At 42.8% G+C, this 144,179-nt stretch overlaps 3 protein-coding genes across 3 annotated transcripts; 2 read left to right on the top strand and 1 right to left on the bottom strand.

Moving 5' to 3' along the window:
* Positions 1–14,533: 14,533 nt before the first annotated feature.
* LOC135546946 (protein FAM89A-like) lies at positions 14,534–15,159 on the top strand. Its single transcript, XM_064975504.1, has one exon. The coding sequence runs from the start codon at positions 14,595–14,597 to the stop codon at positions 15,105–15,107; it is 513 nt and encodes a 170-aa protein (XP_064831576.1). The 5' UTR covers positions 14,534–14,594; the 3' UTR covers positions 15,108–15,159.
* A 34,477-nt stretch (positions 15,160–49,636) lies between these two features.
* On the top strand, positions 49,637–89,252 carry LOC135547336 (parapinopsin-like). Its single transcript, XM_064976252.1, has 4 exons — positions 49,637–50,003; positions 75,268–75,593; positions 79,420–79,653; positions 88,542–89,252. Exons 1-4 carry the CDS (start codon positions 49,637–49,639, stop codon positions 88,758–88,760), a joined length of 1,146 nt encoding a protein of 381 aa, XP_064832324.1. The 3' UTR covers positions 88,761–89,252.
* Positions 84,011–143,868, bottom strand: LOC135547334 (beta-galactoside alpha-2,6-sialyltransferase 2-like). The gene is made up of 7 exons (XM_064976251.1): positions 143,758–143,868; positions 102,021–102,077; positions 100,731–101,877; positions 92,857–92,954; positions 92,054–92,155; positions 90,585–90,759; positions 84,011–86,129 (listed from the first exon to the last, which is right to left on the bottom strand). The coding sequence occupies exons 3-7, from the start codon at positions 101,794–101,796 to the stop codon at positions 85,882–85,884; spliced, it is 1,689 nt and encodes a 562-aa protein (XP_064832323.1). The 5' UTR covers positions 101,797–101,877; positions 102,021–102,077; positions 143,758–143,868; the 3' UTR covers positions 84,011–85,881.
* Between the last annotated feature and the right edge of the window lie 311 nt (positions 143,869–144,179).

Here is a 144,179-nt window from a genome sequence, read left to right as displayed (position 1 = left end):
CACTCTATTTTAAAAGCAATTTTTGTGTTGACAGCGGACAGCCAACAAACAGGGGTACATGCAGCATTAGGGACTCAGATGGGAGCAGATGAAACAGATGCTATTCTACGTTTTTTGTACTAACGGCCTTACCCGAACTCCAAACACCAGTCAGCAGTCCCAGGACAGATAAAACGATAATCGGTGAATCCTTCCTTCCTCATGGAACTTTGTGAAGGGGAGCTGAATATTCAAGGTGATGTTTGTATATAGATATATATTATTTAAGAATGATAGGTATTAATTTTTGGCATTTACATGTATGTTTTTAAATTAAGGCTATTTATACAATGAACCATTGTTTTTATTCATACTGTTTGTAAACAATAGTTTCGGCCCTATCTCTCTGTCTGTCTCTCTCTCTCTCTCTATATATATATATATATATATATATGTATATCTCTCTCTATCTCTCTATCTCTCTGTCTCTCTCTATATCTCTCACTCTCTCTATCTCTCTATCTCTCTCTCTCTCTCTCTATCTCTCACTCTCTCTCTCTATCTCTCACTCTATCTCTCACTCTCTGTCTCTCTCTATCTCTATCTCTCTCTCTCTATCTCTCACTCTCTCTATCTCTATCTCTCACTCTCTCTATCTCTCTCTCTCTATATATCTCTCACTCTCTCTATCTCTCTCTATATCTCTCTGTCTCTCTCTATCTCTCTCTCTCTCTCTCTCTCTGTCTCTGTCTCTCTATCTCTCACTCTCTCTATCTCTATCTCTCACTCTCTCTATCTCTCTCTATATCTCTCTGTCTCTCTCTATCTCTCTCTCTCTCTCTCTCTATCTCTGTCTCTCTATCTCTCACTCTCTCTATCTCTATCTCTCACTCTCTCTATCTCTCTCTCTCTCTCTCTCAATGTATACCCTTTCACTCAATGTATAACAAAGTAGCAAATATTTAACAACGTTTCAACATCAGGTATTGCAACAATTATGAAAGACAATGACCTCCAATTTTAGGCAATTATCAATATAATGTGTTATATAGTGTGCAGCTGTGATAACGTTAGGTAATATACTCTCTCTCTCTCTCTCTCTCTCTCTCTCTCTATGAAAAAGACAAAAGATAGGACATTGACTCCTGAGTGTTGAACGTATGCCCACTCTACAGCAACCCTGGTTGTTATATAACCCTGAGGGTCATCTACGAACGTTGGAACATCTAGAAAAAAAGGGGCACATGTGCTCTTAAATGTCCACTCAGAGCATGGTACCTCTATATTTTTGTTCCTAGGTTTATGACTTCTATGGTGTGTTTCCAAGAGGCGGTGCTAAGGCATATGCATTGATAGGTCTTATATTTTATAGCCACGGTATCTGTAAAACACATTGTGACAACTATTGAAGATGTAAAAAGGGTTTTTCAGAAATACATTTGGTTTGCAGATATGTATTATTATAAAAAATAATATATGCCAACGATGCTGCATGATTGTAGCTGGTTTACTAATGCGTTAGTTTTATTGGCTATGTTGACTATGCTGTTACTTTAGCTAGCTGTAAGTAAGCATTTCACGGTAAGGTCTACACCTGTTGTATTCGGCACATGTGACAAATAAACATTTGATTTGATTTGATGTAGTAGCCTTAACCTATCGCTGTTACATTTAACTGGGTGAATGGAATATGAATGACAGTCATCCAATATGCTGTAATAGAAACAAGGCCATGCTCATTTGTTTTCCATCCTCTTAAACGGCACCGAACGTCACTGGTATCAGCTGACCACATCATGGCAATCTGGTGCTCCACGCCACAGTCAATGACCTTACACGCAACCATTGGTGGATGCAAGCAAAGTCTGAGCATTTTCTACACCCATTCAGGGTGCTTCTCTGTTCCATGCTTTGTTATAAAAAATACTTTATTTCTCCTGTCTATACCGATAAGGGTCTTAGACAGTTCATTCCATATTTTGCACTTTTTTCAGTTACTTGCCCTAGCTTGTAGACTACTCTAGCGATACAATACAATATACTTTATTGTCCATTTACATGGAAATTCATTTTGTGAAGTCAGCATACAAATACACAAAAGATACAGTAAGATACAAAATACACTGTTTTTTCCCTCATCGATCTACACACAATACCCCATAATGACAAATCAAAAACGCCTTTTTTTAGACGTTTTTGCCTCGTCCATATCATAGAGGTCCTGAAGCCCCACAGAGCTTGGATCCCATGTTTACAGTCCTCCTTGGCTCTTGACAGCCCACCATAGAAAATCAGCATACTCTCTATATGACAGGTGTAGTAATTGGAGAGTATCTGGGTATTGACATTCAGTTGTCTCAGTCTGCGCAGTGGGTAGATTTGTTGTTGGCATTTTCTATTGATGTTTTGAGCCCTTTACATTTTAGTAATTTAGCATACACTCTTATCCAGAGTGACTTAGAGTAGTGAGTGCATACATTTTCATAGGTACTGGGCCCCCGTGGGAATCGAACCCACAACCCTAGCGTTGCAAGCCACAAAGGACCATTAAAAGAGAATGTGCTGCCCTTGATGGTTCCCAGATATTTATAACTCCCCAGTCGCCCTGTCTTTCCTCTGGAAATCAATAGGCAGGTTTCCATTGACCCAGGTGTATTCTACAAAAGCAATGTCGCAAAAAATCATTGCAACATGTGTAATGGAAACGGCAGATGTAGGAGACATTTTATAAAGATCGAAATCATTTTTATCCGTTCACCAGGGGTGGATTTTTCTTTTTCAAATGTTCTTTATCGCAACAAAGGTTGATGTAAACAGTGTTTTTCAAATACATTAATACATCCCTGATAGTGAATGCTTAGCAGGACAGGAAAATGGTCTAATTCTCACACTTATCAAGAGAACATCCCTGGTCATCCCTACTGCCTCTGATCTGGCGGACTCACAAAATATGTGCTTCATTTGTAAATGATGTCTGACTATCTGTAAATTTAAAGAACAAGAAAATTGTGCTTTCTGGTTTGCTTAATATAAAGAATTTGAAATTATTTATACTTTTACTTTTGATACTTAAGTATATTTAAAACCAAATATTTTATTTTTTTTAACCTTCATTTAACTAGTTAAGAACACATTTTTATTTACAATGACAGCCTATCCTGGCCAAACCCTAACCTGGACGATGCTGGGCCAATTGTGTGCCGCCCATGGGACTGCCAATCACAGCCAGTTGTGATACAGCCTGGAATTGAACCTGTATTGACACCTTTAGCCTTAGACCACTGCGCGATTCGGAAGCCCACTTGAGGATAATTAAAACACTTGAATCACATCATTTTTATTCGACATTCTAGGTTTTTTCAAAAAGGTTTGTGGCATCTATGGACAAAGGTCTCTCAACACACAATATACCTAGTACTAGTACCTTTAAACAACATGAACCAATAAATATTCACGTGAGTGTGGTCTGGCATATAAATCAGTCAAGGATATTCGTATTGTAACAAACTTTGTACAGTGGTTGCAACCACTGTCAAGACTCAACATATGCAAGAACATTCATATTGGCCATACGGTGGCGCTATAACGGGCATGTTTATATTTCTTTGTCTGACTCGACTCAATTTGGCACATGCTCAGGGATACTGTATTAGTCTAGCTAACCCACTTGGGTGAATGATGCGTCTTGCCATAGAGATCCGCCATTTACAAAATTGTGGGGGACGACATGCTTACTGTTGCCTTGTTTAGTGTTGTTTCGTGCATGGTGGCCGCTGTTTAAAATGAGCCATTACTGGTGGTGATGTTAATGAGTGGTCCCTGTGGCAAGCAATTCAGCTGTCACATTCTGGGTCAGTTAAACTGGCCATCAAAAGAAAAAGAGCTAGCTATGAAGTCAATAAAATATTGAATAGATCTTCAGCCAAACAGAATGAGATTTCAAGAGTTTTCTGAATATCACTACTACACAGAAGGCAGTCATGTGTTACGCAAGACTCTCATATTTACAGAATAACACTTGATAATTGAGACGTAACTGAATGAGGAACGGTTGGCTAGAATAGTTCAGAAGATGAATCATTCAAACCTATCCATGACTAACATCATCCAATCTTGTACATTAATAGACACTCCAATTTCATTCTATATTTTCATATTTTAAACTTGACTCATGATGAGAAGAGCCACTCAGATGGATGGTTGTACATTGCTGTCATTGTTTTTGTTTTAACTTCCTATTATAATTTTGTTCAGTCATGTTTGTTCACTAAATAGCTTCAGTGTTTCCCTTATATGCATTTAGCCATGGCTGCCACTGAAATTGTTTTAAATAATACTACTAATAATTGTTATTTAATGCAGGAAGAAGCCCCCCACCCCACACACACACTCCATTCACTCCAAGTAAACAAATAGATGAACAACTTATTATTTGTTTTTCAAGGAGGTGAATTTGAGGAGGAAATCTGAAGGAACAGATTGAGATGGATTGGCCACACGCTTTGAAAACCCCCCTCCAACATCACCAAGCAAGCTCTATCCTGGAACCCTTTAAGGTCATCAGAAACACCTGAAGCCCACGAAACACCTGGAGGCAGGAGATTAAAGCAGACACCAAAAGATCCGGCATGGGGTGGAATGAGATTGAAAAGACTGGTCAGACTCTGATGGAGAGGAGACGTGGAGTCCCTGGGGAGCTAGTGGCCTTCATAAGTAAGTAAATACATTTGAACTTTCACTGAGGCTTTTGAATTATGACAGTTATGCTTCGACAAGAGACCAGATTCTTGGGTTCTCCAGGGGTCCTCAGTATGCCCCTAATAAATTACTACTTTGAGACTTCCTCTCATTTTTGGGATTCTGGCTACCATAGAGGATAACCAGATGAAAATGGAGGTGGTGTAATAAGGGTGTTTGCTAGACCAGATACTCCTTGGCCTACATTGGGTCCACTTTTGATATGCTGTATACCCCACAGAGATCCTATATGTATTCTATGATGTGCCAACTTTTTAAGATATTTATATACCAGCTGGGTTACCCACTTTTTGACCCAGGTTCTTGTAATAATGATGTCATTGCAACCAGTTTTGCCTGCTGGGTAGACCTCCTGCTGTGTAGATATTTGGGCTGCTTTCCTTGGCTTTTAAAGGCAGGACAGCTGTTCAGGATCTCACGCGAAGCTGGCACAGGTGTAGCAGCACCACAATCAGAAGATATTGGAGATGAGTCACTTTCACCGTATGACCTTGTGGGGACAAAGAAAATGTCCCCAGTTGGTCAAATTTTGGTTTGTTTGCTATTCTTGTGGGGTCTTCTGGTTAACTGTATAACTGCTGTCCTCCCTACACAGTTAATACCAAAAGAGAATTTTCAAATATGAGCCAATGATAAACCTCTGATCCTTGATGTGTGGCACATGGTAAGTTGATTTCAGCCATATGGCTGGGGACATTTCATATCCCCATCACTAAGAACAGTCCAATGATTTGACAGAACTGGCAGGTGACAGCTGAGTTAAAATTGATGCTGACATGGTGGAATAAGTGAGGGAACTGCAGTGTGGAAATGAGTCTGACTGTTTCAATCAGTAGCGTGGGAGATCAGTGTTATAGCATGATTTAAATGTAACGGCAATTTCAACGGTTCTACAATACAGATCTTCGGCGCTACGGATTGAATACAGGGGCTAAGGTTGTATTGATAAGCAGCCTACCTGGGAAAGCTGTCTTTGAGCCTCTATGGCCGTGTTTGCACAGGCAGCCCAATTCTGATATTTTTTCAGCACTTTTGCCAATAATTGGGCAAAAGATCAGTACAGGGCTGCATATGTAAACGTAGCCAGAGAGAGAGGATGTGATGTGATTGAACGAGAGTCAGTGGTGTAAAAAGCACCCAATTTTCATACTTGAATAAAAGTGAAGAATCCTTAAATACGTCCACCGAGACACACACACACACCACACACACCTGTCTGTCCGATCCTATACTTCTCAATTCGGCACCATTAATTAAAACAGATATTAGCTGTCAACATGTGGGTCTGAAAGGCAGTGAAAGGCTCATCGCTGGGTAAATCAGGCAGCAGACAGGGAGAGAGAGAGAGATATGTAAATAATGGAAAGGGAATGTAATGAGCCTTACAGGCTGCAGTGCTGTAAAGGCTATGCATTATAGCAGCCTCCATAGCCTCTGTCTGTCTGTATTTCTGCAGCTTAACCACCCAGCTACAGTACCTCAGATCTACAAGATGTCATTTATCACCTTGGTCACATTTTATTATGAAGAAAAACTAGCCTGTCAGCCATGCATTCATTGGCAAAAGCAACGCCTGTTGTTTGCTATTGTTTTCAATAATTTGTACAAATTGAGCATGATGCTATTTTGATTGCGGGACAATGGGGTATTCTTTGAGCCAACAATAAAAGACGTTTTCAAAGGTATTCACACATCTCTGCCAGTTCTGGCCACCTTTTGCGGAGAGACTTTTTTGAAGTAAATCAGAAATACATATATAATAGATATACACTGAGTGCACAAAACATTAAGAACACCTGCTCTTTCCATGTCATAGACTGACCAGTTGAATCCTGGTGAAAGCTATGATCCCTTATTGAGGTCACTTGTTAAATCAACTTCAAGCAGTGTAGATGAAGGGGAGGAGACAAGTAAAAAAAAAAATTAATGCTTGAGACAGTTGAGATATGGATTGTCTATGTGTGTCATTCAGAGGGTGAATGGGCAAGACAAAATATTTAAGTGCCATTGAACAGGGTATGGTAGTAGGTGCCAGGCACACCGTTTTGTGTCAAGAACTGCAACGCTGCTGGGTTTTCCATGCTCAATAGTTTCCTGTGTGTATCAAGAATGGTCCACTTCCCAAAGGACATCCAGCCAACTTGACACAACTGTGGGAAGTATTGGAGTCAACATGGGCCAGCATCCCTGTAGAACACTTTCAAAACCTTGCAGAGTCCATTCCCCTACAAATTGAGGCTGTTCTAAGGGTGCAACTCAATATTAGGAAAGTGTTCCCTTATGTTTGGCATACTCAGTGTACACAACCCAGCTAGCACATTTGGTTCCTTGGAAGTTGTGGGAACGTACGTTTTTGGTTACAGGAAGATTTTATTAGCTTTTTGAGAATGGGAATTATAGGTTATTTTGATTTTCTTTTTATAACTTTCACTGAATGTTTCAATAAGACTTTTTAAAACACCACTAGATTAGTTTAGGTTAACTTGTTTGAACTCCAAGCACAGATAGGACACATGGAAAATGTATTTGCTTAGGCATTAATCATGAAAACAATTTTCTGTGATCTGTTTTTATCCATGGAATTAGTCCACTGCGCCACCAAGATTGAGCTAGAATGCCATGTTTTTTTAACATACAAAGCTGTTCATTTTAATGTATTAAAATGTACCCCATTTCAAAGGGGAAAAAGCACTCATTAAGATCAGGTGTGGTCAATTCGTAGAAAAGGCCAACACACCTGAACACACTTAACAAGATAAGAGGATAGAGAGTTTTGTTGACACTGAGAATGGACCGTATGTTTTTCAATAACATTCTTAGAACATTCTTTGGATATTACACATTTTTGTGTGTTTTTTATGGAAGGTTTTCTTAATGTTCTGAGAACATGACTTTACAGTTTTTCCCAATTGTTTACACACTAAAGTTGGAACTTGAAACGCAATCACCGAAACCTGATACTCATGTACCAAATCCCTAAACCAAGTCTGTTGCAAGCACAATTCCTGCTTTACATTCAGTTTCCAATTCTATATCACACTTTTTGCAAAACACTATACCACAGTTGTCTACATTAGGCACAACATTCAAAATTAAAATCTCTTTAGTCCCTTTGGAAAAGAACGCCAATCACAATGCCAGGCGCTATACACCAATTGGCAACACCCACCCCACACAGGTGTAAACACTAGTTGCTGAATTGTTCACTTCGAAATCAGAGCTTTAGCACTATAAAAGGCCATGAGCTCTCCTGTTTTGGAGGAAAATGAAAGTCAATGGTGATGCAAGAGCTAGAGGAGGAGGAGGAGGAGGAGGAGGAGGATGGCGGCGGCGGCGGCGACGACGGATAGTTGTCTCAGATGAGATTAGGGCCACATTGGTTGACCATGTGCTCAACCATGGATTGAATATGAGGAAGGCTGGGCAGAGTTCAGCCCAACCTGTGCCGCTACATGTTGCATCTATCATTCCTACATTCAGAAATGAGAACCGGTAAGTTACCTACCTACTCTTTATGTATGTATACTGCAGTCCAACATATCAGTAGGTCTATGTTACTCAGTGATTGTTGGCCAATGTTACAGTAATGTAATTTTATATTGAAAGAAAATAGATTATCTTAGCTTACTGTAACCAATCATATTTGTGGATCTTCTGCAGAACTGAGAGATGTCCAGGCCATGGTAGAAGACTCGGGCTGTTCACACCAGAACTGAGAGACGGCCAGGCCATGGTAGAAGACACTGGCTGTTCACACCAGAACTGAGAGAAGGCCAGGCCATGGTAGAAGACACTGGCTGTTCACACCAGAACTGAGAGAAGGCCAGGCCATGGTAGAAGACACTGGCTGTTCACACCAGAACTGAGAGAAGGCCAGGCCATGGTAGAAGACACTGGCTGTTCACACCAGAACTGAGAGAAGGCCAGGCCATGGTAGAAGACACTGGCTGTTCACACCAGAACTGAGAGACGGCCAGGCCATGGTAGAAGACTGGCTGTTCACACCAGAACTGAGAGACGGCCAGGCCATGGTAGAAGACACGGGCTGTTCACACCAGAACTGAGAGACGGCCAGGCCATGGTAGAAGACACTGGCTGTTCACACCAGAACTGAGAGAAGGCCAGGCCATGGTAGAAGACACTGGCTGTTCACACCAGAACTGAGAGAAGGCCAGGCCATGGTAGAAGACACTGGCTGTTCACACCAGAACTGAGAGACAGCCAGGCCATGGTAGAAGACTGGCTGTTCACACCAGAACTGAGAGAAGGCCAGGCCATGGTAGAAGACTGGCTGTTCACACCAGAACTGAGAGAAGGCCAGGCCATGGTAGAAGACTGGCTGTTCACACCAGAACTGAGAGACGGCCAGGCCATGGTAGAAGACACTGGCTGTTCACACCAGAACTGAGAGACGGCCAGGCCATGGTAGAAGACTGGCTGTTCACACCAGAACTGAGAGACGGCCAGGCCATGGTAGAAGACACTGGCTGTTCACACCAGAACTGAGAGAAGGCCAGGCCATGGTAGAAGACTGGCTGTTCACACCAGAACAGGAGACCGCTGTTGTGAACATGGTGGTGGCAAACAATACCATTGGACTATGAGTAATCCAGACAATGAGAAATTGCAGACAACACAATATTCAATAACATTCACCAGGCTTGTCTACATTGGCATGTTGAAGTTCGAACATTTCAGATTAAACCTACCTTATTCTGTTCTCCCCATCGACAATCATTGGTGATTAGGCAAGAGGTGAGGCTGGAGGTAAGGTTTTTGCCAGCGCCCCATTGATGTGCATGGCAGTATAGATCAGCTCCTGGCCCCTCATCATAGATACTGGTCGGTCACACACACGCACACGCACACGCACACACACACACACACACACACACACACACACACACACACACACACACAGAGCAATGTTTACATTATCAATAGTGGTTATGGTGGAACCAACCTGATCGCTGCGTTCACATTTCTATTTCACTTCATGATATGTGAAGTGAAATAGAATGATAAATGCGGCAATCAGACTAGTTCAACCAGGTTAAGTTATGAATTGGGAGAAAACTCAAAACTGTTTTGACCTTTGACCAGGTCAAATGTCACCAACCTGAAGAGTCCTCCCTGTTCCATTTATAGGCATGTTCACAGCGAGGGCATGTCTGCATGATGCTGAGGGGCCCCTTGATGGTATTCTCTATGCTCAGCTACAAACTGGACATCTCTCAAACATCTACAGGAGGCAATCCTCATACACAATGTAGTTCACTGTTTGAGTCAGACATAAATTAGCTACCACCATAGGTGCATCCATTATTTAGTTTTGCCCCAGACAATACAGAATACAAACAAACTTGCAAATCTGACTTGTAGGCTAGTCTGCCTCACTAGCATTATCAAATGATAACGTTACATAACTAGCGGTATCTGGACAATACACAATAAAATTGCATGAGCTACTACCTAACTAAGTTGTAATGAGGTAGCTAGCTATCTTCATAGTTATCTAGCTAGGTAGTTGGCTAGCTATGCTAATGTTAGCAACATTTTTATCAAATGTCGCTAGCTAAGTTATACCAGTGAGGTTCTTATATTCCAGTATCTCTGGTTATGCTTACCACCACCGGTTATTGCGCACCAAGCTAGCGTTACTGGTGCAGACTTCGGTACCGACAACCACCTATTCCACATACCAGGGTACTTCTGCAGGGCATACAAACCCTAGTCGGCTGTGCATCCTGCTGGAAGCATACATTGTCGAACCAGAGCCAGAGGCATGGTCAATTCCTATAATTAAATATAAAGTGAGACCTTCAAGCATTAAACAAACGTGATTCTGTGAAGCGCAGAAGCAATTTGTATGAACATCTTCATGTAATTCTGTCTGAAAACAAGGATGAAGAGATGTAAATGTGCATTCATTATGGTTATGAGTTCTACTCTGATTAATTAGCCCTTCAGAAGATTAGGGGAATGTGGAGACTGCAAAATGGTTGGATTGTAATTTCAGATGGGTATTTGGTCAAGTACACGCTTGAACACAGCTAGGTTCTCCAGTGATTGCATAACTGAATTAAATTTAAATTAAACCTAACTTCATGCATTTCACGTGTGACTTTACATATAATTGAAAGAGAAAACCAAGAGTAAGTGGTGTAAAATTAAATACACACAACCTTAGAACCTGTTATTTGGACATTAGCAAACAGAAATGGCACTATGAGTCACACAGGAATGACACTTTACATAGTGGCATTTCAGTTAACACCAAATGCAGATGACTCCTTAAGGACATAGGACTCTTTGATCAAAGGGTTTTCAATCTGCCACTTCCTTGCACTCCAGGAACATCATCTACCTCCAACCTCTTGACCCGTTTCAGCTTTCAGAATGGAGAGAGTGTTCTTTGAAGGACCTTTGTAATAGGTGAGGGCGAGGAAAGGGGAGGGCCATCGTCAAAATGATCTAGACGTCCACACTGTTTCCTGAAAGGCCAGAGACAGAAATAGATGAGAGAGAGAGAGAGTGTGGTGGAAACTGCGCTGCACTACCTATCCTCGTGCCAAATGTATGGCCATATTAGTGACACATATTTCCCTCAGATCACACAGACCCACAAAGAATTCAAAAACAAACCCAATTTTGATAAACTCCCGTATTGATTGGGTGAAATACCACAGTGTGCAATCACAGCATCATGATTTGTGACCTGTTGCCATGAGAAAAGGGCAACCAGTGAAGAATAAACACCATTGTAAATACAACTCATATTTACAGTATGTTAATTTATTTTCCCTTTTTCTAACTTTTTGCACATAGTAGGATATCTCAAATGTCTTTATTCTTTTGGAACTTTGTGAGTGTAATGTTCACTGTTCATTTTTTATTGTTTATTATCTATTTCACTTGCTTTGGCAATGTAAACATATGTTTCCCATGCCGAGAGAGAGAGAGAGTGAGAGAGCGCGCCTGTTCATCAAATGAGCACAGATTTTTACTGGAAAATAGCAAATCCTGTGTGTTAGATGTTTCAGAGGGATTTTCTACAGTTGGATAACCTCTTCCAGGGATTGTATTTAGTGCCGGGTAACATCCCCCCCATCCCATCTCACTAACCAAACATTCTGAAAATCCAACTCTCTTAGTCACTCAAGGGTCAGATTTTTTCTGTTGGATCATATTTACATTTTAATAGTTTAGCAGATGCTCTTATCCAGAGAAATTTACAGTAGAGAGTGCATTCATTTTTTTCACACTGGTTATTTGTGGGAATTGAATCCACAAACCAGGCATTGCAAGCTCCGTTCTCTACCAACTGAGCCATTGCAAGCTCCGTTCTCTACCAACTGAGCCACATGGGATCATTCTACTTACAGCATTAGGTAGGAGTTTCAGAGTTTGGAACACAAGTACTGGCATCATACACACATTTTACATTCCTGTCTCTATTAGTCATTGTTCAGCACTTTAAAACACCCAAAAGGTCACCATGGTTTAAAGGCCACCTGTTCCTACTTATAACAGCTGCCAAATGTGCAGAGGAAGCAGAAATGATTTGGGACTTGTGTAGCATATATCTAGCATCTACCACATCCACACGAACACACACATGTATCTCAAATGACACTCCAACATTTGTTATGCATGTACATTTGAATACAAAATCCATGCTGAAACAACAATGAACTGACATGATGTAATCTATCTCTAATTATGTCTAATCTGAACAATCACATTGCTGCAGGGATTATAGCATAATCCCAATCCACAGCATCCTGATAACCCACAGGCCCAGTGGTGTTAGGAGCTGTTCCATTTGTCTGAGTTATCCTTGTTGGTCCAGTGATAATTATGGTGATTGAACTCAGTGTCCGCATCACTGTCAAGCTGCGACTGGCTAGAGCTCCACTAAATTTGTTGCTTCAGCTGCGTTCAAGCTCCCACAGGCACATCTGCCCAGAGAGGATGCTCACACACTGAGTACACACACCAATTTGTCAAAAGCAGAGTTCTAGGTTCCCGTGACAACCACAGAGACAGGTAATTACAATCAACATGGACTTTGAGCGGTTCTGGACCGGTTCCGACATACATTTTGCTGTACAAAGCTCTCTGTGAACGTCACGGGGGTTCAGTGCCTTATATTGCCAGAAAGCCCCATCTGTCTGCTCTCCGCTACCACTCTGTCAGTAGAGCTGGCTTGAAGTGTCAGGTTTCACACCCTACATTTGCATAGGGAGTGAAGTGTAACATTATCTGGCCTATCCAGACAAATAAACGATGTGCGCTCCCTCGGATCGATGGAGCCCAGCCTGTGAGATGGCATGTGAAAGGGGGCAGTCTAGTGACTTCAGCAATCATGGTCACATGTTGTTGTGATGTTCTCAGACGAATTTAGAGTGCTCAACATGAAAAAACACTCAATACTATACTTACAGGTGAAACGGGTGCATACTTTGAAAGAGTATTGTCTATGAATTGTGAATGGAGGAAGCGACTTAAAAACCTCTTAAAGTCCCCTGTTTATGGTTCCATCCGACATGTTCAATATAAATAGATCTGTGGACACACTAGTATATTTGAGCCTGTGTGACTTAAGATTTGAAATCTGAAACCACTTGAAGCTGGGATGTCCCTCCAACCATTTGATTCACTCTTCTGAGGGTTCAGCCAGGAGTTGATGGACTCTATGTCACTGCCACTGACAAAGTACATCCCTGCAATCGTTACATTGTAGCGCAGCAGGAAAGAGTGGTTTCATCACTGTAGCCCATTCAGAGATCAATTTATAGCCATTCATCTAAAATAATTAATAGATTTTAAACAAAAAACACTTTCTGTTTGTCATAGACGGACAAGAGTAATTTCAAAACAAATTTTACTTGTCAGATGCCCCGAATACAACAAGTGTAGACCTTACTGTGAAATGCTTACTTACAAGCCCTTTTAACCACAATGCAGTTCAAGAAATAGAGTTAAGAAAATATTTACTAACTGACGGTGAGTCAGCTTCAATTTTATTTTATTTAACCTTTATTGAACCTTTTTTTTATTGAAGGGCTCATTGAGATTAAAATCTATTTTCAAGAGCGCCCTGGCCAAGATAGGCAGCACCGAGTCATTAATCAAATAAAATAAAATGTATTTATATAGCCCTTCGTACATCAGCTGATATCTCAAAGTGCTGTACAGAAACCCAGCCTAAAACCCCAAACAGCAAGCAATGCAGGTGTGGTAGCATGGTGGCTAGGAAAAACTCACTAGAAAGGCCAAAACCTATTACATATTACATTTCTGAACAATAAAAATGCACAAAAGAAAAGGTAGTAAACCCAAAATGGCTTTGTAAATAAAAGTATACCAGTGACTGAGCCTACGAGTGACTAGAGAAGGCCAGCCAACCCTGGTATACAAAGTGCAGTGGTGCGTAAAGGTTTTGCAGTTTAAAATAAACTCAAAGTGCCATAGTAAAGAGTGTCAATTGATCTCAAAGACTGAGCAGAAGCATTCATATATAAAATATCCCCATAGTCTAGTAAAGGCATAAATGACACTAGCCTCCTTCTGGCTTCAAAAGAAAAACAGGCCTTATTCCTCAAAGAAAATCCCAATTTCAGCTTCAAAAGTTGTTGAATATGCAATTTAAGAGAGGCCGTCGTCAATTAAAATTTCAAGATATTTATATGAGGTTACAACCTCAATCTCCTTGCCATGACAGGTGAAAGGTTCAGAGGTCTATTTCTTGCATTAGAAAACACCATTAGTTTAGTTTTGTCAGTATTGAGGTTATTTATAACCACTAAATCTTCTTCCCACTAAAGTATTGAATTTAAGGTAAAGGTATAACGATGAACGGTAAATCGGCGAACGGCACAGCGGGCGGAACACTGGCCTTCATTGAGGGGCTACCACCACTGCCGAAGAGCCTAAGCGGCTTGCTGAATTCAAGCGGCGGGTCTTGGAGAGAGATGGAAAGGATGCATGCAAAGAAAACCATGATCCAAGACGACCTTAGTCGTGGGCAAAATAATTCCGACAATCTTTTTGCGAATAAACCGGCCAACGTTGATGCGGCTTTAGCACTCCTCCGAAAAGAAATGGTGGGGTTGCGTCAGCAGGATATGTCTTTGCTGTGTCAGCTCTGGTCCCTTCACGAGTCAATCAAGGAGTACAAGGGCAGCTGCCATGACCTCAGCGCCGGGCACGGGATAGAGAATGGCTACTTTGATGAAGATGATGAATACTACCAGGAGACGAGCACAACACCAACTGACCAACCGGAGGGAAGTGAGGCAACATCTCCCAAAAACGGGACAAGCAAGGACTCCTGGTTAGGAGACTCTTTCCACATCACCGTCTGAGAGACTCAAGAGCTGAGCTTGCTTGACTCCACACATTTGAGGCAATATGCTTTTTTAAATAAAGAGCTGTGCCATGCATTGTCTTGCTGGCTTATAGTACTTTTCAGCAGACCTTTTCATATAAATATATTAACAAAGGTTCATTATTTATTATAAATTATGTTTGGTTTTTTTCTCCTATAACTATGGATGTTTTTTTTCTCCTATAACTATGGAAATTTTTAGTTGAGTTGAATGATTTGTTAGTACTTCCAAGCTCTGTCAACACAATGTTTACAGGGTTGAAATCCGGAGACTGGGAAGGTCTTAATAAACAAAAGGGATGGGATTCCTGTCCCTGCAATCAGTGAGGGAGGAAATTAACTTTTAGATGGCATGTAGTGACAATGTTGACTGATACGGATTTGTGGTCTGGGTGGAGTAGGCTGGAGAAAAGTATAGAAATGTGAAAAAGTATTCAAATGCTGGAAACGCTTACTTCTGGAATGGTTTTATACCAGGGTAAGTATGCATGTGCTTCTTTGAAGCCCAATGGTATGCTTAATTTCATATTGTGCTGTGGCGCTCCATACCTTTCAGTTAACAGTTCTTCAATGAAACTAGATTGTTGACTTAAGTACAGTTATCACCATCATAACCATTGTTTTCATTTAACAAATCAATACAGGGTACTCATGAACTCATATATTGACCCCACTTGGACATGCATGTATGGCAGTTGTGTCCATTACGGTGTTCCACAGCCAACTGACACCAAGTCTGCACTCTCAACATTTAGCTGCATAGACTACTCATCATTTTATTTTTCTCCGACGTTACACAATATAATGAATGTGTTGTAGTACAGGGGGTTGATCTGTTTAGACATGTGTTTTCTTGACTATGATTAATGCCATTTGACAATATACACACCAGCGGCTGACTGGAGGTCAGCTACAGAAAGCTTTCAAAATGGGGAGTTAAAAAAAAATGTCCTCGGTAACTCCTATGCCTCAATGTGCTATGTACTGAATTTTCTACCTCCAGCTTCACCGTAAAATGTATATATTGCTGCCACCAGCCCCACATTGAAAGTCAGTATTACGGGATAGCAGTCTCTTATTTTTCTGCATCACACTAAACAGAAATCGCCACAATTAGTGCCTTTTGTGCCCTTTAGGTCTCCAACCTTGGCTATTGCTGTTATCTGTCCCTTCATCTCACAGCACTTTTCTCAATCTGGTCATGTCTTTCGGATGGTCTGATGGCACACGTGGTGCATAGTATGCTGTAACAACAGCAGAGTTACTTGTTCAATTCCTACCTTAAAAGGAAAAAAGAGGTTTCTTCACTAGCGTCAATAATACAGATGTGAAATGTATACAACTGCATCCCGATGAGATGTCTTTGTGCATCTACAATGCTTGCTGTTTGGGCTTTTAGGCTGGGCTTCTGTATAGCCCTTTGTGACATCTACTGATGTAAAAAAGGGCTTTATAAATACATTTGATTGATTGATTGATAAGCTTCAATTGACACAAGGTACATTGAACAGTATAAAAAGCAGTTTGCATGTCCTGGAAAGCTTTTGTAAGAGACGAGGCACAAAAGTAAATAACAGTATCATCAGCATAAAAATGAAGTTGTGCATTTTGGACATTTTTGTCTAAATCATTTATATAAATAGTCAATAAGAGAGGGCCAAGTACAGAGCCTTGGGGCACACCATTCAAGACAGACAATTTAACAGACATAAGCCCATCAAGTTGAGTGCACTGAGTTCTATCACACAGATAGTTAGCAAATCATGCAACTGCATGCTCCGAAAGACCTACACTCGACAATCTCTGCCTTAGTATAGCATGATCAACTGTATCAAAAGCCTTAGAGAGATCAATAAAAAGCGAGACACAGTGCTGTTTTTTGTCAATGGCTTCAGTGATATAATTTAAAACCTTCATGTCCTGAAGCCCGATTGGTACATTGATAAAATAGAGTTAGTAAATAAAAACTCTTTTAGCTGTTCACTTACAAGGGTTTCAAGTATTTTCACCAGGGGTGACAGTTTGAGATTGGCCTATAATTATTTACAAGAGTTGGATCTCCCCCTTTAAAAGTGGTAGAACAAATGCTGATTTCCAGATCTTTGGAATTTCATTACATTCCAGGGTTAGATTGAACAGAGATGTAAGTGGTTCAGCTATGAAATCAGCTGCCAGATTTAAAAAGCAGGGATCCAAAAGATCAGGACCTGCAGGCTTTCTCTGATCTAAGGGTTTCAGGGCTTCATGTACCACCTGCACTGAGAATGGCAAAAAGCTACAAGTTTGACCAGCTCTCACTGGTTCATCCACACAGGGTTGTACAGAGATAGAGGACACTGAATCAAACAGCCTAGCAGATGATACAAAGTGCTCATTGAAACAATTCAGCACTTCAGTTTGGTCATATTTAGCAACAGAGTCCTTCAAAACCCATGACGGTAATTCATTAACATTACTGTTACCAGACATAGACTTAATAGCCTTCCAAAACTTTCTAGGGTCATTCACGGTTATCAGTGGTAACAGACATAAAATATTCAGACTTGGCCTTCATGAGAAGAAAAGAACACTTGTTTCGTAACTGCCTAAAAATAAGCCAATCAGCATCAGAACATGATTTCCTTGCTTTAGCCCAGGCTAGATTACGGTCGTGAATAATACAAGACAGCTCAGAAGAAAACCATGGATTATCCCGCCCTTTAACCCTTGTCCATAAGTGTCCACAGCATGTTCTCCATGTACCATACACTCACAGAAACAGTCTAATGGTGAATTAAATGAAGTTTGCAGTCCGTAGGCACCTAACACACCTTGGTTAAGTTACACATTGCATGATTACTTGTAATAAGCATATTATACCTTGTAATAACATCGGAAAAAGTAAATAAAATCACAAACTTTACACTAACCCCAACATTTGATGAGTCCTTCATGTTTGATGTGCTTTAAGAAAAGGCCTATTTTCTTCGAAGAAGGCTTGCCACTTTCTGTGGTCAAGAGGAAGAATGTGGATCTAGAATTTATTATCCTGTCGTATACTGGAGCAAAAAGCATTCCAGCTTGGGCTCTTCCAGTTTGATTAGTACACATGATATAGCCCTGGATCAAGATAGTAGGCTGATTGGGGCCATATCCTGGCGCTGCTGGTCAAGTCTGGCACCTCAAAAGGAACTTCTTCTGGCAAGTGGGGTCAACCAGGGTTCCTGGTCTGAAGGGGGTTGTCACAAGTGTAGAGAGGAGTAGGGAGGAGGCACAGGTTTAGAACTACTGAGTTTATTAAAGCTCTATATATAGCCAGGATAGTCTGGGAAGGTAACAGGAAGGAGGACGGGCTGGGTAGACAGAGCAAGGCACGTCCACGCCTACCTGGGAAGGTGTAGGAGCACTCCTCGGCCTGTCGCTTCCTCACCTGGTTCTCCTTCTGGGACAGGTGTTCCAGGGGTGGTCCGACTCCCCACAGTAGGAGCAGAGACCCTGTTGACAGCGGTGTTGACGTTCCTCAGGGGAAAGGTGCTTCGGGGCCCACCTCCTTGGGTTCAGTCATGCTGGAGGTTCCTGGGAGTGACCCGAACCACCGGGATGGGCGACGACAGGCATGCAGGAGATTATCCAGGCAGATGGCCATGGCGATGAGCTGGTCCAGCGTGAGGTCCTCATCATGATAGGTCAGCTATGTCAGCCAGTCAGCCAGACTCTTCCAGATCCGCCAGTCAGCCAGTAGTACCCTCCAAGCTCGTCATCAAGCTCGAGACCCTGGGTCTCGACCCCGCCCTGTGCAACTGGGTACTGGAATTCCTGACGGGCCGCCCCCAGGTGGTGAGGGTAGTCAACAACATCTCCACCCCGCTGATCCTCAACACTGGGGCCCCACAAGGGTGCGTTCTGAGCCCTCTCCTGTATTCCCTGTACTCCCTGTTCACCCACGACTGCGTGGCCATGCACGCCTCCAACTCAATCATCAAGTTTGCGGACGACACAACAGTGGTAGGCTTGATTACCAACAACGACGAGACGGCCTACAGGGAGGAGGTGAGGGCCCTCGGAGTGTGGTGTCAACGTCAACAAAACTAAGGAGATGATTGTGGACTTCAGGAAACAGCAGAGGGAACACCCCCCTATCCACATCGATGGAACAGTAGTGGAGAGGGTAGTAAGTTTTAAGTTCCTCGGCATACACATCACAGACAAAGTGAATTGGTCCACCCACACAGACAGCATCGTGAAGAAGGCGCAGCAGCGCCTCTTCAACCTCAGGAGGCTGAAGAAATTCGGCTTGTCACCAAAAGCACTCACAAACTTCTACAGATGCAAAATCGAGAGCATCCTGGCGGGCTGTATCACCGCCTGGTACGGCAACTGCTCCGCCCTCAACCGTAAGGCTCTCCAGAGGGTAGTGAGATCTGCACAACGCATCACCGGGGGCAAACTACCTGCCCTCCAGGACTCCTACACCACCCGATGTTACAGGAAGGCCATAAAGATCATCAAGGACAACAACCACCCGAGCCACTGCCTGTTCACCCCGTTATCATCCAGAAGGCGAGGTCAGTACAGGTGCATCAAAGCTGGGACCGAGAGACTGAAAAACAGCTTCTATCTCAAGGCCATCAGACTGTTTAAACAGCAACCACTATCATTGAGTGGCTGCTGCCAACACACTGACCCAACTCCAGCCACTTTAATAATGGGAATTGATGGGAAATTATGTAAAATATATCACTAGCCACTTTAAACAATGCTACCTAATATAATGTTTACATACCCTACATTATTCATCTCATATGTATACGTATATACTGTACTCTATATCATCTACTGCATCTTTATGTAACACATGAATCACTAGCCACTTTAACTATGCCACTGTTTACATACTCATCTCATATGTATATACTGTACTCGATACCATCTACTGTATCTTGCCTATGCTGCTCTGTACCATCACTCATTCATATATCTTTATGTACATATTCTTACATTTACATTTACATTTAAGTCATTTGGCAGACGCTCTTTATCCCCTTACACTTGTGTGTTGGTTATTACTGCATTGTCGGAACTAGAAGCACAAGCATTTCGCTACACTCGCATTAACATCTGCTAACCATGTGTACAGTGCCTTGCGAAAGTATTCGGCCCCCTTGAACTTTGTGATCTTTTGCCACATTTCAGGCTTCAAACATAAAGATATAAAACTGTATTTTTTTGTGAAGAATCAACAACAAGTGGGACACAATCATGAAGTGGAACAACATTTATTGGATATTTCAATCTTTTTTAACAAATCAAAAACTGAAAAATTGGGCGTGCAAAATTATTCAGCCCCCTTAAGTTAATACTTTGTAGCGCCACCTTTTTCTGCGATTACAGCTGTATGTCGCTTGGGGTATGTCTCTGTCAGATTTGCACATCGAGAGACTGAAATATTTTCCCATTCCTCCTTGCAAAACAGCTCAAGCTCAGTGAGGTTGGATGGAGAGCATTTGTGAACAGCAGTTTTCAGTTCTTTCCACAGATTCTCGATTGGATTCAGGTCTGGACTTTGACTTGGCCATTCTAACACCTGGATATGTTTATTTTTGAACCATTCCATTGTAGATTTTGCTTTATGTTTTGGATCATTGTCTTGTTGGAAGACAAATCTCCGTCCCAGTCTCAGGTCTTTTGCAGACTCCATCAGGTTTTCTTCCAGAATGGTCCTGTATTTGGCTCAATCCATCTTCCCATCAATTTTAACCATCTTCCCTGTCCCTGCTGAAGAAAAGCAGGCCCAAACCATGATGCTGCCACCACCATGTTTGACAGTGGGGATGGTGTGACCAGGGTGGTGAGCTGTGTTGCTTTTACGCCAAACATAACGTTTTGCATTGTTGCCAAAAAGTTCAATTTTGGTTTCATCTGACCAGAGCACCTTCTTCCACATGTTTGGTGTGTCTCCCAGCTGGCTTGTGGCAAACTTTAAACGACACTTTTTATGGATATCTTTAAGAAATGGCTTTCTTCTTGCCACTCTTCCATAAAGGCCAGATTTGTGCAATATACGACTGATTGTTGTCCTATGGACAGAGTCTCCCACCTCAGCTGTAGATCTCTGCAGTTCATCCAGAGTGATCATGGGTCTCTTGGCTGCATCTCTGATCAGTCTTCTCCTTGTATGAGCTGAAAGTTTAGAGGGACGGCCAGGTCTTGGTAGATTTGCAGTGGTCTGATACTCCTTCCATTTCAATATTATCACTTGCACAGTGCTCCTTGGGATGTTTAAAGCTTGGGAAATCTTTTTGTATCCAAATCCGCCTTTAAACTTCTTCACAACAGTATCTCGGACCTGCCTGGTGTGTTCCTTGTTCTTCATGATGCTCTCTGCGCTTTTAACGGACCTCTGAGACTATCACAGTGCAGGTGCATTTATACGGAGACTTGATTACACACAGGTGGATTGTATTTATCATCATTAGTCATTTAGGTCAACATTGGATCATTCAGAGATCCTCACTGAACTTCTGGAGAGAGTTTGCTGCACTGAAAGTAAAGGGGCTGAATAATTTTGCACGCCCAATTTTTCAGTTTTTGATTTGTTAAAAAAGTTTGAAATATCCAATAAATGTCATTCCACTTCATGATTGTGTCCCACTTGTTGTTGATTCTTCACAAAAAAATACAGTTTTATATCTTTATGTTTGAAGCCTGAAATGTGGCAAAAGGTCGCAAAGTTCAAGGGGGCCGAATACTTTCGCAAGGCACTGTATGTGACAAATAAAATTTGATTTGATTTTTATTTTTTATTTTGATTTGATCCGCCAGTCAGCCAGACTCTTCCAGATCCGCCAGTCGGCCAGGATCTGCCAGAACTGCCAGCCAGCCATGATCTGCCAGATCCAACTACCTGCCTGAGCTTCCTCTCAGTGCTGAGCTTCTTCTCAGTGCTGAGCTTCCTCTCAGTGCTGAGCTTCCTCTCAGTGCTGAGCTTCCTCTCAGTGCTGAGATTCCTCTCAGTGCCGAGCTTCCTCTCAGTCCCGAGCTACCCCTCAGTCCCGAGCTACCCCTCAGTCCCGAGCTACCCCTCAGTCCCGAGCTGTCCCCTCCCCTCAGTCCAGTGGGGTCCCCTCAGGGGGGTGAGGACTACTAGGCCAAGGTCGGCGGCGAGGGTCGCCTATCTAAGGACGAGAGGAAAATGGACTAAGACTTTGTTAGAGTGGGGTCCATGTCCCGCGCCGGAGCCGCCACCATGGACAGACGCCCACCCGGACCCTCCCCCAGGACCCTCCCCTTGGGGGGTTCTGTCATGCCCTGGTCTTAGTATTTTGTGTTTTCTTTGTCTATTTGGTCAGGCCAGGGTGTGGCATGGGTTTTTGTACGTGGTGTGTTTTGTCTTGGGTTTTTTTTCACATGTATTAGGGTGGTAGCTTAGTGGGGTGTTCTAGGTGAATCTATGGCTGTCTGAAGTGGTTCTCAATCAGAGGCAGGTGTTTATCGTTGTCTCTGATTGGGAACCATATTTAGGCAGCCATATTCTTTGAGTGTTTCGTGGGTGATTGTCCTTTTGTTCCTTTTCCTGTCCTTATGTCTGTCATGTACTAGTTTGCACCAGTATTAGGCTGTTTCGGTTTTCGTTACGTTTATTGTTTTGTAGTGTTTGTGTTTAGTGTATTTTTTCATTAAACATGAATCTCAATAGCCACGCCACATTTTGGTCCGACTCTCCTTCACCTATAGAAAGCCGTTACAAAACCCAAAGTGCAAAATAATAAAGTACTCAGGAAATAGTAGGAGAGATTCCTCTCAGGAAAGCAAGCAACATTTACAATGACCAACAAAGACAAATGACAGAGGGAGCATGTACAGTTGAAGTCGGAAGTTTACATACACTTAGGTTGGAGTCATTAAAACTATTTTTTCAACCACTCCGCCAATTTATTGTTAACAAACAATAGTTTTGGCAAGTCGGTTAGGACATCTACCTTGTGCATGACACATGTAATTATTCCAACAATTGTATCAACTGTATCACAATTCCAGTGGGTCAGAAGTTGACTGTGCCCTTAAACAGCTTGGAAAATTCCAGACAATTGTCATGCCTTTAGAAGCTTCTGATAGGCTAATTGACATAATTTGAATCAATTGGAGATGTATCTGTGGATGAATTTCAAGGCCTACCTTCACAGTAAAAATATTTCTATATCGACATAACCTGAAAGGCCGATCAGCAAGGAAGAAGCCACTGCTCCAAAACCGCCATAAAAAAAGCCAGATTACAGTTTGCAACTGCACATGGGGACAAAGATCATACCTTTTTGAGAAATGTCCTCTGGTCTGATGAAACAAAAATAGAACTGTTTGGCCATAATGACCATCGTTATGTTTGGAGGAAAAAGGGGGAGCCTTGCAAGCCGAAGAAGACCATCCCGACCGTGATGCACGGGGGTGGCAGCATCATGTTGTGGGGGTGCTTTGCTGCAGGAGGGACTGGTGTACTTCTCAAAATAGATGGCATCATGAGGACAGAAAATTACGTGGATATATTGAAGCAACATCTCAAGACATCAGTCAGGAAGTTAAAGCTTGGTCGCAAATGGGTCTTCCAAATGGACAATGACCCCAAACATACTTCTAAAATTGTGGCAAAATGGCTTAAGGACAACAAAGTCAAAGTATTGGAGTGGCCATCACAAAGCCCTGACCTCAATCCTATAGAAAATTTGTGGGCAGAACTGAAAAAGCGTGTGCGAGCAAGGAGGCCTACAAACCTGACTAAGTTACCCCAGCTCTGTCAGGAGGAATGGACCAAAATTCACCCAACTTATTGTGGGAAGCCTGTGAAAGGCTACCCAAAACGTTTGACCCAAGTTAAACAAATAAAGTCAATGCTACTAATTACTAATTGAGTGTATGTAAAAACATTCCCAGAGGGTCAGAAGTTTACATACACTCAATTAGTATTTGGTAGCATTGCCTTTAAATTATTTAACTTGGGTCAAACTTTTCGGGTAGCCTTCCACAAGCTTCCAACCATAAGTTGGGTGAATTTTGGTCCATTCCTCCTGACAGAGCTGGTGTAACTGTGTAAATTTCTGACCCATGGGAATGTGATGAAAGAAATGACAGCTGAAAAAAATCATTCTCTCTACTATTATTCTGACATTTCACATTCTTAAAATAAAGTAGTGATCCTAACTGACCTAAAACAGGGAATTTTTACTTGAAGTAATTGTCAGGAATTGTGAAAAACTGTGTTTAAATGTATTTGGCTAAAGTGTATACAAACTTCTGACTTCAACTGTATACAGTGATAGAGTGGGGATTGGAACCAGGTGTGTGGAATGATGACGAGACAAGTCCGGGGTTGATGAGTGTTTGCCAGCAGCAGGTTAGGCAGCAGCTGGGAGTCCGGCGATGCCGAACATCTGAGCTGGTCAGGTGGGGGAGCCAAAGCAATGGTTGGTGTGACATGGGTTGATAGGCCCCTGTCCAGAAAAAAGGGGGTTCAGCCGATGTCATCGTTGCTCAGAGGAGGTTTGGCAGGAAGCTTCAGTTTTATGAAATGGGGTCAAATTCGTAGTCACTAAATATGATCATATTTATTTCACAGTTATATGAAAGGTTTAATCTTATATTAAGTCAATTATAATATGATTGTTAGTATATTTAGAAATAATTTCAGTCATTTCAAGCCCTGTTCCCCCACTTTTGTTGAATATAAAGAAGAAAATATTTCCAAATTTTCAAAAAACAACAAACTTTTTTACCAGAAAAGTAAGTTCCAGAGCTTTCTAGAATTATATATCATTACTAGTTATTGTTCATAGTCATCTCCTGAAAAATAATTACTTTTGGGTATGTCCATTTAGGTGGAAATCTAACATTCATTCCACCCAATCAAAAGATGAGAGAATGGGATATCCTTGTCTCATCGTGCACCAGCGACTCCTGTGGCAGGCAGGGCGCAGTGAGCGCTAACCAAGGTTGCCAGGTGCACGGTGTTTCCTCCGACACATTGGTGCGGCTGGCTTCTGGGTTGGAGGCGAGCTGTGTTAAGAAGCAGTGTGGCTTGGTTTGGTTGACGCATGACTTTCAACCTTTGTCTCTCCCAAGCCCGTACGGGAGTTGTAGCGATGAGACAAGATAGTAGCTACTAACAATTGGATACCACGAAATTGGGGAGAAAAAGGGGGTAAACAAAAAAAATCAGCCATTTTCAGCTAGAATAGTCATTTGCAACATTAACAATGTTGACACTGTATTTCTGATCAATTTGATGTTATTTTAATGGACAAAAATGTTTGCTTTTCTTTCGAAAACAAGCACCTTTCTAAGTGACCCCAAACTTTTGAACAGTAGTGTATGTCTTTACATCAGCTGCTGAATGGACAGTACATGCCCCATCTCCAGCATTCATCACAGGACATTGATTCTGCTCTTTCCTTATTTTCAGTGAAGACTTTGTGCCCCCTGCACACCCACACTCACGCGTGTGCACCTACTTAGAGACACACACACCTTTTCACCCCTACCCCTATGATTTCCTTCCGCACATACATATGGAATGTTTGATGGGCTGTCTTCAGCATCACTTAATGTTGTGAAATGTTCAAATAAAAGTATATAATTAACAGCACTATTCATGTCATTTCTATCTGCAAAGTTGCATCCTCTTCAACACAACCAAGAATAAAACAAAAATAGCTACAAATTGAAATTACTGTGTGTGTGTGTGTGTGTGTGTGTGTGTGTGTGTGTGTGTGTGTGTGTGTGTGTGTGTGTGTGTGTGTGTGTGTGTGTGTGTGTGTGTGTGTGTGTGTGTGTGTGTGTGTGTGTGTGTGTGTGTGTGTGTGTGTGTGTGTTTAACTACAAGAAAGAAAAAAAAACATTTGACCAACTGGGGATATTTTGTTAGTCCCCACGAGATCAAATGCTATTTCTAGGGGATTTATGGTTAAGGTTAGAATTTGTGTTTTAGGTTTAGAATTACGTTAATGGTTAGGGTTAGGAGCTAGGTTTAGGGTTAGGGCTAATGCTAGGTTTTTGGGTTAGGCTTAGGGTTAGGGTTAGGGAAAATAATATTTTGAATGGGGCTGAATTGTGTGTGCCCACAAGTTTAGCTGTTCAAGACTGTGCGTGTGCGTGTGCGCGTGCTTGTTTGTTTATGTGATTTTTTTGCGTGCAAGAAGGATAGAGAGAGTAGTCTGTGCTTGTGTGTGTGTTTATGTAAGCGTCACCTGTTCCACCACCGGTGTTGATGAATTTGTATGCATGGTCAGGCCAGCAGACTTCTGACAGCAAAGCAATCAGCAGAGATAATCACTGTGAACAACTGAATGTCAAATGAAGCCTGTATCCCAATCTCACAGAGCAGCTATAGGAAGGGTACTGAGGGAGGCCGAGAGGGAAACAGGAGTGTTTGCCCTCCCTGCCCTGGCCTGAGGACAGAGATGTAGGGCAAGAGACGATTTTGAAATGACTTGGAAATTAAACAGGAAATAGCTCCCTGATCTGCCCACTCATCATTTCCACCTGCCAGACCTCCCTTCAGGTCACTTCAAAGCCTGGCAGCACAAACGCCTGTGGAAGCCAACTCTGTGATGAAACACACACTCAACTCGGACACTAAACTCCACTTCAACAAACTCTCCTCGAGCTAGGATTAGGGCTGTGACGGTCATGAAGTTTTGTCAGCCGGTTATTATCATGCAAAATTCTGCCTGTCTCACTGTAATTGACCATTCATTAACATAAACAAGTTTAGCATTTCCAGGCCTCCGCGCATACAAGACGCATTCAAGCCCTAGGAACATCTACATTTTTAAAAAGTCTCATAAATCAATTGAATATACACCATCACAACATATTCATTATTCATTTTAGTCTAAATAAACATCACGACATTAAGAAAATGTATTTCAGAAGAAAAGAATATGAGTACAGTATGTTATCTGGCTATGCTCCATGCCATAGGCTGTAGGCTTGTACATTTAACAGACAAAATATGCTTAAAAGTCCCGTGCCATTATTTATAGTAAGAAGAATATAATTGAACAACTTGAATAAAATAGAATGGATATTTTTCTCATTCCACAGCAAGAGTGCGCATATGAAGTGGCTATGTTGACAGTAAAAGTGATCATTTGAAATGGGTCCTGTATGCTAGATTTAGAGTTATTTTGGAAATTTTAATTGTGAATGATACAACCCTTAGAATGCCTTAGGAATCAAAAGATATATGGGCTGCATGCTGTGACTATAGGCTATTGATGATTTGAGAAAGTTTCTAAAAAAGCTTGCGCTCTGTTCCTTGCCTCAGGCTGCACATGCTGTTCTCATGAAGTGATCATATTTTCACCCATCAAACTATTCTCAATGTATTCTTGTCTTTACTAATATATACAATTAGTTTTGATTTAGAATGGCCCAGTATCAAACGGGCAGGAACAAGGGCACTAAAATAGGGAGGCCACACTCACCGGTACTTTATTTTGCTATTTTGATATTCCGCCCAAACTCTGTATGCAATGGGCTCTCCAACCCTGTTCTTGCAGCTATCCAGTGCTTAATTTGGGAAACCAGGTGAAATCTGTTTGGGAACAGTGACATGATAGTAACATGTTTTCACAACGAAACATATTGAATTAAACGGGTGACTGCCCCTCTCTCTGCGTATGCATAAGCTCTAATATACATATGGTTGTTTTGAATGAATCATCACCTTAGAAAGCGCTGTCCGTTTCGTTGTGTTTGGCTTTGAAACAACATCCACAACAACCATATTTGTCACTCAGTTTCAACCTGTTGTTGAACTTCTCTTTAAATTGATCAATCACAGTGAGGTGATTTTTGTTGTTGTTGTGTATTTTACCCCTCTTTTTCTCCCCAATGTCGTGATATCCAATTGCTATCCAGTTACAATCTTGTCTCATCGCAGCAACACCCCAACGGGCTCAGGAGAGGCAAAGGTCGAGTCATGCGTCCTACGAAACATGACCCGCCAACCCCACTTCTTAACACCCGCTTAACCCGGAAGCCAGCTGCACCAATGTGTCAGAGGAAACACCGTTCAACTGACGACTGAAGTCAACCTGCAGGCGCCCGGCTCGCCACAAGGAGTCGCTAGAGCGTGATGAGCCAAGTAAAGCCCCCCTGGCCAAACCCTCCCCTAATCCGAACAGCGCTGGGCCAAATGTGTGCCACCCTATGGGACTCCCGGTCACAGCCGGTTGTGACTCAGCCTGGGATCGAACCAGGTTCTGTAGTGATGTCTCAAGCACTGCGATGCAGTGCCTTAGACCGCTGCCCCTCTCTGGAGGCCCTAGCTAGGATTCACGATTGGGGTGTCCCGCTCTTCAAATAGGCTCTTTAGATTGACTGAGTGGACTGGTTTTGATGGTGATTGGGGCCATGATATAAATTAAGGGCCTGGGGCAGAATCTGACAGAGGAGAAACAAGACTCCTATATTTACCTTCATCATGTAGCCTAGCCTCAAGCACAGTCCGTTAGGTTAAAGATGTTTGTCATTAAAAGGTTATGTCTGCATCACCACACCCATCTCAACACAGAGTACCACAGTAGATCACAGGACAGAAGTGAACTAAATGTCAGACTGAGGGAGCGGGGAAAGCATACATACGCACAATCCAATGTACTGTACTGTACATCCAAAGACGAGGACGTTTGAAGGAAAGAATAATACAACAGTCTCTCCATCGCTCTCCCCTGCTGGGATGTCTTTCTAGGGTGATACCATTAGCTCTGGAGGGGTCATTAATCATATTGGTTAATTCTGTAATGGCCCATCTGTTGGTTGGTGCGTTTGGTAATGAACCAGGTAATAGCTGCTAATGGCGGAAGAACACCAAAATGAAAAGATGGCACTGCAGTGGAAAGCATTTTACGGGCTCCCTACCAATTCTGTTACTTTGTGTTTTGTTATACTGATCTTTACTTTTTTTGTTCATAATATCTCTTCCATCATTTCCTATGACCGAAAACAGTTTCTGAACATCAGTTCTGATGAAACTACGTGCAAATAAACCACACCTACCTTCCATTATTTTGGTGAATGTATAGTCACTGGACAACATACTGAACAAGCTTTGTTCGAGACTCTACTATCAACGGGACCTGAAGAACTATAATATCCATGTCACGCCCTGACCTTAGAGATCCTTTTTATGTCTCTATTTTGGTTTGGTCAGGGCGTGAGTTGGGGTGGGCATTCTATGTTTTTGTGTTCCATGTTTTCTATTTCTAGGTGTTTGGCCAGGTGTGGTTCTCAATCAGAGGCAGCTGTCTATTGTTGTCTCTGATTGAGAACCATACTTAAGTAGCCTTTTCCCAATTGTGTCTAGTGGGTAGTTGTTTTCTGTTTTTGTGTCTGCACCAGACAGAGCTGTTTCGTTCATGCGCTTTGTTATTTCAGTGTTCAGTTAAATAAAATCATGAACACGTACCACGCTGCACCTTGGTCCACACCTTCTTCATGCAACGATGACCATTACAATCCCATGTTTTCTCGGAGTCGTGGCTGAACAAGGACATGGATAACAAACATCTTACTGGTTTTTCTATGCATCGTCAAGACCGTACGGCAGCGGTAGGTAAGGTTGGGGGAGGGGTGTGTCTCTTTGTTAAAAACATTTTTATCAGCATGTCACCTGTGCAAGGGGAGGAGACAACTCTAGACCACCTTTAATCCACATACAGAAATGCATACAAAGTTCTCCCCTGCCCTCTATTTGGCAAATATGACGATAACTCTATCCTGATTCATGCTTATAAAAAAAACTCAAACAGGAAGTACCAGTGACGCACTTAATACGGAAGCGGATGCTGAGCTACAGGACTGTTATGCCAGCACAGACTGGAATATGTTCTGGGATACATCTGAATAAAATGGAGGAGTTTACCATATCAATTACCAGTTTCATTAATAAGTGCCTCGACGACGTCATCCCCACAGTGACCCTACGTACATATCCCAACCAGAAGCCTTGGATTACAAGCAACATTTGCACTGAGCTAAAGACTAGAGCTGCCGCTTTCAAAGAGCAAGGCATTAATCTGGATGTTTATAAGAAATCCCACTACGACCTCCGACGAGCCATCAAACATGTGAAGCGTCAATATGGGATTAAGATCAAACCCTACTACGCCGACTCGGATGCTATATCATGGGTTACAAAGGGAAACATAGCCGCGAGCTGCCCAGTGACGCAAGCCTACCAGACAAGCTTTGGAGCAAGCAACACTGAACCATGCATGAGAGTACCAGCTTTTCTGGACGACTGTGTGATCTCGCTATCCTTAACCTGTTTAAAGACTTGTTCAAATTGGCTAACATTCACAAGACAGATTACCAGAATGCATTCTCAGAGCATGCGCTGACCAGCAGGCACTTACATTTTCAACCTCTCCCTTACCCAGTCTGTAATACCTACATGTTTCAAGCAGACCACCATAGTCCCTTTGCCTAAGAATGCCAAGGTAACCTGTCTAAATGACTCACACCATACCACTCACATCTATAGTCATGAAATAAATTGAAAGTCTGGTCATGGCTCACATCAACACCATCATCCCAGACACCCTGGGCCCACTAGTTTGCATACCATTCAAGCTCTTCGGTCCTCATCACTAAGGAATTATCATGGTCCACACACACCAACACAGTCGTGAAGAAGGCATGACAACGCTTCTTCAAATCAAATCAGATGTTATTTGTCACATGCGCCAAATACAACAGGCCTTACCGTGAAGTGCTTCCTTACAAGCCCTTAACTTCTTGGGGGGGGGGGGGGGGGTGAATAAGGTTCCCAGAGTAAACTAAATAACTACCCCTGCACATTGACTTGGTACCGGTACTCTTTGTATATTGTCTCATTATTGGTATTGTGTTACTATTTTCTTTTTTTCTGCTTTCCTTACTTTTAACTCTACATTATTGGGAAAGGGCTCGTAAGTGTTTCATGGTAGTCTACACCTGTTGTATTGCATGTGAGAAATAACATTTGATTTGCAGCTGATGCTCCCTGCCTCAACCCAGTGCAGGGTGATCCAGACTGGGCTTCGACGGGCACGGATGTCCCTTCTCTCTCCATCTCCCCATAGCTGGCCTATAACAGGATGGAGCATCAGTTCTGCTCTCTGAACAACGGCCCAGCCATACCCACGCTATCCACGATGTCGGGCACTGGGACAACTAGAATGGTCACTCGAGACCGCCTGCCCACCACATCTGTAGGAAAATTAGCTGATTGGGGCACAATGGGGATGGGCCTTGTTAATGTGATCAAGGACGTCGGAGACTGCCCAGTTTAAATCTGTTTAGGTGCCGGATGGGCTAGACACTCATTAAAACCCACTGCTAAAATTAATTGGAGAAGGCAGAGGGAAATGTCCATTCAAAATTCTATTTTTTTTTATTATGTTGCAGTGTTTACACACAAACATGAGGGTTTGGATTAAATGCGGAAGACACATTTCAGTTGAATGCATTCAGTTTTAAAACTGACTAGGTTCCCTTTTCCCTTACAGGCACAATCTTTATAGTTAGAGATTATTTCACTTTCCCTCATTGTTTTTTCCCTTCATATTGACAAGGAGTCGTGACCAGTGAACTGAGATAAGGCGGAGCTTTACCTAGCATGGACTTGTAGATGATCTGGAGTCAGTGACGAGTATGTAGCGAGGGCCAGCCGACTAGAGCATACAGGTTGCAGTGGTATAAGGTGCTTTAGTAACAAAACGGATGGCACTGTGATAAACTGCATCCAGTTTGCTGAGTAGAGTATTGGAAGCTATTTTGTAGATGACATTGCTGAAGTCAAGGATCGGTAGGATAGTCAGTTTTACTAGGGTAAGTTTGGCGGCGTGAGTGAAGGAGGCTTTGTTGCGGAATAGAAAGCCGATTCTAGAATATGGTGATTGAGTCGAAAGCCTTGGCAAGGTCGATGAAGACGGCTGCACAGTACTGTCTTTTATCGATGGCGGTTATGATATCGTTTAGTACCTTGAGCGTGGCTGAGGTGCACCCATGACCGGCTCGGAAACCAGAGATGGTCAGTGACCTGTTTGTTGACTTGGCTTTCGAAGACCTTAGATAGGCAGGGCAGGATGGATATAGGTCTGTAACAGTTTGGGTCCAGGGTGTCTCTCCTTTGAATAGGGGGATGACTGCGGCAGCTTTCCAATCCTTGGGGATCTCAGACAATATGAAAGAGCGGTTGAACAGGCTGGTAATAGGGGTTGCGACAATGGCGGCGGATAGTTTCAGAAATAGAGGGTCCAGATTGTCAAGTCCAGCTGACTTGTACGGGTCCAGGTTTTGCAGCTCTTTCAGAACATCTGCTATCTGGATTTGGGTAAAGGAGAGGCTTGGGTGAGTAGCTGCGGGGGGGGCGGAGCTGTTGGCCGAGGTTGGAGTAGCCAGGAGGAAGGCATGGCCAGCCGTTGAGAAATGCTTGTTGACGTTTTCAATAATCATGGATTTACCGGTGGTGACCGTGTTACCTAGCCTCAGTGCAGTGGGGAGCTGGGAGGAGGTGCTCTTGTTCTCCAGGGAATTCAGTGTCCCAGAACCTTTTGGAGTTAGAGCTACAGGATGCAAATTTCTGCCTGAAGAAGCTGGCCTTTGCATTCCTGACTGCGTGTATTGGTGCCTGACTTCCCTGAACAGTTGCATATCGCGGGGACTATTCAATGCTATTGCAGTCCGCCACATTATGTTTTTGTGCTGGTCAAGGGCAGTCCGGTCTGGAGTGAACCAAGGGCTATATCTGTTCTTAGTTCTGCATTTTTTTGAACGGAGCATGCTTATCTAAAATGGTGAGGAAGTAACTTTTAAAGAATGACCAGGGATCCTCAACTGACGGGATGAGGTCAATATCCGGGCCAGGTCGATTAGAAAGGCCTGCTCACAGAAGTGTTTTAGGGACCGTATACAAGGCATATTTACAACCGTATACAAGGCATATTGACATTTGAGAGAGACATACAGCGAGGCATACTGTAATTACAGGTGTTGAATGGGAGAGCTAGCTAAAACAGTAGGTGAGATTACAACAGTTAATCAGCTAGCACAACAACAGCAGGTAAAATGGCGTTGACTAGGCAGAGCGGGTCGGATTAACTACACACAGAGCCTGAGTGCGGCTGATAGAAAACATAAACAAACAGAATGGAGTACCGTGAATAATGGACAGCCCAGCAGGCATCAGCTATGTAGCCAAGTGATCAGTGTCCAGGGGGCAGCGGTGGATGGGACAGGGAAGCTAGACTGGCAAGTATTATCCAGGCTAAAAAAACGGCTGGCTGTGCAGAAGGTAAAAGCCAGTAGCAGTGGCTAACAATGAATAAATAGCTTGTAGGTAGTTAGCTGGTAAGCTTCTGGAGGTTCTTGAATGTGTTCTAAAAATTAAAAATAATAGCAACTCCGTATCACATTGGGTGAGGCAGGTTACCGGAAGGTATAATCGAATAAAAATCGAAAAGTAAATATGGGTCCAGTGAGTGGTTGGGCTGGCTGGGGATATGGCGATTCAGACAGTTAGCAGGCCTGTGCTAACAAGCTAACAGTTAGTAGGCCGGGGCTAAACAAGCTAGCAGTTAGCAGATCGGGGCTAAACAAGTTAGCAGTTAGCAGGCCGAATTAGCAAGCAAGCAGATAGCAAGGGCTAGAAAGTTAGCCTTTGGGGGACGTCGTGATGGGGTTAAGTCTGTTTATGCCTCTTCATGCGGTGACATCGATAGATCGGTCGTGGGTCCGGATATTGTAGCCCAGGAGTATGCTTCGGTGGTAGCACAGGAGCTCTGGCCGGGCTAGCTTCAAGCTAAGTGGATGAAAACGCTAGCCAGGAGTAGTCATCCGGGGTTGTGGTTAGCTAGTTGTGAAGATCCAGGTGAAAATGTTCCGTTTGCGGTGGGAATCTGGGGATAAAAATAATAGGTCCGTTATGTTCTGGTTAGAGTCGCATTGTTCGAACTGTATCCCTTGAAGGTATCACCACAATCCAGAAGTGTAGCTTCTTTCCTTCTCTAAGGAAAGAGGGGGCAAAGAGAAACAGAGACAATCCCTCTCCAGGGCCAAAATCTATATTGGGTATAGCATGTAGCCTACTATAAGCGCCATTTCCCAGAAAATGTCCAAAGTTATGCCTTAAGTGAGAAAGTCAAAGTGGTATTTTTCCTCTATGAAAGTTGTCAATTTCTCTCTTTCTGTCACCTCTCTCTACAGTTTTTTATTTAAAAGTTTTGGTCGATAACTTTTGGACCTGAGGACCAAAGAGCATGAGATAAAAACTACTGGGAGATGGAGGAGAAATGTAAAAGATTGATCAGATCACACAACTGTAAATAGCTGTCTCTATTACTCATTTTCCATCACTCTCGATCTCTCTTTCTCTTGCTCTATTTCTCCACTAGTGTCTTTTCTGTTTCTCTCTCCTGTTTCTTTTACTCTTTCATCTCTCTCTGTGTGTTTCTCTTTCTGTAATCCTAAAAAACAGATCTGCCATTCAGTTTTGTGTCTGTTTATGGGATCACCCTTCAATTGTCAATTAATCATCTGTGCGCGTCAGTGGATGAGAACTAATCTATTCTATTCTTCACTCCGTGATCTGTTCCCATGCTATGTTCCGGAATAGCCCCGTTGTGTGGCGTGACCGCCACCATTAGGCCAAAAAGCAAGTGATTGATTGTAAATTTGGTCAGACGTTTCATGGGGCTGTTGTGTAAGTCTTTGCTGGATCATATTATTGTAAGTCTTGCATTGATGTCAATGGGAGATTTGTATAAAAATTCAAGTTAGGATTCTGCTCTGGGTGTGCAATGTTTCCATAACACACCATTATTTTAGAAGATGGTGGCATACTGAAACAGCTTCATAATCATCATTGTCATTGCTGTCATTGCGCTAATACCATCTCTTCATAAGATCTGAAAGCTGATCACGTGAACTAGTACAATTACTGTAGCATTCATCACAGAATAACTATTATAGTCTCAATAACCCAGGCTATTGTCATGATGTTGGCCTCTTTGGGTATAGCAAGCCCTGCCTCCCCCTTTCAACTAGGCTGCTGTGGTCAGAGATGTCGTAAATTCCTGAGGATCTCCTCATGGACACACAGTATAGAGAGTACATTTTCATAGAGAACAAAGCAATTCCTTCCACCTCAAAGCACTTGAGGTACGAACAAATTTAATGATCCAGAGAAAGTATAAAAGATGGGTGAAGAATCCAGCTACGAACTGGTCCGTTTGTCACAACTTGGGGAAGCTCATGGGAGACGGTGTGGCCACATTACCATAACACTTTGGGGTGGCAGCGTAGCCTAGTGGTTAGAGCGTTGGACTAGTAACCGGAAGGTTGCAAGTTCAAAGTTCAAACCCCCTCATTCTGCCCCTGAACAGGCAGTTAACCCACTGTTTCTAGGCCGTTATTGAAAATAAGAATTTGTTCTTAACTGACTTGCCTGGTTAAATAAAGGTAAATTTAAATATAGCCTCAGATATGAGGTTTACATCTACTTGTTGTATAAGATGAATGAGTGAGTATGATATTGTGTAATATGATTTTTGGACTGTTTAATGAAGAAAAACTCAAAGGGGATTGGAGTTGAACTCAATCAGAGGACCGCCCCTGAGCCCAGTTAGGGTCTGACATCCTGGGACAGCCCTTTTCTGCCATTCCGAATAAAACCCAACTTTCAGAAATGATCACCAGACCATGTTTTTCTCCATTAGGAGAGTACAAAGGTTATAGACCATTGCTGAATCTTTTAACCATACCACGTGGTTAAACTCTTAGACTATTGATACCGACAGAATAAGAACAAGTCTTTGATATTAATTACTAGTCTGCAGCTAGGAATTCGGTATCATTGAACGCGAAGAACGACAACCGCAGAAACATCCATTCTATAACGGAACGGATAAATGTTACAGAACTATCCCCTCTAACCACAACCAAGAGAGGGAGAGAGACAGACAATTCTACAAAAGAAACAAACTTTTCACCAGCGATCAAGACGACACACTGAGCGTAAATATATATATATATTGATTGCAATTGTTCCCGAATGAGAGCACGTTCGTGTGCAAAGGATTAGCATTTTGTAGTCACTCTGTAGTGACTACTTAGGCGAACCCCCCCCCCCTCATTTCTTGTAACCACATTTACCTTGTTTGTGTTTGTTTATGCATTTCTGTGAATTACTTAGTAATAAATAAATGATATAAGACAATTGATGTATGGATGACTCATAGTGAAGACTGGGTTTGTGCAGATAACCAACGATTTACGACGTTTGGAATGAGACTAACGTGAGGTAAAGTAAATAATTCATTAATTCAAAGACTAATTGATCAGATAAAATATCTGAAAAGTTCTTTTAGGAAATGATAGCTTTGTAATGAATATTTTGAATATTTTTCCTTGGTGCCCCGACTTCCTAGTAATTATGGTTATGTGATTATTCAGTCTAATCACGTAATACTTATTACAGAGAATCTTTTATTAAAAACAGTTAATGATAGTAAAGACACGACACTATGCAGACTGTGGCTGGCTGCCTCCTTATCGGCAATTATAATACCACTGTCCGCATTATCATCATCGTATTCTTGACCTTGCTTATAATTGGTCTACTATTGTGATGACTGTAAAATTCTACTGCATTTACTGCATTTACTGTTCTTTATCTTATCAGGTGAATGGTTTATCATTTTAGTGTAGTTGTGGGCACTCTACATTTTCTCCTTGTTGATTTCCCCTTCTTTATCATACTCTTGTCTCGCTCTTTGTAATCTTTGTGTGTGTGTGTGTGTGTAACTATACTTGAATAGAATAGTAAACAAACAAATGTTTGACCAACTGGGGACATTTTGTTGGTCCCCACAAGTTCAAATGCTATTTCAAGGGGGTTTAGGGTCAAGGTTAGAATTAGTGTTAGGGTTAGTTTTAGGGTTAGGAGCTAGGTTTAGGTTTAGGTTTTTGGGTTAAGGTAAGGGTACGGGTTAGGGAAAATAGGATTTTGAATGGGACTGAATTGTATGTCCCCACAAGGTTAGCTGCACAAGACATTGTGTGTGCGCGGTCGTCTGTGTGTGTGAGGCTTCGACCGCTATTCTCTAGTTTCCTCCAACAAAATCTCTCTTCCTTAAGACCTGTGTGTGTGGTAATGAAAAATGACAGAAGAAATGTTAGCCTGAAAGTGACCAATGCATTTTTGTATTTCCCTAAACACTGTGATACAGAGATCGACTGCTATTTTGTAGTTTACCCAAACCAAATCCCTCTTTCAGTAAGACTGCATTGTGTATGAACTGTTCTCATGAAAAGGGTGAAAATAAATGCCAGTCTGGATGTGGCCAATTTCACTAAACACAAGGTGATACACCAGAGAGGGATTGAAGTAATAACATTTGTCATGACTCTATCCCCTGCCTCATTGTAATAAAACCTCCTCCTGCTGCGCTTCCTCATCTTCCTCCTCCTTTTTCTATAGAAAGACTGTCCAGGTGTTGGTCCTTTGGCTGAGTGACCAGAATTCCTTTATTTGGGCCTGGGGGGTCAGCACTGTCTTTTACTATAACCCGTACAAGACAAAGCAGCTCCCTGCTGTCTGGCTTTATTGGTATTCACAAGGCGTCTGTGTGTGTACAGACATGTTCCTACATACAGTGGGGCAAAAAAGTATTTAGTCAGCCACTAATTGTGCAAGTTCTCCCACTTAAAGATGAGAGGCCTGTAATTGTCATCATAGATACACTTCAACTATGACAGACAGAATGAGAAAAAAAATCCAGAAAATCACATTGTAGGATTTTTAATGAATTTATTTGCAAATTATGGTGGAAAATAAGTATTTGGTCAATAAATGTTTCTCAATACTTTGTTATATACCTTTTGTTGGCAATGACAGAGGTCAAACGTTTTCTGTAAGTCTTCACAAGGTTTTCACACTGTTGCTGGTATTTTGGCCCATTCCTCCATGCAGATTTCCTCTAGAGCAGTGATGTTTTGGGGCTGTTGCTGGGCAACAGACTTTCAACTCCCCCCAAAGATTTTCTATGGGGTTGAGATCTGGAGACTGGCTAGACCACTCCAGGACCTTGAAATGCTTCTTACGAAGCCACTCCTTTGTTGCCCGGGCGGTGTGTTGCATTGTCATGCTGAAAGACCCAGCCACGTTTCATCTTCAATGCCCTTGCTGATGGAAGGAGGTTTTCACTCAATCTCACGATACATGGCCCCATTCATTCTTTCCTTTACACGGGGATCAGTCGTCCTGGTCCCTTTGCAGACAAACAGCCCCAAAGCATGATGTTTCCACCCCATGCTTCACAGTAGGTATGGTGTTCTTTAGATGCAACTCAGCATTCTTTTTCCTCCAAACACGACGAGTTGAGTTTTTACCAAAAAGATCTATTTTGGTGTCATATGGTCAGATGAAATTCTCCCAATCTTCTTCTGGATCATCCAAATGCTCTCTAGCAAACTCTCTAGCACTGGACATGTACTGGCTTAAGCAGGGGGACACGTCTGGCACTGCAGGATTTGAGTCCCTGACGGCGTAGTGTGTTACTGATGGTAGGCTTTGTTACTTTGGTCCCAGCTCTCTGTAGGTCATTCACTAGGTCCCCCCCGTGTGGTTCTGCTCAGGGTTCTTGTGATCGTTTTGACCCCACGGGGTGAGCTCTTGCGTGGAGCCCCAGATCGAGGGAGATTATCAGTGGTCTTGTATGTCTTCCATTTCCTAATTGCTCCCACAGTTGATTTCTTCAAACCAAGCTGCTTACCTATTGCAGATTCAGTCTTCCCAGCCTGGTGCAGGTCTACAATTTTGTTTCTGGTGTCCATTGACAGCTCTTTGGTCTTGGCCATAGTGGAGTTTGGAGTGTGACTGTTTGAGGTTGTGGACAGGTGTCTTTTATACTGATAACAAGTTCAAACAGGTGCCATTAATACAGGTAACGAGTGGAGGACAGAGGAGCCTCTTAAAGAAGTTACAGGTCTGTGAGAGCCAGAAATCTTGCTTGTTTGTAGGTGACCAAATACTTATTTTCCAACATAATTTGCAAATAAATTCATTAAAAATCCTATAATGTGATTTTTTTTTCTTCTTATTTTGTCTGTCATAGTTGAAGTGTACCTATGATGAAGATTACAGGCCTTTCATCTTTTTAAGTGGGAGAACTTGCACAATTGGTGGCTGACTAAATACTTTTTTGCCCCACTGTATGTAGGATCTTAAATTGATCCTGCAGCAACAGGAAATGTGAATTATTGTATGGATTATAATTAATTGTCATTTGTTTTGTAAGAGCAAATCAAGCCTGACATTTTACAGTGGACATTACATACTTCAGAAGCCTTTTAAAACTTTGAATACACTACAAGTTTGCCGTTTCTGCTGTACAGAAAAATTCACAGCAACAAAAGAGTGATCAAATTAAGATCCTGAAGATTGGTGCACTCACAAAGCAAGTACCCCAATGCAGTATGCCCTGTTACTGTAGATGATAATGAGGGCAGGCTGATGAGGTTTCCATGGGAAGAAAGAGACTCAATCCACTGAGGATAAACAAATGAACAGCCACAGCTGTTTGGTTCACACACCGTTTACAAGCAACTCAAAACACACACTATGAGGACATCAATAATATGTATATTATCTCTGAGCTAATGGGGAGAGATAAAGAGAGGAGAGAGAGACACAGAGAGCAGTGTGAGAGGAGGGAGAGAGAGGGGGGGATTGAGAGCAAGAGAGAGCCCGAGAGAGCGATAAAGAATGAAAGAGAGAAAGAGATTGTTGGACAAATAGAGGGGGGATAGAGGGAGAGCAAGCGAGAGAGAGAGAGTGTGAAATAATGAGAGGGAGAGGGAATGAAAGAGAGAGAGAGTAAGAGAAAGATTGTTAGACATAAATAGAGAGCGAGAGTGAATGAAATCGAGAGAGATAAAGATTGTTGGACATAAATAGAGAGAGCAAGAGAGAGAGGGAGGGATAGAGAGCGAGAGAGAATGATAGTGTGAGAGAGAGAGAGAGAGAGAGAGAGAGAGAGAGAAAGAATGAAAGCAACAGAGAGACAGACAGAGAAAGAGAGAGAGAGCGAGAGAGAGAGCTTGTTGGACATAAATAGAAGGAATAAAGAGAAAGACGTCTTAAAAGAGAGAGGTCTTGAAAAAGAGATGGAAAAAGAGAGCGTGAGCGTGAATCACTTGATGTACCAATCTATCTTGCACTAAATATACCCATATAATTTGACAGCTATGTGGTCCTCTGTGTACCGTCACCATACTGTCACGTCTGATGACACAGACTATCATCCGTGTCATCAGAGCATGGCTCTTGTCAATGTTTCTACACCTGGTCCCCAAACGCATCACCCCTTGCCTGGGCAGGTATGGGGCCCTGACCTCTCACATAACCACTTGGCTTACTTATTACTGTTATGTAACTTGTGTCTGGTGTCTTGACTCTGTTTTGACAGAATCTATTGTTCAGGCTAGATTCAATCCGGGGCCACGGAAGATCCACATTACAGAGTGATTTACATTGAAAGGTAATTTCCGATTGAGCCGACATATGTAGAGTTTAGCGTGAATGCCGTCTCCGCAATTGCGGGATCATTGCCTTTAAATGTCAATCGCACTATAAAGCGTATCTTCTGCGGTCCAGATTGAATCTAGGCCTTAAGGTCGTAGATGGCGCCGACAGACACGGCCACCCTGTTTCTAGCTCCTAGCCAACTCTGCAGTATTATTTTTTAGTTTTTGGTTATTTATTTATTTTTTTGCTCAGAGTGTTTATGGTATAATTATAGATAGAACGGAGATCACTAACCTCAAATTTGACTTACCAGACCGGGATCCTTTTTTGGATATACAAAGCGGCTCCATTCATCCCGCTTTCACTACCTAAAAGACGCTGCCGAAGGAGAGGACAAAGAGCTGGCATTATAGTCACTCTGTAGGACGGCAAACCACCCACCGCATCAAAGTATATAACTTGCTAATTTACATTCTCTTGAAAATATGGTAGATGAGCTCAGGGTGAGGATCTCCTTCCAGTGGGACATGAAAGATGGTAACATAATCTGTTTTACAGTCATAGTTTACGCCAGCTATTCTTTCTTTGGCCATACAGCCTGCTGGTACATCGCACGGACAAGAAGAAAGAACTCTCTAGGAAAAGCAACAGTGGATGGGTATGTTTCATGGTTAATAACTGATGGTGTGATTGTAACCGTTCAAAAGCTGAAGACCTTTTGTACTCCTGATCTGGAATACCTCACCCACAAATGCCGACCACGCTACCTCCTTCCAGAGAAGAGAATTCACATCGGTTACTGTCATGGCCGTTTATATCCCCCCTCAAGCCAACACCATGGCTGCACTCAAGGAACTTCACATCCTGAGCAAACTGGAAACTGCACATCCTGAGGCCGCATTTGTTGTAGCTGGGGAATGTAACAAAGGAAATCTGAGAAACATTCTTACAAAATTTCACCAACACATCTCACCTGTGCCACAGGAGCAGAGAAGAAGGTTGACCACTGTTACTCTCCCTTCCGATATGTCTACAAGATCCTCCCCTGCCTACCCTTTGGCAAATCAGACCACACCTCCATTCTGCTCTTCCCTGCCTATAAGCAGAAAACACCTGTGGAAAGGTCTGTGCAATGTTTGTCTGACCAATCGGAATCCAAGCTACAGGATTGTTTTGATCACGTGGACTGGGATATGTTCCGGGTCGCCTCTGGGAATAACTTTGATGACTACACTGACTTTGTCACTTGTTTCATCAGGAAGCGCATGAAGGATATTGTTCTTGCTGTGACGATTAGAACAAATCCAAACCAAAAACTGAATGCGTAAACCACAGCAATTAAACACGGTAAGGTGACAAGGAACATGGACGCTTACAAACAGATCAGCTATGACCTCCGTAAGTCTATCAAAGAGGCATAAATACATTACAGGGACAAAGTGGAGTCACAATTCAATAGCTCAGACACGAGACACATGTGGCAGGGATATCAAACCATCACAGATTATAAACGGAAAACCAGCCACGTAGTGGTCACCAATGCCTCACTCCCAGACGAGCCCATATCTCTCTGGGTCTTCCTTTCATGTGGCGGTCCTCATGAGAGCCAGTTTCATCATAGCGCTTGATGGTTTTGGCGACTGCACTTGAAGAAACTTTCAAAATTCTTGACATTTTACGGACTGACTTACCTTCATGTCTTAAAGTAATGATGGACTGTTCTTGCCATAGTAAGGACTTGGTATTTTACCAAATATGGCTATCTTCTGTATACCACCACTACCTTGTCACAACACAACTGATTGGCTCGCATTAAGAAGGAAAGAAATCCAACTATTTAACTTTTAACAAGGCACACCTGTTAATTGAAATGTATTCCAGGTGACTACCTCATGAAGCTGGTAGAGAGAATGCCAAGAGTGTGCAAAGCTGTCATCAAGGCAAAAGGTGGCTACTTTGAGGAATCTCAAATATAAAATATATTTTGATTTGTTTAACACCTTTTCGGTTACTACATGATTCCATATGTGTTATTCATAGGTTATGTCTTCACTATTATTCTACAATGTAGAAAATAGTGCACATTTAAAAATAAAAAAAACTTGAATGAGTATGTGTGACAAACTTTTGACTGGTTCTGTATACCTCACATGCAACCCATAATGAGACTAACCAATTAATGGACAAAGTCTATAAAAAGTATATCTGACTCCATTTAACATTATAGTAAAACCATGTGCAATCAGGTATTATGCATTTAGCTGGCTAAGATCAAGGAATGGTCATGAGAAGTGAATATCAAAGCAAGGATTATTTAATAACTTGTCAAATGAAGGGATTCACATACAAGGCATACAGCTTAAGTTATAAGGCAATACTGATATCAACAAAGCATAATTCTAGGCATATACTGTAGATCATAAGGTTAACTTAGAAGACAAAGCATGGACAAAGAAGAAAAAGAAAAAAAATAGAAAAATTAGAAAATATCATACAACATGTGTCCAATGGACAGGAAATAGCATAATAGAGAGAACAACAGACTTTCATTTAATTTCTAACATCTGATGAGACCAATGTAAATAAGACAGAATTCATGAGAGGACAATAAAACCCCTTTGCAAAGAGTTGTTTCAAGTTCACCCTGTACAGATACACGTTACCACAGAGATCATACATCCATATAGATGGCATCAGAGTTCTACTCAGAGGACAAGTTACAGATAGATACATAATATGGATAATATAGCATTATTCTATCACACATTCAATAGTCAGTCCTCTGGATACTATCGAGAGAGATACATTTTGGCCCCTCGGAGGGAGAAGGGCGTACTGACCCTTACTGGCCATTTGCCATGCAGAGAGACAGAGAGCAGAAAAATTAGGGGTGAGCCAACATTATCTCCAGGCCATCAGACTGTTGAAAAGCCATTGCATCCTGTAGTAAGAGACAAAGATGTGTACACGCTGTATCTGTATGGAGTCTGCAGTCGCTAGGGCAACGGGCCTGCCTGCTCCTTCTGTGTGGAATCTGGAGTCACTAGGGCAACAGGCCTGCCTGCTCTGCTCCTCAAAGAGGGGGGAGGAACAGACTGAGGGTCAGAGAATGGAGAGGAGAAAAACCCCAAGGAAACCAAGATAACTCATCCTTGACTTCTTTGACTTTTCAAACACTGCAGAATGCTAAAACTATATGATGCACCGTCTCCTTATTATTTCAGCCACTGAGCTAACTAGCAAGTTAAACCAAATACTCAGCTGGACTCACCAGCTCCCACTTTCTCCCATTGTGCTATTTACAAAAAAACACATAACTTACTCAACTGTTCTGGGGAACTACGATAATGGAACATTAGCGCTCATAGCCTACTGCCATGTGCGCATTGCTGCGCTTATAATGTGAAGAAATAGCATAACTATTATGCTATTTATTCACATTATAAGCGCAGCAATGCGCACATGGCAGTAGGCTATGAGCGCTAATGTTCCATTAGCAGGAAACCAACATTCTCAAAAGTGACCACAAATGCGATTATGCATGTAATGCTTTTATTATAAAGGTGCATTTCTATGGTGAAAATGAACTTCCCCAAACTGGACTCGCTGCTTATGTGAATAAACTGTAGCATTAAGATTTCCCTTCACTGGAACTAAGGGGCCTAGCCCGAACCATGAAAACAGCCACAGACCATTATTCCTTCTCAACCATACATTAAAGTTCACACTATGCATTGGAGCAGGTAATGTTCTCCTGGCATCCACCAAACCCAAATTTGTCCGTCGGACTGCCAGATGGTGAGGTGTGATTCATCATGCAAGAGAACGAGTTTCCACTGCTCCAGAGTCCAATGGAGGCGAGCTTTACACAACTCTAGCCGACGCTTGGCATTGTGCATGGTGATCATAGGCTGTGTGCGGCTGCTCGGCCATGGAAACCCAGTTCCTGAAGCTCCTGACGAACAGTTCACGTTGCTTCCAGAAGCAATTTGGAACTCAGAAGTGAGTGTTGCAACCGAGGACAGACTATTTTTACACGGTACACGCTTCAGCACTCAGCGGTTCCGTTCTGTGAGCTTGTTTGGCCTACCACTTCACGGCTCAGCCATTGTTGCTTCTAGAGGTATCCACTTTACAATAACAGCACTTACAGTTGACTGGGGCAGTTCTAGCAGAAATTTGACAAACTGCCTTGTTGGAAAGGTGGCATCCTATGACAGTGCCACGTTCAAAGTCACTGAGCTCTTCAATGAGGTCATTCTACTGCCAATGTTTGTGTATGAAGAATGCATGGCTGTGTGCTCAATTTGATATACCTGTCAGCATCAGGTATGGCTGAAAAAGCCAAATCCACTAATTTGAAGGGGTGTTCACATACTTTGGATATATAGTGTATTTCCATTTGTAGACATTACATATTTCTAAGCGCATGCAGAGCGGTGGGATTGAGAGAGAAAGGGTACCTTAGAGTAAGATATTAGGTTGAGGGAATGTTGATTTGTTTTTGTACGAGTCGTCTTTTATTATGTTGATTATGTATTTCTTATTTTGTCAGCTGTTGTTATTTCTGTTGTTTCTTATTTCTGTTGTTATTTCTTTACAGTCATGTTCAGCCAAATAGAATTTGGAGCAAATAAAGTTGATTGAATTGAACAGTATTTAAATGTGTGTGTCAGGGAGTGGTCTGGCCCTGTGGGACGATGTGGTTGTCATAGGGTAAACTGCCACAGTGCCACGGCTCTGATCCCTGCTGTATGTCCCTGTCAGCAATGGTTATTCTGTATTATGATTATTAAGATTATAATCCACGTGGGACCTGCTGTACTGAAACGGACATTCTGGTGCTTGCACTGTAGATACAGTACACACTCATGGACAAACACATGAATAAACATGGTCAGACAGATAAACAGACACAAACCCAGCTAGACAAACACAGGCAGGTGTTTAGTTTAGATGAACATGCATTTGTGTGTGGGTACATTGAGATGTAAGAGTTTGGGTCAGTGTGTAATGTGTGAAGGTTGAGTGGTTTACTGTAACAAATGTGTCATGTAACTGTTGTGCGAACTTTGATGTGGTAAATCGATCCTGCATTGTTGTATTTACGAAATAGCTCTTTTCCCCAATGTCAAATAAAATGATAAAAACCCACTAGTACCAGGTAGCCTCTGGTCACAGATAGATGTTTCCAGTTTTCAGAGTAAGAAGTGTGTGTTGTTTCAGGACACTTTCACACCCTGATCTGTTTCACCTGTCTTTGTGCTAGTCTCCACCCCCTCCAGGTGTCGCCCAACTTCCCAATTATCCCCGGTGTATTAATACCTGTGTTCTCTGTTTGTCTGTTGCCAGTTTGTTTTGTCCATCAAGCCTACCAACGTTTTTCCCTTTGCCCCTGTCTTTTTCTATAGTTCCTGTTTTCTAGTTTACCCGGTTTTAACCATTCTGCCTACCCTTACCCTAAGACTGCCTGCCATTCTGTACCGTTTGACTCTGATCGGGATTACTGACCTCTGCCTGCCCTTGACCTGTTGCACCTGTTCTAGTAATAAACTTTTGTTACTTTGACACTGTCTGCATCTGGGTCTTCCCTAAAACGTGATAGTACGAACTGGCCATGACTGACCCAGCAGACTCAGACCAGCCCCGCAACGTCATCTCCTCCCAAGGAGCCACCATCGGCTGGCACGAGGAGAAGCTTTATGGTCTTATGGAATGGTTCCAGACCTTGGCCGAACACCATGACCGAGCGTTGAACACATTGCAATTCCGCATAAACATTACAGGTTTGATTGAATTGTAGTCAAACTAAGCCTGAACCCCTATACGTCTAAGTTTTTCCTATACTTACCTTGCAGGTAAGACCTGGCAGAACAGGATAGACAGAGGTAAGAAACATAGTGGAGACTCCACTCAGCCTGCCACAGGGCTAGATTGAGCCGTTACCTATCCAGGCCTTTCATATCCTGGAGTGTGAGTCAGGATGTGCCAAGTGGGGGCAAAGGGTTGATTTAATATTGGGCCAACGCTATGGTACAATGTCTCCTCTCTCTCCCTCTTGCTTGTATCACTTCTTTAATTAAAGCTTACATGTCAGCCTCATACCTTTCATTAGTGCCTTTATCAAAGGCCTTCCGATTGGCTGACGTGTAAACTTTTTTTTTTAAACGATACGAGCAAGAGCAGTGTGCACATTTATTTCTTATTTGAAATCCCTCTTGACCTCTACTTGCCTTTTCGATGCATACTGGAGCACAATAATGTAGTGAGCGTCATTCCTCCTTGTTCTCAAAGCCACCTCTCTCTCTAAGGCTTACAGCTGGGAATGGAATTCACAGCATAGCAGCATCAACACTGGCACCAAAGCCTCTGGCAAGACCAGCTCCCTGTCTTCTCACATCTGAGATCTCACACACTGAGAACTGTGAAACCAGCAAGATGGCCTGAAGGCTTCCAAGCCAAAATGTGTCCTCAGAACATACCCAGCTAACATACGTAGCTAACACATTTGGTTCTTTGGAAGTTGTGGCAACGTTAATTTTTGTTTTTCCATTGGTTTTGGGAACGAAGCCATACGTTTCCTGACCAGTAAAACGTAATGTTTTTTTAAACATTCTGAGAATGGAAGTGAAAATTTTGCCTGTTCTGGGAACATAAATGTTTTTGATTGCAGGCAGGTTCTGAGAACGTTTTACTATGGTTCCCTGAAAGTTTTCCTGGGAGGTTTTATTAACCTTCTGAGAACATGACTTTGAATAGAACCATGAGGATATCAAGCCAGTGTCAAACCAGTTTGAGGGCGGCAGGTAGTCTGGCGGGTAGGAGTGTAGGGCCAGTAACCGAAAGGTTGCTGGTTTGAATCCCCAAGCTGACAAGGTAGAAATCTGTCATTCTGCGAAAGGCAGTTCCCCGGGTGCTGATTAAGGCAGCCCCCCGCACCTCTCTGATTTAGAGGGGTTGGGTTAAATGAGGAAGACACATTTCAGTTGAATGCATTCAGTTGTACAACAGACTAGATATCCCCCTTTCCCTAGAACAGCAGTTCCCAATCTTTTTATAGTCCCATACCCCTTCAAACATTCAACCTCCAGCTGCATCCCCCTTTAGCACCAGGGTCAGCGCACTCTCAAATGTTGTTTTCTGCCATCACTGTAAGCCTGCCACACACACACTATACAATACTTATTAAACATAAGTAAACATTTAAATAAATATTAAACATATGTATTAAACATAAGAGTGAGTTTTTGTCACAACCCGGCTCGTATGAAGTGACAAAGAGCTCTTATAGGACCCGGGCACAATAATAATAAATCATTTGGCTCTTATTTAAACATCTGACATATAAAACCATGTTTTTTTGGTCGAAAATGTTGAATAACTCACCACAGGTTAATGAGAAGGGTGTGTCTGAAAGGATGCACATAACTCTGCAATGTTGGGTTGTATTGGAGAGTCTCAGTCTTACATCATTTTCCACACAGTCTGTGTCTGTATTTAGTTTTCATGCTAATGAGAGCCGAGAATCCACTCTCAAACTCTCTTAATATGATTAGTTATTTATTTGACTAGGCTACCTGTATTTGACACTAGATGTAATACCCAGTAGGAAAATATAAATGGCATGTTTGAAAATGTGAAGAAAAACAATGTTTAAAAATATATATATATTTTTAATGTCAATCACATTTTTATTTGGCTAACCCCGACGGCATTGCGTGTCATTATGTTAATGAGGGACATTCCACTTTCCTTCAGAATTTCAATAATTTTATGAAAAACCTACTGTAGAATGTAACACAATGAAAAACAAAGGAATAATGGAATGGAGGGTTTTTATTAAAATAAATAAATTCGTTGCATGTGCGGAAGTGTATCCGAACACAGAATTCAAAATGTAAAAGCCACGCTCAGACTTACAAATATAGCAAATGAGAGTGCGCAAACTGGGTTCGTTTCTTGAACTAACAACTCTCTATAAAGTGTCTCTCTCTCACACACACACACACACACACACACACACACACACACACACACACACACACACACACACACACACACACACACACACACACACACACACACAGAGAGAGAGAGAGAGATCTGGCTATAATAAACTGCACCGTGCTAGCCCAGGGAACAGAGGACTCCCAGGCTCGCGCGCAGTGACTGATCATTAAATTCAACAGTAGCAAAGGAGCACCGTACACAATAACTGAAGCTTGGATTTAGATCACAAAGGCAGGCACATTTTAGAGTCGCCTGACCATTGAAGCAAAACAATTCCATGATATACTCTCTTGAACAAAACATAATACTCTAGGCAAAATAGATAATAGATACACGGTTGCACTCTTAGTGTATGTGGGTCAGCAATAATATGATGAGCAATAATCAATAATAATGTATTTTTTTAAATGTCCTAGCAAGTGGGTAAAATGTGCAAGACACGTTAAGTACCATTCGAGACTTGTGAATGAACTCCAAAGACTGCGCATAACCGCGATGGACACCCTGGACCAGCCTCGCTGCGCACGCTGGAATTGCCTTGCGACATTGCCACGCAGTTGAGATATCATATCCTCCAACCTTCACTAGACGTGTGGGACAGAATATCATCGTGTATTTTGTGAAATAGGTTTACTCATTTTAACGCAACTGATGCTAAAAGCTGCTCAAAACTACACTAGTACTGGAAATATACCGTAAAAGAATATTCAACAAATGGAAAATAAGAGTGATATTGCACAGTGATTAATGGCGTAGATTAAGCAACCAGCTGTACTTGTAGGCCTTAATGGAGGCCTGGACATTCCTGTGGAGCGCTGACGCTGGTGGCGAGATAGGGAGGGACATGGCCAGGTAATGATGGCGTGAGCTCCGTGCGCACTGCCTGCCGCAATTTAGCCAAATTTCCCCCAGCCAGAGTAATATGAAACTAGCCTTCGTGAACAGCAACCAGGATGATTTATGATCTGGCTGACCTCAACTATAGCCACAACGTGAGCGACGACCCGTTCAGCTTACTGGACCGGGAATGGAGCGACACTCCGAAAGAGACCCTCTCCAGGACTGGCTTCATCGTGCTCTCCGTGTTTCTGGGCTTGATCATGACCTTCGGCTTCCTCAACAACTTCGTGGTACTGCTCCTCTTCTGCAAGTTCAAGAAGCTGCGTACCCCGGTCAACATGCTCCTGCTCAACATCAGCGTGAGCGACATGCTGGTGTGCATGTTCGGGACCACGTTGAGTTTTACCTCCAGTATCAAGGGAAAGTGGCTCCTGGGCCGCCACGGCTGCTTGTGGTACGGTTTCATCAACTCCTGCTTCGGTGAGTCGGTCCGATGCCTCTCTAGCCTTCTCGCCTATAAAGGCTCATTGCATGCGCTGTGAGTGATAAGGTAGGGCTGCTGTATATTGTAGATTTAGCCAATGAATGGAACTTCAAACTTGTATCTTCGTTAAATCGTTCAAGTGTAATTTCATAGCCGTAAAACAACTTTCATGGATGGTGTAGCCTACCCTATTCATAGTTTATTTGACTGACCGCGCTGTAAGATTTTGAATATCTCCGGCAACTAAATCACTGGGTAGCAGCTGCTCATCCTCGAATTAAGTTTTAAGAAAATTATTCTAAATGACTTCAAATAAGTTCTTTTCACATAAATGAATAGCTAACCAAAATGTTGTTTCCTAAATTTGTCCCCAACGGAGCATTTCGAGTTTTATTTCGGGAGAGTTTGGCTCTGCATCGATGTCAATATGCGTAATGTGCGTAATAGTAACGGTACCCCACTAAGATACAAGTTGTTTCTGACGGTGAGACGTGGGTGTAGTGGTTTGAAACGCACTAACGCAGAGCAATACTGTGTAGTGAACACAAAGCCATAGCATACAATGGCATAACGCACTATATACTGTATACCATGTGTAATACGAACGTAGAAGGCAAAGGCTTTACACTAAGGATAAGAAGAAGAAGAAGAAGATGAATAGGCCTAATTGATTGGATTTATATATACATATTAACAAACATTTTAATATATATGTTTTTATTATTCTCATTCAGCAGAGCAGAGGTTACTGTCCTCAGTATTCCTATTCTCCCAGCGATCACAATAACACAAAAGTTCCTTGTGGACTATAGTTAGAGCTCTGACAAGCACTTAAGACTTTAGAGTTATTGTAGAGTAACTCTAAAGAGGAGGAGGGGGTGTTAGTGGTCAAGGATGGTTGAGAGGATATTGTGTTGTGTGTCTAGGCCAGAGTAAGGGTGATTTCTGAGATCTGATTGGCCCAGACATTGTGACTGACGGCTCGTGCTGTTTCTGGCAACCTGGTCACCCATGTATTATACAAGTCAGTATTCGAATTCAATCCATGTCTGAGGATGTCGGGAGGTGACTTGGAAACCGGCCACTAGGGGCAACAGTGAGCACTGTTACCTTCAAATAGGTTTGGGTTTTGTTGGTGTGTTGGGGTTGGCATATAGGCATTGGCATTTGTCTCTGGTGCTCAAGGTTGCATGTTCAAGTCCAGTGATAGAAAGTTGTGTGTATAAACAAGCTGCTGCTAGAAACCAACTCACAGTCTCATGTCAGAATTAGATGTTCCTCAAATATCAAAATGTTTACATTTAGTTATTAACTCTGAATGGTTAAGGTTTGGGATAGGCTTCAAACAGAAATCTCAAAAACAACTTTCTTTCGCTGTATTCAAACATGCAAATTGGTAGTAAAATAATGTGGAATTAATAAATAAACTTAACCATAAACACTTTGTTTGGAACCACTTCGAGACTTGACATTTGAGAAACATGGATGAATGTCTAATTCTGACGTGTGACTGAGACCTAGTCAGTTTCTGGCTGCAACTAAAACACCTGCAGAAGAAAACAAAAGGGAAACGTTCTGGCAAAAATGTATTGGTACAATATCCATTATTTTATGGAACTGATATCTGTATAAACATATTATTTTGAGATGATCCGGGAGTTTTGCGACGAAGAAGTTATGGACATCACATGCCTTGCACCAAAGTCAAGGGTAGGACAGAAACAGGCTCTCTGAATATAGATTCCCTTGTTCATGCGTGGTTCGGACGGACCAGTCATCAGCACTATCTGCAGTGCCTCTATTCAAATGACTCTCTCCTTACACACATCTAATATTTAATATTCTAATATTTATAAAATATTTTTATCTGGACACTTTCTGTTTACCTGGAATTTTTCCTTATTCTAGGCTACTACTTTTACCACTCTTAGTCTTAATCTTTACTACACTCACTGTTTAACACATGACCTCACATGTGAATCCTTAAAGAGATGAGTGGAGCTGGCTTAAGAGGGTGTGAACCATGCTGAATGGGTCAAGACAAAGGAGAGCTCTCCAGTAGGTACCAAAACATTCAAAGGCCATTTTCTCAAAAGTGAGTTTACAAGTTTATCAACTTTCAAAGCATAATTACTTTTCCATTGTTCCTCAAAAATCCAGTGTATGATATACCATTTTGTAGTTCCGTGTCTCTACTTTTATCCAATGTAAAAAAACACCATTTTTAAATTTTGCTACATAAGACCGATTTGAGCCAGTCGGTCACTGTAACTTTTTTTTCTCCCTTCTTTTTACGGACCTTCCCTGTAATATATTGAAGGGAATGTACATTTAAAAAAGTAAAACGTTTTTTAACAGATTTACACAGATTTATATCTGCTATATCAGCTTTAATGGACAGTCAGAAGGCAGGTTTCCATTGACTCAGGTTTGTTAGACAAAATCAATGTCATATATTATTATATACAGATCTCTGGACAGATACAGTTTTACGTCAGCTATGTTAGGTGAGATACAGACATACCGCAAAGACCGCATGAGAGAGGAAGCTACACAACACAACAACAAGGGACAGAGACAGTTCATGAAAGTATACCTCATCTACTTTGAAGAACTGCTACAATTATTTTGTCAGACAGCTGTGCAGCATAGGCTACTTAGGCAGGCTAGCCAAATAGGTTGACTAAAGACAGTACAGTATAGGGAACACATAGATTACGTTAGGTGTGGCTGGCAGACTGCTTCTGCCCGAGCAAAGATGAGATGATGACTTAAAAAAGGAATTAGGAATGAAAAATAATACATCATCAAAAAAAGTAAGTAATATAGACAACTGAAATATTGTATTATATCATAGTAATTTCCTATTTTCTACTGATGTGTAACCAATGTGGACCTGACAGAGACTATGGAATATTTTGAATGTTTTGGCAATTGAATTCTCATTATTTTGGACTTTGGAATTTCTATTTAAAAAAAAAAGCATTTAATGTATAAAAAAATGATCGAAACCAAAATCGAAAAACCGTGATTTAAAAAAAATAATCGAACCGAAACCGAACAGACCTCAATAAGCACTAATCGCTCAGCACTAAAGGACTTACACTAAGCAGTGTATTAATTTAACACTGAAAAGTATAGACCCGTATATGCACTGTACCAGTGTTAAATTGAACACTTTCAGTAGATTATGAGGAGCCTCCTGTGTGCAGTTGTCACGTCCTGACCATAGAGAGTCCTTATTTTCTATGGTAGAGTAGGTCAGGGCATGACTGGGGGGTTAGTCTAGTTTATTATTTCTATGTGGGGTTCTATGTTTGTTTTTCTATGTTGATGATTGTTTATGATTCCCAATTAGAGGCAGCTGGTAATCGTTGTCTCTAATTGGGGATCATATTTAAGTAGCTGTTTTTCCCACCTGTGTTTTATGGGATATTGTTTTGAGTTAGTGCACGTAGCATCTCTGTAGTCACGGTTCGTTGTTAGTTTATTGTTTATTTGTTTTTGTCTTTGCTTTGTTTCACTTTCTAATAAATAATGTGGAACTCAACATCCGCTGCGCCTTGGTCCGACATTTAGTCCAACGAACGTGACAGCAGTGCTTTATGAATAGTGATTAGCTAACAATCAGACTGCAGTCTCTTTCTCTGCTGGCAAAGGGCTGGGTTAGGTTCCAAACAGAGGACTCCCCTTCTCTCCTGCCCTTGCTCCCTTCATACCTTCCCTTGCTCCTTTCAGTCCTTCCTTTGCTCCTTTCAGTCCTTCCCTTGCTCCTTTCAGTCCTTCCCTTGCTCCTTTCAGTCCTTCCCTTGCTCCTTTCAGTCCTTCCCTTGCTCCTTTCAGTCCTTCCCTTGCTCCTTTCAGTCCTTCCCTTGCTCCTTTCAGTCCTTCCCTTGCTCCTTTCAGTCCTTTCCTTGCTCCTTTCAGTCCTCCTTTCAGTCCTTTCCTTGCTCCTTTCAGTCCTTTCCTTGCTCTTCCTTGCTCCTTTCAGTCCTTCAGTCCTTTCCTTGCTCCTTTCAGTCCTTCCCTCCTGTCCTCCCTTTCCTTTCAGTCCTTTCCTTGCTCCTTTCAGTCCTTCCCTTGCTCCCTTCATACCTTCCCTTGCTCCTTTCAGTCCTTCCCTTGCTCCCTTCATTCCTGCCCTTGCTCCCTTCATTCTTTCCCTTGCTCCATTCATTGTTGCCCTTTCTCACCTTAATTCCTACCCTTGCTTCCTTTACTCATTCCCTTACTCTCGTATTTCCTACACTTGATTCATTGCTTCCTGCTTTTGCTTCCTTCATTCTTGCCCTTGCTCTCTTCATTTTTGCCCTTGCTCCCTTCCCTCCAGCCTTGACAACTTGGAGGTACAAAACACGTCAACACGTGAGCACTATTATCCAGTCAGCCATTGAATAAAAGATCATTGGTAGGAGGTGACAAATGGCAAGTGAAGTGAACAAGTCTGAATGAGAAAAATTATGTTTGGGAGCATAGCATAGAAAATAGTAATTTCAATGCACTGTATTGGAGTGGGAGAGGTACTATGTGGAAGAGTACATTCTAATTAAAGTAGAAAGGCATTCCTGTAGGGCAAATACATTGAATTCCTCATGTTGAATGTAGTTCTCTAGGAGGCAGTTGTTTACATAATTATACACATGTACTTTCTTCTTGCTCTGCTCTCCACAGGCCAGTGTGTATACCTGCTGCCTCAGATGATTTTTTTCATGTTTCTGTGGCCTTGACTTCCTTCTGCGCTAATGTTCAAAAAATATGTGTCTGATATTCCTTAACACAAAATTGGAGAGAGAAGTACATAAGTGAGATTAAAAAAATTGTTCAAGGCAGTGTAGCAGCAAATGATGTGCTGCAAAATGAAATGGATTTGCATATCTACTACACACACACATACACGTTATCTAACTCAAACAGGCAGGGAATATCTCATTCTGCCAGAATACCATTATATAAGGAATATTCTCTGTTATATCCATCTTTCTCATTATTCTCACTTCCACAGTGACTGATTGGAAGTTCTCTAAACACAGTGAACTTATCTTTGGGTCTGGCTGCTTTTTCGACTTGTCGACTCTCACTACTGTAACATGTCTGTCTGTGTCTGACGGGTTCTCACAGGGGAAACTGGTTAAAGTAGCAGCTCAAACTCGGAACATGATCTATAGTCCAATTCAAATCAACTCAAACGTTATTAGTCACATGCGCCGAATACAACAGTGAAACAGTGCTTACTTACGAGCCCCTAACCAACAATGCAGTTTAAAAAAAGATGAGTAAGAATAAGAAATAAAAGTAACAAGTATTTAAAGAGCAGCAGTAAAATAACAATAGCGAGACTATACACAGGGAGGTACCCGTACAGAGTCAATGTGCATGGGCAATGAATGGTTAGTTCAGGTAATATGTACGTGTAGGTAGAGCTATTAAAGTAACTATGCATAGATGACAACAGAGAGTAGCAGTGGTGTAAGGGGGGGTAATGCAAATAGTCTGGGTAGCCATTTGATGAGATGTTCAGGAGTCTTATGGCTTGGGGATAGAAGCTGTTTAGGAGCTTCTTGGACCTAGATTTGGCGGTACTGGGCCACACGCACTATCCTCTGTTCTCTCCCTCTCATCTCTCCCCCTCTCTTTTTTCTCCTTCCCTCTCTTCTTCTCTTTTCTCCCTCCCTCTCTTTTCTCTCCCCCTCTCTTTTCTCTCCCCCTCTCTCATCTCTCCCTCTCTCTTTTTTCTCCCTCCCTTTCTTCTCCCTCCCTCTCTTCTCTCTCCCCCTCTCTTCTCTATCCCCTCTCTTCTCTATCCCCCTCTCTTCTCTATCCCCCTCTTTTCTCTCCCCCTCTCTTTTCTCTCCCCCTCTCTTTTCTCTCCCCCTCTCTCTTCTCTCCCCCTCTCTTCTCTATCCCCTCTCTTTTCTCTCCCCCTCTCTCTTCTCTCCCTCTCTCTTCTCTCCCCCTCTGTTTTCTCTGCCCCTCTCTTTTCTCTCCCCCTCTTTTCTCTACCCCCTCTTTTCTCTCCCTCTCTCTTTTCTCTCCCTCTCTCTTTTCTCTCCCTCTCTTCTCTCCCCCTCTCCTTTCTCTCCCTCCACAGGTGCATGTTCATTAATTGTTTATGATTCATTGAACAGGCATGGGAAACAGTGTTTAAACCCTTTACAATGAAGGTCTGTGATGTTATTTGGATTTCTACAAATTATCTTTGAAAGACAGGGTCCTGAAAAAGGGACGTTTTCTTTTTTTGCTAAGTTTATCTATTTATAACTCATGAACTGTCGGTCTCTGACTGTCTTTTTTTTCCACCAATTAGAAAATGTCTCACTTCATCACTCCATACTCTCCACTCCCTCACTCTCTGCTCTTTACAGCTGTACAATTTATTCCCTGTCCATTCTACATGTCACACAAACACACACACACACACACACATACACACTGATTGTTGTCACACACACACACAACCAGACACTGCAGTGATAATCTCTGTTTGCTCAACCAGATCATTGCAATGGAGGGATCTCAGCTGCAGGGGCAGATAAGTCTCTATAATGACATTTTATGGCCTTAGATATTGACACTAAACCTCCTTCACCCAACTGTTGCGGAAATACAGCTTTTTTGGATTCCATTTTGCAAATTCAATCAAATTGCACAGCAGGAGATCCGGGATGTTTAAAGCTTGGGAGCAGGAGATTATTGCCTGCTCTACATCAAAGTGCATTGTGAGTAATCAGCACAGGCCAGGCAGAAGAGACTTGGGAGCCCTCCCCATCAAAGAGTGGATGAGATACATCCTGGTTGTTTTTTCTTCAGGGTATATTTACCTCATTTCAGGTGCAGGGTAATTACAAAGATACAAAAAGACAGGAGAACACCTGTACACTGTTTACATGCCAAGAAAGTTAATTAAGCAACATTGGACCACTGGTAACCCAACAAAGCGACAGTGCTGGAGGATTTGCTGCACTAAAACTCTGAAAGCGTCTAAACAGAGAACAAAGAACTCTGTCTTGTGCCATGTGAGTTTTTCAGTCCTTTTAAAACTGAGTTATGCAGTCAGGAGAAATTATCATTGATAAGGACAAATAAACACAAATCAACTTAAACTAACACCAATAAAACTTGATTCTTCACAAAAGTGTCACACATTTTTACTATTCAGAAGAGAAGCTGTCGTTTCATATGTACCACGACTGATCTGGGTCTGAAGAATACTTTCTGGCACTGTACCTGAGCATTCTCGCCACGTGGTCTGAAGCCAATGTAGTGCCCTCTGTAGGCAAGAAACAGTGGGGTTATGACAGAGTGCTCTGTATTTATATGCACCACAGTATGCAGTTTTGAGAAGTATTTATTAGTATTATGTACTTTCCTGCAGTATGACACCATATTATGTAGTTTTATGTAGTAGTATTATGCATTTATCCCTACCTACGGGATACAACGGAGATACTGCCGGCTGCCAGGGTTTCCTCCTCAAACTGAACTGATATCTAGCCAAAGGCCTCCCCAGTACCATCTGACCGTGAAAGAGTTACGCCCTTTATCTCATGCCTCACCAGGAAAGCCCTGGAATGGGCCAGCGCTTGTATTAGGGAGGATGCGGCATTGGACCATTTTGAGGAATTCACCCGAAAATTCTGGATAGTATTCGACAAACACCTGAAGGCAAAGCAGCGGGCTGAGCTTCTCTATCATCTGAGGCAGGAGACGAGGAGTGCACAGGATTTTGCTTTGGAGTATAGGACCTTGGCTGCCGGCTGGATGGACCAGCAGTGTGCCCTCTGCGACCATTGAATGGTGCTCTAGCGGGAACCCCTCCGGTCTCCCTGCGCACCATCCCTCCCAATTCCATAGGTTCGTGAGAGAGGGTGCTGGAGGATGGAACACCAGACCCCTTCGACCAGCGGTGGACATGTCCATCAAGCTGGACAACATGGACATGTCCACTCAGTGGACGAAGATGGGGTGGTGTTCCAGGCCAGCTCCCGACGGACGTCCTCTCTCACGAACCTATGGAACGGGAATGGTGCGATCAGGGAGACTGTCGGGGTTCCATCCAGCGCCGGCACCATTCAAGGTCCAAAGCAAACTGCTGGTCGGTGCCGGGTTGGTTCCTCTGGGAATAGAGAGGGCAGGCAGGCATTTGCCTTCACCCCAGGTGGTGATCACCATTCTCATCCAGAGCCCTCTGCTGAACTAATGTTTGTCTCTGTCTCTTTTCCTGATTTTCTTTCACTGCATTCCCAGTATAGGCGCTAGTAGATTCAGGTGAGGCATGGGAATTTCATTAATAAAAGTCTAGCTCATAGTTTAGGGATTCCTATTGTTCCTGGGATATGCCTTTCCCTATTCATGCCTTAGATAGTCGACCATTAGGATCAGGGTTTATCAGGGAGGTAACCGCACCTTTGTGTAGATGGTACTGGGGAGGCCGTGGCTAGATATAAGGAGGAGGAAACCCTGGCAGCCGGCAGTATCTCCGTTGTATCCCGGGTAGGGATAAATGATTAGTCTTTTACTTATTGATTCTCCTGCATATTCTGGTGTCATACCCTGGAAAGTTTGTCATAACCCCACTGTTTCTTGGCCACAAAACTCATCACAGGGACTGCATATAATGCTCATACAGTGCACTCTGTCATACTTGTAACACTGCACTTGAACTTTGCAGCACTTTTGCCACATTTCAGGCTTCAAACATAAATATATAAAACTGTATTTTTTTGTGAAGAATCAACAACAAGTGGGACACAATCATGAAGTGGAACGACATTTATTGGATATTTCAAACTTTTTAACAAATCAAAAACTGAAAAATTGTTAGTTTAAAATTATTTGTGCCCCCTTTGTCTTTCAGTGATAAACTTCTCCAGAAGTTCATGAGGATCTCTGAATGATCCAATGTTGACCTAAATGACTAATGATGATAAAGACAATCCACCTTTGTAATCAAGTCTCCGTTTAAATGCACGCTTTCAGAGTTTTAGTGAAGAAATCCTCCAGCACTGTCGCGCACACCAGTGGTCCAAAGGTCCGAATTAACTGTTGTGAAGAAGTTTAAAGGGATTTGGATGTCTTTCCCAATGCTTTAAACATCCCAAGGACACTGTGCAAGCGATAATATTGAAATGGAAGGATGTATCAGACCACTGCAAATCTCCCAAGACCTTCTGCCTGGCCTGTCTAAACTTTCAGCTCACAATGAGTTTGATGATCAGAGATGCAGCCAAGAGGCCCATGATCACTCTGGATGAACTGCAGAGATCTACAGCTGAGGTGGGAGACTCTGTCCATAGGACAACAATCAGTTGTATATTGCACAAATCTGGCCTTTATGGAAGAGTTGGCAAGAAGAAAGCCATTTCTGTAAAGATATCCATAAAATGTCATTTAAAGTTTGCCTCAAGCCACCTGGGAGACACACCAAACATGTGGAAGAAGGTGCTCTGGTCAGATGAAACCAAAATTGAACTTTTTGGCAACAATGCAAAACGTTATGTTTGCAAAAGCAACACAGCTCATCACCCTGCAGTGTCTGGTGGTGGTGTGTGCATCATGGTTTGGGCCTGCTTTTCTTCAGCAGGGACAGGGAAGATGGTTAAAATTGATGGGAAGATGGATGGAGAATGGACAAATAAAGGACCATTCTGTAAGAAGAAGTGATGGAGTCTGCAAAAGACCTGAGACTGGGACGGAGATTTGTCTTCCAACAAGACAATGATCCAAAACATAAAGCAAAATCTACAATGGAATGGTTCAAAATAAACATATCCAGGTGTTAGAATGGCCAAGTCAAAGTCCAGACCTGAATCCAATCGAGAATCTGTGGAAAGAACTGAAAACTGCTGTTCACAAATGCAGGTCCATCCAACCTCCCTGAGCTTGAGCTGTTTTGCAAGGAGGAATGGGGAAAAATCATTCAGTCTTTAGGTCAAAACCGATTGAGACATACCCCAGCGATCTTACAGCTGTAATCGGAGCAAAAGGTTGCGCTACAAAGTATTAACTTAAGGGGGCTGAATAATTTTGCACGCCCAATTTTTCAGTTTTTGATTTGTTAAAAAAGTTTCAAATATCCAATAAATGTTGTTCCACTTCATGATTGTGTCCCACTTGTTGTTGATTCTTCACAAGTTTTAGATCTTTATGTTTGAAGCCTGAAATGTGGCAAAAGGTCGCAAAGTTCAAGGGGGCCGAATACTTTCGCAAGGCACTGTAGGTGTTTAGGGGTTTCTGTTGGTGCTACTACGGTGGAAAGTCCAGACCAGGTCTCCACCATGCGCATTCCCCCCGACTATGCCGATTTGGCTCTCGCCTTCTGTAAAAAGAAGGCGACTCAATTACCACCCCATCGACAGGGGGATTGTGCGATAGATCTCCTGGTAGACGCTGCATATCCCAAGAGTCACGTGTATCCCCTGTCGCAAGCATAGACGGAGGCTATGGAGACATATGTCTCTGAATCCCTGCATCAGGGGTTCATTCAGCCATCCATTTCACCTGTCTCTTCGAGTTTCTTTTTTGTGAAAAAAAAGGATGTCGGTTTACGCCCGTGCATTGATTATCGAGGTCTTAATAAAATCACAGTGAAATATAGTTACCCGCTACCTCTGATCAATACGGTTATTGAGTTAATGCACGGAGCACGTTTTTTCACAAAATTGGATCTCAGGAGTGTGTACAATCTGGTGCGTATCAAGAAGGGTGATGAGTGGAAGACGGCATTTAGCACCACCTCAGGTCATTATGAGTACCTGGTCATGCCATATGGGTTGATGAATGCTCCATCAGTTTTCCAATCATTTGTAGATGAGATCTTCAGGGACCTGCACGGGCAGGGTGTAGTGGTGTATATCGATGATATTCTGATATAATCTGCTACACGCGCCGAGCATGTGTCCCTGGTGCGCAGGGTGCTTGGTCGCCTGTTGGAGCATGATCTATATGTCAAGGCTGAGAAATGCTTGTTTTTCCAACAATCCATCTCCTTCCTAGGGCATCGGATTTCCACTTAAGGAGTGTAGATGGAGAGCGACCGCATTACAGCCGTGCGTAATTGGCCGACTCCAACCACGGTAAAGGAGTTGCAGCATTTTTGGGGGTTTTCCAATTATTACCGGAGGTTTATCCGGGGTTTTGGTCGGGTGGCAGCTCCCATTACCTCACTGCTAAAGGGGGGCCCGGTGCGCTTGTAGTGGTCGGCTGAGGCAAACAGGGCTTTTGAGCACCTGAAGACTCTGTTTACCTCGGTGCCTGTGCTGGCTCATCCGGATCCCTCTTTTCCATTCATAGTGGAGGTGGACGCATCCGAAGCTGGGATAGGAGCAGTGCTCTCTCAGCATTTGGGTACGCCACTGAAGCTTCGCCCCTGTGCTTTCTTGTCGAAGAAGCTCAGCCCGGCGGAGCGAAACTATGATGTGGGGAACCGAGAGCTGTTAGCTGTCGTAGAAGCTTTGAAGGTGTGGAGGCATTGGCTTGAGGGGGCTAAACACCCTTTTCTCATCTGGACTGACCACCGCAATCTGGAGTACATCCGGCAGGAGAAGAGATTGAATCCTCGCCAGGCAAGGTGGGCATGTTTTTCACTCGTTTTGTGTTTACTCTTTCTTACAGACCAGGCTCCCAGAATGTTAAGGCAGACGCATTGTCTCGGCTGTATGACACAGAGGAGCGGTCCATGGATCCCACTCCCATACTCCCAGCTTCGTGTCTGGTGGCGCCGGTATAGTGTGGGAGCTGGACACGGACATTGAGCGGGCGTCACGTGCAGAGCCTTCCCCCCCTGAGTGTCCAGCTGGTCGTCTGTACGTTCCGTCTGCTGTCCGCGACCGATTGATATATTGGGCTCACACGTCACCCTCCTCTGGTCATCCTGGGATAGGTCGGACGATGCGCTGTCTTGAAGGGAGGTACTGGTGGCCCACTTTAGCTAAGGACGTGAGGATTTATGTTTTATTTTAAAGTAACATAAGAAAATTACATAACGATAACAAACCTATATAAAAGAGGTACTGGTACTGAGTCAATGTATGGGGTCTATATTGTCCATGTCGTCGTTCAGCTACATCTCGGTGAAACATAAGATATTACAGTTTTTAATGTCCCCTTGGTAGGATAGTCTTAATCATAGATTGTCCAGTTTATTTTTGTATAATTGCACGTTGGTCAATAGTACAGATGGTGGTGGCCTACTAGCCTACGAATTCTCACAAGGCACCCGTCCCTCCTCCCCCTTTTTCTACATCTTTTCTTCACGTGGATGACGGGGATTTGTGCCTTTTCTTGGAAAGCAGTATATCCTTTGCGTCTGACTCATTAAAGAAAAATCTTTGTCCAGTTCGAGGTGAGTAATCGCTGTTCTGATGTCCAGAAGCTCGTTTCGGTAGCAGCAATATTATGTACAAAATGAGTTACAAACAATGAAAAAACTAACAAAATAGCACAATTGGTTAGGAGCCCGTAAAACGACAGCCATCCCCTCCGGTGCCATTATTACATTCTAATCACTCATAGAATGTGCCTGTCTGAGGCCCCCTTTTAGAATGTAGGCATTGTGGTAATGATGATGATGATGATGACGATGATGCATCCATCGGCATCTTAAATTAAATTTGGGGAAAAAAGGCAAACTCAGCTCCATCATTCATTGAATCAGATGGCTCGTTCATCACAAAACCGACTGCTATTGCCAATACTTTAATGATTTTTTAATTGGCAAGGTTATCAAATTTAGGCATGACATGCCGGCAACAAACGCTGACACTACACATCCAAGCATATCTGACCAAATTTTGAAATACAAGCATTGTCATTTTGAATTCCGTAAAGTGAGTATGGAAGAAGTGAAAAAATATTGTTGTCAGCAATGAGAAGCCCCTGGGATCTGACAACTTGGATGGAAAATTACTGATGATAATAGCAGACGATATTGCCACTCCTATTTGCCATATTTTAAATTTAAGCCGACTAGAAATTGTGTGCCCCCAGGCCTGGAGGGAAGCAAAAGTAATTCCGCTACCTAAGAATAGTAAAGCCCACTTTACTGGCTCAAATAGCCGACCAATCAGACTGTTACCAACCCTTAGAAAAATGTTGTAAAAATCTGTGTTTGACCAGATACAGTGCTATTTTACAGTAAACAAATAGACAAATAGACTTAACACATTTATAGGGAATGAAATTCAACAAGCACAGCATTTACACAAATGACTGATGATTGGTTGAGAGAAATTTATGATAAAAAGATTGTGGGAAGTGTTTTAGACTTCAGTGCAGCTTTTGACATTGTCGATCATAGTCTTCTGCTGGAAAAACGTATGTGTTATGGGTTTACACCTCTTGGTATATAGTGGATAAAGAGTTACCTGTCTAACAGAACACAGAGGATGTTCTTTAATGGAAGCCTGTCCAACATAATCCAGATAGAATCAGAAATTCGCCAGGGCAGCAGTCTGGGCCCTGGCCTTTACTAACGACATGCCACTGGCTTTGAGTAAAGCCAGTGTGTCTATGTATTTGGATGACTCAACACTATACACGTCAGTTACTACAGCGACTGAAAATGACAGCGACACTTAAATAAGAGCAGCAGTTAGTTTCAGAGTGGGTGGCTAGGAATAAGTCTGAAATATTTCTAAAACTAAAAGCATTGTATTTGGGACACATCATTCACTAAATCCTAAACCTCAACCAAATCTTGTAATAAATCATGTGGAAATTGAGCATGTTGAGGTGACTAAACTGCTTGGAGTAACCCTGGATTATAAACTGTCTTGGTCAAAACATATTGATACAACAGTAGCTAAGATCGGGAAAAGTCTGTCCAGAATAAAGCTCTGCTCTACCCTCTTAACAACACTATCAACAAGGCAGGTCCTACAGACCCTAGTTTCGTCGTACAGGGACTACTGTTCAGTTGTGTGGTCTGTTGCCACAAAAAGGGACTTAGGAAAATTGCAATTGGCTCAGAACCTGGCAGCACAGCTGGCCCTTGGATGTACTTAGAGAGCTAACATTAATAATATGCATGTCAATCAATCCTGGGTCAAAGTGGAGGCGAGATTGACTTCGTGACTACTTGTATTTATGGAGCGTTACAGTTGCCATACCAGGTGGTGATACAGCCCGACAGTTGTGCATCTGTAAATGTTTATGAGGGTTTTAGGTGCCAAGCCAAATTTCTTCAGCCTCCTGAGGTTGAAGAGGCGCTATTGAGTCTTCTTCACCAAACTGTCTGTGTGGGTCGACCATTTCAGTTTGTCAGTGATGTGTATGTCGAGGAACTTGAAGCTTTCCACCTTCTCCACTGCGGTCTCTTCACTGTGGATAGGGTGGTGCTCCCTTGGCTGTTTCCTGAAGTCCATGATCAGCTCCTTTATTTTGTTGATGTTGCGTGAGAGGTTATTTTCCTGGCACCACACTCCCAGGGCCCTCACCTCCTCCCTTTAGGCTGTCTCATCATTGTTGGTAATCAGGCCTACTACTGTTGTGGCGTCTGCAAACTTGATGATTGAGCTGGAGGCGTGCGTGGCCACGCAGTCATGGCTGAATAGGGAGTACAGGAGAACGCTGAGTACTTACCCTTGTGGGGCCCTAGTGTTGAGTATCAGCGAAGTGGAGGTGTTGTTTCCTACCTTCACCACCTGGGAATGGCCCATCAGGAAGCCAAATACCCAGGAAGCGGGGTTCAGACCCAGGGCCTCAAGCTTAATGATGAGCTTGGAGGGTAATATGGTATTGAATGCTGAGCTGTAGTCAATGAACAGCATTCTTATATAGGTATTCCTCTTGTCCAGATGGTAAAGGGCAGTGTGCACTGCGATGGCGATTGCATCGTCTGTGGATCTATTGGGGCGGTAAACAAATTGAAGTGGGTCTAGGGTGTCAGGTAAAATAGAAGTGATATGATCCTTGACCAGTCTATCAAGGCACTTCATGATGACAGAGGTGAGTGCTACGGGGAAATAGTCATTTAGGTCAGTAACCTTTGCTTTCTTTGGTACAGGAACAATGGTAGACATCTTGAAGCATGTGGGGACAGCAGACTGGGATAGGGAGAGATTGAATATATCTGTAAATACTCCAGCCAGCTGGTCTGCGCTCTGAGGACACGGCTATGGATGCCGTCCGGGCCGGCAGCCTTGTGAGGGTTAACACGCCTAAATGTCTTACTCACGTCAGCCACATAGTGGGAGAGCCCACAGTCCTTGGTAGTGGGCCACGTCAGTGGCACTGAAGCTGTTCAGCAAGATGTCAGTGTTTTGGCTGGTGGCTGGTTTTCCCATTGTAGTCCGGGATTGTCTGTAGACGATGCCACACACGTCTTGTGTCTGAGCCATTGAATTGGGACTCCACTTTGTCTCTATCCCGATGTTTTGACTGTTTGATTGCATTATGGAGGGATTAACTACACTGTTTGTATTCGGCCATATTCCCATTCACCTTGCCATGGTTAAATGCGGTAGTTCGCACTTTCAGTTTGGTGCGAATGCTGCCATCTATCCACGGTTGCTGGTTAGTGTAGGTTTTAATAGTCACAGTGGGTACAACATCTCCTATACACTGATAAATTCAGTCATGGTGTCAGTGTATTCGTCAATGTTATTGTCAGAGGCTACCCGGAACATATCCCGGTCCGCGTGATCAAAACAATCTTGAAGCATGGATTCCGATTGGTCAGACCAGCGTTGAATAGTCCTTAGCATGGGTACTTCCTGTTTGAGTTTCTGCCTATAGGAAAGGAGGAGCAAAATGGAGTCGTGATCAGATTTGCAGAAGGGAGGGCGGGGGAGGGCCTTGTAGTCATCCTGGAAGTTGGAGTAGTAGAGTTGAGTACTACAATCAATAGATAGAACTTTGGTTGCGTTTTCCTCAAATGTCCTTTGTTAAAATCACCAGCTACAATAAATGTGGCCTCAGGATATGTGGTTTCCAGTTTGCATAAAGTCCAGTGAAGTTCTTTGAGGGTCGTTGTGGTATCGGCTTGAGGGGGAATATGCACGGCTGTGACTATAACCAAAGAGAATTCTCTTGGGAGGTCATTTGGCATTTGATTGTGAGGTATTCTCGGTCGGGTGAACAAAGGACATGAGTTCATGTATGTTATCACAATCACACCATGAGTAGTTAATCATGAAACATACACCACCGCCCTTCTTCTTCCCGGAGAGGTATTTATTCCTGTCTGTGTGATGAACTGAGAACCCAACTGGCTGTACGGACTCAGACAGTATATCCCGAGAGAGCCATATTTCCGTGAAACAGTATGTTACAATCCCTGATGTCTCTCTGGAAGGAAATCCTAATCCTGAGCTCATCAACTTTATTATCCAAGGACTGAACATTAGCGAACAATATACTCGGAAGCAGTGGGTGGTGTTTGCGCCTCCTGAGTCGGACTAGTCCACTCCGAATACTTCTTCTCCGCCGGCAGTGTTTTGGATCAGCCTCTGGAATCAGTTCAATTGCCCTGGGGGGTACGAACAAAGGATCCGACTCAGGAAAGTCGTATTCCTGGTCGTCATGTTGGTAATGGTGGCGAGTTACCGCCACTCTGGTATCCAAAAGTTCTTGTGATATGTAATATCATCAAAAAAATTCTGGGCTAATAATGTGAGAAGTAACACATAAAAACTAAATATTGCAAAGTTGCCTAGGAGCTAGAAGCACAGCTGACCTATCTAATCGGCATCATTTCCATCTGTTCTGTTGTATTGTCATTGCATGTTAGGTTGAACACTGACAGCTATGTAACTTCAATGAGGCTGACTGAGTTGTATAAGTCCCTCAAGAGCATATGTAAATCCCAAAGTTGGTTTAGTTACCACTTTATTACTATATGTAATCAGCAGTATTATTATTATGTAGGTTATATGTGAAGTGAACAAACTTAACATGATAAACAGGAGTTACATTTACACTAACAGTTGGCCAAAAATAACTATGTAAGCCACGTCTCTAATAAGCCACACCTCCAATCTGATAGGCTGCCGTCTTGACAATATATTGAGCCCCTCCAATCACAAAAAAGGTTCTGAAATTAACCTTTACACAGGGATTCCTCAAAGACCCTTTTCAGAGGGGTTTCTTTTTGAACTGGAAAGGTTCTGCCAGTGTGGCAACCCAAAAGGGTTCTTCCAGGCACCTTTACTTTTAAGAGTTTAGCATATGGGACATGAGAAATAAAGAGGAGAGACTGCCTGGAATACATGAGGCTAAATCTGCTCATCAGGATGTAGAGCCACTACTCCTGCTACCACTCTGTCTCATCATGTCTCTTTGTTTTACCAGGCGTCCCAGCAGTTCTAAGCGGCTCGTCTGTGTTCAGAGTTATAATGAGCTTTTAGCAGACTACCTAGCGAACTATAACACCTCCTGGGATGAGTCTGAAGTCTCAACATCACATCTGTCAAAATAGATTACGGGAAGCTTTCACTTAAAATTCAGATGTTTTTTTTAGATGGAGGACTGTGTGCAGTGGTGGAAAAAGTACCCACTTATCATACTTGCAAAAAAGTAAAGCTACCTTAATAGAAAATGACTCAAGTAAAATTGAAAGTCACCCAGTAAAATACTACTCGAGTAAAAGTAAATAAGTATTTGGTTTTAAATATTTTAAAGTATCAAAAGTAAATGTAATTGCTTAAATTTACTTAAGTATCAAAAGTAAAAGTATAAATCATATTAAATTCCTTATATTAAGCAAACCAGACAGCACCATTTTCTTGTTTTTTTAATTCACGGATAGCCAGGGGCATGCTCCGACACTCAGACATCTGTCACAACTTCTACCGAAGTCGGTCCCTCTCCTTGTTCGGGCAGCGTTCGGCGGTCGACGTCACCGGCCTTCTAGCCATCGGCGATCCACTTTTCATTTTCCATTTGTTTTGTCTTTGTTTTACACACCTGGTTTCAATCCCCCAATTACTTGTTCATTATTTAACCCTATGTTCCCCCATGGTTTTTGTGAGTGAGTGTTTGTATGTATACAGTCCGTTATTGTGGTCTAGTTTATTGTGTTGTATATTTGTATTCTTGAGTAAAGAACATTAATTATTAATTACATTAATTATTCATTACTGCTGTCCTGCGCCTGACTCCTCCACACCAGCTACACACAGGCCGATTACAACATCATTTACAAACAAAGCATGTGTGTTGAATGAATCCGCCAGATCAGAGGCGGTAGGGATGACAAGGGATGTTCTCTTGATAAATGCGAGAATTTGACAATTTTCCTGGCCTGCTAAGCATTCAAAATGTAATGAGTACTTTTGGGTGTCATGGAAAATGTACAGAGTAAAAAGTACATTATTTTCTTTAGAAATGTAGTGGAGTAAAGTCAATGTTGTGTGTTCATTGCAAAGTCCTCTGAATTCTGTCTCAGATGGTTTGGATTACTCAATCGGACCGTTTGTGTAGGTTCCCAGAGTTGATGAAGCATTATACACTCACCGGCCTGTTTATTAGGTAAAACCATCTTGTCCCGGGTCAGAACCCCCTTTGCCTCCAGAACAACCAGAATTCTTCAGGAAATTCTACAGGGTGTCGGAAACGGTCCACAGGGATGTTGATCCATGCTGACGCAATGGCATCATGAAGTTGCTGCAGATTGGACAGCGGTACATTCATGCTGGGAACAGCCCGTTCCATTTCATCCCAAAGATGCTCTATTGGGTTGAGGTATGGGGACTGACCAGGCCACTCAAGTAGACTGAACTCACCTTCATGTTTCATCCAAGATTTTTCCACACTCAATTGTTCAGTGTTGGTGATTACGTGATCAATAGAGCCGCTTCTTCTTGTTATTAGCTGATAGAAGTGGAACCCCATGTGGTCGTCTGCTTCAGTAGCCCATCCGTGACAATGATCGACGAGTTGTGAGTTCCGAGGTGCCGTTCTGCACAACACTGTTGTACTGCACCATTATTTGTCTGTTTGTGGCTTGCCTAATAGCTTGCACGAATTCTTGCCATTCTCCTTCGACTTCTCTCATCGACTAACTGTTTTCGCCCCCAGGACTGCCGCTGGATGCTTTTTGTTTGTCTTGGGAAACCTTAGAAACTGTTGTGCGTGAAAAGCCCAGGAGGCCGGACGTTTCTGAAATACTGGATCCGGCACCAACGATCATACCACACTCAGTTGGTTAGGTCACTTGTTTTGCCTATTCTAACTTTCAATAAAACAGTAACTGAATGCCTCGATGTCGGTCTGCCTGCTTTATAGAGCAAGCCATGGCCACGTGACCAACTGTCTGTAGGAGTGATCAATTTTCGTGAACGGGGTGGTGTACCTAATAAACTGTGTATTTGCAATGGGAAGTAATAGCTGCTTTGTTAATTTCATATTGTAAATGAAATGGTTATGCTTTTGTATTGTTGTGATTTCATAGGGCCTGCTGGAGTGAATGGGCTGCTTATTCTTTAACAATATTTTATGCTGTGTGTGACTGCTGTCGGCGGTCTATCAGCCATGTCTATGCGTTTGACCAAAACTGTCTCTCCTTCATCACCATGGAGTGCACATGTATGTCCTTTCAGTACCACGAGCCTGTCACCTTTGATGTGACACGTGTTGTCGCTATTGGTGATAGTGTGATAATGGTGTTAGGCTTCCATAAGTTGTGTAAACAGTGTGTTTTTTGTTTTGCTGATCGCATTATTTTATGCTGTGTGTCACGTGTCCGTGCCGGTTCTGTCTCTGTGTGTGCGGTAGCCCGAGGCGCGACCAGGCCTATTTGATTCATACATAATGTCAGCAAAAAGCATTGTTCCTTCTTCACGAGAACTAGAATGGTCTGACTACAGAATATATCATGTCAGGTGCTTTAAGTGAGGCTGTGTTTTATGTTATTTTCTTGATTTTTGAGTTTGATGGAACATAGTGGAAGATTTCTGGTACCTCTGAACGTCTACGTTGTCATGCCTACTCCCGCTCCCCTGCATGACGTCACCGGTCGACTCACCACCAGCCCTGGCAACCATCAAATTAAATCCAACATTATTTGTCACATGCGCCGAATACAAGTGCAGACCTTACAGTGAAATGCTTACTTACAAGCCCATAACCAACAGTGCAGTTCAAAAAAGAGTTAAGAAAATATTTACAAAATAAAGTAATTTTTTTTAAAGTAACGAGGGTATATACAAAGGGGTACCGGTACCGAGTCAATGTGCAGGGATATAGGTTAGTCGAGGTAATTTGAACATATAGGTAGGGGTGAAGTGACTATGCATAGATAATAAACAGAGAGTAGCATCAGTGTACAAAACAAATGGAGGGGTATCAATGTCAATAGTCCGGTGGCCATTTGATTAATTTTTCAGCAGTCTTATGATTTAGGGGTAGAAGCTGTTAAGGAGCCTTTTGGTCCGAGACTTGGTGCTCCGGTACCGCTTGCCGTGACTTGGGTGACGGGTGTCTCTGACAATTTGTTGAGCTTTCCTCTGACACCGCCTAGTATATAGGTCCTGGATGGCAGGAAGCTTGGCCCCAGTGATGTACTGGGCTGTATCCACTACCCTCCGTATCCACTACCTTGCGGTCAGGTGCCCGAGCAGTTGCCATACCAGGCGTTGATGCAGCCGGTCAGGATGCTCTCGATGGTGCAGCTGTAGAACTTTTTGAGGATCTGGGGACCCATGCCAAATCTTTTCAAGTCTCTTGAGGGGAAAAGGTGTTGTCGTGCCCTCTTAACGACTGTCTTGGTGTGTTTGGACCATGATAGTTCATTGGTGATGTGGACACCAAGGAACTTGAAACTCTCGACCCGCTCCACTACAGCCATGTCGATGTTAAATGGGGCCTGTTCGGCACGCCTTTTCCCGTAGTCCACGTTCAGCTCCTTTGTCTTGCTCACATTGAGGAAGAGATTGTTGTCCTGGCACCACACTGCCAGGTCTCTCACCTCCTCCCTATAGGCTGTCTCATCGTTGTCGGTGATCAGGCCTACCACTGTTGTGTCATCAGCAAACTTAATGATGGTGTTAGAGTTGTGTTAGGCCATGCAGTTGTGGGTGAACAGGGAGTATAGGTGGGGGCTAAGTACACACTCCTGAGGGGCCCCAGTGTTGAGGATCAGCGTGGCAGACGTGTTGTTGCCTACCCTTACCACCTGGGGGCGGCCCGTCAGGAAGTCCAGGATCCAGTTGCTGAGGGAGGTGTTTAGTCCCGGGGTCCTTAGCTTAGTGATGAGCTTTGTGGGCACTATGATGTTGAACACTGAGCAGCAGTCAATGAACAGCATTCTCACATAGGTGTTCCTTTTGTCCAGGTGAGAAAGGGCAGTGTGGAGTGCGATTGAGATTGCGTTATCTGTGGATCTGTTGGGGAGGTATGCGAATTGGAGTGGGTCTATGGTATCTGAGATGATGCTGTTGACGTGAGATTACCAGCCTTTCAAAGCACTTCATGGCTACCAACGTAAGTGCTATAGGGCGGTAATCATTTAGGCAGGTTACCTTCTCTTCCTTGGGCACAGCGACTATGGTGGTCTGCTTGAAACATGTAGGTATTACAGACTCGGTCATGGAGAGGTTGAAAATGTCAGTGAAGACACTTGCCAGTTGGTCCGCGCATGCTTTGAGTACACGTCCTGGGAATCCATCTGGCCCAGAGACTTTGTGAACGTTGACTTGTTTAAAGGTCTTGCTCACATCTGCTACCAAGAGCATTAACACACAGTCGTCCAGAACAGCTGGTGCTCTCATGCATGCTTCAGTGTTGCTTGCCTCGAAGCGAGCATGATGCACACCTTGATTACTCTCCCTTTATTTAGCCCTCAGTAGCCATCAGTCACTAGGTAGTATTGTTTTGATTCACGTTCTGTACGCTTCTCTTGTTTTGTTTATGAGTTGAGTTTATTTTATTTTTTCAGGGACAGTGCACATTAATCAACGTTTCAGTAAAAGTGCCGGTTTTAGCCAGCCGGCTAATTTTCATCCGCAGTCCCTGGGCAGGTTATTAAAAAGAATTACAATATAGACAATCATTGAGCAGTGAGCACACGCAGAGCAACATAGGACAAGCAAGACATAGCATACAGACAGAGCAACATAGGACAAGCAAGACGTAGCATACAGACAGAACAACATAGAACAAACAGCAGCAAGACAAAATTCATAAAATCAACAAAGTGTTTCCACACCTCACAAGCTACAGACAACAGACAACATGGAAAGTGGCAATATACAGCTAGGGATTATGTTCACAAATCTGATTGACCTTTAGTCATGTCTTCATGCATTTTGTGAAAGTGTGATGTGGTGCAGTTATGTGTGTCTGATGGCAGTGTATTTCAGACAGCTCTCACAGAGAAAGCGGATTTACTAAAGGTGCTTTTCCTTAATTAAGGGAACTATACAGTCACCTCTCATGGCAGACCTTGTGGATCTGCTGCCATATGTTTGGGTTTTCTGTTTAACAAAAATACTGAGTGGAGGGGGAGGAGCCAGGCCATTTAGGATCTTGAATACAAGACATGCATCTGTGTATTGCACAAGATTTTCCCAACTCAGGAGCTCATGCTTTCTGAGGATGTAACAGTGATGATGGCTATTGGGCTTCCTATCAGGCACTTTGAGAGCCTGTTTGTAGACAGACTGAATAAGTTTTAATGTTGTACAGCAGGCTTGGGCCCAACTAGTCAAGCAGTATGTTAAGTGGGGGAGTATCATAGATTTGAAGTACAGTTTTGCTACCTCTGTTGTCAAACAATTTCGTATAAATCGGAAATTAGCTAGGTTGAATTTGGTTATTTGAATGACCTTTTTCACGTGCTTTTTAAAAGAGAGGTTGGAATCAAGTATGATGCCAAGGTACTTAAAATCAGATTCCACCTGGAGCTTCTCCCCTGAAAACATAGACAACTGGCTCAGCAGCATCTGTTGCTCTCTTTGTGAAGAACATGCAAACAGTTTTTTTCACATTGAGATGCAAACACGAGTCACTGAGCGACTTTGTAACCTGGACCATTACAGTAGTGAGTTCTTGTGCAGCTTGTTGTTTGCTTTTTGCATGCACATATATCACTGTATAATCTGCATACATTTGAACTTCAGACCCAGTACAGACAAGGCAGATCATTAATGTACAGGCTGAACAGGAGGGGCTCCAGTATTGACCCTTGGGTCATCTACTCCAACACCACTGCCTGGCGCAACTGGGTATGGCTATGGAGGAGGTCCTCCCCATTCTCCACCGTCTCCACACCAGCAGAGAAGATCTTCATACCACTATAAGAGGGCCTCCTACCATGGCTTATCTCAAGCCTGCCCAGCATTCCGCCCAGGTCAGTGATGCCTGACTGTCCCTTCCGGAGAAGTGTGACTGTACTCCATCGTAATGCCGTGGCTTCCTACTCCAGTACTCCCTCTATTTCGCCTATCAGACGGTAGCCCCCACCACCGAGTGGTCTAAGGTTGGCACAGTAATTTCCCTGCTGACCGGACCGCGTTGGAGTGGGCTACAGCAGTCTGGGAGAGAGGAGAGGACGAGCTGAGTTCCTACGAGCGGTTCAGATACAGCCTGGATTCGAAACAGGGACTGTAGTGACACCTCTTGCACTGAGATGCAGTGCCTTAGACCACAGCACCATTCGGGAGCTCTCAAGAGCCCATTAAGGACTGGCAGTGAACATTTTTTGCTCATCAAAGAAGCTTGCCACGAGGGGGTTCGAACCCATGGTTTAAGCACACTATCGATGTCAAAGTCATCCGCTTTAACAATATGTGCCTCCCAGAAGCAATGCTATTTGGCAATAATGGTACATCACTGCTATTTGACAAGTCGATAGTGTTCTTTTTTTTATGACAATGTACAATAAACTTACATGTTGTAAGGACATAATTTATATATTTTTTTACATAAAAGCACATGGACGTGGGTGAAACAGATCAGAAAAATTTGGGATTTTGTCTTATATACAAATGTTTTGTCTAATACTAGTACTAGTAGCCTAGTCAAGGATGTATCAATGCAATATTGACACACAACATTTAGTTACAGACCAACAGAACAAAAGTTAACCTCAAATTTGTAGGGTTAAATTATCCCTCTGGCGGCCAGGGTTGACCTATTTTAAGAAATACCATTGGTTGGTGGATACAATGCCTAAGATCTTTGATAGGCTGATGAGGAATTTGTTACGGGAAATAATCACTGTCAGCTGCTGAGATTAGTGTAGGGCCTACCAGGTCATTTGATGGGACCTGCTACAATGTGAGTGGTTGAAAAAGTACCCCATTTTCATACTTCGTAGAAAGTGATTCAAGTAAAAGTGAAAGTTACCCAGTAAAATACTACTTGAGTAAAGGTTTTAAAGTATTTGGTTGTAAATATACTTAAGCATCAAAAGTAAATGTAATTCTAAAAATATACCTCAGCATAATTTTAAATTACTCATATTAAGCAAAAAAGACAGCACAATATGTTTTTTAAATTTACGGATAGCCAGGGGCACACTCCAACTCTCAGACTGTCACGCCCTGACCTTAGAGATCCTTTTCATGTCTCTATTTTGGTTTGGTCAGGGCGTGAGTTGGGGTGGGCATTCTATGTTTTCTATTTCTTTGTGTTTGGCCAATCAGGGACAGCTGTCTATCATTGTCTATGATTGGGAACCATACTTAGGTGCCCTTTTTTCCCCACCTGTGTTTGTGGGAGGGTGACTTTGTTTAGGGCATTTAGCCTTTGACCTTCACGGTTTGGTTTTGTAGTGTTTATTGTTTTTGTTCGGTGTCATTTTGATCATGTATGCTCACCACGCTGCACCTTGGTCCTCTCCTTTCATCAACCGTGACACAGACATCATTCACAAACAAAGCATGTGTTTTCTCTTGATAAGTGTGTGATTTGGACAATTTTCCAGTCCTGCTAAGCATTCAAAATATAAGTACTTTTGGGTGTCAGGGAAAATGTATGGAGTAAAAATAAAAGTGAAAGTAGTCAAATTTAAGTAGTAAAGTAAAGTACAGATATCCTCAAATTACTTAAGTAAAAATACTTTAAAGTACTACTTAAGTACCTTACACCACGGTACAATGTAGCATTCTATCACGTGTAAGTAAATTTACGATTTTAAATGGCTTTTGGATTTTAAATGCCAGTGTCTTCATGACATCATCATACAGTAAACTCTCGTTAGCATCATTTATGACGTCATCAACGAAGCATTTCACATAATGATAGACAAACATTTCCACATGGCATGCAAATAACAGAAAGGTTAGATGTTGTAATTGTAATAATATGCCTGCCCCTCCCCAGGTATTGTGTCGTTGATCTCCCTGGTGGTCCTGTCCTACGACCGCTACAGCACCCTGACCCTGTACAACAAGCGTGGTCCTGACTACCGCAAGCCCCTGCTGGCTGTGGGGGGCTCCTGGCTCTACTCCATATTCTGGACGGTGCCCCCCCTGCTGGGCTGGAGTAGCTACGACTTGGAGGGCGCCGGCACCAGCTGCTCTGTGTCATGGACCCTGAGGACGGCTCAGTCCCACGCCTACATCATCTGTCTGTTCATCTTCTGCCTGGGTCTGCCCATCGTCATCATGGTCTACTGCTACTGTCGGCTGCTGTGGGCCGTCAAACAGGTGTGGGTGGGGGGTGTGATGGGGGTGGTAGAGGGGGTGGTGGGGGCGGTAGGTTAGGGTAGAGGTGAGTGTGTGTGTACATGTTGGGGAGACCTTCAAATTGAATTGAATCTGTCTCCCTGTAGAGATCAATATCAGCACTCTGATCAAAACCCTTATTGTGTTTTAATCCAGATGTATTCAATGCATCTGCACATGCATGTTGTTTGGGGTGGTGAATTCACTCCAAGATCAGCCCTCTAGAAAACCCAGTGAGTCTGGAGGAGGTGGTTTCAACCTTGTCATTTTATCCACCATTTCTTTGCGTTTATACATTTACAATTAAAATAGCCGTTTGGCTTGAGTTCATGACCCTCCAAGAACAAACCTGAGGGGTTTCATGCTGCCAAAACACATTTTCAAGTGAAACTGCTACGGTAAATATTCCCCCAGCCAGCGTGTGTAAGCGACGTGTGATGGTTTGTTTAGGTCCTTTCTCTGTCCACTACTTTGAGGTGGTTAAATGTCTCTCACCCTAAGTGCCTACTCCAAAAAGTGTTCACCCCTCAGATGTATAAATCAAAAGAGGACCATTGCACCCCCCCAAAAGTCTGGTTGGTGCATAAAACGTGAATCCAGAGAAGCAATAAAGTGTTATGGGTCCACTCAAAAAGATGTTGCATAATGCTCACTTCATCAGGATAGCAGACACAGATAGTTTGGCCTTCTTCGGTGTGTAGATTCACACACTTCCTCTTCCCTCCCTCTCCCTTCTAATTTGGCTCTCTTTTACATGCTTCTGTTATAATTTAACCCTGCCTTGTTGAGGAAGAGCTTGTAAGTCAGCGTTTCACTGTATGGGTTATACTTTGATATGATTTAAGCCGAAACGTCTGTGTATGACCCATCACACTTTATTCCCCTTCAGATAGAATCAGGACCAGGAGGGGATGAATGAGTGTGTTAGCTGAGTGCTGGCTGGATTACCCAATGCAAATCTGTTTAGGGCTGTTTAGTCCTGGACTCGGAGTGAAACATTCAGCAGCTTTCACAAAGCCCTAAACCACTCCGAGTGAGCGCAGGGGAATGTCCTGAGAAACATGTACATGTATGAATGCACACTATATATGCACACAGTGGGGCAAAAGAGTATTTAGTCAGGCCTGTAATTTAATGAATTTATTTGCAAATTATGGTGGAAAATAAGTATTTGGTCACCTACAAACAAGCAAGATTTCTGGCTCTCACAGACCTGTAACTTCACTCGTTACCTGTATTAATGGCACCTGTTTGAACTTATCAGTATAAAAGACACCTGTCCACAACCTCAAACAGTCACACTCCAAACTCCACTACGGCCAAGACCAAAGAGCTGTCAGAGGACACCAGAAACAAAATTGTAGACCTGCACCAGGCTGGGAAGACTGAATCTACAATAGGTAAGCAGCTTGGTTTGAAGAAATCAACTGTGGGAGAAATTATTAGGAAATGGAAGACATACAAGACCACTGATAATCTCCCTCGATCTGGGGCCCCACGCAAGATCTCACCCCGTGGGGTCAAAATGATCACAAAAACGGTGAACAAAAATCCCAGAACCACACGGGGGGGACCTAGTGAATGACCTGCAGAGAGCTGGGACCAAAGTAACAAAGCCTACCATCAGTAACACACTACGCCGCCAGGGACTCAAATCCTGCAGTGCCAGACGTACTGGCTTAAGCAGGGGGACATGTCCAGGCCCATCTGAAGTTTTCTAGAGAGCATTTGGATGATCCAGAAGAAGATTGGGAGAATGTCATATGGTCAGATGAAACCAAAATATAACTTTTTGGTAAAACCTCAACTCGTCGTGTTTGGAGGACAAAGAATGCTGAGTTGCATCAAAAGAACACCATACCTACTGTGAAGCATGGGGGTGGAAACATCATGCTTTGGGGCTATTTTTCTGCAAAGGGACCAGGACGGCTGATCCGTGTAAAGGAAAGAATGAATGGGGCCATGTATCGTGAGATTGAGTGAAAACCTCCTTCCATCAGCAAGGGCATTGAAGATGAAACGTGGCTGGGTCTTTCAGCATGACAATGATCCCAAACACACCACCCGGGCAATGAAGGAGTGGCTTCGTAAGAAGCATTTCAAGGTCCTAGCCAGTCTCCAGATCTCAACCCCATAGAAAATCTTTGGGGGGAGTTGAAAGTCTGTTGCCCAGCAACAGTCCCAAAACATCACTGCTCTAGAGGAAATCTGCATGGAGGAATGGGCCAAAATACCAGCAACAGTGTGTGAAAACCTTGTGAAGACTTACAGAAAACGTTTGACCTCTTTGTTGGCAATGACAATGTATATAACAAAGTATTGAGAAACTTTTATGGACCAAATACTTATTTTCCACCATAATTTGCAAATAAATTCATTAAAAATCCTACAATGTGATTTTCTGGATTTTTTTCTCTCATTGTGTGTCATAGTTGAAGTGTACCTATGATGAAAATTACATGCATCTCATCTTTTTAAGTGGGAGAACTTGCACAATTGGTGGCTGACTAAATTCTTTTCCCCCACTGTATATGCACACTTACACATACAGATTATGGGGTTATTTTTTGTGTGTGTTAGCTACTGACCCCTCTCTAATCCCAAATCTAAATAATTCCTTTCTTCTGTTCGGACTCCCCTGATAAGAGTAAGCAGCTTTCACTAAATGTGTCTTGCAGTATCCCCATGAAGCACCAGAGTCAGTTGCAGTGCACGGTGTCAAGAACTGACCAATCGACAATGAATACAGCCCGCCACTGTTTTGCTATTGGAGCTGTAATTACGTTGCCTGACAACTCATCATACATTTAATTCTGCTGCCCTGTCGATCGCTCCATACCTTAGTTTGAACCTGTCATCTTTGAAGTTGTTTGTGCTTACGTCAAAATGACGTGACTCATGATTCGCGTTGGCCCAACCAATCGGTTTCTGGGACCATTTAGAATGTCAGAATGTGTTCACTCTCCGGGAGGAGAGGAAATCCAATCCAGACTCATCGTGGAGAAGAAACGTTAGTGGGTGTGGCATTTGACCTGAGCGATGTGGACCAGTAGCCAGGCAAGGTTTTACAACCGAATTGGGACAGACTTATGAAGACAACCCCAGCGCCCAACCCCTCAGATCCCTACAGTAATTCAGCAATTCAGACAAGTAGGATTAGTGAGTGTTCCCAATAGCGCACTTCCATTTAAGCGTGCTAGAAGGTCCAGGTCAGGGCAACGAGAAATCCAAATTCAGCAGATGAATCTACAAAATTGGCATGCGACTCAAGGCACAGATACATGTGATAATTAAACCTTGCCTGGGAGACCAAAATGCCTTAGGCATTAGCTCAAAAGATTAACATAGAGTTCAAGTGTTGGCGCAACAGGTTGGAGAGAGGGTCAGTGCCTTAGTCCTCCTAAATGGAGGGAGGAGTATGGACTCCCTCTCCCTATCTGCTGTCCCCCGATAGGGCGGGTGGGGGAGATGAATGGTGCGTCAGTTGTCTCATGGCTGAAATGGAAGGTTAGCGTCACAAAATGGATGGACTGATTACCACTGGCTCTCTGTGGGTTTGGAGAGAAGCCCTCAGGCAGAACAATGAACCTACACTGCAGGGATGTGAGTGAAAGAGACAGAGACAGACTATTCGCTCTCAAATATAAGCATTCATCAAATATCCAGAGTGTGTCCAGGGGTTTGAGAATATAAATACAACAAACAGGTGCATTTCTGTTTGGACAAAAGGACTATTATATTCTCTCCCCGGGGTGACGAAACACCGTCACCTCCCCTCACTCTCTCCTTTCATCTCACCGGTCTCTAGGTGGGTAAGATACGTAGGACAGCGGCACGGCGGAGAGAGTACCACATCCTGTTCATGGTGCTGACTACAGTGGTGTGCTACATATTGTGCTGGATGCCCTACGGCGTGGTGGCCATGATGGCGACGTTTGGCCGGCCCGGCATCATCACCCCTGTGGCTGCCGTGGTGCCCTCACTCCTGGCCAAGAGCAGCACTGTCATCAACCCTCTCATCTACATCCTCATGAACAAACAGGTTAGTCGGGGGGGGGGGGGGTCTACAATATGGCTTTGAAAGGCAATGTTCCCAATTGCATTCTTATCGCTGCACATGTCGGTTCAATCGGAAATGACCAATAAATGGTGCATTGCCGACAGCTCTCCACAGATTGAATCCCAACCTAAGTATTGATTACTCTGGAGAGATCTATTGTACACATACAATGCTTTTATTTACATGGTAAAAATAGAACAATAAATTAACAATTTAATTGTATACAAACAGTCAACTTAAATACCTATTCAAATGTAATAAAGAAACCTGCAATGACAAATCAAAAGGAAAAACTTAGTTCTAAAAAAAAATAGTGACAGAAGAAGAGTAGAGCGACTGGAGGAGGGATAAAGTTCAGCAGTGATCCAAAACTACTTTCTCTGTGTTAGTTCTGTGTTGAACACAAAGCACCTGGCGTGTCCATCCTTACCACAGAGAATGAGAAGAGGACTCTAGTTCCCAAAAGCCTATTTTAGCATGGGCAGCACCATTGAAAAATGCCCTCATTTTGAAGTAGTTAACTAGGTGGTACTTCCTATGGGTTAAGGAGGATCACATAATTCCATCCAGGTCATCAGGAGGCAATTAGCCAATGAATTATACTTGTGAGCAAACATTCCATAAATGCATGTGGATGTAAGATCGCCAGCCTTGGCTTTATATCTGTTCAAACAACACACTATAGGTGGCAGTATGCATACCAACTCAAATGGATATGGCCTCAATGATGCCGCCCGTGTGCTCAGATACCATAATGGGATAGATACAAAGAAGCGTCCTCTATCATTCTCTATGGTCCATACAGATACGGTGATCATCTTTATCCTATAACACCCCCCCGAAGGGAACATATAGCACCTTAAAAATACCTGCTATAAGAAACATATCCACCCACAAATTACATTTGGCACAGTATCAAGATTTCAATGTTGTTGCCAAAGGCATTGCATTTAATCAAGAAGTGCTTCTACGGAACTAATAATTGCTGCTCTCGTTTCCAGCTGGATAAAATTTCCCTACACACACAATATACACTTGCACAACGCAGGTAGAAAAATCTTATATCTTGGATGCTGTTTTTTTGTACAGGAAAGTACAGAGTAAAGAACAGTACAGACAACTTTTTAGTTGTATTGTTTGTATTCTTTTTTTGTTGTACTGTTTGTGTATCATCATTGTAATTCAAATGTGTGACTGTCCTCGTCTATCAGTGTTTTGTTACTTGTCATGTTTTGTGGACCCCAGGAAGAGTAGCTGCTGCTTCTGCAAACGCTAATTGGGATCCAGACAAGTACATATACATAGACTCTTATCCTTGCTCCGGATAGATTTGCCTGCTCTGTGCATTGGAATAGAAACAGTTATTGTATCTTTTATTTTTGCACTGTCAATGTGTTAATTACAAACGTAACAATTACATTGAATGATTTGAACACTTCATTAATGATGCATGGACATGAATCAGAGACGATACTTATGATAGTCGTGTGAGTCAAGACCATTCCAGACAGTTTCATCAAAGCCCCCCCTCTGCTTCCCTTTGTTAGATCTCTGTGAGAGGTGGGCCTTGGGAAATCATTTGACGCAGCGGTGTGTCTGGCTCCTTCAAGCCATGTGTTAATGAGATCGCAGATGTGGCTCAAAATATTTTGCTTGCCTGGCGTGCCGGTGTAACAGTTATTCCGAACCATGCTCGTGTGCCGAGTAACCTTGCCTAAAACCTAAAAGACTTGCGTTGGCTCCCCAAGCTAATGGTCTGTCACACCGGTTGGGAAGGGTTTGCACTGTTATTAACACGGTCATTGATCCTAGGTAGCTCAATCATATTTAAAATGGCTCCAACTCTAAATGGTGTTCCTGTTCAGTCTCTCTTCACTCATCACTTGATTACAACAACAATCTCTTCAGCAGATGCCTCTATTTTCCAAGCAGCGTTTGACTGCCATGTTTACGACCGGATCGATTTGTTTCCTCAAACCCTGGTTAAGCATGGTTCCTGGAGCAAGGGCACAGCAACACTTTCCTGAATATCACAACGCAAAACAAACAAACAAACCACGCACACACAAATCTCTTCTTTGAATTATGTCACTATGGCTGCCAATGTCAACCCCTCCCACTTGTCCCTACCCAGGGAATGGTCACCATCTGGCCATTACAGAAGACTACAGTGGCCGTAATGGCATATCTGATTGACAACAAGTGCATGATCTGTTTGGTCTTATAGGAGGCTCAGCTTGGGATAAAGGTGAAGCTTAGTAGTTGTAAGCGGATTTGTGGTTGGAAAGAACAGCCTCCGCTGTCCATTCTAGCATGGCCATATAGTGATCCCATAGGATGATCTATAGGATCTCTGCGTTATCCTCCTCTCCTACACACACACACACACACACACACACACACACACACACACACACGACAGCTAGCTGAAACGCACAGCAGGCAGGTCCGGCACAGAGTCAGTGTAAACAAGGAAGACATGAAAGCCGGACAAAGAATGAGTGGAGATGTTACCGCTTCAAATCCCTGCCATAATAAGGTCTCTGGCAGCGCACCGTGGCAGCCTGCTGCAAGCCCAGGCAAAAGAGTACTTTCAGAACAATATTGGAGGATTCAGTCAAAATGAGAACGGTAAAGACATAGGGAATGGTAGGCTTCAGTTACTAGACCATGCTCTGCTGAATGCCACAAACCATATCAGCATGACGTGCCTGGGAGGCAGTCCAGCTCCCGAAACCCTGAGGACTGAATCCCTTGACCAACTATGGCACATATGTAGGATCTTAATTTGATCACCCTGTTGAATGAGAACTGGTCTTGAAATGCAGGACATTTAAAACGTGTAGCGCATTTGAGGTTTAAAAAAAGCTTCTGAAGTTTGTAGTTCACTTTGACATGTCAACCCCTACAAAAAGTCAATTTATTATAATCCACATAAATTCACATTTCCCGTTGTGCAGGATTATTTTCCTGCTGTAGCAAACTGGATCAAATTAAGATCCTACATTTGTAGTGTGCTCGTAGATATAACTGTCCTAGGGAGAGGTTTGGCTTTGACAGTGGGAGGTGTGGTGTGATTACATTCATTTAAAGAGGCAGGTCAATCATTGTAATAATTACAGCTGCTTTTAAAGAGACGTCAGAGAGAGGGTGTTGGTTCAATTCCCTTTTGGCATGGGGTGGACACTGGAAGGTAAGGGAGTTTGACTAGTGACCTCTCCTACCCCAGCCCGCCACTAACAGAACACTGGACGGTTTGAGCAACACTATCAGGTGACGAACAACTTTCTTTAAATCTTAACTATTAAACAATTAAATCAGCAATAAAAACCACAACAATGACACTGCAGTTACATGGATAGCATACAGCATGTGTAAGATCAGTCTTTGGGTGTTTTGAAAGGCAACCCAGTGTCCGGTTGGCTACTAGGCACAGGGTTACAGCTGTTGAAAGAATGCTTTGCGAGTCCTCTCTTACCCCCTAACTCCTATCTGCTAGCCTAGCCCTGCATCCTTTGGTGTTCACAAATCTTAAAAAGGACATCATTGTACAGGATTAGGCCAAAGAACGGGCAACCAAAGGGTTTTCCTGGGTTTGGTACCTAACTATCCGCCAGACACAGAACTGTGCATGCCCTTGAAGTGGCAACCAGTCAGCCAGTCTTAAAGACCTAAGTGGGAGTATGACAACCTCTTTATGAGTTGGCAAGTGGTCCGGTACAGTTTGGAAGATGAGAAAAGAAGAGCAAAGAGTGATTGAGCATAAAGCACAGCAACAGCATCAACAGCAATCAAAACCCTGATGACAACAACACCATCAAATAAGACTAGAGGACATTTAAGGAATGTTGAACACAGAAAAGTGTGACTGTTGTAGATTCTTTTTTTAAACACAATGTACCATCTTGATTAGGTAATACTGAGGTGATGAGTGTTTGGTGTATTTCCAGCATGTCTGTATTGAGATACATGTACCTGTATGTATGAGCATGTGTATTGTCATTGAAGTCGTACTGAGGTACATTTTGAATTAAAGTTCAAGTTTTTGTTAGGGGTTGTCAGGAGTGTGTGGCTGGTGTATGCAGAGTTTGTACATGTTCAGAAGTGTGTGTTTGGTATGGATGTGTTTTCAGACATTCAGTGCAGACCACTGCTCATTTTCTCAAAGATTAATTTTCCACCCCATGAGAGCCATAAAAAAAAACATCCATCATTAAACTGTGGACTGTCCTTTAAGTCATTTTAAGGAAGAAGAGCAACCAAAGCCCAAGAAAAACAACACTTCACAACAGCAAAACACATTAAGTTATACAGTACCAGTCAAAAGTTTGGCCACATACTCATTCAAGGGTTTTTCTTTATTATAACCATTTTCTACATTGTAGAATAATAGTAAAAACATCAAAACTACGAAATAACACATATGGAATCATGTAGTATCCAAAAAAAGTGTTAAACAAACCAAAATATACTTTATATTTGAGAGTCAAAGTAGCCACCCTTTGTCTTAATGTCAGCTTTGCACACTGTCGGTATTCTCTCAACCAGCTTCATGGGGTAGTCACCTGGAAGTAGTAGTAGTCTTGAAGGAATTCCCATATATGCTGAGCACTTGTTGGCTGCTTTTTCTTCACTCTGCGGTCCAATTCATCCCAAACCATCTCAATTGGGTTGAGGTCGGGTGATTGTGGAGGCCAGGTCATCTGATGCAGCACTCCATCACTCCCCTTCTTGGTCAAATAGCTCTTATACAGCCTAGAGGTGAGTTGGGTCATTGTCCTGTTGAAAAACAAATGATTAGTCCCACTAAGTGCAAGTCAGATGGGATGGTGTATTGCTGCGGTAGCCATGCTGGTTAAGTGTGCCTAAAATTCTAAATAATTCACAGACAGTGTCACCAGAAAAGCACCCCCACACCATCACACCTCCTCCATGCTTCACGGTGGGAACCACACATGCGGAGATCATCAGTTCGCCTACTCCGCGTCTCACAAAGACAGTGGTTGGAACCAAAAATCTCAAATTTGGACTCCTCAGACCAAATGACAGATTTCCACCAGTCTAATGTCCATTGCTCGTGTTTCTTGGCCCAAGCAAATCTCTTCTTATTGGTGTCCTTTAGTAGTGGTTTCTTCATCCATGAAGACCTGATTCACACAGTCTCCTCTGAACATTTGATGTGAGATGTGTCTGTTACTTGAACTCTGAAGCTCCAATTTCTGAGGCTGGTAACTAATGAACTTCTCCTCTGCAGCAGATGTAACTCTGGGTCTTCCTTTCCTGTGGCAGTCCTCATGAGAGCCAACTTCATCATAGCACTTGATGGGTTTTTGCGACTGCACTTGAAGAAACTTTCAAAGTTCTTGAAATTCTCTGGATTGACTGACCTTCATGTCTTAAAGTATTGATAGACTGTTGTTTCTCTTTGCTTTTTTGAGCTGTTCTTGTCATAATATGGATTTGGTCTTTTACCAAATAGGGCTATCTTCTGTATACCACCCCTACCTTTTCACAACACATTGAGGAAAGAAATTCCACTATTTAACTTTTAACAAGGCACACCTGTTAATTGAAATGCATTCCAGGTGACTACCTCATGATGCTGGTTGAGAGAATGCCAAGAGTGTGCAAAGCTGTCATCAAGTCAAAGGGTGGCTACTTTGAAGAATCTCAAATATAAAATACACACTTTTGGTTACTACATGATTTCGTGTGTTATTTCATAGTTTTGATGTCTTTACTATTATTATACAATGTGGAAAATAGTACAAATAAAGAAAACCCCTGTAATGAGTAGTTGAGTCCAACTTTTGACTGGTACTGTATATAAAAAAAATCTAATAACACTAATCTATTGCTACACTATACAGCTCTCCTCTCTTCCGGCTCAGCAATGGCAGAGATCGGGAGATACAGTCACTTCAGGCCGTCTTGGGTCCATTATCCTCTAAGGAAGGCTGGGTTTCACCCCGTCTGGGTTCTGTTCAAAAGTCCTGACATAAATGTAGTTACACTAGACCTTCACCCTCAGGGTTTGATCCCATCCCACACAGAGGGGCTATGGCTTGGGTTCTCCACTGTTCTGTGGTTCCCTCCGGGTTCCCCCAAAGGTTAGAGGGTTATTATTGCACCATTTCCCCCTTGTCCTGTGGGTTTGTGGTGGTTCCACATGTGGCTTCTTTTAAGGGTCAGAATTCATAATTTGACAGTTCAGAGGTCACAGTTGACGGTGCTGAAGCCCGGGAGGGTGACGCGGCCCTTCCTCTTCAGGTCTCGCTCGGGGCCTGTGTTGATGCGCTGCACCAGGCTCTTCTCATAAAGCAGTGGGTGGTACGCCCCCAGGGTGCAGGCTGCGTCGTAGTAGCCCTCGTGGTAGTGGCACAGGTCTGTCTGTCGCAGTGAGGGGATGTACTCGTACACATGGACCTCTTCGCACAGCGCCATCATCAGAAGGATGCCTGTCATTACAACGACAAGGTAGAGAATAAGGGGTTAGATAGTTTAGCGTAGTGGTTTTCAACTGGTCTTTCCTCGGGACCCAAATTGAAGCAGGTTGTTTCAGTTGCAACCCAATATTCGCATTGCATTTTTTGGGGGCTGAAATGCAATCTGAAAACTATTTAGAATTCTTTATTGACAGTAAATGTAGCAATTATATTAAATAAGGGAACAACATTCCCACCTTTTCCCATTTTCAATAATTCCATATTGCTCATATTCCCGATGAAGAATGTTGGCACGCTCGCTTGCTTGAGACTACAACATCTGCCAAATAGCGCTGCTTATAGCTCTATATTGAAAAGACTGATTAAAAAGGACAATTCCACAACAACAAAAAAAAACATCTTTAGGTGTTTCATTTATCCATTGTTGATATAGTCCCAAAATGTTTTGCATGTCAGTAATCAAGTTAAAGAAACAGAACTACACATGATGTAAAATACTGTGGCAATTTCTTTTCCTTATTATTCCTATACACTTTCTACCGGTTAGTTGTTTACATTCAGACACGGTTTCTGATATTAAAATAAGATCTACACTGAGTGTACACAACATTATGAACACCTGTTCTTTCCATGACAGACTGACCAGGTGAAAGCTATGATTCCTTATTGATGTCACTTGTTATATCCACTTCAAAATCAGTTTAGCTGAAGGGGAGGAGACAGCTTAAAAAAAGATTTTTAATGCTTGAGACAGTTGAGACATGGATTGTCTGTGTGTCGTTCAGAGGGTGTTTGGGAAAGACAAAATATTTAAGTGCCTTTGAACGGGGTATGGTAGTAGGTGCCATTCGCACCGGTTTGAGTGTGTCAAGAGCTGCAACGTTGCTGGGTTTTCACACAACAGTTTCTCATGTGTATCAAGAATGGTCCACCACCCAAAGGACACCCAGCCAACTTGACACAACGGTGGGAAGCATTGGAGTCAACATGGGCCAGCATCGCTTTCAACACCTTGTAGAGTCCATGCCTGACAATTTGAGGCTGTTCTGAGAGAAAAGGGGGTGCAACTAAATATTAAGGTGTTCTTAATGTTTTGTACACTCAGAATGTATGTATGTATGTATGTATGTATGTATGTATGTATGTATAAATTGAGAACCACTGGTCTAGTATATACGTACACTCACACATTCTGCAAAACACGCAATCCTTACATTGAATTATGTGATTATGAAGTTGCCTGGTATCCAAGCTCTGTTGCACTATTGTTTCTCTTAACTATAGTAAAACAGAACATACATTCAGTTAGGATACCAACCAATTATAAACCACCCAGTACACAATGTTTACATAAATACACATCCAAACACACCTACAACATACAGAGACTAACCATGTGCCTCTCACACATAAACACCCTAAATTCACCCCCTTGTTCACACACACCCTGCAAAAACATCTGTTTAGTCCTGGCTGGCACAGCACAGAGAGGGTATAAACAGACAGAGCCAGTAGCAGCTTCTTTTCCCACTCTACCGCCCCTCCAAAATAATGTACACTCAGTTATTTGGAAATGTTTCAACCACAAAAGGGTCTTCAAAGTTTAGAGTAAACATTGCTAAAGGAACTACAGGATCATCTAAACAGTGTACGGGTACTCCCTGATGTACACTATGTTATCTCTCAGAGGGTCAGTCAACCATGAGAAATAGGAATCCAGGAAGAGAGAGCTGAGTTGACAATGTGCATGGCTCTGGGGGCAGCTGTGTTAGTGTGATGTATTACTGTATGTAGCATGTTTAATGGCCTGTGAGGTCACACTAAACATGGCAAGACCACGCTACTCTGCTGATGAACTGAAGTCCTTACAGGGCCATTCCCTCTCTACCACCTCACTTCCTGTTTACCTTTGTGACATCAGAGAGAAATGTGACAGGTCAAACTCAGGGAACGGAAACATTTGTCCAACCTCTCAAAGGAGACTGAACACGAGTGTGCGTGTTGTTGTTATAGACAATCAAGCGAGGTGGCCACTAAATAATAAGTGCAGTTGAAGTGTTAAAACGTCATTGACCAAGAATGGAATTGACGTCATATTAGCACTCCTGAATGACCCTGTTCATACAACCCAGAGATAGCAGGCTAGAGCCTATAGAATCATCGGTTACCATGGTAACATGGAACAATACCGGCAGGTAAATACATTTATGAATGCTAGTTTGCGCATACGTCCAATTAGCAAAAAGAGGACATGGATAATGTTGTTTTCGCTAGACTTTGCTGTAGCAACACCTTCCACATGCAGGTGTTTTGCTACCACCAAGCAATACTTAGACTTTTCTTCCAACTCTTCTTTTTGCATTCCTCACCCCATTCTTCAATTTCTGCCCTGCCATGTTTCTCCCATGTAATCTCTCCCCTCAGTTCTACAGGTGTTTCCTCATCCTGATCCGGTGTGAACGGCCCTCCGCGGAGAACGGCCAATCCTCCATGCCCTCCAAGACCACCGCCATCCAGCTTAGCCGCCGCGTGTACAGCAACACGGTGGCGTGCACCGCCCGGATCTCCACGGGTATCCAGAACCATGGCTGCAGCACCCTGGTCACCGAGCACACCAACCCACCCGAGGTCACTCTCTCATGAGCGGGCACGCCGGGAAGGCCTGGTGGATGTTGATGCATGGCTCAGCTCGCTAGCTACTGTACTGTGCCGACCAATAGGCTCCAAGGCCCATGCGCTCGTCTACTCCAGCCCAACCCCTTCCATTTGTTTACCAACTGCTGTGTTTATTTTTATGTTGGAGAGAAATTGTACATGCTGTGTGCAAGAGAAAGTACATTTCTGTATATGTATACATGAGGGAGGGGGGGCTGTAGAGTGAGCATGTGTGCTGCATTCAAAGGGGAGAGAGGGTGTGTGTGGTTATGAACTGTGTGTACCATTTGGTCTCACTCGGCCGGTTCTCTCTGGCTTGTCTCTGTGTAGGTGTAAAAACCATTGCTCGATACACTTGCTTCTTTTCTAAACACATCGACTGCCCAAGTGAAGGAGTATCTCTGTCACATTTCACCCCCTCAACACACACACTTACCCCACCTCTCTAATGCACACACACTTACCCCACCCCTCTAATGCACACACACCCCACCCCTCTAACACACACACACACTTACCCCACCCCTCTAACACACACACACACTTACCCCACCCCTCTAACACACACACACACACCACCCCTCTAACACACACACACACACCACCCCTCTAACACACACACACACACACACACACACACACACACAGCCAGTGGTTACGCTACTCCCAGCCTCTGTGTTGTCCTGACTGTGAAGACAGATTAGAAGGTCTGTGGATGCATCTCAAAATGCACCCTATTCCCCAACATAGTGCACTACATAGGGCACGGGAAAGAAGGGTAATAGGGTGCGATTTGAGGTGCACCCACTGACTGGTGCAATAAGCTATGGGATGTCCAGTAAAGAGCTGATAAAGACTATAAAAGTTCATCAAGAGAACAAATAATGAGCAGTACAGCTCTGAGGGATACTGGTACACTGGTGACTGTGGGTGATCTCGGACTGAAGCTCTGATCTTGGACTGAAGCGCTGATCTTGGACTTTTCTATTGTGGAACTACATGGATCTCACAGATTGAGAATGGGACTTTTGCCAGACCTGCCAGCATTTTGTTTGGGGAGAAGTGACTTTGAACTCATGTGTGATGTTTGGGGTACCTACCACCCCCCTCCCAAACTTATTCCCCCCTGATCTCTCCCACTTCATCAGAACCTGTACAAAGAAAGCGCTGAATTCAGTCTAACATGTCTGTGCGTTTCTTGTGTGATTTTTAATTTCACCGGTTTACTGAGCAATTGAAATGTACTTATTATAATTACGCAAACAATTTGTAATATCGCACTGCAATACACCACCACACTTTATTACTAGGGACAAGGATAATCCTTCAATAAAATATCTGTGACACATCGTTCTCCCCAAACTGGACATATGGGGTCTGACTCAACGAATACCAAAACACCCCAAATCCTACTGCAACACAGCCTTGTACTACTTGATGCATGACCCAGGAAGAGGTCTAGAGAAGGGGAGGATGCCAACGGCAACCCGGCGTTGAAGTCAAGGTGACCTGAAGAAGTGGGAAGTTATAATAAGAATGACACTGTTCTGTTGATGTCCTAGGCTAGGTTTTAATAGCCCTGTGAGTGTTGCTATAGGTCCTGTAGTGCTGTTATATTATAATAATACAATAACATGACGCCAAGCAGATGCTGAGCCCAAGCACTGTATTACACAACATGGAGGGGTCGACTGGCTGCATATCAGACTCTCTGATGTTAACATTATAACCACAGAGCCTGCTTTACAAAACACTTGAGTAAGTGCGCGTGTGTGTGTGTGTGCGCGTGTACATGTGGGTATACAGTCTCACCTATGAACCCTGAGGAGGGTGGGTTGGGCTGGATGGTCTCCTGGGTGTTGCCCTGGATGACATCCCAGAGCTGCCACACATATTTGGGGTGGAGGACGTAGAAGGGCTGGGTGGGGTGGAGCCTCCGGTGCTCCACATATGGACTGAACAGGTTATAGTCTGGACTGGCATACCACTGTCAGAGAGAGAAGGGGGCGAGCGAGAGAAAGGGGGGTTAAGAGAGAGAGGGAGACAAAGAAAGAGGGAAAGCAATTGAGAGAGGGGGAGTGGGAATAGTTATAGTCTACTCTAGACTGGCATACCACAGAGAAACAGACAGTTAAACAAAGAGACAGATTGAAGGAAGTTGATCACTGTAGTTATTCCTAGAATATGTTAAGACATTTTGCAAACTATTCCTGGACCAACTACATATTGCATCACATTCTCCTATCACAGTGGTAATCACGGCTTCGTCCTTTTCCCCTGGACTTGTTACTGAGCATGCACCTCAACTCAAAGAGAGAGAGGGCGAGCGCGAGAGTGCAAGCATGAGAGTGAGGGAGAGAGGACGCGCGCATGCGAAAGAGAGAGGACGGTGATAAAGTGTAACCCAAGTGAGATTAAGGACACAAAATATAAATAAAGGAAGTGGAGAGAACAGGGGAAAGAAGGGAAGAGAACAGGGAGGAAGTGGAGAGAACAGGGAAGAAGGCCAGAGGGAAGAACAGGGAGGAAGGCCAGAGGGAAGAGGGCCAGAACAGGGAAGAAGGCCAGAGGGAAGAAGAGGAGAGAACAGGGAGGAAGGCCAGAGGGAAGAAGATGAGAGAACAGGGAGGAAGGCCAGAGGGAAGAAGAGGAGAAAAATATGGAAGCGAAGATAAAGGAAGAGATGAATAAGAAGCAGGAGAAAGAGGATTAGAAGTGGAGGTGATGAAGGAGAGAGTGTCAGAGGACTGGAGAGAGAAGAAAGGAGGAGTGCAGGGTATATAAAGCTGGTATGTAATAAATCTGCGTTGATGCCGTCAGTGTGTTGGTGTATATGATGTAGCACCCTGTCCCTGAGGGCCGTGAGTTAAACAGACAAGCGAGGCGAACTTTTCCACACGGGGCCTTCCACTACGCAGGTCCTCATTAGCATTGCTAGCGTAACCATGGCAACCATAGCCCATCTTCCACCAATTCAACAGGAGCCATGGGCTCTGGTGAGCAACTCTTTAAATATCACCATTTAGGTGCCATTACGGGACCTCTCAAAGAGAGTGGGCAAGGTTTGAGTAGAATGCAGTGTTTCCTCTATATGTATTTAGCAGCGGCACATGGTAAAACCTTTTCAGTGTAAACTTAAACGACTAAAACCAGATATAAAGTATGTAACAAAACAAACAATGGAGCAATATATATTTAAATAAGATTGTTATTTTAGAACTATCACCAAAATAAAAACTAGACAGTCAATGAGAATCTAAAATTCACACACTCCCACACACCTTGTGCAAATTGACAGCGTACGGAGCAGGGTCCCAGGCCACCAGAGTCACCTTCTTATACAGGGAGCTGGTGTTGAAGTGGTTCTTGGGATTGGCCAGGATCTGTAAAGTGGAGGGGTCAAAGGTTACACATAAAACTAGATGCAGAACTGCAGTGCCCACACGCATAAAAACAAACACACTCGCTCTCTCCCTATCTCTCCATGGGAGCTGTGGGTCCACAGTAGAATGAGCTCTGCGGTTGCTTTGACTGTTAGTGTGACAGTAGTAGAATGCGCTAGTGTGCGTACATGTGTCTTTACTGCATGTTGTTCTCTGTGCCGAGTGAGAGAAGATGACTTCTTCACTGGGAGAAGATGACTGAACTGGAACTGTGGTGAAGACCCACTTACGCAAAATGGGTTAATCACTCACTGTCTACCTAGTACCGGAGGACTGCTGGTTCACACACACACACACACACACACACACACACACACACACGCACGCTTTGAATGAATCACATTCTTATTTATATGCAAATCAGGCTCATGTGTTTGGATGCGTGTTGTTTGTTTGAATGAGTCATGGTCTATTCAACATGCTGAATCACTTACTCGGCCATGGCACTTGATTGCAGGCACATATTGATGAGGAGTCATGTTGTTTGTTTGAATGATTCATGGACTAGTCAACATGCTGAATCACTTACTCGGCCATGGCACTTGATTGCAGGCACATATTGATGCACAGTCGTGAAGCCTATTGTAGAGACTCTTAGCTTGTGACAGAGGACTGGAGAGCGTTAGCCTTATGACACACACCTGTGAGTTGATGATGCGGATGGTGGTCTTGTTCCCCACATCTCTCACGTAGCCCTCTGTAGGCGCAGCGTTGAACCGCAGAACTGCATCATGGGAATCTGGGGGGCGGGACAGAAAGAAAACACATCAGAAATAAAGTCAGTCAACGAGTCATTCGATGAAAAAAATGTCAGTGTCACTCTACATCAATCAGCTGTTTTGGCAGCCAAATATCAAAAGGCCACCTCAAACAGAAAATCAATCAAGTGCTCATAAACGACAAGTCCCTAGGTGACATCCAATAGTCTGTCTTTTGGGCAGTGTTCCCCTGGTTCCAGCCACAGAGTCTGCCTACCTGCCTCTTCTTAACCTCTAGTGATACCCTGAGAGTCTGGTAGTGAAGTTCTTCACTTTTAAAAGTCTCCTTGACCTTTTCCACTTCACCCCGACTGCCCTCGTTCAGCCAGAGTCCAAACACTTGACCTGGATGACCAATCACCGTGAATGGCCATTTGACATGGACAATCTGGTAAATGAGCAACCTAGTGCAGGATTCAGCTCTGTGCTTTGATGCAATAGTACATGAAATTATCACTACTCATAGAGAGAGAGTATTCTCTAGTGGTCAACATGTGTAACTGAAGGGAGTTTCACAGGCACCTTCTCTACTCGTATTTGTTCTATGATCATCATCAAACATCACCAGGAAGCCTTAAAAACTGACATAAGACACAGGCAGTGTGTCCTTCTGCCTCCCTTCACACACAACGTGTACACATACACTGAGTGTACAAAACATTAGGAATAACTTAATATTGAGTTGCACCTATTTTGCCCTCAGAACAGCCTCAAATCGTCAAGGCATGGAGTCTACACGGTGTCGAAAGCGTCCAACAGGGATGTCCAACAGGGATGTTGACTCCAATGCCTCCCGCCGTTCTGTCAAGTTGGCTGGGTGTCCATTCTTGATACACATGAGAAACTGTTGAGTGTGAAAAACCCAGCAGTGTTGGAGTTCTTGACACACTCAAACCGGTGTGACTGGCACCGACTACCATACCCCGTTCAAAGGCACTTAAATCTTTGTCTTGCCCATTCATCCTCTGAATGGCCCACATACACAATCCATGTCTCAACTGTCTCAAGGCATGAAAATCACTTTAACCTGTCTCCTCCCCTCTATATACACTGATTGGAGTGGATTTAACAAATCAAAAGGGGATCAATGCTTTCACCTGGATTCACCTGGTCAGTTTGTCATGGAAAGAGCATGTTCCTAATGTTTTGTACACTCAGGTGTACATGGTCTCACACACACACAATCTTATGATTAATGGTCTCAATCATGGACACTTACTGAAAATTGTAGCTGCTTTGCGTGATGTATTGTTGTCTTTACCCTCTTGCCCTTTGTGCTGTTGTCTGTGCCCAATAATGTTAGTACCATGTTTTGTTCTTTCACCATGTTGTGTTGCTACAATGTTGCTGTCATGTGTTGCTATCATGCAATGTTGTTGTCTTTAGGTCTCTTTATGTAGTGTCGTCTCTTGTTATGATGCGTGTTTTGTCCTATATTTTAATTTTACTCCCAGCACCTGTCCCCGCAGGAGGCCTTTTGCCTTTTTGTGGGCCGTCATTATAAATAAGAATGTGTTCTTAATAACTGACTTGCCTAATTAAATAAAATGTTCAATAAAAAATAAAACTATTTTAAAATGGTCATGGTTAAGCTCAGACACTTAAAAATCAGTCTCTCTCCACGGGTCGATCAGTCATTTAGACTTCAGCAGGGCTACATGACACACGGATGTATGATCCTCTATGGTTGATCTGACACTTCCACAGCTAAGCTACCTGACACGTCATCAATGACACCAGTCAACCACCAGTTTGTGTATTGGCATTCAATAGATCAACACACCAAGTTCTCACTGACATTGAAATGGCAGGTTTTCGTCCTCTTGTCACCAGCTAGTATGGCTCATGTGCAGGACCATTTATTCCTCAGAGCACCAATATTGTTGAAGTACTATTACTGGATCCACAGGCAGCCCCGCCACCCCCATCTCATTTCCCAGGTCAAAATTAACAGTCAAGTACAAGCAATATGGGCATTTCCATGAAAAGGCCCCATGAGCACTAATGTGAAGCTCATAGGGACACATTACATTTGGTGTCAAATGAAAGCTAACAATATGGAAGAAAGTTAAATGTACAGGGGCTTGTGAAAGTATTCACCCCCCCCCCTTGGCATTTTACCTATTTTGTTGCCTTACAACCTGGAATAAATAAAAAAAATGTTTGGGGGGGGGGGGTTTGTATCATTTGATTTACACAACATGCCCACCACTGCGAGGATGCAATTATTTTTGATTGCGAAACAAACAAGAAATAAGACACACAAAAAAGACCTTGAGCGTGCATAACTATACACCCCCCCCCCCCAAAAGTCAATACTTTGTAGAGTCACCCTTTGTAGCAATTACAGCTGCAAGTCTCTTGGGGGGTATGTCTCTATAAGCTTGGCACATCCAGCCACTGGGATTTTTGCCCATTATTCAAGGCAAAACTGCTCCAGCTCCTTCAAGTTGGATGGGTTCCACTGGTATACAGTAATATTTAAGTCATACCACAGATTCTCAATTGGATTGAGGTCTGAGCTTTGACCAGGCCATTCCAAGACATTTAAATGTTTTCCCTTATACCACTCGAGTGTTGCTTTAGCAGTATGCTTAGGGTCATTGACAAAACAGAGATGCTTGTTCTAGGTCCCAAGAAACAAAGAGATCTTCTGTTGAATCTGACAATTCATCTTAATGGTTGTACAGTCGTCTCAAATAAAACTGTGAAGGACCTCGGCGTTACTCTGGACACTGATCTCTCTTTTGAAGAACATGTCAAGACCATTTCAAGGACAGCTTTTTTCCCCCATCTACGTAACATTGCAAAAATCAGAAACTTTCTGTCCAAAAATGATACAGAAAAATTAATCCATGCTTTTGTCACTTCTAGGTTAGACTACTGCAATGCTCTACTTTCCAGCTACTCGGATAAAGCACTAAATAAACTTCAGTTAGTGCTAAATACGGCTGCTAGAATCCTGACTAGAACCCCAAAATTTGATCATATTACTCCAGTGCTAGCCTCCCTACACTGGCTTCCTGTCAAAGCAAGGGCTGATTTCAAGGTTTTACTGCTAACCTACAAAGCATTACATGGGCTTGCTCCTACCTATCTCTGATTTGGTCCTGCCGTACATACCTACACGTACGCTACGGTCACAAGACGCAGGCCTCCTAATTGTCCCTAGAATTTTTATGCAAACAGCTAGAGGCAGGGCTTTCTCCTATAGAGCTCCATTTTTATGGAACGGTCTGCCTACCCATGTCAGAGACGCAAACTCGGTCTCAACCTTTAAGTCTTTACTGAAGACTCATCTCTTCAGTGGGTCATATGATTGAGTATAGTCTGGCCCAGGAGTGTGAAGGTGAACGGAAAGGCTCTGGAGCAACGAACCGCCCTTGCTGTCTCTGCCTGGCCGGTTCCCCTCTTTCCACTGGGATTCTCTGCTTCTAACCCTATTATTACAGGGGCTGAGTCACTGGCTTACTGGGGCTGAGTCACTGGCTTACTGGGGCTCTCATGCCGTCCCTGGAAGGGGTGCGTCACCTGAGTGGGTTGATTCACTGATGTGATCATCCTGTCTGGGTTGGCGCCCCCCCTTAGGTTGTGCCATGGCGGAGATCTTTGTGGGCTATACTCAGCCTCGTCTCAGGATGGTAAGTTGGTGGTTGAAGATATCCCTCTAGTGGTGTGGGGGCTGTGCTTTGGCAAAGTGGGTGGGGTTATATCCTTCCTGTTTGGCCCTGTCCTCGGATGGGGCCACAGTGTCTCCTGACCCCTCCTGTCTCAGCCTCCAGTATTTATGCTGCAGTAGTTTGTGTCGGGGGGCTAGGGTCAGTTTGTTATATCTGGAGTACTTCTCCTGTCCTATTCAGTGTCCTGTGTGAATTTAAGTGTGCTCTCTAATTCTCTCTCTCTCTCTCTCGGAGGACCTGAGCCCTAGGACCATGCCCCAGGACTACCTGACATGATGACTCCTTGCTGTCCCCAGTCCACCTGGCCGTGCTGCTGCTCCAGTTTCAACTGTTCTGCCTTATTATTATTGGACCATGCTGGTCATTTACGAACATTTGAACATCTTGGCCATGTTCTGTTATAATCTCCACCCGGCACAGCCAGAAGAGGGACTGGCCACCCCACATAGCCTGGTTCCTCTCTAGGTTTCTTCCTAGGTTTTGGCCTTTCTAGGGAGTTTTTCCTAGCCACCGTGCTTCTACACCTGCATTGCTTGCTGTTTGGGGTTTTAGGCTGGGTTTCTGTACAGCACTTTGAGATATCAGCTGATGTACGAAGGGCTATATAAATACATTTGATTTGATTGTCCTGCTGAAAGATGAACCTCCACCCCAGTCTCAAATCTCTGGAAGACAAACACGTTTCAATCAAGAATTTCCCTGCATTTAGCGCCATCCATCATTCCTTCAATTCAGACCAGTTTCCCAGTCCCTGCCAATGAAAAACATCCCTACAGCATGATGCTGCCACCACCATGCTTCACAGTGGGGATGGTGTTCTCAGGTTTTTATTTTACCTTTATTTTACTAGGCAAGTCAGTTAAGAACAAATTCTTATTTCTCATCAAGAATTTTTTTTATACTAAACTTGGAAATAAATTTTCACAATGGAAACATGTATATTTTATTATTGACATGGCACGGGTGACGAGAAACTAATTGGTTCAGTTTAAGGCCAAGTGGCAAACAATAATGCGGGCACTAGGGATGGGGTATGAACATACGGGTCTGGTCAGATGAGATGTAGTCATTGTATGTGTGTCTGTAAGTTGTTATTTGTATGTATAAGTTTGTATCTAGAGTTTTAAAAAAATAATGAATAAAAAAACTGAATAAAAATTTAATTTAAAAAAAAAGAAAAAAAGCTGAGCCTATATTTTTGAGAACTTAAGCCATATTTATATATATATATTTTCAACCATTTTCCACCCTAAAAATTAGGAATAACCAAATGCTTTGATTTCAGGTCAAACAGATGGAAAAAGGGGGTTTAGAAAATGTTTAGCTGAAAAAGTCTTAAAAAATACCAACTAATTTCAATATTTATATTTAGGTTTTGCCAAATCATTGACAGAATTACCACAAAATCTAACAATGTTTGCATTTACTGTCACCAACCTCCTCACCCACTGAGCACCGACCAACACCGGAAGTCCATGGATGTTGAAAAGTAGTTAACATTTCGGCAGTCCAAATATTAGGGCCCTATAAAATCCATGATGCGGGGAATGTGGACAGAATCCAGACATTAAAACGGAATTCAACAATATTCAAAAATGTATTGAACATAGTAGGAAATCTACTAAATCTATTGAACTTATTAGAAAATGTATTCATTTTGCTCAATATTAATTATAAAAGACATAAACAAAATGCATCAGTGATTTGTATTTTCCTTTAACTTTATAAGAAGACATGGGAATACCCGGTCTGTGTGTGTGTGTGTGTGTGTGTGTGTGTGTGTCTCTACCACTTTGTCTAGTGGTTAGCGATTATGCTAATAACCATCTTCTGGTAGATGGAAACGCTTTCTCAAAAACCTTAACTACAAAGTAGCCTATGCCTACCTGGCAGAAAGATATCATGATTATTTGCATCAATCCAGTGGTGATTTGTTCAAAAACTTAAGTATTTTGCTGGTGCTTACTTGAATTAAAGGGCATCTACACCCAAAGCGGAAAAACTGAATTTGAAGGAAAAATAAACAGAATAAGGAAAAACACAACTGATTTTATAGGGCCCTAAAATATGAAGCAATAAAAAAAAAAACAATTGTTACATGCTTTGTCCTTTTCCAGATAAAGTCATAGACGTCTGTGTCACAAGTGTGTACAGTACAATACAGTAGAGCACTGTACAGTAAAGAAAATGAGAGTAAAGGTCAGTACAATACAGTAGAGTCAAGTTTCGTACAGTATATTACAGTATAATTTACTGTATTATACTGTGCTGTACTCTACTGTGCTTTACTGTGATGTCCAAACTTGTGAAACATAAGTCTATGATTGGTACAGATTCGGTCAGGTCCGGACCAACCAAATGTGGACTTGTTTGGGGCGAGCTCATTAGAATAGCCAGTGTGTAGAATAAACACCCAAACATGCAAAGGAGGATATTAGTGTGTACTTATTCAGGACCTACCACCATGAAGAGAATCAGGGACCCATGATGTCATTCTGATACCAGCATTCTGTTACTGGGTGTTAATCCACTTCACTTAATGTAGTTCAATGACCAAAATATACTTTTTCTTCCAGCAGACATCTTTGAATCTTAATTTCGGAGTAGATAATTAAACAGAGTTTTACTGTCATTCTGTAACCCAACGTTACATCTACTCTGTTCAAGTAAATGTGTTTCTGTTAAAATGTCAGTAGAAACTGTTAAATGGTGCATAGAGTTGTACCATTTGTTTACCTTTGCAATCAATGGTTTTTGTTTGGCATACATTTTCAAGTGAAAATCGAAATCTCAGCATCATGCGGTTACCGTGGAAATGCCCATGTGGTAATAACGCCATCTTGTGCTCTGGTTAGGAAAATGTGTAATTTTCACCATTTGGATACGCCTATCAGATACCATCTTGGAGACAACTTTCTGATCTATACAAAGGCCTAAGCTAAGGTATAGCTGTGGGGTGGGGGTCTATTTGGAATTCAGAAGGAGAGTGTATGGATAGGGGGGGTGGATGTGGAGAGATATGGCGTGAGAGAGCAGTGAGGCGATGAGACGACTAAACCGTAGAAGGCCGTTGAGGATGTTATTCAGCCAATTCACCACACGGTGGCAGCGAAACATTAGCCTGGTACAGATGTCCAACGACAGATTCACAAACCTCTCATCTTACTGACTCTAATGTCAAACATACATTCACATGCTTGTACACACACTTTGGCGTGAAGGAAAGGATGGGAAGACAGGAAGGTATTTCCAGAAACACCTCAGCATTGGACAGAAGAAGAGTATCTAAGTGAGATCAATATGGTTTGATTTCCTGCTAATCTATACAATTAAACAAGTGAGCCATCTGTCCCCGAGTTCACACTCTCCCCATGCCCACATAGAGCCGCCAACGCAGAGAACAGAACACACAAAGACAAGCTGCACTGCAGTCAACCAAAGTATTCTAGAGATACAGTATATAGAAGATCTCCAAATTATCTGCTCTAGACCCTTCGGGAAATATGACATGCCAATTCCCTTTCAGCCAATCATAGAAATTGTTACTACTGGGTGATAGATGTCTCCTACTTGGTGTGTGAGACAGTTTAGAGCCCAAGACCAAATGTCACGTCACTGTGCTACAGTAAGCGAACACAAGGCTGTGGGGTGAATTGGGAAGTCGATAGCGTTACACGACAAATTTACTTCCCAATCAATGCTGTGGATGTCACTTTGTAAAGAGACATCATTCTCCCCTCACATAAACAGACTGGGTTGTCATGGAGAAATCTGCTCAGGATCAATGCTGTATTTCACACTGACAGACACACAGTCACATATAGGCAAGGCCAGGGTTCTATTTATCAGGGCATTAGGTAAAACAGAAAACAAAGGTGTTTTTTTTCAATTTACTGGATCCAATAAAAGCGTCAAGTTTCAGCCATCGTATCCCAGTTCTCCTTCAATCCCTTCATCCCATTTAACCTGCATACCTCCCTCCCTTCCTCTGCCCTCCATTTCCTTTCCTTCAAACCCTCTCCCCTCCTCTACCATCCCCTGTCCACTCCCCTCTCTACCCCTCTAGCCTTCACTCACCGATCTCCTTCCCCAGGCCTGAGTGCAGAATAGCCCCAGCAGAGGTCACCACAGCACAGCTCCTGAAGCCCCTTTGGCCCCCCTGTCTGTAGAGCTGCTCCAGGGCCAGGCGTGGCACCAGATGGGCCCACCCCAGCGAGGAGAAGGGCTGCTCGGACCCGTCCAGTGTTCTCAGCCTGGCCTGATCCTTCAGCTCACACAGCAGTTCCCTGGAGCTCTGGGCGGCTTGTCTGCGTCCTTTATAGGTCACGTGGTGTTTGTTGGCACTCAGGTAGTCACGCATAGCACGCTGCAGCCGCGGGGACAGCATTCCAGAGGAAACACTTCCCCGCCAAAGTCGCTGCACCACCGAGGCCGACTTGGAGAAGTAGTACTCCTCTAAATCCTCCTCTTTTCCCCACCCATCTCTCGTCCCCCTACGCCCCCACACTGTGGTCCTCCTCCTGTGGCTGTTATTCGTCTGAACCCCCTCCTCCTCCCCCTCTTCATCCTCACGTGAGGATCTGCGCTTGGTTCGGTTGGGTCCCCACTCAGCATCGGAGGGGGTCCAGGCGGTTCTCTCACGGCTGCGGGTCACCGCCTGGTCGGAGTGGGAACCCACGTTCTCCATGCCAAAGGAGGACCATGCAGCCAGGGTCTGGGGGTCCAGGTAGTCCTGCTGCTGTCGGCTGCCCCCCACCCCCTCCTGGCTGGTCCCGTAGGGACCGCTGTCTGAGCTCTGGCTCAGCTCCAGGCCAGGCTCTGAGGTGGTGGAAGTGGGGCTAGGCTCTGCTTCGGAGTCTGGGTAATGGTTAGAGATAGGGTCTGGGTAGATGGTGGTAAAGGTGGTGTAGGCGGGTTCGGGTCGGGAGCCCATGACGGAGTGGTGCTGCTGGTGGGAGGCGGCTTGGATGGAGGACAAGCGCCGCGTGTCGGAATGCTGGGAGAGCGAGGAGCCGGCGGAGGTCAGGGCCTCGTTGTCCACGCGAGCATCTAGGAAGTAGGATAGCAGAACCAGGAAGAGGAGGGCCCATGCCAACATGCCCACAAACACCAGCCTCCGCCACTGACGCATACTGGACTTCATCTCATCACACACACACCTATACGAACACCAGGCCGGCTCCAATCAGCAGTCAGGTCTCAGCTGAGAGGACAGCCAGAGGGCCTGCAGGGGTGAGAGGTCAAAGGTGACAGTCTTAACCTAAAGTGGACATGAGGGTTTTGATTTTGGTTAAAAGGATAAACCTTTTGAAAAGACGGGATATTTGTATTGGTGTGTGTGTTTATCTTGTCTTTTCCAAGACTTACCTCGCCTGGTGCCCCTATTTCTTTTAGTCCATGTGTCTTCTAGGATAGAACGGGACCCTGAGAAATAAAAAAGGTACAAATTAGGTAGGACAACACACACACACAGCAAGATTAAATTAACTTGCCTGACACCTCAATGGCACGGTTCTAGCAACCATATATTGCCTGTATTGTTGGAACAAATCTCTAGAGATGGGTGAGGGGCTCCGAGCTGAGGAGGAGCGGTCTCAGGGGAGTCACTGTGGTTGTCCTGACCTCCAGACGTCCCACACTGGGAAGCCAAGATAAACCACTGGGCTAAACGGAGTCAGGAAAGGGGGTTAGGCTGGGTTGTGGCCCAAGGGAGGACAGAGAGAGGTAAAGGTACATGCACACCCTGGAATATGAAATCCAAGGGAAAGGATATAACACAGAGGGAGAGAAGAAACACATCCATATCAAAAACTACTCTGAGTGGAAACCTATGCAAATGGCATCTTATCACAAGCTTGGGGCAGTATATGTGATAAAATTTCATTTGCATACGTTTTGATTTTGAGTGTAGTATTTTTTATATTGAAGTGGGAATGTGTGCCTTCCCTCCCACTCTCTCTCTGAGGGTTTACAACCCTGCCCACAAGAGCTGTGAGTGCTGTGAGTCTCTGTGGTGCAGCTCAGACCTTTCAGGTTAGAGGCCAACCTGTGTAAATGTGCCATCTGACCTCAGGGGCAGTAACAACAGTGAGAAGCAGCCTTCATTAAGACTCACCAGCCAGACAAAAACAAAAAGGTTCCTCATGGCAAAGTCATCCTGTGTGCTCCACTGGGGCCCGACGTGGGCAAAGTCATCCTGTGTGCTCCACTGGGGCCCGACGTGGGCAAAGTCATCCTGTGTGCTCCACTGGGGCCCGACGTGGGCAAAGTCCCCCTGTGTGCTCCACTGGGGCCCGACGTGGGCAAAGTCATCCTGTGTGCTCCACTGGGGCCCGACGTGGGCAAAGTCATCCTGTGTGCTCCACTGGGGCCCGACGTGGGCAAAGTCATCCTGTGTGCTCCACTGGGGCCCGACGTGGGCAAAGTCATCCTGTGTGCTCCACTGGGGCCCGACGTGGGCAAAGTCATCCTGTGTGCTCCACTGGGGCCCGACGTGGGCAAAGTCATCCTGTGTGCTCCACTGGGGCCCGACGTGGGCAAAGTCATCCTGTGTGCTCCACTGGGGCCCGACGTGGGCAAAGTCATCCTGTGTGCTCCACTGGGGCCCGACGTGGGCAAAGTCATCCTGTGTGCTCAAGTCATCCTGTGTGCTCCACTGGGGCCCGACGTGGGCAAAGTCATCCTGTGTGCTCCACTGGGGCCCGACGTGGGCAAAGTCATCCTGTGTGCTCCACTGGGGCCCGACGTGGGCAAAGTCATCCTGTGTGCTCCACTGGGGCCCGACGTGGGCAAAGTCATCCTGTGTGCTCCACTGGGGCCCGACGTGGGCAAAGTCATCCTGTGTGCTCCACTGGGGCCCGATGTGGGAGAGTGATAAACATGAACAAATCCCTGTGTGTTTGTGTGTGTGTCGAAGGGGGAGCATTTCACATGGCAGCAATCAGGATCTGTGCATCAGTAACTTCAGTCAAACAACACAAATGTGTACCACAGATTGAAAGACAGGAGGGCAAGGGAAATAGAGAGACAAAGTGAATGATATAATTGTATACCGTAAAGATGGAAAAGAGAGAAATAAAAGTGTATGAAGCAGATGACAGAGAGGAAGTGTGAAGAGGAGAGGGAAACCCGTGATGCATAGAAATGTAGAGAGTGAGTAAGAGACGGAGGGAGACAGGGAGAGAATGATGGGTAAGGGAGGAGAGAGAGGAGTTGGAGGAAAAAGTGGGGGAAGAGCAGGAGGAAAAGGACAACGAGGAGACTGAGTTAAGCGTTAGCAGGCTGTTACCCCTAGGAGGTTCATTACGTGGTCGTGGTTTTACATGGCAGAGAAAACCACACAGAGAGAGAGAGAGCTGTGCTAGTTCTATTGTACAATGTTCCCTCTAGATACAGAGAGCTTTTGAACAATGGAAGAGGGGATGAAAAGGGAGGAATGTCAATGTGGCTTTGATTGGATTGTTGCCGGGAAGGTTGTTTATGACAATTTGCAAAGGAAGACAGAATTAATCTACCTGTTGGAGACCGACGGCTTAAACATTCACACTTAATACAATGTATACTGAACAAAAATATAAAAACACAAAATGAAACAATTTCAAAGATTTTACTGAGTTACAGTTCATATACGGAAATGAGCAAATTGAAATAAATTAATTAGGCTTTGATCTATGGATTGCACATGACTGGACAGGGATGCAGCCATGGTGATCCTTGGAGGGCATATGCCCACCCACTTGGCAGCCAGGACCACCCACTGGGGAGCCAGGCCCATCCAATCAGAAATGTTTTTCCCCCACAAAGGGCTTTATTACAGACAGAAATACTCCTCGGTTTCATCAGCTGTCGGGGTGGCTGGTCTCAGACGATCCCGCAGGTGATGAAGCTGCATGTGGAGGTCCTGAACTGGTCTGCAGATGCGAGGCCGGTTGGACATACTGCCAAATTCTCTAAAATGATGTTGGAAGCGGCTTATGGTCGAGAATTTAACTTTAAATTCCCTGGCAACAGCTCTGTTGGACATTCCTGCAGTCAGCATGCCAATTGCACGCTCCCTCAAAACTTGAGACATCTGTGGCATTGTGTTGTGTGACAAAACTGCACATTTTAAACTGGCCTTTTATTGTCCCCAGCACAAGATGCACCTGTGTAATGATCATACTGTTTAATCAGCTTCTTGATATGCCACACCTGTCAGGTGGATGGATTATCTTGGCAAAGGAGCAAAGATCACTAACGGGGATATAAACAAATATGCCAACAAAATTTGAGCTAAATAAACTTTTTGTGCGTTTTTAATTCAGCTCATGAGGCAGCTCATGAGGCACGGGACCAACACTTAACATGTTGTGTTTATCTTTTTGTTCAGTAGATATGCATGATATACTGTATTAGCCTATGAATTATTTTTGTATATAAACATCAATACAAGCCTCATAAAAAAAGTTGTAATTTGTTTGAAGTGGGTCCCAAATGTTGTATGCAGAAAACATTTAAAAAAGTTTAACTGCAACCAAAACACTAATTTTTGCGACCCTTAGACTTGGCAGTGCGACACTTATTTTTCAATAAAGTCATCAGGCTTTCCCAAAAAACCTTTAAACCAATTAAACTGTTGAGTGCAAAGTAGGCCTACCTGACAGAATATCATGATGATTTGCATCAATCGCGAGGGTATTTGTCTTGCAAAACTCTGCCATCACATGTAGTTTACACAGCACATTGTACAGTACAGGGCTAGCCAAACACAGTCTCTTGCTAGGCACGCAATTTAATTAAATTAAGGGTGATTTTGAGAGTGAAACCCTGAAAAAAAAACTGAAAAACCGAATTCACCAAAAGTTAACTGACTTTTAGATCCCTACAATTGCAGAGTGAATGTTAAAAATTGCTAACAATAAAACCCTTTGAGAATCCGCAAACATTTTTCCCCCTCCAAACAATCAATGTAAATAAGATAGTCAAGTTAAAATGCATGTGTATTAACGGTAGGCTATATTCTACTTGCACAGCCCGCAAATGAAAAATAACATTTAAGGTGAGGCAGCACAGGCTGAAATGACATTTTTTCATGAATTTATCTATTGAGATTTTGGGGTATATATTGTCCTCTTAATAGTAGTACAAATAAGGGGCAAAAACTGAATTTTGACCACATTCAAATGGACATAAATCCATCATTTCAAAGCTCACTACATGTAAATCATACATAATTTAAAAGCCCAATTCAAAGAGAATGTTACAAACTGGACTACATGTAGTACCTTACTTTGAAGAGATAGTGATTGGGTCTAAATATGAATGTGATGATCGCTAGGTTTAATTCATTGTAGGCTACTCCTATTTAACTGTCATTTCCTGAAAGTCGCTCTTCTCACATGCCAACACATTTTTCTCAGCTTCAGAAGCATTTGCATTCACCAACATTGTGTGGTTATTCTTACATACAGTATATCCTCCAGACTTATATACCAGGGAATTGTTTATTTTTTGTGAAAATATTATTCTAGATTACATTTTATCTTGGAAAATATGCACTAAACAGATGCAGTTTATGTACATGTCTTTAGTATTTTACAGAAAGATAGATTGTGAACAAACTGGACTATACTAAGTTTGATCCTGGAGTGTCTTAACAAAATGAAACCAAAATGTTTAAAGGCTAACTTCATCTAGTGCCAAGAAAAATGGAATTGGGGTATATGAAATGTGTATATTTAATGATATTTTGCCTAATTTGTATATTTTAAAACAACATTTTTAAAAAGTTGTAATACAAAAAAAGTATTATATTAGTGTCTAAAAGTTAATTGTGATTAAGGAAAAAAACAAATACCCCATTAGGGTCCCAGGCAAGTCTTCTCATTCAGGCCAGTGGCTTTCAGTTGGCTCTGGCCCGGTGTGCCACTGGCAAATTTACCTGAATGTCAAGCCCTGCAAGGACATGCACATTTAAAAAGATGTCTTGTCATTATTAGCCTGGTTCTATATGGAATGCAGGTACATCGGTCAGGTCATTAAATTGGTGCGACCAAATCATGTGCTGGTGCCATAAGCTGAAAAAGTTGGTAGCCCCAGTGCCACCAGTGGAAAAAGTTAGTCTAGAGCCCTGTAACATGGATTATAATATTTCTCTGAGTGGCAATCCTCCCTCATCAGTGAGTTTATCTATCCTATGCTGAGTGGGTAGCGGGAGATGTGCGGTGATTTATAAATTAGTCAAAAATTATAATTAGGTCTCAGGAGGTTCGGTTCTCTCATTAAAAACACAAACTTCAACCAGACAGGAAGTAGAGGAAGAAAGAAGTGTACAAGAGTGTAATGTATGAGTGAGTTCAGTAGTAGAGGGGTAAAGAGAGACCAAAATACTTTCCTGTGGAGTATAATTCCTTCTACTATCTACAGGGATGGGCAACATTGATGGGGGACACAAAAAAATCTGAAATGATCATGAGGGGGACGCAGATGCCTGCGGGTCTGCGTTTTACTGCTTATTTCCTGCAATTCTACACATTTTCCCATAGGGTGGAGAGAAATGTTTGCCGTTTTTTAATATGATATTTGAGTGAGCCTGACCAACAAAATCAATTGTGGCCTCCCAGGCGGTAATTAGACCATGATAACAAGTTCAGATTGCTAGATTAGTTTTGCGACCAGCTATCAAAAAAAATGCTAGCTGACATGGGCTAACATGAAAAACTGATGATGCCGAGGGCCTTCAAAAGGGGGGCCGCAGGCCACCAGTTGCCCATCCCTGATGTACACCAATGGGACAACCCTAAAACCTGCATGTATGTACTGTACACACAGGTAAAGCATTTTGTTCCTCAAAAATAATTAAGTGTTCCAGAGTGGTATACATGGTGTTCTGTCCAAAACATCAAGTCCTTCTCTTCTCCAAGCATGTTGTTGGATGCTCAATTCCTAATCTACTCCTAGCCCCTATCAGCTAGCCCATTCCTGTTGATCAAAGAGGATCCGGTCTGTTTAAACAATACGGTCATTTCTTCACCTTGTCTTCTAATATGCCGAGTGAAATATCACCATATCACTTACAATTAATATGCAATTGTTTCAAATCTACAGCAGCATTCTCACCATTCATAAAGGCCCTATAGATCTATACACTCAAGACTATCTTTTGTAGTCTATACACTATACAATCATTGAGAGAAAAAGAGAGAGAGACTGAGTTAGCCTAAGCATTAGCAGGCCCTTTACCCTGAGGAGGTTCATTATGTGGTCATGAATTTACATGGCAGAGAAAAGCACATACTGAGAGAGAAAGGGGGCAGAGGAAGAGTTCTAGCTCTATTGTAAAATGTGTCCTCTAGGTACACAACACAGCGCTTTTGAACAGTGGAAGAGGTGATGAAAAGAGGAAGAATAACAGCCAGTAAGACTGGGAAAAAAAGAGATAGAATGATCGGAGAAGGAGAATGGGGAGGGAGGTGTAGTGCAGAACCATGTAATACAGCGCAAATACTCTATAATTCATAATCTCTGCAGCCTAAGTCTAACACATACACAAGCTGCCCTCAGGAAGTCTGATCAAACAGAAGACAGACGGACGAGGATCTCAGTTGGCGTGCTGTTTGATAAGACTTACTAAAACCTTCCTGATCTCATATAGAGAATCATGAAATATAACTATAACTAAAGCCAAATAGAGCCCTAAGGAAAAGATATGGGAAATAAAAGACAAATCATTTAGTTTACAGTCCTACTTAAACCCCACAGCTGCTAAAGCTAAACTGTGAATAGAGATATAGCCAATCAACACATTCTCTTAATGCATTATTTGTATATACACACACACACACACACACACATCAGCATATTTGTCACTTGGATAAGGCTGTCAAGACATCATTGAACTTTCGGAACTATCCTATTGGTTCCATTATGTCAGGCAGCAAGGCTAAATAAAGCACACCGTAAGTATGGAAAACCAAAATACTATTTCGACCCAGGTCTGAAAAGCCAGTGTCATAAGAGCTGCTACTGAAACCAAAGAGCGTTCTACAACCAATTGCAGCCTTGAACTAAAACTATTATGCGGTCTATGGCACTGCATCTCAGTGCTAGAGGCGTCAGTACAGACCTGGTTCGATTCCAGTCGGTATCACAACCGGCCGTGATTGGGAGTCCCACAGGGCAGTGCACAATTGGCCCAGCGTCGTCCAGGTTAGGGCTTGGCCAGGGTAGGCCGTCATTGTAAATAAGAATTTGTTCTTAACTGACTTGCCTAGTTAAATACAAATCTTTTGTCTTTTCCTTCAATTTGCAAGAGGCTGAATGTATCTCAATGAAGAAAGCATCCGAGCGGGGAAACAGCCCCCCTCTGAAGACCATCTGATGCGGTCTGGTCCAAAAGAGTATGACATTGTTGCTGCCCGTAGCATTGAATGCAAGGGAAGAAAGCGAGCATTTGGTCTCCCGTGATCATTTGTTTCTATAAAATAATAGCCAATCAGCGTCGGGCTAAACTGAGTGAGCTAAACTGAATGGTCCTGGGGCACCAAACAAAAGTGTTAAGGGAAGCCAGTCTGGATTTGGCTTCACTCCAATCACTTCGAGAGCATACGTCATTGACAGAAACTGTAATGTTGTCCTTCAGTGGCTAGCTAACTAAAATGGTCCCTTTCCTAAATTAGCTATGGATGGAGATTTGGATTTGTGGTTTTACTTAATTCTCCATCCTGGCCAATGATTATAATGCGGATTCTGATCCAACCATAAATTCATACATTTTTGTGCTCCTGGCCTGAAAGGATGGAAGTTCAATATGTAGAAGGCTAATGTTAACTAGCTAAAGTTGGCCATGAAATTAAGCATTTTAGCCAGGTAGGATGGCTAAAGGAGGATGGCATTTCTCTACAAGTAGGGTGAGTAAACATATTTTTTCTACTTGCACAAATGCGCGCACACACACACAAACAAACAGAACCAGGGACAGACACATTCAGATTAGGTTGCTTGGATTAAATTGTTTTTAGTATCTTTTAGTTGTCACTGTACTAGACTAAACATGGGTGATTTAATAATGTTGGAAAACGGTGAAATGGTGCTTGAATAGTGGAGGCAGCTCCTGTTTTCTTTGCAACTTCAATAGTTGTTTAGTGGTCCAAAAATGGCAGAAACACTAACTTGATTGACCAGTAGGTCATGTAACTCTTTGTTACATGCAATAATGTTTTGTGGAGATTTCTCTCCAGTGTTGTGATAAAAAAAAAAGGTGTGGTTGAATTTATTCTGCCACTGTCTTCTTATTGTCTCGGCCTTAGTTCATATGCCTTGTGACCGTGATATATAGACCTAACAGGTTATAGAGCAAAGAAAGCAATCATCACAATACATAGGTTGTTAAATGCCCCCCCGCGGCTTGGCTTGCCCACTGATTTTACACAAGCACCACTACTGCTTTCATTAGACCAAAGGCATTTATATGAGTATCAATTCCCTCACAGTTTATGACAGCATAGCAGACACCCGAGCCGCTCGGATATTACAAAATCACAGTGAGAAAAAAGGATGGAATAAATCCTCAGAGGAAGAGGAGAGAGAAATATGGTGGTGGGGAGAGAAAGGGAGAAAGAGAGAAAGAAAATGAAAGAGGAAAGAGAGGAAGTGACACAGATAAAGGGCAAGATGCACAGGAAGAATAACAATCAATGAGCTCATATCATGCTTGCCAGACCATATGAACAGTGGATCCCTCTCCACGTTCTTCCTGTGTAGAGCCTGCATCCCCTGCCCCTCACCTACAGGTTCACCCTGCTCCACTCGCAGGGGTCAGAGAGGTGATATTTTCAATGGAAGCAAATTAATCATCGTGGGTAGAACAAGCAAGAAGGTGGACAGAGCCAAGCAAGATCCTATTGGCACCTTCAAGCATTTATTTACATATTTCCGTTAGGGAAATTCACAGAGCCTACTGTGCCTACTGTGCAATTTTTACAAACAGTGGCAAAGGGTCTACCAAACGTAGTCCACTGTTACAGATTCTAGTTTTGTAAACAGAAAAATGTATTGATATCAAATGTTTAAATCAAGGAATATTTTTTGCAGAATGTAGGTCAAAATCCATCTGGCTTCCTCTCTACCATATTTGGTAGTGAGTGGAAACGCCAACCGGCTGCGTCACATTTATACATCTGGTGAAATATCTGGCTCATTGTTCCATCTGTGATATTAATCTCTAATGATACCTAATATTGTAGCTAATAACAGTTAGTCTGCAAGTGAAGGGAAAGGCTAGCTCGGAAGGTTGCTTTGCTACCCCCTAGTTTGGCCTGGAGATATTCAGGAATATTCTTGAATGAAATATAACATAACTGAAACGTAAACACGTTAAAAGGGATTCCATCATCTCTAGGATCGAGTTTGATCTGAGTTGGCAACCCTGCTAGCGCCTATTAGCATCAAAAATGAATATAGCTGCCACAGGATAGCACAGGACTGGGGCTGGGCCATCTGACCAAAAATCATATCACCATTTATATTTACATTTTTACTTTCGACAGAAGCTTTGTTGCACCATTAAAAAAAGGTCAATACATTGTATATCAAACAGTCGGGAATAATCAAATTAATTCAGGGCTTGTGAAATTATACATAGGCTAATATAAAAGTCTCCCGCAACCATAAGACCAACCATAATAATTTTATTAAAATAGTTTAACCTTTTTTGCAATAATCACTTATATTGCTTTCAAGTCTGTCTATTGACATACCCATTGTTACAAATGTAACAAACGATACACATCTACTAATAATTACTAACTTCTTATAGCAGGCTTTACGGAAAATTAACACCGGTCTCATAAACAATCTCTCAAGCACACCAGGCCCACATGCTAGTGAGTAGCCAGCTAATCTTTAAAGTCTAACCAACTTGGATCAATTTGCTTGCTAACAAGGTCAAACAGTTGCACTGTTATGAATAGACCCTTCTGTCCGTCTCCAACTGTTTGAACTACATAAGCCTGCTCACTTTGTTTAGATGTTGAAATCAAGTGTCAAGAGGGCTCCCAAGTGGCACAGCATCACAGTGCTAGAGCCATCATTACAGACCCTGGTTTGATCCCGGGCTGTATCACAACCGGCCGTGATCGGGAGTCGCGTAGGGTGGCGCACAACTGGCCAAGCGTCGTCTGGGTAAGGGGAGGGTTTGGCCGGAGTAGGCCGTCATTGTAAATAAGAATTTGTCCTTAACGACTTGCCAAGTTAAATAAGAAATATTCCAAATTTAAAGTGGCCTGCCTACCTGTATAAGAAGCATACTTCTCAGAACTAGAAGGAGTTGCCAATTCCTTATATAAATGTATTTCTATGCTCATTGCACATTTATAAAACAAAACAGACCAACAGCTAGCACATAACAATATGTGGCTAATATGCTGCTAGTAGTACGAGGTATGAAACTCACGTGCACACTCTCTCCCCTCCCTCCAGACTGTTCAGGCAAAAAGAGAGACCAACAGAGAAATGGACAAGAAGAGAAAGACAGAGCAAGACTTGGTCTGTGAAGGTCAACTACCAGTAGATGGATATATTTGCTTGCCACCTATAGTGGTGATGACAGTAGTCCAACTGACAAAAATCAAGCTTTTTCCAAAAGCCTAATCTCTGATGACGCAAGCTAAATTAGACGTTTGCTTAGCTAGCTAGCTACATGCAAAATGGATCGGCTACCCTCAGAAATCTGAAAATACATGATCAATTGATATTTACAGATCATGAAAAGCATGCAGTTACTTGCTGTATAACAGAGGTACAGTGCCTTGCGAAAGTATTCGGCCCCCTTGAACTTTGCGACCTTTTGCCACATTTCAGGCTTCAAACAAAGATATAAAACTATTTTTTTGTGAGGAATCAACAACAAGTGGGACACAATCATGAAGCAGAACGACATTTATTGGATATTTCAAACTTTAACAAATCAAAAACTAAATAAATTGGGCGTGCAAAATTATTCAGCCCCTTCACTTTCAGTGCAGCAAACTCTCTCCAGAAGTTCAGTGAGGATCTCTGAATGATCCAATGTTGACCTAAATGACTAATGATGATAAATACAATCCACCTGTGTGTAATCAAGTCTCCGTATAAATGCACCTGCACTGTGATAGTCTCAGAGGTCCGTTAAAAGCGCAGAGAGCATCATGAAGAACAAGGAACACACCAGGCAGGTCCGTAATACTGCTGTGAAGAAGTTTAAAGCCAGATTTGGATATAAAAAGATTTACCAAGCTTTAAACATCCCAAGGAGCACTGTGCAAGCGATAATATTGAAATGGAAGGAGAATCAGACCACTGCAAATCTACCAAGACCTGGCCGTCCCTCTAAACTCAGTTCATACAAGGAGAAGACTGATCAGAGATGCAGCCAAGAGGCCCATGATCACTCTGGATGAACTGCAGAGATCTACAGCGGAGGTGGGAGACTCTGTCCATAGGACAACAATCAGTCGTATATTGCACAAATCTGGCCTTTATGGAAGAATGGCAAGAAGAAAGCCATTTCTTAAAGATATCCATAAAAAGTGTCGTTTAAAGTTTGCCACAAGCCACCTGGGAGACACACCATGCATGTGGAAGAAGGTGCTCTGGTCAGATGAAACCAAAATTGAACTTTTTGGCAACAATGCAAAACGTTATGTTTGGCGTAAAAGCAACACAGCTCATCACCCTGAACACACCATACCCACTGTCAAACATGGTGGTGGCAGCATCATGGTTTGGGCCTGCTTTTCTTCAGCAGGGTCAGGGAAGATGGTTAAAATTGATGGGAAGATGGATGGAGCCAAATACAAGACCATTCTGGAAGAAAACCTGATGGAGTCTGCAAAAGACCTGAGACTGCGACGGAGATTTGTCTTCCAACAAGACAATAATCCAAAACAAAGCAAAATCTACAATGGAATGGTTCAAAAATAAACATATCCAGGTGTTAGAATGGCCAAGTCAAAGTCCAGACCTGAATCCAATCGAGAATCTGTGGAAAGAACTGAAAACTGCTGTTCACAAATGCTCTCCATCCAACCTCACTGAGCTCGAGCTGTTTTGCAAGGAGGAATGTGAAAAAAATTCAGTCTCTCGATGTGCAAAACTGATAGAGACATACCCCAAGCGACTTACAGCTGTAATCGCAGCAAAAGGTGGCGCTACAAAGTATTAACTTAAGGGGGCTGAATAATTTTCACGCCCAATTTTTCAGTTTTTGATTTATTAAAAAAGTTTGAAATAGCCAATAAATGTTGTTCCACTTCATGATTGTGTCCCACTTGTTGATTCTTCACAAAAAAATACAGTTTTATATCTTTATGTTTGAAGCCTGAAATGTGGCAAAAGGTCGCAAAGTTCAAGGGGGCAGAATACTTTCGCAAGGCACTGTAAATGTGGAATAGATCGGAAACATGTAACTGACTACGCTCTTAAAAAAGGTGATGATATTACAACCAAAGAGCTAACAATCCCTTGAAAATGGCACAGTTGTTATTGGTTTTCGTGGAGTTGGGGGTCTCCAAATCGAACGCTCTGCACCGTATTGTGACGTTTTATTGATAACGACCTAGGTTCCAAGCCTGTTCTATTCATTCTATTTCTGTGTGCTGCTGCATTGATGGGGGTGTTTTTCAGAGTCCATGTTACAGCAGAAACAGTTCCACAAAAAAATAATCAAACCGTTATGACCATCTTCATCCATAACGGTTACACAGTTAATACTAATTGTGCCAGCCCTAAGATAGAGAGAGCCAGTCAGCCAGGAAAGAGACATGACGCAGAGAGAGATGAAGGTAGAAAAAAAGAGATAAAAGGAGGAGATGCAGGAGGAGAAAGACGTGAGGAGAAAGATCGATAAGAGAGCTAAAGGAGGAAGAGAGGAATGCCGGGGGATGGAGAGCGGCAGATCTCTCTGATAGAGTGAGGGACAGGTTGTTCATATTTCTTCCTTTTCCTATGACCTAAAACACAGGATGGTAAATCCTTCCCACACACTCCGCCAAAACCTTAATCCAGCAGCATAGCCTACAGTAATGTTATTTCCTTACATTCAGTCTACCTCCCTTACCTTATTACTTCCTCGCCACCTCCCTACTTTGTGTGTAGAGATATGCCTACGAGTGTGTGTGCCAGCAGTAGGTCCAGTCTCCTTGTGGCTAGTACGTGGAGCTGAGCTCACACTGCAGGCCACAGAGACCCACAGATCATTCCAGCCATCCCACCACCTGCCACTCAAAACACAGCGCACAGCCTGGTGAACAAACAGGCCCATAATTACTGGCAACCTGGACAAAGATGAGAAAAAAAATACTAAAATAAATAATACAAATACTGAACTATTGTCTCCTCAGAAAAATTGAGAAATTATATTATAATGATTAAATTGCTCAGGGAAAATGTTTGTTTAACAAGCAATAAAAGGGTCAAAAGTATTGCCGCCCGTTACCACTACTCCCTCCTCCCCTCTGCGAGGATAACGACACGGAGGTCATTTTCATGTAAAAAAGGACCCATGAGCACCAACATGAAGTTCATAGCCACAAAATCTGAATTTTGCAATGGCCATCTCAATCTCAGGACTTGAACCCCATTGAAAACAAGTGGTTTGAATTGAAGAGGGCAGTCCATAAGTGGAAGGATGTCAAGGATCTGGAAAGATTCTGTTTGGAGGTAGAGTCTAAGATCCCTCCCAACATATTCTCCAAGCTCATAAAATATTTTAGAAAAAGGCTGTGTCATTATACTCGAAAGGGGAAGGTGCTAGAGTGAGGGAGAATAATGAAAAGTTCACAGAAGTAACAAGGTTAGATGTACATATTAGTTTGTGTTTTTACTGATATCAAATGTATAAATTATTAAGTGATTGAAACCAAAAATCAGTAACATAATTACTCAAACTGAATTGGCTACAATGGGAACTATTTTTGTAAAATTACAAAATACATGTTTTTTTATACAAATTAATTTAAAAAAATGAAAAGTACCTGTACTGTGTCTGCCTTCTAGATGGTAGCAGGGCGAACAGACCATGGATCGGGGGACCGAGGTCCTTGATGATTCTCTTAACCTTCCTGTGACACCGGGCGCTATAGGATGTCGTGAAGTGCAGGCAGGGTGCCCCCAGTGATGCGTTAGACTGACCCCGCCACCCTCCAGAGAGCCCTGCGGTTTTGGAAAATGCAATTGCAGCACCAGGCGGTGATACAGCCCAACAGGATGCTCTCAATTGTGCATCTCTAGAAGTTTGTTTGGGTCTTAGCAACCTCCTGAGGTTGCTGAGGCGCTGTTGGGCCAACTTCACCACGCTGTGTGTGAAGGGACCATTTCAGCTTGTCAGTAATGTACATGCCGAGGAACTTGAAGCTTTTGACCATCTCCACTGCGGAGAAAGATGTGAGTGAACAGGGAGTACAGGAGGGGGCTGAGCACGCACCCCTGTTGGGAACCCGTGTTGAGGATCAGCATGACGGAGGTGTTGTTGCCTACATTGACCACTTGGGGTTGGCCCATCAGGAAGTCCAGGACCCAGTTGCACAGGGAGGGGTTCAGACCCAGGGCTGAAGGCTGAAGTGGAGTTGTTAAACATTATTATGACATTGGTATTTCCCTTGTCCAGGTGGGATAGGACAATGTAACGGAGATTGCGTCATCTGTGGATCTGTTGAGGAGATGAATTGAATTGAGATGATTTGTAGTCAGTCTAGGGTGTCAGGTAAGGTGGAGGTGAAATGCCTCCCCAAGCACTGATGACAGAAGTGAGTGCTACATGGTGATAGTCATTTAGTTCAGTTCCTTCACTTTCTTGGGTACAGGAACAATGGTGGACATCTTGAAGCAAGTGGGGACAACAGATTGGTATATGGAAAGATTGAATATGTCCGTAAACACTCCAGCAGGCCGGTCTGCACATGAGCCGAGGATGTGGCTTGGGTCAGACCAATGTTGGATGCTGTCTGGGTCGGCAGCCTTGCAAGTGATAACACACCTAAAATTACTTACTCACGTTGGCCATGGAAAACGAGACCACTGAGTCCTCATGACCGTCGGGGGCCCACATCGGTGGCACAATGTTGTTTTCCTCGATGTGGAAGAACAGGGTGTTTAGCTCATCCGGAAGAGAGGTGTCGCTTTCCCTTTATAATCCATGATTGTCAAATTCCTGCCACATCGTGTCTGAGCCATTGAATTGCGACAACACTTGGAACCTGTACTGTCATTTTGCCTCTGATTGCCTTACGGAAGTCGTAGCTGGTCCTTTTGTATACGTCCATGTTCCCAGTCACTTTGCCATGGTTAAATTGAGTAGTTCATTAAGTTTTGCGCGAATGCTGCCATCTATCCAATGTTTTTGGTTTGGATAAGTTTGGATCGTCTAAGTGGGAAGAACATCCTCTATGGACTTTCTGATGAACCAGTCACAGAGTCAGTGTATTCATCGATAAAATTCTCAGAGGCAACTCGGAACATTTCCCAGTCCACGTGATCAAAACAATCTTGAAGCATAGATTCTGATTGGTCCTTACCACCAGCGCTTCCTGTTTAAGTTTCTGCCTATAGGTGGGAAGGAACAGAATGGAGGTGTGATCCATCCCAAAAGGGAGAGTAGTAATGATCCAGGGTCCGTGTTACACACACACACACACAGTTGAAGTCAGAAGTTTACATACACTTAGGTCGGAGTCATTAAAACTCGTTTTTCAACCACTCCACAAATGTATTGTTAACAAACTATAGTTTTGGCAAGTCTGTTAGGCTATCTACTTTGTGCATGACACAAGCAATTTTTCCAACAATTGTTTACAGACATATTATTTCACTGTATCACAATTCCAGTGGGTCAGAAGTTTACATACATTAAGTTGACTGTGCCTTTAAACAGCTTGGAAACTTCTAGAAAGTGATGTTATGGCTTTAGAAGCTTCTGATAGGCTAATTGACATAATTTGAGTCAATTGGATGTTTACCTGTGGATGTCTTTCAAGGCCTACCTTCATACTCAGTGGCTCTTTGCTTGACATCATGGGAAAATCAAAAGAAATCAGCCAAGACATCAGAAAAAAAATTTAAGACCTCCACAAGTCTGGTTCATCCTTCGGAGAAATTCCCAAATGCCTGAAGGTACCACTTTCATCTGTACAAAACAATAGTATGCAAGTATAAACACCATGGGACCACACAGCCATCATACCGCTCAGGAAGGAGACGGTATGGAGACGCACTTTGGTGCGAAAAGTGCAAATCAATCCCAGAACAACAGCAAAGGACCTTGTGAAGACACTGGAGGAAATGGGTACAAAAGTATCTATATCCACAGTAAAACGACTCCTATATCGACATAACCTGAAAGGCCGCTCAGCAAGGAAGAAGCCATTGCTCCAGAACCGCCATAAAAAAGCCAGACTATGGTTTGCAACTGCACATGGGGACAACGATCGTACTTTTTGGAGAATTGTCCTCTGGTCTGATGAAACAAAAATAGAACTGTTTGGCCATAATGACCATCATTATGTTTGGAAGAACAAGCCGAAGAACACCATCCCAACCGTGAAGCACGGGGGTGGCGGCATTTTGTGGGGGTGCTTTGCTGCAGGAGGGACTGGTGCACTTCAAAAAATAGATGGCATCATGAGGGAGGACAATTATGTGGATATATTGAAGCACCATCTCAAGACATAAGTCAGGAAGTTAAAGCTTGGTTGGAAATGGGTCTTCCAAAATGGACTGTGACCCCAAGCATACTTCTAAAGTTGGCTTAAGGACAACAAAGTCAAGGTAGTGAGTGGCCATCACAAAGCCCTATAGAACATTTGTGGGCAGAACTGAAAAAGCATGTGCGAGCAAGGAGGCCTACAAACCTGACTAAGTTACACCAGCACTGTCAGTAGGAATGGGCCAAAATTCACCCATCTTATTGTGGGAAGCTTGTGGAAGGCTACCCGAAATGTTTGACCCAAGTTAAACAATTTAAAGACAATGCTACCAAATACTAATTGAGTGTATGTAAACTTCTGACCCACTGGGAATGTGATGAAAGAAATTAAAGCATTCTGTCGACTATTATTCTGACATTTCACATTCTTAAAATAAAGTGGTGATCCTAACTGTCTGGAATTGTGAAAAACTGAGTTTGAATGTATTTGGCTAAGGTGCATGTAGACTTCTGACATCAACTGTATATGTCAGGGATTAAAGAAGGGTAAAGAGGAAATGGGTGTGGAAAATTACTGTGAGAGAAAAGTTGAACAGAGTATATATGACCCAGGTCTGTTGAATAAGGTGAACAGGAGGTCACTGATGAACAATCATGGAGAAGTGACTGCAAAGACAACAGCACAATAGCTGCACCACTACTCTTGCCCTGACAGGCAGTAAAAAAATTGTTGTTTGATCAAGGGCAAAATTTATTTGCAGCTGTATGACACAGTGAGTGAATAAACTTGGTGTGAGCTTTTTCTAGTCGTCCGTTTTAGTTTCTCTGTTCAGAACCTAACACCGCCAATATCCAGCAACTTCGCACAGCCAATGACGTGTGGGATAACATTCCACAATCAGACTGAAGGATATGTCTCCCCAGACACCGACTAGTTTCCTGATCCAGTCTCCTACTTTTTTTAAGGCATCAATTTTCCCAGTCATGTGAAATCCATAGATTAGGGCCTAATTCATTAATTTGATTTATTTTCTTATATGAACTGTAACTCAGTAAAATCCTTGAAATAGTTGTTTATATTTTTGTTCAGTGTAGTAATTTTAAGGGTGATAACATTTAAATGTTATAAACTTAGCATTCTATTTGCCATTATAAATGACCAGAAGTGTTGTTCATATTGCCCAGCTCTACTACAGACTCCTGTAATTATGAGTGGAGGACGTTTCATTTAGACGAAAGGAAAGGGGATACCTAGTCAGTTGCACAACTGAATGTATTCAACTGAAATGTGTCTTCTGCATTTAACCCAACCCCTCAATAAAAAAAATTGAGTTAGAGAGAGGAAGGGAGAGACCTTGATGACTCCATAGTACATGACTAATGTGTCAACCATGCAGTGTGGATGAGGTCTTGTTTAAACGCGCACACACACACACACACCCACCCATTTATCAGTCAGCAGAGGTCCTGTTTGCCAGGTATTTTTCACTGCCAGGCTGTAGCTCTGCTGATTCACTGCATTGACTCATTGGATTGATTAATAAGCCTTGCTCAAGAGACGTTTCTCTCATCATGGGAAAGTACACCGTAAGACTGCCAATACACCAGAAAAGGCTGGTGGGAGAAGTAAGAGCTCATTGTAATGGCTGGAATGGTATCAAATACAGTGCATTAGGAAAGTATTCAGACCCCTGGACTTTTTCCACATTGTTACGTTACAGCCTTATTCTGAAATGAATTAAATAAAAAATGTTCCTCAATCTTGACACAATACCCCATAATGACAAAGCGAACAGGTTTTTAGAAATGTTTGCTAATGTATTCAAATGAAAAAACAGAAACAGCTTGTGTACATAAGAATTCAGACCCTTCGCTATGAGACTTGAAATTGAGGTCAGCGGCATCCTGTTTCCATTGATCATCATTGAGCGGTTTCCACAACTTGATTGGAGTCCACCTGTGGTAAATTCAATCGATTGGACATTATTTGGAAAGGCACACAGCTGTCTATATAGGGTCCCACAGTTGATAGTGCATGTCAGAGCAAAAACCAAGCCAAGAGGTCGAAGCAATTGTCTGTAGAGCTCAGACAGGATTGTGTCAAGACACAGATCTGGGGAAGGGTACCAAAACATTTCTTCAGCATTGAAAGTCCCCAAGAACAGAGTAAAGGGTCTGAATACTTACAGTACCAGTCCACCTACTTATTCCTGGGTTTTTCCTTTATTTTTACAATATTTTCAAAGTAGCCGCTCTTCGCCTTGATGACAGCACTCTTGGCATTCTCTCAACCAGCTTCATGAGGTAGTCACCTGGAATGCATTTCAATTAACAGGTGTGCCTTGTTAAAAGTTAGTGGAATTTCTTTCCTTCTTAATGCGTTTGAGTCAATCAGTTGTGTGTTGTGACAAGAAGATAACCCTATTTGGGAAAAAAACAAGTCCATATTATGGCAAGAACAGCTCAAAAAAGTATAGAGAAACAGTCCATTATTATTTTAAGACATGAAGGTCAGTCAATCCGGAAAATTTCAAGAACTTTTAAAGTTTCTTCAAGTAGTTGCAAAAACCACCAAGCAAGTGCTATGATGAAGCTGGCTGTCATGAGGAACACCACAGGAAAGGAAGACCCAGAGTTTCCTCTGCTGCAGAGGACAAGTTCATTAGCCAGCCTCAGAAATTGCAGCCCAAATAAATGCTTCAGAGTTCAAGTAACAGACAAGTCTCAACATCAACTGTTCAGAGGAGACTGCGTGAACAGGCTTTCATGGTCAAATTGCTGCAAAGAAACCACTACTAAAAAGGACACCAATAAGAAGAAGATACTTGCTTGGGCCAAGAAACACGAGCAATGGACATTAGACCGGTGAAAACCTGTCCTTTGGTCTGTCCAAATTTGAGATTTTGGGATCCAACTGCCGTGTCTTTATGAGATGCAGAGGAGATGAATGGATGATCTCTGCATGTGTAGTTCCCACCTTGAAGCATGCAGGAGGTGGTGTGATGGTGCTTTGCTGGTGACACTGTCAGTGATTCATTTAGAATTCAAGGCACAGTTAACCAGCAAGCTACTACAGCATTCTGCAGTAATACACCATCCAATCTGGTTTGCACTTAGTGAGACTATAATTTGTTTTTCAACAGGACAATGACCCAAAACACACCTCCAGGCTGTGTAAGAGTTGTTCGACCAAGAAGGAGCATGATGAGTGCTGCATCAGATGATCTGGCCTCCACAATCACCCAATCTCAACCCAAATTAGATGGTTTGGGATGAGTTGGACTGCAGAGTAAAGGAAAAGCAGCCAACAAGTGCTCTGCATATGTGTGAACTCCTTCAAGACTGTTGGAAAAGCATTCCAGGGTAAGCTGGTTGAGAGAATACCAAGAGTGTGTAAGGGTGGCTACTTTGAAGAAACTAAAATCTATTTTGATTTGTTTATTACTTTTTTGGTTAATACATGATTCTGTGTGTGTTATTTCATAGTATTGATGTCTTCACTATTATTCTGCAATACAGAAAATAGTAAAAAAAATAAAGAAAAACCCTTGAATGAGTAGGTGTGTCCAAACTTTTGACTGGTATTGTATGTTAATGTGATATTTCAGTTATGTATTTTTAATAAAATACCTAAAAGAAAAAAAACAGTTTTTAATTTGTCATTATGGGATACTGTGTGTAGATAGACGAGTAAAAAACAACAACAATTTGATCCATTTTAGAATGAGGCTGAAACGTAACAAAATGTGGGAAAAAAAAGTCTTCCCGAATATGCATACAAACATATGGAAACGATGGTTGGGCAGTATTCAGATTTTCATATCGTCATGCTGTCCTTCTCTCATCCAAGGATTTACGATATTACTGGCTTAGTACACAATGAGGCACCCAAAAAATATATATATATATTTATTTTTACATTGGTCGTCTATTACCGGAATGCTAACAGAATTAGCAAAAGTAATAGTGAATTTCCATGGAGGCTGCTAGCTAAATATGCTAACGAGCCCAAATGAAAATAAACTAATTGTAATGACAGGCAATCCAGCTCATAAAGATATATATATATATATATATATATTAGGTAGGAGCTACCAAATGTCATTTTTGGTGAGTTTGGACATTTACAAGCGAATGAAAGATATTGTGCAAATGAACAGTTTTGTTTAGCTAGCTACATGTCTAAACAAAAAGACTCCACTATGCAAGTAACCATCTCACTGTACTGTTCACACCTAACAAGCTAGAAACGAACCAAAAACATTGTTTAGAAAGTTGCGTTTAGTTGCCTGGTTTCCTAGATTGACATCTACTAAATTCATTTTTAAGCAGATGGGTTTATTTGTGTTAAAATGCACCTGTTATGATATTTTGGACCCCCAGGCTGACAGGCTGCATTTGAGGCCATGTGCTAAACAGTGAGTATGGTAGTATACAACCAAAGATTAAGACGTAAGGCTGGTTTATACTACTACTATCGACATGTCTGCATACAGTTGTCGCAGTGACATCATGAACATTCTATTGTTGTCCAACATCAAATTTATCGTTGTCGTGATGAAAAAGTAAACACAAAAATGACAGGCTGCATGACATTTGGGTGTTCATACTTTTTCATAACGACAATGATACATTTGATGTCGGACGACAATAGAATGTCCACAATGTCTGTAAACAGTTGTCGCAGTGACATGTCGATTGTAGTAGTATAAACCAGCCTTACATCTTAATCTTTGGTTGTACACTACCATACTCACTGTTTAGCACATGGCCTCAAATGTGAATCCTTAAAGAGATGGGTGGGGCTAATGCTTAAGAGGGTGTGAACGATGCTGAATGGGTGTAGAAAAAGAAGAGCTCTCCAGTAGGTGTCCCAAAATATTCAAGGGACATTTTCTCAAACGTGGGGTTACAAGTTTAGCAACTTTCAAAACAGAATTACTTTCCCCATTTGTTCCTCAAATTGCAGCGTATTATATACAATTTTCTAGCTCTGAGTCTCCACTTATCCAATGTAAAAAAAAAAAAACATTTAAAATGTTGCTACATAAGACCAAATCACTCAAATCACATAACTAGCAAGTTAAACTTAGGGGTTGCGTAAATGCAGAACTCGTTTTTTTTAGCGAAAAAATCTAAGCTAAAACGCATAAGAAATATCTCTGCGCTTTGTAAATGCAGATCTAAAGTGCTTCTTACTGTAGATTTTGTGCTTCAGTTGCACTTCTACACTTGGATAAGAATTCACAAAACAGGCATTCTATCAGCAGACAGCACTCTGACGTAGCTACTTTTCTCCTGTCCCTTTCTCTGTGTAGCCAGAATATTTTTCTCCATAAATACTAGTGGTGGTGGTGGAAAGGAAATCAATATTTACATATTGGGATATTATTTCTGACGATATATAGTAATGACAATAATCGCAAAATTGTTTTTGCACTAGCTGGCTGTACCTACACCAAAAACACAAGTATTTTCCTTAATAGCTTGTTCTCCATCTTTTTTAAATAGGGAGACAAAATTCAGATCCTCTTAACCAACTCAGGCCTCTTAACCAACCATGCTATCTTGTTTATTTTTTTGTAAATTATTTTGTAATGTTGCTACTACCGTCTCTTATGACCAAAAGGAACTTCTGGACATCAGAACAGCGATTACTCACCTTGAACTGGACAAATAATTTTTCTTTAATGAGTCGGACGAAAGGTATTTACTCCCAAACAGGCCCTCATCCCTGAGAGAAGGAGATTGGGGTGCCTTGTGATGATCCAGCAATGAGTGGCTAATCTGCCTTTGCCATGGGTACTATTGGCCAAAGTAGAATCTCTCAATAATAAAGTGGACGAAATACAAGCACGTATATCCTACCAACAGGCCATTAAAAACTGTAATACATCTTATGTTTCACCAAGTCGTGGCTGAACGGCGACACAAATAACATACAGCTGGAGGGTCATACACTGTATCGGCAGGATAGAACAGCCTCTGGTAAGGGGCGGCGGTCTACGGATATCTATAAACAGCTGGTGCACGATATCTAAAAAAGTGTCAAGGTTTTGCTTGCCTGAAGTAGAGTATTTCATGATAGTGTGGGCTACAGCTTATCTACCTAGAGAGTTTGTGTTTTTTGTAGCAGTCTACATACCACCACTAAGACGGCGCTCAATGAGCTGTATCCGGCCATAAGCAAACAGGAAAACGCTCATCCCGAGGCGGCGCTCCTAGTGGCCTGGGGACTTTAATGCAGGGAAACTTAAATCCGTTTTACCTCATTTCTACCAGCATGATAAATATGCAACCAGAGAAGAAGAAAAAAGGGGGGGGAGAGACTCTGGACCACCTTTACTCCACACACAGAGACACGAACAAAGCTCTCCCTCGCACTCCATTTGGCAAATCTGACCATAATTTTATCCTCCGGATTCCTGCTTACAAGCAAAATTAAAGCAGGAAACACCAGTGACAGATGCTAAGCTACAGGACTGTTTTGCTAGCACAGACTGGAATATGTTCCGGGATTCTTACGATGGCACTGAGGAGTACACAACATCAGTCACTAGATTCATCAATAAGTGCATCGATGAAGTTGTACGTACAGTCACTGTGTGGACACACCAAAACCAGAAGCCATGGATTACAGGCAACATCCTCACTGAGCTAAAAAGGTAGAGCTGCCGGTAACAAGGAGTGGTTCTCCAACCGGGAAACGTATAAGAAATCCTACTATAACCTCTGATGAACCAAACAGGCTAAGCATCAGTACAGGACTAAGATCAAGTCGTACTACACCGGCTCCGATGCTCATCGTATGTGGCAGGGCTTGCAAACTATTACAGACTACAAAGAGAACACAGCTGAGAGCTGCCCAGTGACACGAGCCTACCAGACGAGCTAAATTTCTTCTATGTTCGCATCAATGCAAGTAACACTGAAACATGCATGAGAGCATCAGCTGTTCCGGACAGCTCTGAGATCACAATCTCCACAGCTGATGTAAGTAAGCCCTTTAAAAACAGATCAAGATTCAGGCCACAGGCCCAGACGGATTACCAGGATGTAGACTCCGAGCATGCGCTGACCAACTGGTAAGTGTCTTCACTGATATTTTCAATCTCTCCCTGTCTGAGTCTGTAATACCAACGTATTTCAAGCAGATGACCATAGTTCATGTGCCTAAGAACACTAAGGTAACCTGCCTAAACGACTACCAACCCATAGCACTCACGTCTGTAGCCATGAAGTGCTTTGAAAGGCTGGTCATGGCTCACAACACCATTATCCCAGAAACCCTATACCCACTTTAATTTGCATACCGCCCCAACAGAGCCACAGATGATGCAATCTCTATTGCACTCCACACTGTCCTTTCACACCTGGACAAAAAGGAACACCCATGTGAGAATGCTATTCATTGACTATAGCTCAGCGTTCAACACCATAGTGATAATCTTTGAAGGAACTAAGCACCTCCTTCTGCAACTGGATCCTGGACTTCCTGACAGGCCGCCCCCAGGTGGTAAGGGTAGGTAACATCACATCCACCACGCTGATCCTCAACACTGGGGCCTCTCAGTGGTGCGTGCTCAGTACCCTCCTGTACTCCCTGTTGACTCATGACTGCACGGCCAGGCACGACTCCAACGCCATCATTAAGTTTGCTGATGACACAACAGTGGTAGACCTGATCACCGACAAGACAGCCTATAGGGAGGTCAGAGACCTGACCGTGTGGTGCAAGGACAGCAACCTCTCCCTCAACGTGATCAAGACAAAAGAGATGATTGTGGACTACAGGAAAAGGAGAACCGAGCTCGCCCCCATTCTCATCGACAGGGCTGCAGTGGAACAGGTTGAGAGCTTCAAGTTCCTTGCCATCCATATCACCAACAAACTGACATGGTCCAAGCACACCAAGACAGTTGTGAAGAGGGCATGACAAAACCTATTCCTCCTCAAAAGACTGAAAATATTTGTCATTGGTCCTCAGATCCTCAAAAGGTTCTACAGCTGCACCATTGAGAGCATCCTGACGGGTTGCATCACTGCATGGTATGGCTACTACTCGGCCTCCGACCTCAAGGCACTAGAGGGTACAGCGTACGGCCCAGTACATCACTGGGGCAAAGCTTCCTGCCATCCAGGACGTCTATACCAGGCGGTGTCAGAGGAAGGCCCTATTGTCAAAGATTCCAGCCACCCAAGTCGTAGACTGTTCTCTCTGCTACCGCACGGCAAGCGGTATCGGAGCGCCAAGTCTAGGTCCAAGAGGCTTCTAAACAGCACCCAAGACATAAGACTCCTGAACATCTAATCAAATGGCTACCCAGGCTATTTGCATTGCCCGCCTCGCTTTTACACTGCTGCTACTCTGTTTATTATCTATGCACAGTCACTCTACCGACATGTACATATTACCTCAATTACCTAGACTAACCGGTGCCCCCGCACATTGACTCTGTACCAGTACCCTCTGTATATAGCCTCGCTATTGTTATTTTACTGCTGCACTCTAATTATTTGTTACTTTTATTTCTTATTTTGTGTAGGTATTTTTCTTAACTACATTGTTGTTTACGGGACTGGTAAGCATTCCACTGTAAGATTGTATTCCTGCTGTACTCGGTGCATGTGACAAATAAAATGTGATTTGTTTTCAGCACGTACAGTGGGGGAAAAAGTATTTAGTCAGCCACCAATTGTCCAAGTTCTCCCACTTAAAAAGATAATGAAAATTACAGGCTTGTCTCATAGGTACACTTCAACTATGACAGACAAAATGAGAAGGAAAAAAATCCAGAAAATCACATTGTAGGATTTTTTATGAATGCATTTGCAAATTATGGTGGAAAATACGTATTTGGTCACCTACAAACAAGCAAGATTTCTGGCTCTCACAGACCTGTAACTTCTTCTGTAAGAGGCTCCTCTGTCCTCCACTCGTTACCTGTATTAAAAATGGCACCTGTTTGAACTTATTATCAGTATAAAAAAGACACCTGTCCACAACCTCAGTCACACTCCAAACTCCACTACGGCCAAGACCAAAGAGCTGTCAAAGGACATCAGAAACAAAATTGTAGACCTGCACCAGGCTGGGAAGACTGAATCTACAATAGGTAAGCAGCTTGGTTTGAAGAAATCAACTGTGGGAGCAATTATTAGGAAATGGAAGACATACAAGGCCACTGATAATCTCCCTCGATCTGGGGCTCCACGCAAGATCTCACCCCGTGTGGTCAAAATGATCACAATTCCAGAACCACACGGGGGGACCTAGTGAATGACCTGCAGAGAGCTGGGACCAAAGTAACAAAGCCTACCATCAGTAACACACTACGCCGCCAGGGACTCAAATCCTGCAGTGCCAGATGTGTCCCCCTGCTTAAGCCACTCAAAGCATTTCAAGGTCCTGGAGTGGCCTAGCCAGTCTCCAGATCTTAACCCCATAGAAAATCTTTGGAGGGAGTTGAAAGTCCATGTTGCCCAGCAACAGCCCCAAAACATCACTGCTCTAGAGGAGATCTGCATGGAGGAATGGGCCAAAATATCAGCAACAGTGTGTGAAAACCTTGTGAAGACTTACAGAAAACGTTTGACCTCTGTTATATACCCTTTGTTGGCAATGACAAAGTATTGAGATAAACTTTTGTTATTGACGAAATACTTATTTTCCACCATAATTTGCAAATAAATTCATTACAAAGCCTACAAATGTGATTTTCTGGATTTTTTTTCTCATTTTCTGTCATAGTTGAAGTGTACCTATGATGTAAATTACAGGCCTCTCATCTTTTTAAGTGGGAGAACTTGCACAATTGGTGGCTGACTAAATCATTTTTTGTCCCACTGTATTTCCATGACTGATCAAAGCTCGTTTTCTCATGGCTCTCTCTTGTCCCTCCGCAGCAGACATATGGTGAGCAATATGTTTGGAACATCGAATCGCAACACATATAGAATCATGAGAATCGCAATACATATCGTATGGGGAACTAATATCGTGATAATATTGTATTGGGGTTAGTCCCTGGCAATTCCCAACCCTAACAAATACAGGGGCTGGATACAGCACAGCCACTATTAGAAGAAGAGGACAGAGTCAACTCACAGGGACACTTCCCCCTGACAACTATATGCCATTCTCATTTTCCTCATGAGGGCCATTTGGGAGTAATGACCACAGGAAGGAAGACCTTCCCTTGACACTGAGGGACCAGTATCTATCAGGTGACCTCAAACAGGGAGGTGGAGGCAATACTCAATCTAAACCAATAACAGAGGGGAAAAAAGGTGTAGTCGGTGAGAAATGCATATTTTTTGACATTTAAAATAATTGTGTTTCAAATAGAATGTTTTTTGCTGATTAAGTTGAATTAATCAAATTCTGCAGCCTTTTAGGGTAAGACTTCTAAGAATGTCTTGTCCTGGAAGGGCAGAAACCCAGCAAACTGTTTTGATGACTATGGCCCTCAATGAGTGACCACTAATCACAAGACAAAGTTAATTAGATAAGGGGTTTAGGCTGGGGCAACCTCTGATAGTCCAAAATGTGAAGTATACACACACACACACACACACACGTTCCAGCAAGAGGTTAACAGGATTTGAGTTGATTACATCACAGTAGGAATGTGACAAATGGACAATTGTCCTTAACATTTAAACAGCCATTAATAAAATACAATTAAAATAATAAAAAATAATGTAAAAAATAAATAAATAATAATATTTTCCGTTAAAAAGAGATTACAATTCCAGTCAATTCACAATGCAGAATAGGGCCAGACAGTGAAGTTCTCTACCGCCACCCTTTACACACATAAAGCAGTACAGTAACATGTCGATAATTGATAACAAAAAAAGTGACCCATCAGAAGTGTCTACCTTTTTCGGCAGTAGAATTCTGCTACGGCATATAATGATATATTGTTTCCCTGACAACAATAAATGTGTTGTTTATGCTGTTTTTTTATGGTAAGGTAGCTAGATGTGCTTTCTTTCCACTAAATCTCTTGGTAAGTCACTATATTGAACTAACTTTAAAAGTTAGTTAAGAGTAGACTGCGCGCAGGCAGCAGGAAGGCTAGGATCTCATGGCGCTACAGAGGGTTGTACGGACAGCCCATCACTGGGGCCGAGCTCCCTGCCATCCAGGACCTGTATATCAGGCGGTGTAAAAAGAATGCCTGGAAAATCGGGAAAGACCCCAACCACCCAAGCCAAAGACTATTTTCTCTGTTGCAGCACAGCAAGAGGTACCGGTGCATCAAGTCTGACACCAACAGGATCTTGGAACAGCTTCTATCCCCAAGCAATATGACTGATGATGAATAACTAACAAAATAGCTACATGGACAGAGTTTACTTGTATCTTTACTGACCTTTTATTTCAATAGTTGCTCTGTCACTCCAACAAACACTCACTCCATCATAATATGGACATACATTTTTACTGACTCTACACACCTGCAAGCTGCTGCTACACTGTTTATCTTTTATCCTGTAGCCTAGTCACCTTACACCTATACATATCTACCTCCATCACTAGTATCTCTGCACATGTAAATATGGTATTGGAACTGACATTTCAAATATTTCCTGTATATAGTATGCTTACTTTGTGTATTTCATATCTTATTCCTTGTGGGTTTGTTATATTAATACATTGTTATTGATTATTGCATTGTGGGGGTTTTGAGTTTGCAAGAAAGGCATTTCTCTGTATTTGCCATTGCCGAGGCGCTTTCAAGGGGCCACATACCAACATATCTGAAAAGGGTCATAAATACAGGCTATAGTGGTAGCCTACTGTAATTTCATATTATGAGACAAAAACACCCCCACCCACTCAGCAACTAAGAGTAGCCTACCTGTGCTCGCAAGACTGGCCCGAAGATACCTCTTCATCCCAGCGACATCGTGCCATTAATAGCCTATAGCCTAAACTAAAATAGTCTACACACAACAGACCGAAGACTGAACACACACACTCCTCATTAGCAAAGAGAAAGCGCATGCAGGCAAGCGCGAGGGCGAGAGAGCAGGGGCAGGCAGAACCGTGCACATGCGTCTTAATTATCTTGCATGCCTCGCAAATTTCCCGACGGAGCCTAAAGTTTGCCTCTCCTCTCTGGTTTTATTTCAATTACACAACTTTACAGCCATATAGTCTTGTTAGGCTATAAACACTGAAAATATGGCTTTGTGATAACTGCACTGCAATTTTAAATTTTAAAACAGTTTTTCTGTTAGGGATTTTTCTTAAGGTTAAGGATCCCAACTTCACTTAAACGTTCACACCCCTACACCACAGGCTTTCAAATGTGTTAGGTAGGGCTGGGACTATACCAGTATCACCAAACTTCTTAGTATTGTGGCAAGGAAACAAAACCAAGTGGATTTAACTTCTTTAGGAAAACATGTCATCCAGAGTCACATTTATTTTCAAATTATAGAACACAATATTTAACAAACAGCAAGTATTTTATGATATACCGGTATTGATGCAGGGACCGGTTTGGGTTTTTACTTTACCTTCTATAATGGCATTTGAATGTTTGGTTTGTTAAATGTGATACGCCATGTGTAATGTCTGTCAGCTAGTTTGCCTTTCTTAGCAAGTTGCCCTAAATCTTGTGAGATGCTAATTGTTAGCTGCTAATGCTAATAGCTAGCTAGATAGTAAATGTACTGAGTAAGAGCAAACGTAGCTCGCTAATGCAGCCTGATAATACCAGTGATGGTGTAGAACTAAAACAGCATGTTACATTTACATTTGATACATAAGTATATTTGTATATTTAGATCCAAATACTTTCAGAGACTTTTACTCAAGTAGTATTTTACTGGGTGACATTCACTTTTACTTGAGTAATTTTCTATTAACATATCTTTACTTTTACTCAAGTATGACAATTGGGTACTTTTTCTAGCACTGCAATTGAGTGCAGGAAATGCAGAAATGATAAAAGTGATTAAATTTGATTTGGTTGAAGTTCAACCGAACATTCTAAAACAAATTCGAATGGAGAAAGACTAATTGAAATCACTTAGAATGTACGTGTTGCCACAGGAGAGGAGAGGGGGGGCTGGGCCGGTTTTGTGAAACCTCACGCCAAATGTAAATTCTTATGCAGTAGAGAACCCTCTCCTGCTCTTCAGTACCAACCAAAGGAATGCCTTTGTCCTCCAGGAAACGTGTGCCTCAAACTATAACATCCAAACAAAAGTTAATTGGAACAATATTAAGAATGGTCCGTGGGGATCTAAAGAATAACCATGTTATATCACTTTTCATTTTGTGATGTTATTAAAAACCAAATACTGTAACTTAGGAAGGAAACCCCTTCGGCTGTTTAAGTTTCCATCCAATCAAATAAAAAATGTTATTGGTCACATACACGTGTTTAACAGATGTTATTGCGGGTGTACTGAAATGCTTGTGCTTCTAGCTCCGACAGTGCAGTAACATCGAACAAGTGATATCTAACAGTTTCACAACATATACCTAAAATACATGTAATCTAAGTAAGGAATGGATTAAGAATACCTATACATATGTCACAGAGGCATTCGACTTAGATACAGTGGCATAGTATGGAGTACAGTATATACACATGAGATGGGTGATGCAAAATTTACAAACAATTAAAGTGCCTAAGACATTGTAGAATAGTATAGAGTACAGTTCACACATATGAGATGAGTAATTCAAGATACAGAGACATTAAAAGTGGCTAGTGTTTAATTTCCTGAAAACTGGCCAGAGAGTCCTAATCTATGTCTATAGGCAGCAGCCTCTAATGTGCTGGAGATGGCTGTTTAACTGTCAGTGGTGTAGTATAGAATACAATATATACATATGAAATGAGTGATGCAATATGTAAACAATTTAAAAGTGACTAAGATACTGTAGAATAGTGTGGAGTGGAGTTGATACATATGAGAGGAGTAATGCTAGACACTGAACATTGTTAAAGTAGCTAGTGATCCATTTCTAAAAGTGGCCAGTGATTCCTAATCTATGTCTATAGGCAGACACCTCTGATGTGCTATTAAATGCTGTTTAGCAGTCTGATGGCCTTGAGATAGAAGCTGTTTTTCAGTCTCTCTGTCCCAGCTTTGATGCATCTGTACTGACCTCGCCTTCTGGATGATTGCGGGGGGAACAGGCAGTGGCTCGGGTGGTTGTTGTCCTTGATGATATTTTTGGCCTTCCTATGGCATCGGGTGCTGTAGGTATCCAGGAGGGCGGGAACTTTGCCCCCGGTAATGCGTTGGGCAGTCCGCAAAACCCTCTGGAGAGCCCTGCGGTTGTGGGCAGTGCAGTTGCCATACCAGATGGTGATACAGCCTGACAGGATGCTCTCGATTGAGCATCTGTAAAGGTTTGTGAGGGTTTTAGGTAATAAGCCAAATTTCTTCAGCCTCCTGAGGTTGAAGAGGGACTATTGCGCCTTCTTCACCACACTGTCTGTGTGGGTGGACCATTTCAGTTTGTCAGTCATGTGTACTCCGAGGAACTTGAAGTTTTCCACCTTCTCCACTGCGGTCCCATCGATGTGGATAGGGGGTGCTTCCTCTGCTGTTTCCTGAAGTCCACGTTGATCTCCATAGTTTTGTTGACGTTGAATGAGAGGTTATTTTCCTGGCACCACACTCCCAGAACCCTCACCTCCTTCCTGTAGGCTGTCACATCATTATTGGTAATCAAGCCTACTACTGTTGTGTCTGCAAACTTGATTTAGTTTGAGGCGTGCTTGGCCACGCAGTCATGAGCGAACAGTGAGTACAGTAGGGGGCTGAGCATGCACCCTTGTAGGGCCCCAGTGTTAAGGATCAGCAAAGTGGGGGTGTTGTTTCCTACCGTCACCACCTGGGGGCGACCCATCAGAAAGTCCAGGACAGAGTTGCACAGGGCGGCGTTCAGACCCAGGGCCTCGAGCTTGAAGCTATGGTGTTAAATGCTGAGCTATAGTCAATGAACAGCATTCTTACATAGGTATGCCTCTTGCCCAGATGGGAGAGGGCAGAGTATCAGTGGAGGTGATATGATCCTTGACAAGTCTCAAAGCAATTCATGATGATAGAGGTGAGTGCTTTGGGGCGATAGTAATTTGTTCAATTACCTTTACTTTTAGGTACAGGGACAATGGTGGACATCTTAAAGCATGTGAGGACAACAGACTGGGAGAGGGAGAGAATATGTCGGTGAACACACGCCAGCTGGTCTGCGCATGCTCTGAGGACGCGGCTAGGGATACCATCTGGGCCAGCAGCGTTGCGAGGGTTAACACGCTTAAATGTCTTACATCGGACATGAAGGAGAACCCAATATGATGTTAATAGAATATAAAGAACAATTAAACTATTTTTTGTTATGATAGGAATGTGATTTTAGTTAACGAGATCATAGTTTTCATGTCCCTTGCACATTAACTAAACCACACACCGAATGAGGTCAGAATCGCCTTTTTCGACCAGAGTGCTTAAAAGTAATGGAATAAATAGTTTTCTTGGGGGGGTGGGGGGGGGGAAAATCGATTGGTTTCAACAGAGAGACGAACAAAGACATCTAACTTACACATAAATACATTGCATTTCTTACCCAAACGGGCAGCAGTTTGTGAGCAAGGTGTAGGATTAATTTGAGAATGGTCCTAGAATGTATCCACGATAAAATGTCCCTTTATCTCTTACCATTGTGTATCTAGCCATCATTTCTAGTCAGTTCACTAGGGACATTTGTCTCATGTAATTGTGTATTCTGTATTATTATTTAGTTAGTTATTAAATAAATAATTAAATCAGTTTGTGTAGAACTGAATAATAAAAAAAGGCTGGGGTTCTTACGGATCCAAAAAGTCTGACGTTCAAAATTAGACTTATGAGGTAATGATTAATAAGGGACTTATCGATGTATAACATCTCCCGAATTAAACTCGATAACTCGTTAAACAACTTCTGTGGTGCCCCCAACAACGAGTTCATCGTTACACACAATATATATATATATATATATATAAATAAATAAATTGGGTAACAATTAAAACAGTTTGTTGAGTCGATAAATAACAGTCATCCCATTAAATCAAAGTCACGACACAGGGGATAAGAGAGGGGAGGATAATGATAGGTACTGTATTGTGCTGTGCTGAATATCATAGTATGTCTTTCTGTAGTTATACCAGGGAGGAAAGGGGGTGGATTGTGAGTAGCGGAGGTTCCTCAGAAGAGGAGGACCATCCTCATTGAATTTCATTTTTATTTATTTTTTAAACAAAAGTAATTATGACAACTTCCGGAGAACATCCAAGCTATCAGAGCTCTTGCAGCATGTACTGACACGATCAAATCAAAAAGATCAGAGAATGAATCTAAACTAAAAAAAAAGCACCCTTTTCAGGATCCTGTCTTTCAAAGATAATTCATAAAAATCCAAATAACTTCACAGATCTTAATTGTAAAGGGTTTAAACACGGTTTCCCATGCCTGTTCAACCATTAACAATTAATGAACATGCACCAGTCATTAAGACACTAACAGCTTACAGGAAGGCAATAAAGGTCAGTTATGAAAACTTAGGACACTAAAGAGGCCTTCCTACTGACTCTGAAAAACACCCAAAGAAAGATGCCCAGGGTCCCTGCTCACCTGGGTGCCATAGGCATGCTGCAAGGAGTTATGAGGACTGCAGATGTGGCCAGGGCAATAAATTGCAATGTCCGTACTGTGAGACTTCTAACACAGCGCTACAGGGCGGACGGACAGCTGATCGTCCTCGCAGTGGCAGACCACGTGTAACAACACCTGCACAGGATTGGTACATCCGAACATCACACCTGAGGACAGGTACAAGATGGCAACAACAACTACCTGAGTTACACCAGGAACGCATAATCCCTCCATCAGTGCTGAGACTGTCGGCAATAGGTTGAGAGAGGCTGGACTGAGGGCTTGTAGACCTGTTGTAAGTCAGACATCAACGGCAACAACGTTGCCTATGGGCACAGACCCACCGTCGCTGGACCAGACAGGACTGGGAAAAAGGGCCCTTCACTGACGAGTTGCGATTTTGTCTCACCGGGGTGATGGTCAGATTAACGTTTATCATTGAAGGAATGAGCGTTACATCGAGGGCTGCACTCTGGAGCAGGATCCATTTGGAGGTGGAGGGTCCGTCATGGTCTGGGGCGGTATGTCACAGCATCATCGGACTGAGCTTGTTATCATTGCCTGCAATCTCAATGCTGTGCATTACAGGAAAGACATCCTCCTCCCTCATGTGGTACCCTTCCTGCAGGCTCATCCTGACCTGACCCTCCAGCATGACAATGCCACCAGCCATACTGCTCATTCGGTGCGCAATACAGGAATGTCAGTGTTCTGCCATGGCCAGCGAAGAGCCCGGATCTCAATCCCATTGAGCACGTCTGGGACCTGTTGAATCGGAGGGTACGGGCTAGGGCCATTCCCCCCAGGTATGTCTGGGAACTTGCAGGTGCCTTGGTGGAAGAGTGGGGTAACATCTCACAGCAAGAACTGGCAAATCTGGTGCAGTCCATGAGGAGGAGATGCACTGCAGTGCTTAGTTTCTGGTGTGGATACCAGCTGCATTGACTGTTACTTTTGATTTTGACCCCCCTTTGTTCAGGGACACAATATTAAATTTCTGTTAGTCACATGTCTATGGAACTTTTTCAGTTTGTGTCTCAGTTGTTGGATCTTGTTATGTTTATACAAATATTTACACGTTTACGTTTGCTGAAAATAAACACAGTTGACAGTGAGGGAGTTTCTTTTTTTGCTGAGTTTAGTACTGAAAGCATAAGCTCCAGCTAGCTAGCACTGCAGTGCATAAAATGAAAGACAATAGTTGACCTTTTGAACAAATTAATTTCTTCCAAAATGAAGAAGAAGCAAGAGATTGGGTGAGCAATACACACACACATATATTTTACATTCAACCAGAGAGGGATGCTATGTTAGCTAGCTGGCTATCCAACACAAACTCATACAAGTCAAGGTAAGCTTTTGGTTTTATTAATTTATTGCCACCGGGGCCCAGCTGTGTAACTGCTAAACCGCTTTCTGACTGTGCACTGTACTGGATGATTGTAGCTAGCGGGTTTACTAACGCATTAGTTCTAGTAGCTATGATTACTATGACAACAATGGAGGATGTGTGTAGTAGTTATAGCCGTTATAGGTTTGGCTTGGAAAGGTTTTTTCGCCTGGTTACAGACAGCTGATGTGTTGTGCACTGAAGTCCACATGCGAGGCAAAAGGTGAGAGGATGAGACCATGTAGATAGTTGCGGGAAGGAATTATATATATATATATATATACACAACGAGCAAAGTGATCATGCTGTTTGTAGGTGGCTGCTATGAAAGTGAACTGTTTGTGTGTGATCAGGGGTGTTTCATTCTGCCGATTCTGTGGAAAAACTTTTCTTAAAAACGAAACGGGGATAAAAACAATACCCAAATTTGTCCAATAGAAATTCACATTTGCAACTGTTGGACTAAGAATTACTAGATGCAGGCAAGAGTGTGCAGCGTAATTGAAAGTGTCACTGTTCTTGGTGTGTGCGGGCTTTCCACATCCCTAAAGGGAGCGTGGCCTGTTCACTAGGGATGGGGATTTGAAATTATTTCCCTATTCGAAAAGTATCATGAATTGTTGTCAGATATCTGGATATGAGAAATGTGTTTGTTTTTTAACTGAGCACTGCTGTGTGAGGGAAAGAGGCTGGCGCTCTATTGCTGCAGCTGAGGGAGGAAGAGCGAGATGCAGCCAAGGCAACTCAGCTACAGCCAAGACAGGCCAACTTGTAGCAGCCACAATGTTATTTAGCATCCCATATTATTATTATTATTATTATTATTATTGTGCCTGTTTCGAGTAGCTTAGAAAAGTCAAGGTTCCCTAACTGGCGGCCTGTGGGACGAATTTGGTGGGTGATTTTATTTGGCCCTTCAAGTTATCTATTTGTTTTTTATGTTTTATTGTTGGATATAAAAGACTAAAAACACCAGCAAATCATCTCCAAGTGATTTTAAATGTTGAAAATCTGTTCCAAAGTATTTCCACACGTAATAAAGAGATATTTAGCCCCGAGTGATGCTTGAGTCGTCACTACAGACCCGGGTTTGATCCCAGGCTGTGTCACAGCCCGCCGTAATACCCATGAGGCGGCGCACAATTGGCCCAGCATCGTCCGCGTTAGGGGAGGGTTTGGCCAGCCGGGATTTCCTTGTCCCGTGGCGAACTAGCGACTCCTTGTTGAGGGCCGGGCGCTTGCAAGCTGACGTCGGTCGTCAGCTGGACGGTATATCCTCCGACGCATTGGTGTGGCTGGCTTCAGGGTTAAGCGAGGAGTGTGTGAAGAAGCAGTGCAGGTTGGCAGGATCGTGTTTCAGTGGAAGCATGGCTCTCGACCGTCGCCTCTCCCGAGTCCGTTGGGGAGTTGCAGCGATGGGAGAATAACTACAAATTGGATATCAAGACAAAAGTTGAATCTAGGCTGAATCTAGTTGATGATCCCTGTTGTATGTAATTTAATTCACAAAAAAGCCTTTTTAGTATTAAAATAGGCCTATAATTTTGTATAGGCCTAATGCCGTTCTGATATTTTAATAACTCTGCACATCCCTTCCGTTCACCCCCATAAATAGCCAGCTGCAGAGAGAAGAGGTGCACGCTGGCATGGTGCCATAATGAGCAAGAAATATGTGCTGAAACACTAATGCAGATGTTCTGTTGTGGAGATCACAGCCATCAGGGGAGCTGTGTGTGTGTGTGTGTGTGTGTGTGTGTAGCATCCATCAGCATCACGTTTGAAATGTAGATTTGTGCGAGACTGTAGGAAGGAAGAGTGGTCCTCTACCTCACCTCTCCCAGATTACAGAGAGAGAAGAGAGGGGGAGAGAAGAGAGGGAGGGGAGAGAGAGACAGTGAGCAAGACAGAAGGTAAATCTTTTTGAATTCACTCACTTTGACCATCCACCACCCCCCTCTTCAGAGTACAAAAATAAACTTTGTTTTGTTGTTAAATGTACATTGTATACACATTACAATATTTTTTACAGTAGTTACAAGAGTAAAGTAATTTGATATAAATTGTGTTCTCAGTCATAACTATTATAGAACATGATCTTTTAAACCCACCCCTCAGCTACTCTCAGTCCATCCCACCTAGACGTGGCCAGAAAGTGACTTTTTGCACCTGAATGCCAAAAAGAGATAAGTGCTAAAAGTTTACCCATTTTGCATATCACACCATACCATAAAACATCCATGTCTTCATCACAGGAAAAGATAAGCAGTTGAGTTTGATATAATTTAAAAGCTTACAAACGGGGGTCAAACTATTTGGTGATTTTTTGGAGAGAAAAAAATGTTTTTTTTAAATCAAATGATAATTAACGTTTAAGGTTAAAAATTGTGTGTATACACGTGTATACTCTGATATTCTTTGAAATTCACAGGTTGCAGCTTAGATAATACTTCACATCATCTGAGGTTCAAGAGCATGTCTCAACTGATGGCGGGCACAACAACAAAAAACTCAGATTATGTCAAATAGGGTCATAGCTATTTGCAAATAGCTCAATGACCATTTCATTTAAAAAAAACGTTTATTTCAAGAAATCACCAAATAGTTTGACCCTGTTTGTAAGCTTTTAAATTATATAAATCCCAACCATTCATCTTTGGATGTTTCATGGTATGGTGGGGGGGCCTTTATCTATTGAATGTTTTGGCATTCAGGTCCAAAAAGTTACTTTCTGAGCACAATGATAATGGGCAAATATGTACGGAAGGTTTTGTTCAAATCAAAAAGCGGTGCTCTCAAAGTGTGACTGAATTCAAATGGATTTACAGAGGAGGAAAGCTTGAGAAATGGTCTACTGACACGCTCTACTCCATGTACCAGATGAATGTAGATGCACGTAAATATATACTGTAAATGACTGATCCCACAGCGCCATCTCACTCACACAATCACTCACTCTCTCTGGGGGTACTGCATAACTGTGGAGCCCACATTATAAAATACCCCCAAGAGTTGGGATGAAAAAAATACACTCACACACAACCCACCAACGCACACCCCTGTTACAACTCAACAATACAAAACACACATCCCTGCTATAACTCAAACCACAAATACACACACCACTGTTACAATTACAGAAACCCACATACCACTGTTATAATTCAACAAACACACACCCATTCAAATTCATCAGCAATACACAAATTAACATACATCACACACCCCTGTAGAGCGGGCGGAGATCGGAGTGCCTTGTGAGAATTCTTTGGCGAGTGGGTAGCCTCTGCCATCTGTTCTATTGGCCAACGTGCAGTCACTGGAGAATAAACTGGATGAGCTACGTTTGAGACTATCCTACCAACGGGACATTAAAAATCTAATGTTTTATGTTTCACAGGGTCGTGGCTGAACAACGACACAGATAATATACAGTTGGCTGTGTTTTCCGTGCATCGACAGGACAGCTGCATTCGGTAAGACGAGGGGTGGTGGTGTGTCTATTTGTCAATAACAGCTGGTGCGCAATGTAAAAAATTAAGGACGTCTCGAGGTATTGCTCGCCTGAGGTAGAGTACCTCATGATAAGCTGTAGACCACACCATCTATAATTTTTCATAGCCGTATATTTACCACCACAAACCGTTGCTGGCACTAAGATCGCACTCAACGAGCTGTATAAGGCCATAAGCAAATGCTCATCCAGAAGTAGTGCACTTTAAAGCAAGCAAACTTAAATCAGTTTTACCACATTTCTACCAGCATGGCACATGTGCAACCAGAGGGGGAAAAAATACATAAATAAAACTCTAAAGCACCTTTACTCCACACAGAGACTCATACAAAGCTCTCCCCCGCCATCCATTTGGCAAATATCACAACCAGAAGCCATGGATTACAGGCAACATCCGCACTGAGCTAAAGGCTAGAGCTGCCGCTTTCAAGGAGCGGGACACTAATCTGGACGCTTATAAGAAATCCCTCTATGCCCTCAAATGAACCATCAAACAGGCAAAGCGTAAATACGGGAATAAGATTCAATCCTATTACACCGGCTCTGACACTCGTCGGATGTGTCAGTGCTTGCAAACTATCACAGACTACAAAGGGAAACCTAGCCATGAGCTGCACAGTGATGCAAGACTACCAGATGGGATAGATGTATTTTTTGCTCATGTCGAGATAAGCAACACTGAAGCATGCATGAGAGCACCAGCTGTTCCCGAATGACTGTGTTAACGCTCTACGTAGCCGATGTGAGCAATACATTTAAACAGGTCAACATTCACAAGGCAACGGGGCCAGACGGATTACCAGGATGTGAACTCCAAGCATGCACGGACAAACTAGAAAGTGTCTTCACTGACATTTTCAACCTCAACCTCTCCCTGCCTGAGTCTGTTTCAAGTAGACCGCCATAGTCCCTGTGCCCAAGAAAGCGAAGGTAACCTGCCTAAATGACTACCGCCCCATTGCACTCACGTCGGTAGACATGAAGTGCTTTGAAAGGCTGGTCATGTCTCACATCAACATCATAATCCCGGTACCCCTGCACACTGACTCGGTACTGGTACCCCCTGTATATAGCCTCATTATTCATATTTTATTGTGTTACTTTTCTTTTATACCTTGGTTAAGAAAATATTTACTAAATAAATTAACAATGGAGTTAAGGGCTTGTAAGTAAGCATTTCACGGTAAGGTCTACTGTGATATTCAGCGCATGTGATAAATTCAATTTGATTTGTTCAACCATAAACTGTCCAGCTGCACAATAACTAGGGCTGGGGATTTCCAGGGACCTTATGATGCGATATTATCATGATACTTAAATCTAATCAACATTTATTGGTAGCGTATACAGTTTAGCAGATGTTATAACAAGGTGCAACAAAATGCTTATTTTACAAGCTCCTAACAATGCAGTAAAATGTCAGACAAGTATATAAATAATTATACCCATATATCTTGAAATGTCGTAATGAATCCAATTCAGCCAAATAGCACTGTAACATTAATCCACATGCAATCTATAGGTATATACACCGGATGAATTTACACTAGATGTACTAAGAATGATATGTACAGCAGTAGATATAGTAGAATGAGCCATGTCAAGAATCCAGTATATAAATTAATTAATATGGTGTGTACAAACAGTGTAACTAAAATACAATGCACAATAGTAGTATAAATAATAGAATAAGCTTTGTCGAGAATACAGCATTTAAATACACAGTACAAAACCCCATAACAAAATGGGTAGAATTGCAGGAATTTAGCTTCCGGACCAAAGTCCAGAGTACACATATATATGTACGTGAATGGTGTGTATAGACAGTATAGAAATAAAAAAGGTGTGTACATCAGTATTTATATAGGATGAGCCACGGCTAGAATACAGTATATGCATATATAAAGTAGGTAAAACAGTATGTAAACATTAATAAAGTTGGCTTTTTAGGTGCTGATATGATTTGTATAGAGATGATGAATGTATCACCATGCCATATGTATTGCGATCGGATAATGCGATTTATTTGTGATTCAATGTTACAAACATACAGCACATCGTTATGTCAGCTGCAGAGCGACAAGAGAGCAATGAGAAAATAAGTATCGATATATCGTCAACAATGATATTGTGATACTCAACTGTAGCGATTTTTTGCCCCATCACTACAAAGAACACACTACCGCCACCAGGTAGCAGAGTGTCCTCAATCAGTTGTTAAAGCCCTCTTTGGTTCACCTTCCCCGTGCTGCAAAGGGACATGATTTCATAAGTCTGTGAGAATGTGACACTTTGTTTTGGTTTGGGTTTTTTATACCACTTACTGTGATTGTATCCTTCAAACATCACATTTGAAATGTAGTTTGTTCAAGGACTGTATGTTGATACAAATGTAAATTGGTGTACGCTGCGGAATATTTTATACAAAAGATGCATTTTGCTCTTTCCTCCCTCCCTTTCCCTCAGATGAGTCTTGGTTTTTATTTGTTAGGAAATTGAGTAAAACGACCTCTGTTCTGAGGCAAACCTAGACCCCACCCATCTGTAGATCCCAGACAAAGCAACAAGGAATCTGACCAGTTCAAAGACTACACACTCACTCCCAATCTATCGGGCTAATTGCCAAGATTCTTCATCCTTGGTACTTGTGTTCTTTCCGTTTCTTATAATTTCTCTCAAATGGCATAATTACCGGCATTTCCGTTCAATTTGTCTAATGCAAAGGCTATTGAGATCATAACACTGTTGGGTGGGATTCAAACCGCTGCTTAAGTCAATAATGATGCGATCTAAATGGTCTTAAATCAGACATCTCCTGGCACAGACAGCGTGGTTCACAGGGTGGGCATGAGCATCCACCAACAGCCTGCCAAAGGACTGGCATGGCCGCTGTGTTTAATGTAATTGACCGAGTCACCCGTGGAGGAGATGTATTTGTTAACCAGGGCCAAATAAATTATCTTATGGTTTGTGATACTAGTACTACTGCCAGTTAAGAATAAGAGGTGTGCAGGCGGAAGTATGTGAAGAAAGGGTTCTAAACTTTTCTATGGCAGGTTTGTTTGAATTGCAGCCTGACCCTGCCTCTACACCTCCGTCTGTTCTATCTTATCTCCCTCTTCCTTTTAACTGTTCGTAATTGAATGGAGGCCAGGCCGCCTGAAATCTCACATGGACACAAGGTCCTCCGCAATCAAACGTTCTTCGTATGCCACAGACAGGGTTTCACAACACAAACATAACTGTTGTTCGTTTGTGAAACTTGTGGTCTAATAGTTTAAACAGCAGATGATTGTCTCGTTTCACGAGTTTCTCATTTCACGAGCTACTGCGTAAAACTCAAAAGGAATGCGTAGAACACAGGAAGGCATAATGCAGTTGGACTGATGTGAACAAGCAAATATCTCCATTAATGATTCCCTACAAAGTAGGCTTTCGCTTACATGTGTGGCTTGGCTACAATGTTGCCGCACGAGGTACAGCTAGGTTGTTTTATGATACCAACTATGTTGTAAGCTTCTAAATGTATCAAGGAGTAGGTAGCGATGATGATAGGATAAAATAGTATAAGGGTGCATGCAGTAGGCTAGGCTATGGCTTTCATCATTCTGACTGCAAAGATTAAACCACTCACGCAAACCGTTCAGGCTACTCATTTACTATGGAATATTCTTCCCTAATTGTTTTACTGATACATTCATTCCAAAAATATATAAAATCACTGTCTGAATCTCATTGTAGCCACATCTCCTCCTGCCCAGTGACTGCTCGTTGTTACACTCATTGTATGTAACCGCGGGCTATTCGCACAAAGTGCTTTGAAGCGTGAAGAGCAATTGCCTGCAAATCCAGCAGGGCGCTAACAAAGCCTTACCTAGGAAATGTGCCCGTCTTCATTGTTTTCGGGAAAGGTACTGTCCGTTTTCTCCTCCCGTTTACCGAGCTGCACGCCGCTGTTTCAAATCATCAAATCATGAATACTGCACATTTGTTGCCTGGCTACCCAGACTCCACGCTCCGGCCAAACGCCACGCCCACGGACGAGGAAAAAAACTATTTAGCGAACACAGAGCAGCAGAATAGTTCAGTTTGAGTCGTCAGGCTAGCACATTCGGTCTGTCATATTGGCCTTTTATCAATTAGATTTGCCCGCCTCCTGCGTCCTCTCTCGCCTGCTTTTGCAAAAGGTCAAAGTTAATCGAGGAGAGTCGGCAAGGAGCGTGAACTTGGATGAAAATGGCTTGCTTGAAATGAGACGGTCCTGCTCCACTCAAGCGTCATTAGGCAAATTAGGTT

The sequence above is a fragment of the Oncorhynchus masou genome, chromosome 10, assembly GCF_036934945.1.
Source record: "Oncorhynchus masou masou isolate Uvic2021 chromosome 10, UVic_Omas_1.1, whole genome shotgun sequence".
Lineage (NCBI taxonomy): Eukaryota > Metazoa > Chordata > Actinopteri > Salmoniformes > Salmonidae > Oncorhynchus > Oncorhynchus masou.
This window is presented reverse-complemented; position numbering and strand designations above follow the sequence as displayed.

Bases quoted from the DNA above. Each gene is read 5' to 3' on its own strand.
- LOC135546946 (XM_064975504.1), top strand. From the start codon at position 14,595: ATGAACGGTAAATCGGCGAACGGCACAGCGGGCGGAACACTGGCCTTC.
- LOC135547334 (XM_064976251.1), bottom strand. From the start codon at position 101,796: ATGAAGTCCAGTATGCGTCAGTGGCGGAGGCTGGTGTTTGTGGGCATG. The intron at 90,760-92,053 runs GTGTGTGGGAGT...TCTCTCTGACAG, and splicing joins ACGCTGTCAATTTGCACAAG to TGGTATGCCAGTCCAGACTA. The intron at 86,130-90,584 runs GTGAGACTGTAT...TTGTAATGACAG, and splicing joins ACCCTCCTCAGGGTTCATAG to GCATCCTTCTGATGATGGCG.
- LOC135547336 (XM_064976252.1), top strand. From the start codon at position 49,637: ATGATTTATGATCTGGCTGACCTCAACTATAGCCACAACGTGAGCGAC. The intron at 75,594-79,419 runs GTGTGGGTGGGG...ACCGGTCTCTAG, and splicing joins TGCTGTGGGCCGTCAAACAG to GTGGGTAAGATACGTAGGAC. The intron at 79,654-88,541 runs GTTAGTCGGGGG...CTCTCCCCTCAG, and splicing joins ACATCCTCATGAACAAACAG to TTCTACAGGTGTTTCCTCAT.